The sequence below is a fragment of the Cetorhinus maximus genome, chromosome 13, assembly GCF_964194155.1.
Source record: "Cetorhinus maximus chromosome 13, sCetMax3.hap1.1, whole genome shotgun sequence".
In the NCBI taxonomy this organism is placed as follows: Eukaryota; Metazoa; Chordata; class Chondrichthyes; order Lamniformes; family Cetorhinidae; genus Cetorhinus; species Cetorhinus maximus.
Window position 1 is genome coordinate 74,710,583 of NC_135891.1, and position 144,179 is coordinate 74,854,761.

Genomic DNA, 144,179 nt, shown 5'->3' on the forward strand with positions numbered 1-144,179 from the left:
GCTATAAAACAGGACTACTTGCGTGCCAAACAGCATAAGCAGCAAATGATAGACAGAGCTAAGTGATCCCACAACCAACAGATAAGATCTAAGCTCTGCAGTTGTGAATGGTGGTGGACAATTAAACAACTCACTGGAGGAGGTAGCTTCACAAATATCCCCATCCTCAATGATGGAGGAGCCCAGCACATCAGTGCAAAAGATAAGGCTGAAGCATTTGCTACAATCTTCAGCCAGAAGTGCCGAGTGGATGATCCACCTCGGCCTCCTCTGGCGGTCCCCAGCATCACAGATTCCGGTCTTCAGCCAATTCGATTCACTCCACGTGACATCAAGAAACGGTTGAAGGCACTGGATACTGCAAAGGCTATGGGCCTTGGCAACCGTCCGGCAATAATACTGAAGACATTGTGCTCCAGAACTTGCCATGCCCCTAGCCAAGCTGTTCCAGTACAGCTACAACACTGTCATCTACCTGGCTCTGTGAAAAATTGCCCAGGTATGTCCTGTACACAAAATCCAACCTGGCCAATTACCGCCCCATCAGTCTACTCTCCATTATCAGTAAAGTAATGGAAGGGGTCATCAACAGTGCTATCAACCAGCACTTGCTTAGCAATAGCCTGCTCACTGATGCCCAGTTTGAGTTCCGCCAGGGCCACTCAGCTCCTGACCTCGTTATAGCCTTCGTTCAAACATGGACAAAAGAACTGAACTCGCGAGGTGAGGCGAGAGTGACTGCCCTTGACATCAAGGCAGCATTTGACCGAGTGTGGCATCAAGGAGCCCTGGCAAAACTAGAGTCAATGGGAATCAGGGGGAAAACTCTCCACTGGCTGGAGTCATACCTAGCACAAAGGAAGATGGTTGTGGTTGTTGAAGGTCAGTCACCTCAGCTCCAGGACATCACTGCAGGAGTTCCTCAGGGTAGTGTCCTAGGCCCAACCATCTTCAGCTGCTTCATCAATGACCTTCCTTCCATCATAAGGTCAGAAATGGGGATGTTTGCTGATGATTGCACAATGTTCAGCACCATTCGCCATTCCTCAGATACTGAAGCAGTCCATGTCCAAATGCAGCAAGACCTGAACAATATCCAGGCTTGGGCTGACAAATGGCAAGTAACATTCGAGCCACACAAGTGTCAGGCAATGACCATCTCCAACAAGAGAGAATCCAACCATTTCCCCTTGATGTTCAATGGCATTGCCATCTCTGAATCCCCCACTATCAACATCCTGGGGGTTACCATTGACCAGAAACTGAATTGGACTAGCCATATAAATACTGTGGCTACAAAAGCGGGTCAGAGGCTAGGGATTGTGCGATGAGTAACTAGCCTCCTGACTCCCCAAAGCCTGTCCACTATCTGCAAGGCACAAGGCAGGAGTGTGATGGAATACTCTCCACTTGCCTGGATGAGTGCAGCTCCTACAACACTGAAGAAGTTGGACACCGCCTAGGCTAAAGCAGTCCACTTGATTGGCACCACATCCACAAACATTCATTCCCTCCACCACTGACGCACCGTAGCAGCAGTGAGTACTATCTACAAGATGTACTGCAGGAATTCACCAAGGTTCCTTAGACAGCACCTTCCAAACCCACAACCACTACCACCTAGAAGGACAAAGGCAGCAGATAGATGGGAATACCACCACCTGGAAGTTCCCCTCCAAGTCACTCACCATCCTGACTTGGAAATATATCTCCGTTCCTTCACTGTCGCTGTGTCAAAATCCTGGAACTCCCTCCCTAACCTACACCTACCTACACCACATGGATTGCAGCAATTCAAAAAGGCAGTTCACCATCACCTTCTCAAGGACAACTAGGAATAGGCAATAAATGCTGGCCCAGCCAGTGAAGCCCACATCCCGTGAATGAATAATAAAAAAAATCGCATAGCTCTTCCCTTAGCTTTTCCCGCTCTCCTGTTCAATTAATTTTTCAGTTCTATCATATGCTTCTCCCCGAATATATAATTTCCATTTCATCACTCATGAAGTTGCCTTCTCTTGTCCATTGTATTTCACATAATCCTAGGATGCTTAATTTCTCCTTTTCCATTTCTTGCTTTAGGTTTTCTAGTTTTGCTTTTCTGTCCATTTTCGTACATTCCACATTCCTATTCTTTGAATATTACCCAGCTTGTGTGTATATATATATATATATATATATAAGGATTTTGCTGGATGGTGACCTGGGAGGGCTCACTTCCTCCCGTGCCAAGTGCAACCTCACCTGTCCTTTGACAGAGGTTCCCATCCAGGAGCCAATATGACCTCAGATTATGATCACGTGAAAATTAAAACAATATTCCAGCTGAAGAATGTCCAAGGTGGAATCCATAGAAAACAGTGGAACCTCAAGAGGCTGAAAGAAGTAAACGAAGAATTTTCAAATGAAGTAAGTGAGGCACTAGCCAGAAAATACAAGGATACCATCAACACAAATGAGCAATGGAAACAAATGAAAGAATCTGTCATGAAAGGAGAGAAAACAGCATAGGGTTTATCAGAAGATAAAGGATCAACAAACCGTAGGTTATGACTGTAATGTTGCAAAAGATGGAAGAAAGGAGAAAATGGAAGAATATCAATACTGAAGAAGTCAGGCTGAAATACAGACACTAGAATAATGAGTTAAGAAGAGAAACAGGAAAGGCACAAGAACAATGGTTAAAAGGACAGTGTGATATACTCAAATAATTGGATCGACTAGGATGGGTGGACCTCGTATGCAAAAGCAAAGGAAATCAGTGGCACTCAGTTTAAAGGACTGAAAACAACAGCAGTAGAGAATAAGGCAAGTTTTTTTATTAACAAACTCTGACAAAATAAGAAAAAGATGGAAGGAGCATATTGAAGAACTATATGTAAAAAGTGAAATGATTCAGTTAAAAGAGAGTAATGTTGACATCGATTTAATTGGACCAGAAACATTAGAGTGGGGTTTGAGCAGTAATGATCGCTTCTCGGCCTTTTGGCTAAGATCAAGTGTTGCAGGGGCGACACCATGGTCCTACCAAGGCAAGGTCGGGATGGAAGGGCTATAACCAATCGCAATCGAAATCCATACCGTGGGTTACCTATCACCGTCCGAGTCACGGTGAACCACAGCGAGGGAGGATCACCTATGGATCGGGGCTTCTTCACCAGGAGGATCCTGTTGAAGGGCGTGCGGCTTCGAAGCTACGGAGATCTTCACCCTGCATGACTCCCGCAAAGGTGGTTATTTTGACGTGACGTTCAAGCGGGTGGCAGACTGCGTCCAGCTCCTGAGGGTGTTCGAGGAGAAGAGAGACCTGCCGGAGATGAAGATCCTGACGCGGAGCCGCACTTTTCTCTGCCGTTGCAACGGGAACGTGTGGTGATGGTGCATGTGTACAACCCCTTCGTCCCTGTCGCCGACGTGGTCACCTTCCTCACCAGGTACTTCGATAAGGTGGGGAGCGGCACCGAGATTCGAGACGACCTGGGGATCTGGACAGGCAAACGCCTGTTTAAGGTCACGCTAAAGACCGATGGTAAGGGAGCCATTTTCCACCCTCCTTCCAGTTTCACTATTGGGGGAAACCGTGGCTACCTGGTCTACGCTGGGCAACCCAAGCATTGTCGCTCATGCGGCAAGGCTGGTCATGTGGCGGCCAACTGCAGCGCCTCCCTCTGCAAGATCTGCAAACAGGAAGGGCACCAGACAAAAGACTGCAAACAGGCCAAGTGCTGCAACCTGTGTGGCGAGGCAAGTCACCTCTACAGGACCTGCCCCAAACGCTGCCGTACTTACGCACAGGCAGCCAAAGCCGACCAGGGGGAAGCAGAAGAAATGTTTCGTGTCACTCCAACCACCAAGGCCCCCAGGGAGCTCAACGGGACAAAGGAGGACACAGAGAGAGACAAGGTGGAGAAAGAGATTGAGGCAACAGAGAGCCAATCAGCAGCACTACCCCCTGTACCTCCCAGTCCTCAGGACAGCGAATCAATGGAGGAGGAGGCAGCAGTGGAAAAGCAGCAGGGGGAGTGGCGGACGGTGAAGAACAAGAAAAGTAAGAGGGAGCGAAGAAGAAGCAAAGGCGTTTCCCAGAGAAGCGGCAAGAGGCGTCTCCCATCTGACACGGATGACAAGGGCAGCAGCTCTTCGGATGATGAAGTGCCAGGGCGGCACCGACAGAAGAGGCGGCAAAGCTCCAGGGCGTTGGAGGACGAGACACCCGAGCTCCAGAAAATTGGAGACAACAAGGAGACCAGCGCACCCCAACTTTGCCTGCAACCTGAGGAGGCCAGTGCACCACAGCCCCTGGAATCTGGGAGCAGTGAGGCAATCATCGCACCCCAGCTCCAGGAAGCCGGGAACAGCAACACCCCAGAGGGGGTGAGTTTTGGAGAAGCTTCTCCAGCAAAGGTCATCTCAAAACCCACTCTCTACGTGAACCTCCAGATGCCACCGGAGCAGAACACGGCCAAGGAGATCTACCTCAGCCCATCCAAAGTGAAGGAATTTGAGCTCACTACGGGTATGAAGGAGCAGACTAAAGGTCTGGGACTCTCAGAGACAGTGGGTTTGGTAGGAGAATAAATGCTTTAAAATGGGTTTAAAGATTGTATCCATAAATGTGCGTAGCATTAAATCTACTACGCGATGTGTTGCGACCTTGGACTACCTAGCCAAGGTCAAAGCTGACCTGTTGTTTCTGCAGGAGTGTGCGATACCGCACCTCAGCTCCTACAGGCAATGGTCACGATGGTGGTCCCACGGGCCATCGATCTGGTCGGGCGGAAACGACTCTCGTTCCTCCGGCCTGGGTATTCTGCTGCGGGGAGGCAACTTCACCGTCTCCGAGGTCAAGGAGGTGGTGGGCGGGCGACTCCTCGTAGCAGACGTAATGTACAAGAACGCTCCACTCCGGTTAATTAACGTGTATGGCCCGGCACAAGGGGCTGAGCGGCTGGAGGTTTTTCAGCAGCTCCCACTGCTGCTGGCGACCTCCAGGCCGGTCATTCTGGGCGGGGACTTCAACTGCATCATCGATGCGGCTGGACGATCCGGCAGGGCCGGCAGCAGATTGGACGCTACGTCCAGATCCCTGATGGAAACAGTTAAGGATGCCAAGCTGCACGACGTCTTCAGCAACCCTGCAGACGGAGCGCAGCGTAGATACACCTGGTCGCGTCCAGACGGGTCCATTCGTTCCAGGATAGACTTCCTGTTTGTGTCCCGTGCATTCACAGTCAGATCCACCGAGGTCAAGCCGGTGTTCTTCTCTGACCACTGCCTCCTACGGGCGGACTGCCACTTGGAGAAGGACCTGAGGGTGGGCAGGGGGGCATGGAAGCTAAATGTGCAACTGCTGACCCCAGAGAACATTGAGGAGCTCAAGAGGGATTACAAAGGTTGGAGAACCGTGAAACCCCTCTTTGAGTCCCTGACACACTGGTGGGAAGCGATCAAGGGAAGCATCAAGAGGTTTTTCATCCTCAAAGGCACCCAGAAAGCTAGAAAGGAACAGAGGGAAATGTCCCGACTCCAGAAAAAGATGCAGAATCTGCTCCGGCTGCAGTCGATGGGGGTCGATGTCAAGGAGGAGCTCCAAGAGGTGAAGGGCCAGCAAGCCTCGCACTTTGCCTCGGAGGCCTCCAAGATCATCTTCCGTTCCAGAGTCCGCTCCGTGGAGCAGGATGAGACGTGCTCACGTTTCTTCTTCCAAAAGGTACACAGAGAGCGCTCTGTGATCAGCAGCCTGAAGGAAGAAGACGGCTCAGTAAAGTCATCACGGTCCGACATTCTGAGGATCAGCAAATCCTTTTATGCCGGATTGTATGACGTGAAGCCCACGGACAGCACGGCCTCCCAGTCCTTCCTGTCCTCTATCACGGAGGTCTTAGACCACAGTACGCGGGAGAGCCTGGACAAACCGCTAACTCCTGATAAACTGACTAAGGCCCTCGAGTCCTTCGAGAAGAGTAAAACCCCCGGAAGCGACGGCTTGCCGGCGGAGTTGTATTCGGCTCTGTGGGACTTGATCGGCCCAGACCTGCTAGGAGTGTACGAGAGTATGCTCCTGGCCGGTAGTATGTCAGAATCCATGAGGAAAGGCATCATCACCCTCATCTACAAGCACAAGGGGGAAAGGGAGGAAATTAGAAATTGGCGACCCATTTCACTGTTGAATGTGGACTATAAGATTCTGTCCAAGGTCATCGCCAACCGGGTCAAATCCGCTCTGGAATTGGTGATTCACCCTGACCAGACCTGCTCTGTGCCAGGCAGGAAGATCTCTGACAGCCTGGCGCTGCTCAGGGATACGATTGCCTATGTACAGGACAGGGGTGTGGATACCTGCCTCATCAGCTTGGATCAGGAGAAGGCCTTTGACAGAATATCGCACACCTACATGGGGGATGTGCTCTCCAAAATGGGGTTTGGGGAGGGAATTCGAAATTGGATCCAACTGCTCTACACTAACATCAGTAGCGCAGTCTCAATCAATGGGTGGGAAACAGATAGCTTTCCGATGAAATCTGGAGTCAGGCAGGGCTGTCCTCTCTCGCCTGTCCTTTTCGTGTGTTGCATAGAACCCTTTGCCGAGTCCATCAGGAAGGATCCGGGCATAAGAGGAGTGACGATCCCAGGCAGTGGAGGCACTCAGGTAAAAGCCTCCCTGTACATGGACGACGTTGCCGTCTTCTGCTCGGATCCGCTGTCGGTGCGCAGACTGATGCACATCTGCGACCAGTTCGAACTGGCCTCGGGAGCCAAGGTAAATCGTGGGAAGAGCGAGGCCATGTTCTTTGGGAACTGGGCTGACCGATCCTTTGTCCCCTTCACTGTCAGGGCTGACGGCCTGAAGGTGCTGGGGATATGGTTCGGAGGGACCGGGGCATGCGTTAGAAACTGGAAGGAGCGAGTGGCTATGGTGAAAAGGAAACTGGGCATGTGGGAGCGACGCTCCCTCTCCATTGCGGGTAAGAACCTGGTCATCAGGTGTGAGGTACTCTCGCTGTTGCTGTACGTGGCGCAGGTCTGGCCCATTCCAGACTCCTGCGCGACGGCGATCACTCGAGCCATCTTCCGCTTTATCTGGAGGTCGAAAATGGATCGTGTCCGCAGGGACGCGATGTACAAGCCTCTAGATAAAGGGGGAAAAAACGTGCCCAACATCGCCCTCATACTGATGGCCACCTTTGTGTGCGGCTGCATCAAGCGGTGCGTAGACCCTCAGTACGCAAACACCAAGTGTCACTACGTGCTGAGGTTCTACCTGTCCCCGGTGTTGCGAAGGATGGGTCTGGCCACGCTGCCGCGGAACGCTCCAAGTAGTTGGACCGTGCCGTACCACCTGTCCCTGGTGGAAAAATTTATGCAGAAAAACACCTTTGACCACAAGTCCATCAGGCAGTGGTCAGCACGTAACGTCCTAGAGGCCCTGAGGGAAAAGGAGAGGGTGGACCCTGTGGGATGGTTCCCCGAGCAGACTGTCAAAGTCATTTGGCAGAATGCCTCATCGCCAGAACTTTCCAACAAGCACCAAGACGTAGCTTGGCTGGTGGTGAGAAAGGCCCTCCCCGTCAGATCCTTCCTACACGCCAGGAGGCTCACCCCCTCTGCACGTTGCCCTCGAGGTGGCTGTGGTGGGGAAGAGACCGTTGTTCACCTCCTTGTGGATTGTGCCTTTGCAAAGAAAGTCTGGAGAGAGATGCAGTGGTTGCTGTCGAGGTTCATCCCGAGCAGTTCTGTGACACAGGACTCTGTGCTCTACGGGCTGTTCCCAGGGACACACACCGAGACAAACATCAACTGCAGCTGGAGGATCATCAACTCGGTGAAAGACGCGCTTTGGTCTGCCCGAAACTTGTTGGTCTTCCAGCGCAAAGAGTTGTCCCCGACCGATTGTTGCGGACTGGCACAATCCAAAGTCCAGGACTACGTGCTGAGGGACGCACTAAAGCTTGGGGCAGCTGCCGCAAAGGCGCAATGGGGAAGGGTCGCTGTCTAAGACCTTTCTACCACAGCGCACCGAGAGACTGGGAACTGTTTAGAGCCCCTCGGGCTGTACAGATCAAAATGAAAGGCTGTAAATGATTGTAATATTGTTTGTACTGATGCACCTGGTGATACATTTTGTAAAAGTTTAACCTGGATTGTACCCTTGTAATGTTGTTTTTGAAATGGTTTGGAATGTGATTGAAGATATTTTATGAATAAAGTATATTTTTACAAAAAAAAAATAAATAAATGAGATAAAAACTGGAAAAGCGGCTGGAATAGATTAAGTACCTATGGAGTTGATTAAAAACATTTAAGCTGTTTACTTATCAGGAGAATGGCCAGAGGACTTCATGCAGACAATAAAGGTTACTCTAAGAGAGAAGCCAAAGGCATGCTGTTGTTTTGACTTTTGTTCAATTAGTCTGATTGCTCATGAATTGAAGGTTGTGCTGAGAATTGTAACAAAGAGAGTGGGTGGGAAGGCGCAGGACTATGTTGGAGATAACCAGTTTGAATTCCAGCTAGGAAGAGTGATGAGAGAAGCATTTGGCATTTCAAGATTAGTGATTGAACACAGTTTAGAGTTTGGAGAGGAACTATCCTTAACATGGAACACCAGTAAAAATTGGGAAATAAGAGTACTGGTCCGAACTGCCTTTTCCTCCTGGATATGTTGTTTTGAAGATTTTGAAAAGCATTTGATCAGATTGACTGGATTAAGCTCTTGACAGTGCTGTATGGCATTGGAGCTAACTGGGGAAATAGGTGACTCATAAGAAATCTGTACACGGGATAAACAGCAACAGTAAGAGTAGTCAATAGAAAATCAGAACCATGTATAATTGGAAGAGGAGTTCAACAAGTGTGTTGTTTATCACCAGTCTTCTTCAATGTCTATGCAGAAGGAATGATTAAAGAAGCGTTGAAAGACACGGAACCTGGTGTTAAGATTGGGGAGCAAATGATAACATCAATTAGATTTGCAGATGACAAAGCATTTATAGCAAGCACTCGTTGATAGACTAATAACAACAGGCATGAACTTTGGAATGAAAGTGAATATTGGCAAAACCAAAGTGGTGCAAATCTCAAAATCATCAAAAAATGTTCATATATTCATAGAAGGAAAAGAACTAGGGCAGGTGCAAGAATTCCAATATTTAGTAAGGATAATATCTGCAGATGGAAGATGTAACAAAGAAACAAGAACAAGAATAGCAATGGGAAAGACTATATTTAGTAAGTAGAGATGGTTACTAACTGGAAAGATAAATAACAAGTTCAAAAAGGGACATATAAAGAGTTTGATTTGGACTGTTGTTTTGCATGAAAATGAAATGTGGACTTTACAGAAAGAGGAGACCAAATTGTTAAGTAGCTTTGAAATGTGGGGTTGGAGGAAAATGGAAAGGGTCAGCTGGGCAGAAAAAGTAACAAATGATGAAGTGCTGGGGAGAGAGAACGAACAAAGAGATTTGCTGAACGTAATTACGAAAAGGCAGAGGGGACTGGTCAGGGCAGATTTTGAGAGGACTTATAAGATTCAAAGCAGAAGTGGAAAAAAAAACATCAATGTTGGATGGCTTGAAAACTGAAGAAAATTATTGGCAAATGGAAAGAATGGATTAGGATATAGAGACATGGAAAGTCTGCTATGAGCCAAGGAGCTGTCTTTAGGCAGAGCACATTGGTGAGAGGGGATTGTCCAAATATCTGCAGAGGCCGAGAGAGTCGGGAGATTGACGCCTGCGCAGTGGCGACGCTTCACAGGGCGGAGCGCATGCGCAATATCGACCGTGGAAGGGAGTCCGGGCGCCATTTTGAAGCTGCTGTTTGTGAGCGGAGAGGCTGCAATGGCGGACGAGAGCGGGGACGGAGTTTCCGTCACCGAGGGTGACCTACGCAGGATCACCGAGCTCAGGGTGGTGGATTTGAAAGCAGAGTTGAAAAAGAGAAATCTAGATACCAACGGAAACAAAAGCGTTCTGACGGAGCGTCTCCGGCAGGTGAGATGGGGGGGTACAGGAGGGGGGAAGGGGAGGTGAGAAGGGGGCGGGAGGGTGCAGGGGGAGGGACCAGAGGGGGTGGGGAGGGGCTGGAGGAGGTGGAGAGGGGTGGATAGAGTAGGGGGGCGGAGAGGTTAGGAGGGCAGAGGGGATGGGGGGGGCGGAGAGGTTAGGAGGGCAGAGGGGATGGGAGGGGCGGGGGTAGGAGGGCAGAGGGGATGGGAGGGGCGGGGGTAGGAGGGCAGAGGGGATGGGAGGGGCGGGGGTAGGAGGGCAGAGGGGATGGGAGGGGCGGGGGTAGGAGGGCAGAGGGGATGGGAGGGGCGGGGGTAGGAGGGCAGAGGGGATGGGAGGGGCGGGGGTAGGAGGGCAGAGGGAAGGGGGCAGAGAAGGCAGAGGGAAGGGGGCGGGGGGGCGGAGAGGGGTGGGGAAGGGGTGTGGGGAGGGGGGGCGGAGAGGGGTGGGCAAGGGGGGGGCGGAGAGGGGTGGGCAAGGGGGGGGCGGAGAGGGGTGGGCAAGGGGGGGGCGGAGAGGGGTGGGCAAGGGGGGGCGGAGAGGGGTGGGCAAGGGGGGGGCGGAGAGGGGGGGGGCGGAGAGGGGGGGGCGGAGAGGGGTGGGGAAGGGGGGGCGGAGAGGGGTGGGGAGGGGTGGGGAGGGGGGGGCGGAGAGGGGTGGGCAAGGGGGGCGCGGAGAGGGGTGGGCAAGGGGGGGCGGAGAGGGGTGGGCAAGGGGGGGCGGAGAGGGGTGGGCAAGGGGTGTGGGGCGGAGAGGGGCGGGGAGGGGTGGGGAAGGGGGGGGCGGAGAGGGGTGGGCAAGGGGGGGGCGGAGAGGGGCGGGGAAGGGGGGGTGGCGGAGAGGGGTGGGGAAGGTGGGGGTGGAGCGAGGGGGGGCGGAGCGGGGGGGGGTGGAGCGGGGTGGGGAAGGGGGGCGCGGAGAGGTGTGGGGAAGGGGGGGGCGGAGCAGTGAGAATGGATGGGGGAGGGTTTGTGGGGGGTGGGTGGGCTTGTTTCCCCTGGTTGTGGAATCTAAAACAAGATGGCACAGTTTCAGGATTAAGGGATGATTATTTAGGACTGAGATGAGAAATTTCTTCACTCTAAGGGAAAATGATGACTGCACACAGTTCAGCACCATTCATGCCTCCTCAGATACTGAAGCAGTCCATGTCCAAACACAGCAAGACCTGGACAATATCCAGGCTTGGGCTGACAAGTGGCAAGTAACATTCGCGCCACACAAGTGCCAGGCAATGACCATCTCCAACAAGAGAGAATCTAACTATCACCCCTTGACATTTAATGGCATTACCATCACTGAATCCCCCACTACCAATATCCTCTGTGCTGTAACACTCCATGACAAGAGACACATGGGAACACCACTGCCTGCAAGTTCTCCTCCAAGCTGCTCTCTATCCTAACTTGAAAATATACCGCCGTTCTTCTGATGTCACTGGGTCAAAATCCTGGAATTCCGTCTCGAACAGCACTTTGGGTGTACCGACACTGTATGGACTGCAGGGGTTCAAGAAGGCTTTCTCAAGGGCAGGTAGGAATGGGCAATAAATGCTGGCCAAGCCAGCGAGGCCCACATCTCATGAATGAATAAAATAATGGTTGCAATCCTTCAGTCCTCTTGCAGCACAGCATTAGAGAAGGAGGATGGAAAGATCGTGAACAGAGCCTCTGCCATTTCCACTCTTACAACCCTTGGTAATCTAGGATGGATTCCATCTGGCCTTATGGTGACCTTTCTACTTTGAGGAATGCCAACCTTTGAAGTACCTCCTTTTTACCAATTTTTATCCTATTTAGGGTATGTTCTAAATCTACTACCTGCTTTACTGCTACATTAGCAGCATTCTCTTCTTTCATGAAGACTCATTTAGTACTTTAGCCATGCTGTTTGCCCCAAAGATGTCCTTTTGGTTCCTCATCAGCCCGACCCTTCCTTTGACTGCCCTTTTATTTTTATGTTTATAAAAGACTTTTGGGTTCTTTTTATGTTACCTGCTGATATTTTCTCATCAACTTTCTTTCCCCCTTATTTCCTTCATTGGATCTCCTGTTGTACTGATATTTGTACCTATGGCACTGCTGAAATCTATCACCTGGAATCATTATTAGGTGCACCTGACCTCTAAGTTTCTGGAATATGATGGCACTGTATAAATTTTTTTGTTTTTGCCTCTTACTAATGATTTGATTGCTGTCTTCAGGTAATACAAGAGGAAGGAGGAAATCCTGATGAAATTTCAGTCGGCTCAGAGACCCCCAGCAGTAGAACATCAAAGAAAATGGGCAAAGGTAGGAGAAAAATACACTTGCCAGATACAGATAATTTTTACTAAGGTATATTTTTATGTTAGCTTGTTGAACTGAAGCGTGGGAAGTTTTTAAGGATCCTGTTAGTTTCAATTGACAGTTCCTCTTCCTACATTGGCCATCCTTGGCACCCTTGCAATTGGGAGAAGAGGATACTTTGAATCAGTATGGGTTACATTTATGCCCAACTGGCAGCAGTCAGCAGTTCACAGAATCTTTACAGTGCCGTTCAGCCCATCAAGCCTGAACTGGCTCTCTGAAAGAGCATTCTACCTAGTCCCACTCCCTTGCCTTATCACTGTAACCTTGCACATTCTCTTCAGATAGCAATCTAATTCCCTTTTGAATATCTTGATTGAAGCTGCCTCCACCACCCTTTCAGGGAATTCGCTTCAGACTCCAGCCACACTCTGGGTGAAAAAATGTTACCTCACATCACTTTTTCTCCTTTTGCCAATTAATTTGAATTTGTGCCCTCTCGTTCTTGATGCTCCCTTAAGGGGGAGCAGTTTCTCACTATTTAGCCTGTCCATGCCCCTCAGGATCTTGAATACCTCTATTAAGTCACCTCTCAGCCTTCTTTTCTCCAAGAAAAATAGTCCCAACCTCTTCAACTTGTCTTAGCTACAGTTCTTCATCCTGGGAATTATTCTTGTGAATCTCCTCTGTACTCGCGCCAATGCCTTCACAGCCTTAAGTCTGGTGCCCAGAACTGGATGCAGTGCTCCTGATGAGGCCTAACTAGTGTCTTATACAAGTTCAACATGATATCCTTACTCTTGTACTCAATGCCTTATTAATAAAGCAGCAGATACTTAATTAACTGCTCTCAACATGCCCTGCCATCAACAATGACTTGTGTGCATGTACACCGAGATCCCTCTGATCTTGCACTTCCTTTAGAGTTCCTCTTTATTTTACACTGTCTCTCCATATTCTTCCTGCCAAAATGAATCGCGTTGCACCTCTCTGTATTGAACTTCATCTGCCACTTGTCTGCCAATCCACCAACATGTCTACACCCTTTTGAAGTTCAAGACTATCCTCATCACAGTTGACAATGTTTCCAATCTTTGTATCGCCTGCAAATTTTGAAATCATGCCCTGAGCACCACAGCCCAGGTCTTTAATGTATATTAGGAAGAGCAAGGGTCCCAATCTGACCCCTGGGGAACTCCACTACAGACCTTCCTCCGATCTGAAAAATATCTATTAACCATTACTGTTTCCTGTCACTCGCCCAATTTCTTATCCAAGTGCCTATTCTCCCTTTTCTTTCATGAGGTAGAAATTTGCTCACAAATCTGTTTTGTGGCACTGTATCAAATGCCTTTTGAAAATCCATATACACCACATCAAAAGTGTCTCCTCCAACAACCTTCTCTATTACCTTCTCAAGAAACTCCAGCAAATTAGTTAAGCATGATTATCCCTTAATGGCTTTCCTTAATTACCTGCATTTGTCTAAGTGACTATTGATTTTGTCCCGAACTAGTTAGTAGCTTTAGTGCACTCCATCGTCCAGTCCACAATAAGACATGATTACTCCTGGAAAATAAAAATGCAATTACCGTGTTTTTTACGTGTTTGTTCTTCAGGATGCAGAGCTGAGGGTTGTGAGACCGAAGACTATGCAGAAGATGATTTTGGTGGAAAGCAGGCAAGTGAAACATAAGATCCTGAGGGGCTTGACAGAGTAATGCAGAGAGGATGATTTCGCTTCTGAGCGTATCTAGAACTAGGGGTACAGTTTCAAAATAAGGGGTCTCCCATTTAAGACAGAGATGAGGAGGAACTTTTTCTCAGAGGGTATTAGTCTTCGAAATTCTCTACCACAGAGAGCAGTGGAGGCTGGGATACCCAAGGCTGAGTTAGACAGATTTTTGATCTACAAGGGAGTTGAAGGTTATGGCGGGCAGACTGGAAAATGGAGCTAAGGCTACAATCAGATCAATCATGATCTTATTGAATGGTGGGGCAGGCTCGAGGGACCAAATGGCCTCCTGCTCCTGTTTCTTATGCTCTTATTTCACAGCACTGGTATTTCAAATAACTGTTTCATAGCAATATTTATTCACAGCTAACTGACTACTTGCACTCCACGTTTCGTTTCCACAGCTATATTTTTGAAGACGTTCCTTCAAATGTTTTAGTTAAAATTTCTCCTGCCTTTGCCATGATGCACTCCATTGTCTCTTCCTCTACTTGAGCATAAAAGGTCAACTTTGAAGGTTGGTCACAAGAGTTGTGTACAGCTTTATGAATAGAATGTTCCAAATTATCTATCTCAGTGGCTTTTAAAAAAGTCTATCTTATTCTGGATCTGTGTGCAGTTTCACAACTGAAGATTAGCGGCAGTATGTGACACCTTCTTGTGGTACATTTCCAAAACAAGCATTCAAACTTTGGTGATGTTTTATTATGCTTGTTTTATTTCTTAAAGGCTTGATGGGTGAGTGTACCTACACCTCATGAATGCATATTTTTAAAAAATGTTCTGCTACAATGACATGGCAGATCCATCAAAGGTGGCGGCATAGTGGTACATAGTTGGGAGGGAGTGGCTGTGTGAGACTTCAAAATTGACTGCGGATTTCATGATGTTTCAAGGCATCAGGCAAACATTGGCAAGAAAACATCCTGCTGATTATGACCTCCTCCTTCCCTCAGCTGGTGAATCACTGCTCCTCCATATTGAATACTCTCAGGATAAAAAAGGAACAGAATGTACTCTGGTGGGGGACTTCAGTTCCTGTCAGCCAGAGTGGCTCGAGAGCTCCACCAGTGCTCAAACTGGCTGAGCCCTGAAGGGCGTATCTGCCGGACAGGGTCAGCAGCAGGTGTCAGTTGAATCAAGAAGAAGGAGAAACCTACTGGACCTTGCCTTCACCAATCTACCAACTGCTGATGCATCTGTCCATGGCAGTATTGATGGGCATGCCCACCTCACAGTCCTTGTGGAGATGAAGGCTCGCCTTCACATTGAGGACATCCTCCATCATGCTGTGTGGTGTTACCACCATACTGATGGGATATATTTAGAACAGACCTAGCAGCTCAACTAGGCATCCATGAGGCGCTGTGGGTCATCAGTGGCAGCCAAATTATATTCAACCACAATCTGTAACCTCATGGCCCGGCATGTCCCATGCTCTACCATTACCAGTAAGTGAGGTACCTGATCCAGGTTTAGGACTGTGAGTGGGAAATCTTAGTGGTAATCCTGAAAGACACCCCAGTTCAATGAGAAATGCAAGAAAGCATGCCAGGAGCAGCACCAGTCACACCTAAAAATGAGATACCAACCTGGTAAAGCTACAACACATCCATGCTCAACAACAGAAGTGATATGCTATAGACAGAGCTAAGTGATTCCACAGCTAGTGGATCAGATCAAAGCTCTGCAGTCCTGCCGTATCCAGTTGTGAATGTTGATGACAGTTAAACAACCAACAGGAGGAGCAGACTCCACAAATATCTCCATCCTCGATGGAAGAGCCCAGCTGAAGTACTTGCAACTCTCTTCAACCGGAAGTGCCAAGTGGATGATCCCTCTCTGTCTCCTCCTGTTCCCATGTGCCTGCTGCCCTTGTCCTTCTAGATGGTAATCAGCAGGAGGTTGCCCATGTTTGACCAGATGAGACTTCATGGGGTCCTGAGTCTATGTTGAGGACTCCCAGATCGACTCCCTCCTGACTGTATGCCACTGTGCTGCCACCTCTGCTAGGTCTGTCCTGCTGGTAGGACAGGACATACCCAGGGAATGGTGATGGCAGTGTCTGGGACATTATCTGCAAGATATGATTACGTGAGGATGACTGTCAGGCATTTGCTTGACTAGTCTGTGAGACAGCTCTCCCAATTTTGGTACTAGCCCCCAGATGTTAGTAAGGAGGACTTTGCAAGGCCGACAGGGCTGAGATTGCCGATGTCATTTCTGGTGCCTACGTCGATGCCGGGTGGTCTGTCCGGTTTCATTCCGTTTTTTGTGACTATGTAGCAGTTTGATACAACTAAGTGGCTCACGGCATTTAAGAGTCAACCACATTGCTGTGGGTCTGGAGTCACGTGTAGGCCAGACCAGGTAAGAACAGATTTCCTTCCCTAAAGGACATTAGTGAACCAGATGGATTTTTACAGCAATCAACAGTGGTTTCATGGTCCTCATTAGATTTTTATTGAATTCAAAGTCCACCATATATCGTGGTGGGATTCAAATCCAGGTGCATTACCCTGGGTACCTGGATTACTAGTCCAGTGACAATACCACTGTGCCGTCGCCACCCCCTGAAGTTCAACCACCATCTTTATGTAGATGGTGAGTTCATCCTGACCTGGCCAAATTGGGCAAGATCACAAGTGAGTGATTATTAAACACACCGTGCAGACTTCTGATCCTCCTTTTGACCCTGATGGGGGTCCTGAAGACCACAGGAAAATCCTGTCCCTATTTCAATCAGAGGTTTCTAGTCTCTGACTGTAGCAGTTCTGAGTACAACTGAGGAAAAACTCCCAAGCTGCTTAATATTAAAAGGCATTATGTAAGTTGAACTACTTGCCACAATGGGCTGCAACTTTTGAGCTGTAGGGCAGCGACCCTGGAGGATATCCCCTGCCCCACCGAGGTTCCCAGGCAATTGCCTAGGAAGTTTAAACTTAGTTTGGGCATATGCCTTGAACTGGAAACCATCCAGTAATTCAATTTGAATTGCAACCTTTGGATGTTTCCAACTGCCATAGAGCAATAGTTACCCAGAAAAAGTTAGAATTAAAACCACTTCTAGCTTCTGGATAACTGTTCTACTGACCCAACCCCACTCCCCAAATCCCACCCACTTACCATCTCCCTGGTTTGTCAAAGACCTTTAATCTTGGCTTGACCTTTAAACTTACCTGGTTTCGGCAGCTGGGCGTGGCTTCTTTACCTTCACCCCACCCCACCCCCACTCGGGCTATCTGTACCTTGCTCGCCCTGCTTTCTACCCTTAACTAGCACATTCCTTTAGATAATATCACCACCTTCAACACCTCTTTGTCCTTTTGTCTGTGACATCTTTTGGTTATCTCCACCTATCACTGGCCCTCTATCCAGCTCTTCTTGTCCCAAACCCCCACCTCCCAAACCAGCTTATATTTCACCCCTTTTCTATTTTTCCTTAATTCTGTTGAAGAGTCATGCGGACTCTAAACGTTAACTGTGCTCCTCTCCACAGATGCTGCCAGACCTGCTGAGTTTTTCCAGGTATTTATGTTTTTGTTTTGGATTTCCAGCATCCGCAGTTTTTTGCTTTTACCTCTGATGGGTAAAGTTAGCCTAGATAAAGTTCAAGGTTTATGTTGTTAAATAAAACAAATTCAGCTACCTCAGGCGCAAAATAAAGCTGTAGTTCTCTCTAGCAAATGTTTTCCAGAGATGAATAATATTTTCATTTATGCAGAACTGTTTAAACTTTTATAGGTGGTTTATATTATACATGCTATGTTTACTGGTCAATTTTCATGGGTTGGCATTCAACAGGGTGTTCAATTATTGGAAGAATTGGGATTTTTTCTCTCTGGTGTACTCAGATCTGGTAGTGTCACAGACCAGAAACCACCTTCAATGAGTGGCAGAAATTTTAAAATATGCCTCTGGTTGAAGTTAGGGACAGGATTTTCCTGTGGGCTTCAGGATCTTGCCGTCAGGCTCAAAGGGAGATTAGAAGCCTGCACGTTGTTTAACAATTACTCACTTGTGATTTTTCCCAATTTGGCCAGGTCAGGGTGACCTCACCGTCTATATAAGGATGGTGTGGCCCCCCAGCTTGGAGCAGCTGCAGGATGCTCTTGTAGGTAGTTGAGGAAGAGTATGCCCCAAAATGCAGGTATCCTCTCTCTAACTTTTCCACTTTTAAAATAAAAAATGGCTTTTGCTGCTTGGCCTCCATTGCTGCCCCCCACCCCAGCCCATCTCATAAAATGGCCCGGGGGTGCGATTGAGGTTGGGGAACTGATACAGGGCCAGTGGTGTGAAATTCTGCACCCACCTGCTTCTGTTTCTGCCCCGTAGTGGGAGTTAAAATCTGATCCTAATATACAGTCTGCTGCATGTAATTCAGTCATTTTTTAATACTAAATTATTGAATTATGCAGTAATTTTAATGAAGTAACATAAGAATTTAATGCTAAAATAATTTGGATTCCTAGATAACTTGGGTTGTGATTTTTGAATTGAGAAACAAAGCTTCTCTCTTGGACTCTCTTCCTCCCTCCCTTTGTGCTTGCTTTTGATTTTATCTGCTGTATATGTTTACAGATTCTCACTGTATGCCTCCTAGTTATGATTGAAACTCTATCCCACTTGCGCACTTTTGCTTTTGACTTCTACAATCGGGTGCTGTCCATTCGACTCCTGTGTACTGTTGTCCTGTATGTGCACCCTGTCTCACCTTTTGCGAATGTGAACTCTGTATTGCAGTCATTGCTATCTTGCTTCCTCATTATTTTGTTTCCGTTTTCCCTCTGCTCTATCTCTCCCCTTCCATCTACACTTAAGGTAGTGAATGTAGAAACAAAAAGTAAGATCATTGGGATCAGTAAACCAATAAATCCTACAAGAAATGTCAAAGATGTAGATCCTTTACTGTGTGCTTTACTATCAGTTTAACAGATTTAAAGCGTGGTCACTGATGTTTGTATGCAAATGTGTTAGCCACTTTGTGCACAGTTAAGCAGCACAGCTAACTCTTTGCTGAGCAGCAGAGTGGTGAATCATTGGTTAGTCTGTTTTTTGGTGGGGTTGCTTGAGGACTTAAATGTTGGGCAAGACAACCTGTTCTTCAAAGAATGCCATAGGAACTTTTATAACCACCTCATGGGCCATATGTTTAATATCTCAAAGTACGAGATGTATCCAACCTCTTCACTTTAACTCCTTGGCAAAGATCAATCTAGGAATTCAGCATATCTTATTTAGAGGAACGCTACAGATGCCTGAATTTGGCTCATTGAACTGGCTGACATCATCTGGCCCTGGTGGTATTAACATTTACACTACCAGCCACCTATCGGATAATTATAGGCTTTTGAGTGAATTACCTCAACATTGTTAGAAAAAGTGACACCATGAAATTGTGAACTAACATTTCTTTATTAACTCACTTAGGAAATTACAATTGGTAACATCCTAATGTTAAATAATACACAAGGTACTGAGATATTAACCAACAGAATTAATATAAGGTTACAAAAGCAGCTCAAACTTTTTACTGTAATTCAGCATCAACAGCTGTACCTGTTAAGAGTTGATATTTTGCCGTGTCCATGATTAATATGAAGCCAACAAGGTTCGTTTCGATAACATTATAACAACCTTGAACAATGAGTCAGTTGGGTGTATCAAGAGCCTAGATTGTTACTTTTGTGATAAGTTTACAACATTTAGCAAAGATTTCAGGAGCTTGTATAACCTGGTTCTTTGAGTTAGCAGTGTCTCTGTCTACCAAGTTTGTGTTTATTAATATGTTGGCATGATAAATCTGTCATTATGATCTTATTCCTCTTTTCTTGATAGCCCTTGTTATCAAGAGCTTGTCTCTTAAGCGCATGTAGTTTATTGGCTTAACTGTTGTCTCTGACTAATGGAGCTCTTAATACTTCTCTCATCCCCTGTGGTTAACTGATCTCTGTCACTATTTTACTCCTTTACTTGACCGTGGTTCCAATTTTGATTTTTCCTGGCTGACTTTGTACATTTGATTCACAAAACAAATTTCTTCGATTTCAGTTTCACCAGACTCTGTTTTTAGACTTTCCTAATTATTCCTCAAGGGGACATACCTAAGACTAGAATGTTTTAAGTACTGACAGGCAAATTTGTGATTATTTGGGAAATAGTAAGACTTCCCATTAAGTGCAACACGATCTTGCCAGGCTATAAATACCTGCAGAGAGGGAGTTTAAATAGGAATTAGGTCCCACAGGTCTGTTTATGCAGAGTTCCTTCATTTTTTGTTTAAATCGCATCCCCAGACTACACAAATTAAGGTGGCCCAGTCATTTAACCTTGACAAGCCTGAGTGTGTCTTAATTTTGACCACTTGGTTGGAAATGACTGATAAATGTGAAAGAGCTTCTACTCTCATAGTTGTGCTGCTATCTTGAAGCATCCAGGGCGCTTGCCATTAACTGCTTCTGCTATCTTTGACTTTAGTTGGATTGCTGAAAGGTCCATTTTAAGGCCACCCTTGGACATATTTAAGACATTTCTACTCAGTACCCTCTTATTTCTGGTGCTAGAGCCTGATGGACATATACCAGATCTCCGATGAGCTGTTCTTTTAGCTAGGCTTATTTTCGGAGAAGTTACAGTGCCACCTCAAGAATGTGTCACAATAATAGGCCTTGTGATACTGGGTTTCCACAGTTTCCACACCATCTTATGGTGGAAGTATAATAACAAACTTGTTAGCCCTTTCTCAACTGAAGGATGAACAGCAGTAACTCATATTTATACAACAGTTTTAATGTAATACAGCATCCAAGGTACTTCAAAGGAGAATAATGAAGCAAAATTTAATATTGAGCCACACAAGGAGATATTAGGGAAATGGACAACAAGCTTTGTCAAAGTAACAATGAAGTGTCTTAAAGGAGTTAGAGAGAGACAGATTGAGAGAGGGAATTCCAGAACTTAGCGCCTTTACCATTGGTGGCTATGCCTTAAACTGTGTAGGGATGAAAATCATAGATGCTCAAGAGGCCAGAATTCAAGCATATAGATATCTCGGTGGGTGGTGGGGTTGGATGAGAATTTTGAAATCGAGTGGTTGCTTAAACAGAGCCCATGTAGGTCAGCGAGCAGAGGGGCGATGAGTGAACAGGACTTAATGCAAGTAAGGACGTTGGCAGCAGAGTTTTGAATGACCTGAAGTTTACGGAAGGTAGAATGTGGGAGACTGGCAAGGAGTACGTTGGAATAGTCAAGTCTGGAGGTAACAAAGTCATGGATGGAAGGTTTAGAACATAAGAAATAGCACAGGAGTAGGCCATTTATGGCTGATCTACCTCAACGCTATTTCCTGCACTATCCCTTTATCTTTAATATGTAGACATCTATCAATACTCTGTCTTGAATATACTCAATGTCCAACCCTCCACAGTCCCCTGAGGGAGAGAATTCAAGAGATACATACCATTTGCCTTCCTAATTGCTTGCTGTACCTGCAGGTTAGCTTTCAGTGATTTATGAACAAGGACATCCAGGTCCCGTTGGACACCAACACTTCCCAACCTCTCACCATTTAAGAAATACTCTGCATTTCTGTTTTTCCTAACAAAGTGGCTAACTTCACATTTTTCCACATTATATTCCGTCTGCCATGTTCTTGCCCACTCACTTAGTCTGTCTAAATCCCCTTGAAGCCTCTTTGCATCCTCCTCACAACTTTCATTCCCACCTAGTTTTGTATCATCAGTGAATCTGGAAATATCATATTTGGTCTCCACATCCAAATCATTGATATAGATCGTGATTAACTGAGCCCCAAGTACTGACCCTTGTGGTACCCCACTAGTTGCAGCCTGCCAACCTGAGAATGGCCCATTTGTTCCTACTCTCTGTTTTCTGTCTGTTAACCACTAATCCATGCCAGCATATTATCCCCAATCCCATGCACTCTATATTTGCTTACTATCCTCCTGTGTGGGACTTTATCGAAAGCCTTCTGAAAATCAAATACACCACATCCCTGGTTCCCCCTTGTCTATTCTGCTAGTTACATCCACAAAAAACTTCCAACAGGTTTGTCGAACTTGATTGCCCTTTCACAAATCAATGTTTACTCTGCCCAATCCAACCATTATTTTCTAAGTGCCCAGTTATGACATCCTTTGGAATAGATGCTCGCATTTTTCCCTCATATTGATGTCAGGCTAACGGGTCTGTAGTTCCCTGTTTTCTCTCTCTCTCCTTTCTTAGATTTGCTACCTTCCAATGTGCAGAAACTGTTCCAGAATGTGTAGAATTTTGGAAGATGACCACCAATGAATCCACTGCCTATACACTCACCTCTTTCACTACTCTGGGATGTAGCTCATCAGGTCCAGGGGAATTTATCAATTTTTAGCCCCATTAATTTCTCCCAACACTTTTTTTACTAAAACTAATTTCTTTCAGTTCTCGCTAGTCTATTGGTTCTCCAGGATTCATGGGAGGTTTTTGTATTTTCCTTCATGAAGACAGATACAAAGTCTTTCTTTGGTGTCTCTGCCATTTCCTTATTCTCCATTATAAACTCTCCTGTCCCTGCCTGTAGTAAGCCCATATTTGTCTTTGCTAATCTTTTTCTTTGTACACACCGATAGAAGCTTTTACAGTCTGTTTTTATGTTTCTCTTTCATATTCTATTTTCTCTTTCTTCATTAGTTTCTTGGTCCTCCTTTTCTGAGTTCTAAAATGCTCCCAATCCTCAGGCTTGCTACCCTTGTTCACAACTTAAATGCCTCTTCCTTTGATCTAATGCACTCTTTAACTTCTCTTGATAGCCATGGTTGGGTCACCTTTCCTGCTGGGTTTTTGCACCTCAAAGTAATGTAAGTTTGTTGTAAACCAAGTACTAAATCTTTAAATGCCAGCCATTGCCTGTCATGCAATGTAGTTTCCCAGTCTACTAGAGTCAATTTGCCCCTCACACCTTCGTAGTTTTCTTTGTTTAGATTTAAGACCCTAGTTTCGGATTGAGCTACATCACTTTCAAACTTAAATGTAAAATTCTATCATATTATGGTCACTGTTCGGTAGAGGCTCCTTTACAGTGAGATTCTTAATTAGCACTTTCTCATTACACAATACTAGATCTAAAATAGCCCATTCTGTAGTTGGTTCCTCAACATACTATTTTAGAAAACCATCTTGTATACATTTCAGGAATTCGCCCTCCACAGCATTAGTGCTGATTGGTTTACTCAGTCTGAATGTAGATTGAAGTCCCTTATGATAACTGTATTACCCTTGTTAAGTGCACCTCTAATTCCCTGATTTATACTATGCTATAGGGCTTGTTGCCCCTTGCTGTTTCTTAGCTCCACCCAAACTGATTCTACTTCTTGATCTCTCAGTCTAAGGACCCCTCTCACTACTATACTGATCTCATCCATTCTACGAAAGGGAGTGGCCAAAATGAGCCTGGGGCCCTTGGAGGATGTGACTGGAGAATTGATAATGGGGAACAGGGAATTGGCAGATAATTTAAACCAATATTTTGCATCGGTCTTCATGGCGGAGGATACTATAAACATCCCAAAGATATCAGATAAGCAAGGAGCTAATGGGAGGAAAGATCTTGGAACAGTCTCTATCACGAGGGACAAAGTATTTGACAAACTAATGGGACTAAAGGCAGGCAAGTCGCCAGGACTTGATGGCCTACATCCAAGGGTTTTAATGGCCTGCATCCAAGGGTTTTAATGGAAGTGGCTGCAGAGATAGTAGAGGCATTGGTGGAAATATTCCAGAACTCGCTGGATTGCAGGAGGGTCCCAGCGGATTGGAAAACCGCTAATGTGACGCCTCTGTTCAAGAAGGGAGGGAGACAAAAAGCAGAAACAATAGACCAGTCAGCCTAACATCTGCCTGTGGGAAAATGCTAGAGTCCATTATGAAGCAAGAAATAGGACATTTAGAAAGGCTTAACACAATCAAACAGAGTCAACGTGGTTTTGTGAGAGATCATGTTTGACAAATTTTCTCGAGTTCTTTTTGGATATCACAAGCAGAGTTGATAAAGGGGAACTGGTAGATGTAGTGTACTTGGATTTCCAGAAGGTATTCGATAAGGTACCACACAAAAGGTTATTGTACAAGATAAGAGATCACTGTATTGGGGGTAATGTATTAGCATGGATTGAGGATTGGTTAACACACAAAAGACAGAGTCAGAATTAATTAGTCTTTTTCAGGCTAGAAAGACATAACTAGTGGAGTGCCACAAGGATCAGTCCTAGGGCCTCAATTATTTACTATCTATATTAATGACTTGGAGGAGGAGCAGAGTGCAATGTATCCAAATTTGCTGATGATACAAAAATAGGTGGGAGGGCATGTTGTGATGAGGACATAAGGAATCTGCAAGGGGATATAGACAGGTTGAGTGAGTGGGCAAAAACTTGGCAGATGGAGTTTAATGTAGGAAAGTGTGAGGTCATGCACTTTGGTAGGAAAAATCAAAAGGCAGACTATTATTTAAATGGAGAGACACTCCAAAAAAAGTGCAGCACAGAGGGATCTGGATGTTCTTGTGCATGAAACACAAAAAGTTAGCATGCAGGCACAGCAAGTAGTTAAGGCAAATGGAATTTTGGCCTGTATTGCTAGGGGGTTGGAGTTTAAAAATAGGGAAGTCTTGTTACAACTGTACAGGGTGTTGGTGAGGCCGCACCTGGAGTACAGTGTACAGCTTTGGTCCCCGTGTTTAAGAAAGCATATGGTGGCATTGGAGGCAGTTCAAAAGATATTCACTAGGCTGATTCCTGGGATGAAGGGGTTGACTTATCAAGAACCGTTAAACAGGTTAGGCCTTTATTCATTAGAGTTTAGAAGAATGAGGGGTGATCTTGTTGAAGCGTACAAGATTCTGAGGAGGTTTGACAGGCTAGATGTTGAGAAGATATTTCCACTAGTGGGGGGATCTTGAACTAGGGGACATAGTTACAGAATTAAAGAAAGGACACTCATTTAAAACTGAGATGCGAAAGAATTTCTTCTCTGAGGGTAGTGAATGCCTGTAATTCTCTATCCCAGAGAGTTGTGGAAGCTAGATCACTAAGTATTTAAAGAGGAAGTGGATAGATTTTTGAAATATCGGGGAATTGAGGGCTATGAGGAGCTGGCACGAAAGAGGAGTTGAGGCCTGGGGCAGATCATTCATGGCCTTATTGAATGGCGGGGCAGGCTTGAGGAGCCAAATGGGTGGCAACTCGTATTTCTTATGTTCTTATTATTAACAAGGCTACCGTGCCTCCTTTTCCCCTTTGCCTAGCCTTCCTAAATAATAGCCTTGAATATTCAGTTCCCAGCTCTGGTCACCCTGCAGCCATGTCTCCATAATTGCGATTAGATCATATTTGTTTACTTCCATTTGTGCCGTCAATTCATCTACCTTATTTTGAATGCTGTGTGCAAATAGAGTGCCTTTAATTTGTCCTTTTATTGTTCTCGCAACCTCTAGCTTTGTCTGTTGACACGCTCTTCAAGTTTTTACGCTCTGTCCCTTCTGACCACACTCATTATCAATTCCCATATTTCTACCTTGCTCTCTTGCCTTATCCTCTCCTTTTAACTTAAGACACTTTCCCTAACTTGATCCCTCACGCCCCACTATTTAGTTTAAAGCTCTCCCTACTGCTCTAGTTATGCAACTCGCCAGAACATTGGTCCCAGCATGGTTCAGCAGGTGAGCTGCGTGCAGAAGTGTGCAGGTGAGATGCTATTATGGAGGAGGAAATGGGCAGACTTATTGATGGTCTGGACATGTGGTTGGAAGCTCATCATGGGGCTCAAATATGACTCCAAGGTTTTGAACAGTCTTGTTCAGCCTCAGGCAGTTAGGTGATCAGATTAGTGGCAATGGAATTAAGAGAATAAGAGGTCAATCGTAAGGACTGAATAAGATGTTTAGGATGTTAACACATCTGTGTACAGTTACAAGTCGATGATCCATGGTATGATGCGGTGTGGCTAGAGACAATGTCCTGTACAGTTATAGTTATGAGAGTCCAGTCATGTTAATGAAAGTCTTTCTTTGGGCAGGATTTTCAGCTCGGCGTGAGGGTGCGCGCCTGACACGCACGAGTGTGAAATAGCACGTGATGATGTTGGGCAAGCATCCCGATGTCATCGTGCACTCGCGTGATATTTTGGTTGGCGGCCATGCGTGTGCGAGAGTCAGCAGTGCGCCCGCTGACAATTAAGAGGCCTATTTAGCCAGTTAATCAATTAATTAAATTGAATTTTTCGCTGCCCGTCCAACCTTAAGGTTGGCAGGCAGGCGAATAGGCCAGGTGGCCTTTGCATTTTTTGCGAAACCTCACCCATGGACAGTATGAGGTTTCCAATAGTGACTTATAAAAAAAAATTTTAACTCATTTTCACATGCCCCTTTTCCTTATTTTTAAAATCTTTACTTTTCATGTTAAAAATCCTCAGCTCCCTGAGGCAGCTCTGTGACTTCAGGGAGCTTTCACTGAGCGCACTCCAGCGCATGCGCAAGCTTCTGCACTCGCGCTCCTCCCGCCCACACCCGGCAGCGCTGAGGTTATCAGCGTGTGTTTCACGCTTTAATTGATGAGCCAGTGTGAAACCGCGGCCGGGGTCCGATCGTGGGCGGCGGATCATTTCGCGGAAGCTCCCAGGCCTGCCTGCCATGCCTGCCCGACGAGGGGAAAATCCTGCCCTATTATGTACTGGTGTCTGAGGAAGAGAGGCTCAAAATGTATTTTCAGGAACCAGCTGTGCTGCTCTAAACTTAATATTGAGGTGTCTTGAGAGCAGGATGGAGCAGCCTTTCCATTTGTTTCTCCACTCCCCAGCAGTATTTGCACATAGCCAAGTGACCAAAGCAGTAACAAAGTGTAGGCAATTTGTAGGAATCTACATCCCACAACTAATTGCTGCTGGATTTTGGGATTGCAGCATGGCCAGCAGTGCATGGTTCTTGGCTCAATTATTTTCCCTTCACTGTAGGAGGATATTGAAGCATATGCTGACCAGGTACAGGATACAGAAGAAACGGGCATTTCAGAAACAGGACATGCTGATGGTGCAGATGGTGATGTGGACAAGGGCCACAAGCAAATTCCAGACTTGACTTCAGTTAAAAAAGTAAGCTGGTTATGAATTTCTCGTGAAACCAGTAGCCTTGTATTACCGCCGAAGTGTGAGAAGGGAAGGATTTGCTGATGGAAAATCCAATTGGACAAGACTTGGCAATATTTTATGCAGTTTTTCCACTCAACAGCCAGCTAGCTTAACAGGTTGGCAGGCTTTTGGGCTGGAAGGCAGTGGGAGGGGTAGTGGATTGGAGGCAAGCCCAGCATCGTGATTGAGAGGGGTCAGACATCAGTTGGAGGGGTGGTTGAACATCTGGGAACGGGGAGGGTTTGAACAGGGCGGTGGGGGTGACGGGGAGGTGTGATAAACAAGGCAGCTTGAAGGCTGGGGGAAAGCACTCCTGTTCTCCGCCCTCAATTAAGTTGATAAGGCACTTATTTAATGAAAATGCCCTGTTCCCCTCCCTTCAGGTCAGGGTGGGGGTTTCCTGAGGCCCAGGAAACCCAGCTTACGGTTATTAAAAATAAATATTCTCTTAAAATGGAGGCATGCAGCTTCCTTAAGATATTTTGGTGAGTGACCTACCACCTGCAAACGGCTTGGTCACACTCCTCCATTAAAACTGGTGGCAGGTAGGTTGTGGGCTGCTTGTCCTTCATGTATTTTTAACCCCCCCATCCACTCTGGGATATTAGAATTCTCCCCTAATATTTTTGGGTCAAGACCAGGCATTAATTCTACCTTTGGATGAGGAAAGGAAGAGGGAAAGCGGAGACTTAAATTGTAAAGTATGTGAATTGAACCACAGTTGATCTTGCAGTCTATGTAGCATTGTTGTTTGGGCTAATGTTGTGAATATTTTCTGGTTGAGGAACTGAAAAGGACACCAGAAGATTCAGCGGAGGGGGAGCCAATGCAGCTTGCTGAAGTAAGATGGAACTTCATTAGATCATTCTTATGTAACATTCTTTGAGGAATGATTAGGTGAAAGATGTTTTAGATTGAATGGATTGTTTTCTTTATTGTTAGGTATATCATAATTATTTGATGGAATGACACCTTTATCTTAAATCTAGTTACAAGGAACATTCAGGCCTTTTGTCTGCTCAGCTATTCATTTTTATAATGGCTGCTTATGTACCACAGTTCAGTTTAACTGTCTTTCCTCCCTATCCTCTGATACCCTTACCTAACTATCTGTCTCAGTCTTGAAAACACATAATTGTCACCCAGCTAAGCACTGGCAACCAAAAAGCAGGACAAATCTAATCCAGCCAATTACTTTCGATCAGTCATCATCAGCAAAGTGGTGATGACTGATTTAAGAGATTTATGTGAAGTAATCAAGGAGCCTTAGCAAAATTGCAAGTCCGTTGGAATCCGTGGAAAGCCCTCCAATGGTTGAAGTCATACCTAGCTTAAAGGAAGATTGGTGTGGTTGTTGGAAGTCAAACATCTCAATCCCAGGACATTGCTGCAGGAGTCCTAGCCCCAAACATATTTGGCTGTTTCATCAGTGACCTCCTCTCAAAATAAGGTCTGAAGTGGGAATGTTTGTTGATGATTGTACAGTGTTTAGTAGTAACATTTGCAACTCCTCGTACTAAAGCAGTGCCTGCATTCATGCAGCAAGACTTTGATAACATTCAAGCTCGGGCTGATGAGAGGCAAGTAATGTTCATGGTCATTGCAGTATAGCAAGTGAAATTCAGGACTCTCAAGTTCCAGGCAATGACCAACAAGAGAGAATCTAACCATCACCCCATGACATTTAATGGCATTACCATTGCAGAATCCCCCACTATCAACACCCTGGGGATCACCATTTACCAGAAACTGACCTGGACTAGCCATATGAAAACTGTGGCTACAAGAACAGGTCAAAGGCTAGGAATCCTGCCATGAGTAATTCACCTCCTGACTCCCCAAAGCCTGTCCACCATCTATAAGGCACAAGTCAGGAGTGTGATGGAATACTCCCCACTTCCCTGGATGAGTGCAGCTCCCACAACACTCAAGAAGCTTGACACCATCCAGGACAAAGCAGTCTGCTTCGTTGACACCCCATCCACCAACCGAAACATTCACTTCCTCCAACACCAATACACAGTGGGTGCATTGTGTACCATCTACATGATGCACTGCAGCAACTCACCAAGCCTCCTTCAACAGCACCTTTAAAATGTGTGACCTCTACCACCTAGAAGGACAAGGACATGGGGACACCACCACCTGCAAGTTCCCTTCCAAGCCACATACCACCCTGACTTGGAGCTATATCACTGTTCCTTCACTCACTGGATCAAAATCATGCAGCTCCCTTACAGCAATGTGGGTGTAACTACACCACATGGACTGCAGTAGTTCAAGAAGGCAGCCACTAACATTTTCTCAAGGGTAATTTTGGATAGGCAATAAATGCTAGCCTTCATGACAACCACATCTTTTGAATAATTTTTAAAAAAGTATATGCACTCATTGGGTTGGGGGGTGGTGGGGAGGTGTTGTGCAGAGAGTTCTAGATGTCTATTGCCCTCCCTGTGAAAACATTGTTTCTTGATTTCACTCCGAAATGGACAAGGGCTCATGTTTTAAAACTCTGCCCACTGGTTCTAGACTTTTCCCTCCAACAACTATCTACCATATAGAATCCATTTTGATTATCTTGATCAGATTGCCACTCGCATTTCCTTGACTACAGAAGATAATGTCAAACCAATGCGACCTGAATTAGATCACTTTTTGATTGATGAAGGAGTTAAGGGTTATGGGGAGCAGACAGGAAAGTAGAGTTAAGGTCACAATCATGATATTGAATGCTGGAGCAGGCTCAATGGACTGAATGGCTTACTTTTCTTATTACTTATGATCTTAAGAACCTGTCCTCTTAGTTTAATTGTCAGTGTCATTCTAGCAAATCTGCACCACACCGTCTCCAAGGCCAATATATTCTTCCTTGGGTGCGATGCCCAAAACTGAATGAAGTATTCCAGAAGGGTTCTGACCAAAGCTTAGGCAATTGAAGCATAACTTCCTCAATTTTGAATTGTTGTACAAGTTCTGATATAGGAATTTATTTTTACTCTCCTTGAGATGACATAAGAATTCTCATGTAATTAAAATAACATTCCAAGCGAAGTCCCTACAATGGCCTTCCGGAATGTCAGTTTGAATATACGTCTGCATTTTATTTCACTGGGCAGTCATTGCCATCATGTTTTGGATGCTTGACATTGCATTGTTGAGCAAAGCCTAATCCCTCATTACTTTCAATGAGGACTGGATTTTGGAAGCTGAAGTTTATCTATGCTATGTCATTCATTCCAAAGCTTGGAACTGTGAAAAGATCTTGCCCCTGAGAGGGAAACCTGCTCCTTTTAAATCTAGTAAACATCATTTTAGTTCAACGTTTTATTAAAAAAAGGAAAGAAGTAAGGCCACACCTGCAAGCATGGTTTTTTTTAAGATTTGGAAATATCCCCCCTACATTAGTTAATTGATGAAACAGGCTGCATGGTTGCATCCAGGATGGCTTATTTTAAACTGGGAAATTGCTTTTGGTGCCTTTGGAGCTCTCTTCCCCAGAGAGCAGTGGAGGCAGTGTCAGTGAATATTTTTGAGGCAGAGGTAGACAAGGAAGTCAAAGGTTATTGGAGGGTAAGCGGAATGTGGAGTTGAGGCCACAATTGGACCTGCCATGATCTTATTGAATGGTGGAGCTGATTTGAGGGGCCAAATGGCCTCCTATTCGTATGTCCGTATGTGTTATTAAATAAATAGTACTGCATATAGTGCTACTATTTCTAATGCGTTTACATTTCTCTCCTTTTTAGGAAACTAAAGTGGTACTAGAAGAATCAGGTATTGTTGAAGATCATCTTGTAACTTTCTTACTAAATACTTCTCTCCCATTTACCCCCTTTTTTCTCTCAAAACATAGTCAGTAGTGAGTGTAACAGCATTTTGTAGCACTGGTCACTTGAGGAATAACAGCTACGGGAAGAATGGAAAACTGAGGCGATCTGTCCATTTGGATAATTATGCTGCAAGGCTTTTACTGCATAGTTGCTTTCAGGCAGCTTAGCACAAATGTTCTTCAGTTTTCAACAACAGACAGTTGGCAAAGTTGATGTATTGCTTTTATCAATGCAAAAGTGGGATTTTGAGTTGTTAGTGGGTCTGAAACTGCAGTAAAGTACTTAAAGCAGGAAATAGCAGGAGTAGACCATTTGATTTCTCGAGCCAGTTATGCCATTCAATAAGATATATCTGATATTATAACTCGGTTACAGAATCCTGCATTATCCCCATATCACTTAATACCCTTGGTATTTATTTGTGAGCAAGTAGCACAGCCTAAGTTTTGCAAGAAGGAAGTGAACAGTTATACATTTTTTTAAATATCTGGGTTAAATAATTCCTCTTAGCAATGATTGGCCCCTGGGTATGTAGATCAGCATGTAATAAGCCATACCCATGACTTCCTAGCCAACCTGTCATATAAAGGGGATGAGAGAATATACCCTTGAATTTGATTCTCATAGCAAAATTGCTTTTCACTCCTCTCGCCCAGAAGGAAAATGTTTGGTTCATTGTTGTACATTCCTTGTAAATTCAGCCAGACTTGGGTTTTATCTAGCTGCCCCATTCTTTAGAGTCCAAGTTGCTTTCTGGCTGCCTTGACCCAATTGTTTTGATGATTGTTCATGCTGCCAGTTGGCAGATCATATGATACTGAACCTTCATGTGTAGGGGAGGTTAGAGAGAACCTTGGATTAACCTTGGCTTTCCTCTACTCCAATCAGCTGATCAGTGTCAAGGATGAAGCATAAAATTTTGTAGAATGGCCAGGAGAGGAGGGGAAATTGAAGGGGAGCTATTAAGTACATCTTATAGTGACTACTGGCAATGCTGAGTTGATGTTTTGAGCCTTCAAAAGGTGACCTATTGCTGTTTACTATGGCTTCCCATTTGAGTTAAGCAGGTTGTTTTAATCACTAACATTTTATTCTTAGAAAAATTGTCACTTTTAGATATTCAATGCAGGCGGTGCTGTATAACAATGTGTTTGTTAAAAGATGAGTGGAGATTAATGTTGTCCATTATTAGTATGAGTCAGTTTTTTAGGGCTGAAAGGGAGATTGTATTTACATGACAATTTTTACAAACTCAGCATGTCCCAAAGCACCTGATAGCCAGTGATGTACTTTTGAAGGCATTCGCTATTGTAATGTAGAAAATGCAGCAGCCAATTTCTGCACAAATAACAATGAGATAAATTACCAGATAATCTATTTCAATGATGTTTGAAGGATAGTGACATGCGATACTTTGTCCATCTGAGACAGCAGATGGACCATGGTTTAATATCACCTCTGACAGTGCAGCACTCCCTCAGTACAACACTGGAATTTCAGTCTGGATTATGTGCTCAAGTCTCTGGAGTGGGGCTTGAATTCATAACCTTCTGACCTGAAGAAAAGAGTGCTACCACACAGCCAAATTTTGGCTACTTCCAGCACCAGAGTTTCCAGTGTCTATGCTATCCTATGGAAGTGATCAAAACTGGGAGCTGGCAGTGGGGGACGCGGGAACAAAAAAACTAAACATAGAAATATCTGGTTAAGAAATCTTGTGGCCAATTGGGATGAGTGGAAACAAAATTAGTACTTGACTCTGTGGGGCAAGAGAAGTTTATACCAAAGAGTTCAAGGAAATGGTGGAGAGGCAATATGTTTAGCATTTGTGGGGGACAGCAAGGATAGGAAACCACTACTGGTGATCAAACTTCAGACATGGCTTATCCAGATTGTATACTTGAGTTCCAAAGCTATTTCAACACTTCACCAATTGTGCTTTTGATTACAGATTTGATAGTATGTGTAAGTATACTAAACTACAGAAACCTCATAGAATGGGTAACACTATCTCTTAAATCTTACAAAATCATAAACAAATTTGTTAGCTAACTTATTGGAGGAGTTTGTATAAGAGGGTAAGGAAATGAAGCAGTTTGAAATCATTTGGAATGTTTTTGAATTTTGTGTGTGTGTATTGACTAGCATGAACTTACATTGAAGAGCTGAAGATTTGGGACTGGTAAACCACATTTGTGTAGTGCTGTCCTGTATGTCATGTCAGTTGTACAATAGAGAATCATTTGTTTCATAATGAAAATGTCAACCTAGAAATAGGGTATCTGAGGAATTAAAATGTTGAATCTCTGGATCCTCAATCCAGGCATTCCATTTCAGCTTACAGGAATTGAGTAAATGTTTTTAGTTCTGACCATTTGAAATGCTCCTGTTAACATCTGGAGCAATTATCCTATCGTTTGTGACATTACAGTTGAATAAGTGAGAAAGTGACACTATTACACTGTCAGTATCTTTCATGTTCCCTCAATTTTCCAATCTCTCAATGGATTCAAGGGTAGGGGAACATACTAGCTCCACGTGTATACTTGCTATAAATGTTGTCATTAAACCTTGTGCTATTCTATTCCATTAATCCCATAGAAAAGGAGAATGTAGCTGAGAATTCGGGGGAAACTTGTAGTTCAGTTCCTACAGAGGAGAAGCCCCCTGAAGATCCACAGCTATTGATGCAATATATGATTGATATGGATGCCTACCAGAAAGAAGAGGAAAATAGCACTCTAACCAAGGTTCAAGTGGAGGACAATACGTTGGACGTGGATAGTGCAGTACATGTGGATGGACCCAAGATGGAGATGGACTGTCCGCAGCCTACCAAGGAAAAGGTGGACACTGAGAAGATGGGTACAACTGACAGTGAGAACAAGATGGAAAGTTGCCAGCATGAAGTAGAAAAGACTGAGGCTGAGAGCATTGAGAAAGAACCACAGTCTGGACCTGAGGAATGTACAGACAATGCAATGAAACCAGAAGATGAAGGTTCTGACAAAGCAGCTAAGAAAGAACCTTCGATTGTAGAGGGCAGTGATCAGAAGAGGTTTGTTGTTTCTTAGTTTTAGACAAGATTTTCATTCATGCTAAGATGATTCCAGTAAACCTGTCTGATGAAGTGTCCTGCGCAGTGGTGGTAATTTTAATCCTGATTTTATTTTTGTTTAAAAGCTCTTATAATCTTTCCCCTATATCGTTAGAGGCTGCTTTTGTTTATTCTTTGCACTCTCCTCCAACCTGCAAGACTGCTTACAAATGGGGATTTTGCCCTGTGTGTACACTCTTCACCACTGATGTCAAAATATAATTGAGGCAATTCTTATACAGATCAGATTAAAGCTGGGTCTAAAGCATCATTGATGTTCACCTCTGCAAACAACATGTTTGTAAGTGTTTCATTCACATTGATGTACAGCTGATGGTAGCTGTAATAATGGGTAGGTATTGGAGAATTTATCTTGTAGACTGGATGGAAATGTTGGTGCTAGATGTCTCTTGAAATTATTTATTAGTTTCTAAATGTCTAATGAAATCCACATTTGTGTTTTTAGCTCAGAGGATGCAAAAGATTCCAAGAATGCAGTAAATCAGGAGAAAGGTAACTCATAGACTACAAATATAATCCAAGTCAGCTTGCCCTACCCCTCTTTTTCTCACGCCACCCCAATTTATGCTTCATATTTTGCATAGTATTCAGCAGCCATATATATTCAGTAAATTAAAACAAATATGGTCAGAATACTGAAGAAATACTAAAAATTACAACTCGGTATCCTTGCAATCAGTTAGTTGCTAATCCTAACCGTCTATAATATCAGTTTAACTACAATGAAAATGTTATAGGCAGGAGGCAATATAAATTTAGCTGAGTTTAAAAGATTATTGCTCGAACCTGACCAGGTTTTTTAAAAATGAATTTTGTGTGATTTGGAGTGTCATTGATGTGATTAACAATTTGTTATTTAAAGCAACATTTTCATAGGGCTAGAGTTTCTTTTACCTGGCAAGAGAAGAGTTTGTAGTGATGTTGACTCCTGCTCCAGTGCTTCAAGAGGCTTGGGCCAGAGGGTGTATGTGTGACATGCATTTTTCTGTTTCAAAAGATTGGATGACTTCAAACAAAAATAATCACTTTCTTTGTCAAATGCAGCCGGGTGTAACCTGTGGGTTACTTTGACAAATAGTATTGTCCTTGGTGGCAAGAGGGGCTAGGGCCTGATGGTCCTGCAAATTTTAGGATTTAAACTCGTGTCTTATCAGATCTACTGATCTGCTTTTTTGTTATGTTTGAGGTAAATAGAATGGTGGAACAGATATCCCAAATTGTACTTCCTGTTCACTTCCATTAATTTGCATTAACACTTCCTTGAAGCAGCCAGCATTGAGGTGTAATGTCCTTCTGAGTGAACATGTTGGTGAGAAGGCAGCAGATGCAGAAGCAGAAAATATCAGAACACAGAAACAGCCCTTTTGGTTTATCAAATCTATCTGTTTTTCTCTCCACATGACTCACCTAGATTATTTCCACTCCCTCATTCAGCCTTTAAATGGTCCTTTTTTTGATCAGCCAATTTCGACTCAAGAAATTGTGGGCTGCTTCCATCTGTCTTAGTGTCATATGACCAGTGATCACTGGGTGAAAGGAACATCTTGTTCCCATCTGTTGCTGGTTTACCATAACAAAATATGGAGGCGGGGGCGGTAATTTTTGTACTTCAGAAAATTTAATATTTTTCTGTTCTTTCCTATTAACTGTGTGCTGTTTGTAAGGATTGCTTAATATCTAGACTAAGACTGACGATTTAGGCTTAGGATTCAGTACAGCTTGTTGACTTGATTGGAAATTTGGCATCTGATGTTGATGGGACAGTGGAGTTGAGAGCTTTTGCAATATGTTTCCAGTGAAGCCACTCAGGAAATTTCTAGGATACCTTTCTATTTATCAGACTGAACAATGGTAGAATGTGATCATAAGGAGCAGGAGTAGACCATATGACCTGTCAAGCCTCCTCCACTATTCTGTATGATTATGGCTGATCTTGGGCTTCAACTCCACTTTTGCGCCCACTCCCCATATCCCTTAATTCTCTGCTAAAATCTGTCTTAACTGAGCCTTAAACGTATTCAACAATGGAGCATGCACAACCCTTTGGGGTAGAGAATTCCAAAGATTCACAACCCTTTGAGTGAAATAATTTCTTCTCACCTCAGTCCGAAATGAATGGCTCCTTATCCTGAGACTGTGCCTCAGTATTTTAGATTCCCCAACCAGTGGAAACAATCTCTCAGCGTCTACCCTATCAAACGCCTTCGGAATTCATTAGGTTTTACTGAGATTGCCTCTCATTCTACTCAACTCCAGAGAAGATAGGCCCAATTTACTTAGCTTTTCACCAAAGGACAGCCCACTCATCCCAGGGACCAATCTAGTGAACCTTCACTGTACCGCCTCCAATGCAAATATGTCCTTCCTTAAATATGGAGACCAGAACTATGCACAGTATTCCAGATGTGGAATCTTGAGGCTTTATTCTCTAAGTAAGTAGCTGCGATTTTAAATTTTGTCTACTTTACAACAAAAGCTACTGGTCCGTAACTGGATTGTAACAACATTTTGGGGGTAGCAAGACTTCTTTATTCCTGTACTCCAATCCCCTTGCAATAAAGGCCAACATGCCATTTGCTTTCCTAATTGCTAGCTGCACCTGCATGCTAACTTTGTGTTCCTTGTATAAGTACACCTAAGTCTCTTTGAATATCAACACTTACAAGTTTCACACCTTTTTAAACAAAATGGGTTTTCTATTCTTACAACAAAAGTGAATAACTTCATACTTCCCTACTTTATACTCCTTCTGCCATCTTGTTACCCACTCACTTAACCTGTCTATATCTCTTTGTAGCCTGTGTCCTCCCCACAATTTACCTTCCCACCTAGCCTGGTATCATCAGCAAGCTTAGTTACATTACTCTGTCTTTTCATCTAAGCCATTGATATAAACTGTGAATAGCTGAGGCCCTGGCACTGATCCTTGCGGCACTCCACTACTCACTGCCTGCCAACTTGAAAAAACCCCACTTATGCCCACTCCCTGCTTTCTATCTGTTAATCAATCCTCTACCCATGCTAAAATATTATCCTCAACTCTGAGCTCTGATGAAGAGTCATACGGACTCGAAACGTTAACTCTGTCTTCCTCCCCACAAATGCTGTCAGACCTGCTGAGCTTTTCCAGCTATTTTTGTTTTTATTTCAGTTTTTCCAGCATCCGCAGTATTTTGCTTTTATCTATGAGCTCTTGCCTATTAACTTTTTGTGTGGCACCTTGTCGAATGTCTTTTGGAAATCCAGGTATCCTGTATCTACTGGTTCCCCTTTATCTACCCTACTAGTTACATCCTCAAAAACTCTAATTAATTTGTTTAACAGGATTTCCCCTTAGTAAAACCATACATATTGACTTGTTCTAATCATCCTATGCTTTTGTAAGTGCATTGTTAGGACTTCCTTAATAATAGATGCCAGCATTGTACTTACAACTGATGTTAGGCTAACTGCCCTGTTGTTCACTGTTTTCTGCCTCCCTCCTTTCTTGAAAAGTGGTGTAACATTTGCCAACTTCCAATATAATGGGATTGTTCCCAAATCTAAATGTGAAGTGGGTGCCTTTTCATCTCTAATAAGCACTTGGACTGTTGCATTTATGCATTTCGCAGTTTTAATAAGATTGATTGGTACTAAAACAATTATCATGAATGTTTCAGGAACCTAACTGTGAGAGTTCGGTTACAGACAAATCGTAGGAACAGGAATAGGTCATTGAGCCCCTCGAACCTGTTCTGTGGCACTTAGTGAGATGGTGGATGATCTGTGATCTAACCCCATACACCTACCTTTGGCCCATATCCCTTAATATTTTTGGTTAATCAAAAACTACAGATATAAATTGGCTGAATGACAGGAGACAAATGTTGAAAGGCTCTTTTCCAGTCTGGAAGAAATCCCCAAGGATTAGGACCCATGCTTTTCCTTGTGTTAATGACTTGGACTTGAGTGTACTAAGCACAATTTAAAATTTTCAGGTGACACAAAACTTGGAAGTATAGTGAACTGTGAGGAGGATAGCGATAGACTTGAAGAGGATAAAGGCAGGCTGGTGGAATGGGTGGACACGTGACAGATGAAATTAAATGCAGAGGAGTGTGACGTATTAATTATTGGTAGGAAGACTGAGTAGAAGCAATATAAACTGTTCTAAAAGGAATGTAGGAACAGAGAAATGGGGGTGTGGTGATGTTGGGGAGAGCATAACTGCACCAATTGTTGAAGTTGATAAGGCAGCTTGTGAATGTGGTTAAAAAGGCATGTGGGAAACAGCTTTGTAACTACAGGCATTACGTACAAAAGCAAGGAAGTTATGATGGATCTTTATAAAACGCTGGTTCGGTTTCAACTGGAGCATAGTGCCCAATTCTGGGCACCACACTTTAGGGTGGATATGAAAGCTTTGAGAGTGCGGAAAAGATTTGTGAGAATGGTTCCAGGGATGCTAGATTGGAGAAGCTGGTATTGTTCCCCTTAGAGAAAAGAAGCTTGAAAAATTTAATAGAGGTGTTCAAAATCCTGAGGGGTCTTGCTGGAGTGGATAGCAAAAAATTGTTCCCACTGGCAGAAGAGCTGAAACACCAGAGAATACAGATTTCAAGTGATTGGCAAAAGAACCAAGGGTGAAGTGAGGAAAAAGTTGTTTTATGTAGCAAGTGATTAGGATCTGAAATGCACTTCCGTAGAGTGTGGTGCAGGCAGATTCAAACATAGCTCCCAAAAGGGAATTGGGTAAACACATGAAGATAGAAAGTTTCATAGCTACAGGGAAAGTGCGGAAGTGGGACTAGCTAAATTGCTACAGGGAAAGTGCGGAAGTGGGACTAGCTAAATTGCTCTTGTAGAGAACTGTCGCATGCCTAATCGGTTGAGTGGCTCCTGTACCATAACTATTCTGATTCAAAATTTAACAATTGACCCAACATTAACTGTTCACTGGTGTGGGTTTTGAATGTCTACCACCATTTGCCTGTAGAAGTATTACTTAATTTCACTCCTGAGAGGCCTGACTCAATCCCCCAACCCAGTCCTGTATTTCCCAGCCAGAGAAAACAGTATCTCTCTCTCTACCCTATCAATTTCCCATAATGTTTTGAAAACTGAGATCATATCACCCCTTAATCTTCTAAATTTCATGGATTGCAACCTTGCTTTGTATAACATTCCTCATAGTCCTTGGAGACCAGTTATCGTTCGTGTTAATCTATATTGCACTCCATCCAAGGCCAGTATATCCTTCCTAAGGTGTACCCAAACTGAGCACAGTTCTCCAAGTGTGATCTAACCATGGCTTTAGTTTCACCTCTTTAGTCATCCCTGGCTATATTTTTTTTGGCAGGTGAAGCCCCTGCCCCATATCACATTAAATTATCTTTTGAACACCTCTCACTGATCTTTTGTTTCTTTCATTAACAGATTTGTTCAGTTCACTGTGGATAGTTTCTGTTTCAACCCATTGAAATCAGCTTCAGTTAAATTTTGAATTTTACTACCTGCATCGTGTTTCTCCCATATTTATCTAATAGCATTCAATGTGACTGAGTTCAATGTTCACACGCTGTTAAACTGTTAACTAAATCTGGCTCATTGCTCATTATTAAAGCTACTATGACCTGACCCTTAGTTGGTTCCAGGACAAAAGCTAACCTGAATGTTCTCCAAGTTTTCTACCTTCCAGACATGAGCTCATCTGCTTATCCCAATCTTTATGAAAATTGAAATCCCTCATTAAAAGTGCTCTGCTTTTTCTACATGCTTGTCTCATCTCTGCATTAATCATTCTGCTGCTTCACAGCTGATATGAGGGGGCCTGTGCACAACTCTCACTGCAGCCTTAAATCTTTTTCTATCTTAATTCTACCCGTAAAAGTTGTCTCTGCCTGCTTACTGCTCATTATCTCTCCCTCCACCTTAACTTAGAAATGATTCCATCCTCCACCACGAAGGCCACTTCTCCCCTTCTACGTTTTCCCTATCTTGGATCTTGTAACCTGGTATATTCAGTTCCCAGTCTTGGTACCATGCTCCAGTAATGGCTACCAAGTTGTATCCTGAGAGTTGAATTTGTGCCTGTATTTCAATTTGTACCTTATAATCCATGTGTTGGTATAAAGAATGCTTATTTGGGCCATGCACTCTAACTTGTTCTTTTTCTGTGATGTTTTTTCATGCACACTTCTTATATCGCTCTCCTGATTCAGTTACTTTAGTTTTCCCATTACTTGTAGGGTCCAACACAATTTCTGACTGTTACTCTACTCTCATCCTTCTCATTTATTTTAGAATTATTTATACCACCTTTTCCACTTGAGGCCTCTCCCCATTTACTAGTTTAAAGCCCTTGTGACTGTCCCATTTATCCTTTAATGCTAGCACTCAGATCCCTGTATTACTGCAGCGTTTTTGTTTTAGAGAATTTCATGGATAAATGATTTTTTAGGCCTGGGCCCTGTGCTTCCAATCTCCCCATACCCCTGAGCTTCACAGCATTTGATGGGTTTGAGGCACTGGACAGTGGCCAGTTGCCCTTTGCTGGGAGCAAGTAAAGCACAGAGTGCAATCCCCAGATTTCCATATATTTGAGTGGATGTTTTGAATTGCAGCAGATTCTTTCCCTATATTGCCAATCTTAGATGTGTGTGGGACAGAGATTGTTACAGTTGGAGGGAGCAGGCTACTCTTGATCTCAGTATTGAAGTGTTAAAGTTGTGTAGTTTTTCTCCATGTATCTATTGCATCAGTTTTTCCCTTGTTAAGTAATTATGAATGAGAATTTTCCTTTGATTTAGGGAGAGCTTTGGACACTCCAGGCAAGAACCTTTGGGTGAGTGGCCTGTCCTCAGCTACCAGAGCAACTGACTTGAAGAATCTCTTCAGTAAATATGGCAAGGTGAGAATGAGTTTTCATGTTGCTACTGTTAAGGAAGGTGGGTAGAGGAGCTTGTAATTACATATTGTTTTGCCACATTCTCAAGATGGCTCACAACCAATGGATACCCTTTTTCAAGTACGATTATTGTTGTTACTTAAGCATATGCAGCAACCAATTAGCGAGATCTGACAAACGAGAAAACAGATACACGATATGTTATTCTGGTGGCGGTGCTATGAGTTGAGGGAGGAATGTTGACCAGGACCCAGAACTCCTCACTCTTTGAATGATGCTTGGGATATTCAATGCCCGCCTGAGCAGATAGCAGGTGTGCTTCCAGCAATGCAGTACTCTCTTGGTACAGCACCTAAGTGTCAGCCTAGCATGTACTTGAGTCCTTTTAGTAGGGATTAAACTCTTAACCCTCTGAACCATGAGCACTATTAATTCTGTCAAGCAGATACTTAATGATATCTAACTGTTGACAGCTCACTGGAGCTGAAATATCCAAATGAGATGCAAAAGGAGAAGGATGGTGTCACTGTAGCTGTACAAAATGTGTATTCAGAGATAGCTTATGCTTAAAATCTGTTATTTTATAATATGACTAGAGTAAAATCAGCAGGGCTGTTGAATTATTGTTGGATCTCGCTTGTTTTCCTTCATGTTCTCTGTAATAACACAGTGCTCCAGTCCATTCTAAGACCTAGATCCTGTGTAGGACTGGCCACCGATAACAGCAACACATCAGCTTGAAGGGAATAAAGCAGAGCAGTGATTGTGCCATGTCCAGTGTTGTATGAACCATGGAGGAATTTAAAAAGATGACAGCTTATTTATGAATATTATAGATCTCTGATATTTTTTGAAGCTTAGTGAGACCAAAATGTCAAATATAATCCCTTGAGGTTTACTCATTAAGAGATATTATTAAAGGGCCATTATGTGGGACACCATTTTACCAGAGTGAAATCAAAAACGAATTAGGTAGGTGAGATCAGGTTCTAGCTTTATGAGGCAGTATAGCTTTATAATTGAAAGAAGCCAACTGAAGGGCAAACTTTTCATAATTTGGAGGTTTTAGGAGAGAATGAGAGAGAGTAGGAGATGGTGCAATTAGTCCTGGCTATTTATTACATTGAAAATGTGTAGAAGTGAAACTATAGCTCGGGAAGAACAGGAGAGTGAATGTAGTAACATTGATAAAACAGACAAGGTTGTGATGTAGAGACAGACTACAGATGAAAGGAGGTTTTTATGTCTGAAATCCAGGAGTGTGAGAAATGCTGGAGGATTGCATTCAAGTTTAGAATCAGACTTCAAGTGTTCGATGGATTTGGGCTTTAGTTGAGAAAAGATTAAGAAAGAAGCAAATTTAAGAGCTCGATTTGAAATTAATGGGTCCAAGACCAGGAATGGGAATCATGATTTCATTACTGCATTGGAAGGGTAGAAGAGATCAAATTTAGTGACTGTATGGTTGTACAAAAAGAGGAATGAAGATAGCAAGCAACCTGAAGAAAGCTGAATGTAAACTGATATTATTGGCAAAAGATTGGTCAGGCTGCATGATATGTGACTACTCTGAATTGTTTCTTAGAAATATAATAAAGTGCTTATATAAATGCAAGTCATGCTAAAATTGTGAATGGAAGGGAATGTTGCTGTTGAGGGCGACAGGGTTGGAAAGGATATAGTTGCTGGGCAGCAATGTACTGTCATAGAAATTGCAGCATGGAAACTGGCCATTTAGCCAATTAAAAATGAAAGCTTGCTTTGACATGGTTGCAATAATTTAGATTTACGTCAAACTAGTCTCCGTTCTTTAAGGTGAGATTCCACCTGTACCTGTTTACGTTAGATGAGCCCAACTGTTTGAGAACTTCAGTATTTGCTTTTCATGAAATATTGGCTTGCACGTAAACATTTAAACAGCCAAAAATGACTTCGTGTAACAATATTTCTTTGGAAAAACCACTAGTGTCTCCTGCTCTTGATAATTTTTATGCAGGTTATTTGTGCCAAAGTGGTAACTGATGCTCGTAATCCTGGTGCACGCTGCTACGGATTCATAACCATGTTGACACCCGAGGAGGCAATGGAAAGCATCAACTCTCTGAATCAGTCTGAACTAAATGGACAAACCATCACTGTAGAAATGGTGAGCACAAATAAAGTACTAATGGGAACTGTTAGCCAGCATGTTGAGATTTTTACTTTGCTGCACTTTGTGTGCCTCTGTAAATGAAGTTGTTGTTTGTGAGTGAGTGAGATATTTCTGGAAAGGCAGCCTCTGGTTTTTTGTCATCATTTGGTGTCTCATTTATTCTGGCATCCTTCACAGACCAGTTCAAATTGACTCTTGAGGAATTCAGGTGTTAGATATCCATAAAAATTTGCTTATTGATATTAAGCTGGGTGATGGCAACATGACTCCCTGCTCCCAGGCCAGCCAGGTTACATCAGTTAATTCCCATCCCATGGATTTCTCTGCTTCCGCTCCTACAATTTCTGACCTATGGAGTCAGGCCCTGCATAAATTTCATGATATTTACTTCGAAGCCTATTCTATGTACCCTTTCAGTTTTGAGCACCTCACCTATTTGCACTTGCTAAAAACTGGAGAGCCAGGCACTGTAATTTTCCTTTTTACAGGCTCAATAGGAGCCAGTTTTATTCAGAAAACTTATAAAACTAAAGATGGAAATGCTCAGCTTTCTTGCAGTTAACAAGTTTAAACCAAACAGAATATTATTTAAATGGAAAGAGACTGCAGAATGGGGAACCTGGAACTAGGGGGCAAAGTTGAAAAATAAGAGGCCTCCCATTTAAGACAGATAAGGAATTTCTTCTCCAAGGGTCTGTTAGTCTTTGGAATTTTCTTCGTCAGAGAGCAGTGAAGACTGGGTCATTGAATATATTCAAGGCTGAGTTAGATTTTTGGTCAAGTGGAGTTAAAGCAATGATCAAATCAGCTATGATCTTAATGAATAGCGGAGCAGGTTTGAGGGGCTGAATGGCCTCCTATTTCTTATGATATGATGAAACTGAAGTAAATTCCTGTATTCCAGATAGCTGAGTGGAGCTTCTCTGTCTAAATAAAGCAGCACTCAATTATTCTGTTAATTGACATGAAACAACCAAGAAGTACAGCTCTAAGTTCTAGTAGTGTGTGAAGAGTGTCCATTGTTTGAAGAGTCAAGATGGTACAAGATGAATAATGTTTCTTTTCAATTCTGAAGTAATGCACAATGGCTATAATTTTTCTTTCACTCAAGTTTTTAATTAGATTCGTGTGATTTTTTTTTTTAAAAGGCAGTGTTTTTTCTGCAAACCTAATATTCAGCAATAGGAATAAACACACTATAAGAGCATCAATAGCTTAAACGTATTGAAATACACAAGAACATCGAAATTATTTCATAGAACCTCTAAGTAGTGAAAGCAAAGATGACCTTTTCATCTCAGTTTAAAAAGGACATGTATTCTTGCACAAAATACCTGGCACTTTCCTGAAGGAATGTAGTGAATGTCACAAGCACCCTGGAACAGCCAAATGCTGAGCAGCATGGGCAGAAGAAGGTAGATGGGAGGGAGGTGGCATGTACAATAGGAGCCAAGTAATATGTTGGATTTGTGATTTTATTTGGAGAAATGTTGGTTCCACTTGGAGATGGAAATAATGAATGTGGTGCATGATTGAGCAATCCACTGCAATAGCAGTTCTATGAAAATACAGTTACAGTGTGCTGTTTGTGTCTTCAGGCCAAAAGTGAACCTGGGTGTAAGAAGCGCACAGAGCAGAAAGCAGGGAATGTGAAGAAGGTCTCCAAACAGAGTTCCAGCCGAAGAAGTGCGAATGATGGTGATCAATCTAGAGACAAGTAAGTGCCTTTACTGACGGCTACTGTTTGGTTTTACCAAGTAGCTTTGAGCTACAGAAGTTATTCCTCATTTTTATTCTTTATACATTCACTGGGACCAGTCAATTGTCAAATAGAGGCAAATTTCCTTCAAAATCTTTGCTTAATATGACCCTAAGAAAAGATCCTGTAGTCTTCTATTGATCCCATGCTGTGCAGGAGTTGCATATCCTGACCAGTGCTTATTTTTTACACCCATTGTGAGACTCTGATGTTGCTATGACTGATGGTTGGAAAATATTCTTAGAAATTTCCATTCCAGTTTGTTGATTCCTGTTATATTTCCAATCCCTAATTGTCCTCATCTTGGGCTTGTCAATTTCCTTCAAAAGTCAAGATATCAGTGGAATCTCTCAAATCCTGGAGTGATTTAATTTTTTTTCATCTGAAGGTGTTTTTGGTTTCTAAATGTTATGATCCCAGACCAGACCAGACCCCCCCGGACCCCCAAAATTTTGTTACAATCCAGTTAGGGTGCAGCAGCTCTTGTTGTAAAGTAGACAAAATTTCAAATCCCAGCTACTAGAGAATAAAGCCACAAGATTCCATTGTTTTAAACAAAGATGAGAGTTTACGATACAAAAGTCAGCAAAACAAGCAGTCGACACTGTCTGTACATCCAAGAATTAACATGAGGTGAACATAATTAACAAGTAAGCTGTGGTGAACGCAGCACACATTAAGTGGCAGGCACAACCAAGACACATCGTATGAATTTCTCAACAGCCCACCCAGACATTAACGATCACTGAGTCACAAAACCCTTTAAACTTTGTCTTCCTGAAGAGGGATTTCAGCTCTCTTTCGAGGGTATAGCTTCTGATTTCCCTCAACAGCCACTGCAACTTGGGCTGCCCAACAGCTACTTGCCTCCCAGTTGCTCAGTCTCTTCTAGACTGTGTTCCATTGGATCCCCGAGGCTGCATCCCAGCATCTAATTACTGGCACAATTCCAGCTTACCAGCTACTCTGAGCAGAACACCACTGTCCCCAGGCTTTCCTTTGCACCAACAGTCAGCTTCACTGAGCTGGCACTAGCCCTAGGTTTCTCTGAGCTCCAGTTTCCCCAGCTACACCAAGCAAATGTGGTACTTGGGGCCTTTGAGCCCCAGCGCTCTCAGCAGCATGGAGCTCACGGCAGCACTTCAGCTGCGTGGAGCTGACCTTCATCTTAGTCTGCTCCTGTCATGTGGGCTTACTTACACGCGGTAACCTAATCCGTGGTCGTTTTTTTCACGCAATCCTTCGTGCATGCACACTGCTGTCAGGATGGCCAAGCCCTGCAGCTTCTGTTCTGAAGTAGGGCCTGGGGGCCGATGGCCTCTGACCACCAGCGGAACCGAATGCGATGTGAACCAGGCTCTTAGCTTGGACTCCCCAGCAAAAAAAAACATAATTTCAAGCCATTCCCGAGCAGCTGTCAAAAGAAAAACTGGAACAGAGCATATGCGGCCTGGCCCCCGCCACTCTCCACACTTGCACTGGAACCAGGAATTGTAGTCCAAAAAACCCATGAACCCAACAATACAGATTCCCTCAAAAGTGACAGCTAACTTATCCAGTGACTAACTCAGCTTACAGACTGGGAAGATACTAGGTTTGATGCCCAGTTTGCATTGAGTTAGCCAATCCTAGCCAGCATGGAGTAACGCCAATGGCCGTTTTACCCCTGGTTAGGGAGGAAAGGAATCAACTAATGCTCCTGCGCTTAGTTTCTATCCAGGGCTTTTCAGAACAAGTATGTGGCTGTCAGATAGTAAAGCTTTACTGTGACATCCTGTTCATTCATCACTTCTGTCCTGACCTATGTTGGCTCCCTTCCGGCCTCTTAAAATTTTCATTTTAATTTTCAAACTGCTCCATGGCCATGCATCTCCCTACCGATAGCCTTATACTAACCTTTGATAGTGTGCTCACCTCCATTTCTGGCCTCTTGTGAATCCCTGATTTTAATCACTCCTCCGTTGGCAATTGTGCTTTCAGCTGCCTAGGTAGCAAGATGGAGTTTTGTCCCAATCTCCCTCCTCCTACCTCTCTTTCCACCTTTGGGGTGCTCCTTAAAACCCAACTTTGTTCTCATCAGTCCTAATATCTCCTTAGATAGTTTGGTGTCAGATTTTGTTTGATAAAGTTCCTGTGAAATACCTTGCACATTTTACTCTGTTAAGGGTATATAAATGTAAATCTGCATCTGTGTGTGTGCGCAGTTGTCGCATGTGATGTTGTATGTGCATTTAGTTATGTGTACGTATGTGAGTGGTGCACCTGCATGCACTTGCTTTTTGAAAAAAGAAGCAATATTCTCTTAACAAAATCATTTTGTTCATTTTGTTCAGTTCCTAATGGACAACAGTCCATAGCCAGGCCTGGCTAAACACACAACAAAACGGGACCATTACGGATGGTTTCCAGCTCGGATACCTGCACATTGACATTCCTTGACTGTGGGGGCTGCTGATCCACATCATTTCCTGTGGACATGTCAGTTTGCAGGACAACTAGTCTGCTTACTTGAAAAGCTTCCTCCTGAATCTGAGGACTTCAAGTGGTTGGCCATAACAAAAGGGAAAAAATTGCCATCAGTCCAAAACATCTCCTGCAAAGGACTGGAGCTTTATGGCTTCTTTTTATTTACATTTGAAAATATGGCCTGCTGCTTGAACTCTTAATGTGCCTTCATGTAGGTGGGAAGTTGGACTCACTAGTATGGCTAATGACCCTAAGGATGGGTTTCATATTTTTAAAATGTGTTGGACTTCTCTGATTCTTATGTTGGAAGGTTTATTCCTGTCCAAATTAGACCACCTACATGTAATAGAGTTGCTTGCAAAAAAATAATTTTGTTTTAAACATCTCAGATTTTGTCTTTTAAGGTGACTAGGAATCTTCTGCCAGTGTACTGTAAAATCTGCAGTGGTGGGCACAGTCAGTGCCTGAAGTTGCTTGTTGTAGAAATGAGATGAAGCCCTGTCTATTTGTCTGAGCTTCATTGCAAGAAATGTCTTGATTGATGAGGTAGGACTGTCCAGAAATGTACCAAGCACAGCAGATCAGTCCAGAATTTTTGGTGCGTGAGTGTCACCGGTGCCAATGCCCCCCTCTGCATGGTCTGTCCAGTACAGAAGGCGGTTGCAGGCCCATAACCAGTTTCAAGGGATGCCCACTGCTTCCTGAATGAACCGTTTTTAATTGGTACACTGCCACCATCCTTCATTCAGTCTTGATAGCTTAATGGAGGTCAGGAATTTTCAATCAATGCTATTCTGCCACTGAATTGTAAATAAGCTCTGTATTGCATATGAAATACTTTACCCTGCTCTGCCTTTACATAACGTATTGACTAAGAATGTATCTGAAATATCTGTCAATGAGACTTGGTCAAACAGACCGATTCCATTTCAGGTCATCTGTCAATGGAAAAAAGGATGACAGGAAAGACAACCGAGGAGGCTCCAAAAAACTGGAGGAGGATGGGAGGAAAGACAGAAGGAGAGAAATGGATGATGACGGATACAGATCACACTCAAGTAAGGGAGGCTGAGGAAAATGTGCCTGAGGAGAGTTAGATGGGCAGTGCATTGGGTTAGCATGTTACTCTTTTACTCTGAGGTTGAAACTTATTATTGATTAAAGTCTCTTTACTGCCTGGAAAGGTCATTAATGAAATGTAAGAAACAGAGTAGGCCATTCTGTCCCTCTCGCCATTCAATTACTGATAGCTGAACTGTACATCAACTCCATTTCCCTGCCTTGGTACCATAAACTCTGATACTCTTAGCAAACAAAACTCTGAGTGATCTCCAACTTAAATTTGCATTGACTATCCCCAGCTTTTTTGTTAGGGGGGGTGGTTAAAAATGTGTAAGAGTTTCAGATATTCGCTATTCTTTGTGTGAAAAGTGCTTTCTGATATCACACCTAGGTGGGCTAGCTCTAATTTTAGCATTATGTTTTCATGTTCTGGATTTGCCCATAGGAGGAATTAGTTCTTCTTTCTCTCTCATTGAATCCTTCAGTATTAAATATCTTGATTAGATCACCCCTCAACAGTCTAAACTCAAGCGAATATAAGTGGATACTGTGCTTGTACTTTAATCTTTTGACTAAAGGTTCTTGGAGCATCAGGCCAGTATGTCTTTGCTGAGGGTTGGTGCCCCAATTAAATAATTTTTACCCTTCATGAATAAATGCATAAAAGTGCAGAGCACAAAGTTTACCAGTAAATTTACAACTTCACAAAACATTGAAGAGAAGATCAGCACAGGGGATGGAAGTACCTCGGGTACAATTGGGTAATCTGAGTCTTTTCCCTGGTCTTCTAGTGAATTCTAGACACTTGGCCTTTTTCATTTTCGGGATGTGACCATTGCTGGCAAGGAAACATGTATTGTCCGTCTTTAGATGCCCTTGAGAAGGTGGTGGTGAACCTTCATGAATCATGTGGTGAAGATGCTCTTAAAATGCTGTCATCTAAAGAGTGTTATATTCCAGAAAGCTAGGTGGTGAAGGATAGAACTGGAACCAATCTTTGCACACCTTTACAAGCATTTTTTTTACTGAGATGCACATTGCGAACATTTCTTCACCCAACCACCACAGTTTTAATCTGTTCCTTTTTATAGGGGCAGCAGTTAATGCTTACCACCTGCACCTGGAGTTTAGAAGAGTAAGAGGCAACTTGATTGAAACATGTAAGATCCTGTGGGGTCTTGACAGGGTGGATGTGGAAAGGATGTTTCCTCTTGTGGGAGATTCTAGAACTAATGGTCATTTGAAAAATAAGGGGTTGCCTATTTAAGACAGAGATGAGAAATTTTTTCTGAAGGTCATGAGCCTTTGGAACTCTGCCTTAAAAGGTGGTGGAAGTGCAGTCTTTGAATATTTTTAAAACAGAGCTAGATAGATTCTTGATAAGCAAGGGAGTGAAAGATTATCAGGGGTAGATGGGAATATGGACTTGAGGTTATGAATGGCAGAGCAGGCTTGAAGGGCTGAGTGGCCTCCTCCTAATTTGTATGTTCGTATACATACAATTAAATCCAATTAACATGCAATTAACAGGGAGTCCCAAACTTTTGACCCAGCTGTGAAGAAGGAACACCGACACATGTCCACATCACAATGGTGTGTGAATTGGAGTTGGTGATCTTAAGCAGTTGCTGATTGTTTTATTTGCTGGGGTTTGTCAGTTTGGGAGGTGGTATGGCAGGAGTTATGGCGAGTTGCCACAGTGCACCTTGTCGTCAGAGCACGCTGCAGCAACAGTATGCCAGTGATGGCATATTGCTAGAGGAGAAAGTATCATTCAAGGTGGACTGTTTTGAATGATATTTAGCTTCTGCATAGAACCGTAGAAAAGTTATGGCACAGAAAGAGGCTATTCAGTCATCGTGTCTGGGCCAGCATAAGAAAAAAAAAGAAAAACTAGCCACCCATTCTAATCCCACCTTCCAGCACCTGGTCCGTAGGCTTGTAGGTAACACCACTTCAGGTTCAGATCCAGGTACCTTTTAAATGTCCTGCAGCAGCTCCATGACATCCTTGACCCTGGCACCAGGGAGGCAACATACTATCCTGGATCCATGTCTACGGCCACAGAAATGCCTGTCTCTTCCCCTAACGACTCCCCTATCACTACTGCCCTTCCTTTCTTCTTCCTCCCCTCCTGTACAGCTGAGCCGCCTGGGTGTCACAAAATTGGCTCTGACTCCACTCCCCTGAGGAACCAAGTTCCTCAACAGTATCCAAAATGGAAAATCAATTAGTGAGCGGGTCCCACGCTCCTAAGCTGCAGTGTGACTACCTCTCTGAACGTGCTATCCACGTAGCTCTCAGCCTCACGGATGTGCCACAGTGACTTTTGCTGCTGCTCGATCTCCGAAACCCGGAGCTCAAGTTTCTGCAACTGGTGACACTTGCTGCACATGTGGTTGCCTAAGTCACCGGTAGCATCTATGACTTCCCACATGCTACAGGAAGCACAGTCCACACAACTGAGCTGCCCTTTTCATGCCTAAACTTAACTTATGTTAACTTATTTTACTTTGGTTTACTTATATTACTTTATTTTACTTGGCCTTGGCTTAACTTTACTTCCCTCTTGCTTGTGTTTAAATCTAAGTAGCTACTTATTTAAAAATCATGTTTCTCTAATTTTCAGCTATTTAAAGACACTCCCTAACAGCAGTTTCTCACCAGCCAATAAACTTACGGTTTTCCTGTGATGTCAGTGATTTTTTGTTTGAAACTCAGCAAGCTCCCCAGTAGGTCAGGTCCAGTTCTCTCTGCTCCCTGAAGGTAAGCGAAGGCCCTGAGCCTCGCCTTCTCATTTATCTGCTTCTGAGTCGAGGTGTCTCCCGCAGGTCAGGTTCTCTCTGCTCCCCGAAGGTGAGTCAAAAATGAGTTTAAAAGATAAATAAGCAAAATATCCACCAACCAGCCACTTATTTGCTTTCCTGTGATGTCACACTTTGATTTCTATTAGAAGTCGGCTGCTCTGGGGGGGACAGACTGGATAGCTGCTCTAACTGATGGTGACTGCCTCTGGGTCTTCCTTTCTGCTGCTCAACTGCATGTTGTTACAGTCTCGTTCAGCCAAACAAGTGGAGAAAATTCCATCAGTTTCCTGACTTGTACCTTCTGGATGAAGGGGAGGTCACTGTTGATTCCTGCTCTTCGATCAGTTGAGCTGAGAGCAGTAATTTGGATAAAGTGAACTAATTAAGAAGCTGAAATTAGGTGGGTTAGATAGTTGAGTTGCCTGCCTAGTATATAAACTATACCAGAGGTGACATGCATGTGGGTGTACATTTTCCAATAATGGGGAATAGAAGTTCCATGTCAACTGACATTATTTAAACCTAGAACAGTAGGTAGCCATCCAATGAATTACAAGAAGAAAATGGGGAGAAAATCAGCACAGGACAAATTCTGTGTAGTCTCTGCAGCCAGAGTAATGGGTACCCTAAGTATAATCATCAAATTTCTACCGGAAGGTTTTTATTTTTATTTAAAAATGGGGCTTTCTCCAATGCTGGTGCAGTGAGATGAAATCTGGTATTGTAGCTGAATTCATTATTATGATACAATTGAAGTAACAGATTTGATTGATACTAGGGCTAAAAGGGTTGAATTATAAGAAGGGTTGTATTTTCTTGAAAACAGAAAATGGAGGGGTGTTCTAGTTGAGGCTTTCAGATGAAAGGATTTGATAGGATAAGATAGAGAGAAACTAATTTCCCTGGCAGAAGAGTCCAGATCAGGGAGGCATAATCTTAAAATTCTAGCTGGGGTTGTTTAGGGTTGATGTTAGAAAGCACTTCTTCACACAAACGCTGTGACTAGGTCAATTGGAAATTTCAAAACTGAGATTGATAGATTTTTGTCAAGGGTATTAAGGGTTATAGATCCAAGGCAGGTAGATTAAGTTAAAATACAGCTCAAACCTGATCTAAATGAATGGCAGAACAGGCTCAAGGGGATGAGTGGTCACCTCCTATTCCTATGATCCAGGCCGTGTGTCCATTGGTGTGTGTCGCCACTTGATAAGATACTGCCAGAAGAGGTTTTCCTGTGCATCTGTTGTCATTGTGCTTCTAAGCGTTAGAGGTTGCAGGTTTGGGCGATGTTTTTGAAGGAGCATAACTTATTTGCTTTTGTACAATATTGTCAGTATAAGAAAGCCAAGAATCCCATATTTTTTAAGAGTCTCAACTTACCCTGTCACCGTCAAATATTAGTATAGTACACCCCCAGATTTGTTTTCCTGCATCCCCTTTTAAAATATAACCATTTAGTTAATATAGTCTCTCCTCATTCTTCCTGAAAAAATATATAATTTTGCGCTTCTCTGTATTAAATTTCAACTTGTATATCTGTCCATTTCACCAGTTTTCCTGTGTCCTGAAGTCTGTCAAAGTTCTCATTGTTTACTATATTTCTGCGTTTTGTATCATCTATAAACTTCGAAGTTATGCTCTGTATATTTAAGCCCAGATCATTACTGTATATATATATTTTAAAAAAGCAGTGACCTGAATATCGAGCTCTGGGGGATACCACTGTATATCTCCCTCCAGACTGAATAACTTAGCACTACTAGCAAAAATCTGTTTATTTTGAGGCTGTTAATTCACAACCCATCACCCATTAAGATTGAGAAACTGCATTGTGTGCCCAATAAATACCATAAGTCAAGCTTGGTGTGGAATAAAAAGCACGGCAGTGATTGCATTTTCAGTGAGTGCTTTCCATTCTGATTTTTCTCTAGGAAGTCGAGGCTCGGTGAGAAGAAGAAGTCGAGAAAGAAGAAGGGTGGGTCCTTGAGCTATACAAAAGCACTCTGGTTTTACAGTTACAGGAGCTGAATGCAAAGGGCCATTGTTGATTGCCTGCTTTGCAGTATGCTGCAGCTGAAAGGAGTGAGAGGCATACTTGCCACCCTGTCACTATAGTTCCTGTGATCTGAAGCGTAGAGGAGCATCATGTTGAGCTAATCTGAGTAGTTGCAACACCTTGCGTATCGTTCTTTGTTTAGGGCTGCCGAATTTAATTTTGTCATTTTTGGGCACCAGGGTTTTCCAGATCAAACACAATGTGGCATAGGCTGAAATTGTTTGATTCCTTTCCCTTTGTAAGCATGTTTTCTTTAAGTATAGGTGCGTTTTGTTTCTGATTGACTTTTTTTAAAAAAAGCTGTTATGTTGTGAAGACCCAAAACTAATATCCCTTATAAATAGTATGTTCAACAAACAACATACAAGATTAAATGCAAGAGAAAAGTCTTCAGAGTTATGGCGTGTTGTCATTAACTTCCAGGGTTAATGGTTAGGGCAGCATCTATGTCAACGATCAGGATTAGATTGCATAAGTGGATATAAGAAGGAATGAACTTACATTCATATAGGAACATAAGAAATAGGAGCAGGAGTGGGCCATTCAGCCATTCGAACTTGCTTCGCCATTCAACCAGATCATAACTGATCCACCTCAATGCCATTTTCCCATGCTATCCCCATATCCCTTGATATTTTGAATATCTAGAAATCTATCAACTTTGCCTTGAACGTACTCAATGACTGCACCCCTCCAGCCCTCTCGGGTAGAGAATTACAAAGATACCCCACCCTCTTAGCGTAGAAATTCCTCCTCATTTCAGTCCTAAATGGCCTATTCTGAGACTCTGTCCCCTTGCTCTTGATCCCCCAGCCAAAAGTAACATCCTTCCTATGTCTACTCTGTCGAGCCCTGTAAGAATATTGTATGTCTCAATGAGATCACCTCTCTTCTAAACTCTAGAGAATACAGGCCCAGTCTCCTCAAACTCTTCTCATAGGACAATCCCGCCCCATCCTAGGAACCAGTCTGGTGAATCTTTGTTGCACTCCCTCTATGGCAAGCATATCCTTCCTTAGGTAAGGAAGCTAAAACTGCACACACTATTCTAGGTGCGGTCTCACCCAGGCTCTATACAGCTGCAGCAAGACATCTTTACTCCTGCACTCAAATCCTCTTGCAGTCAACGCAAACATACTATTTGCCTTTCTAATTGCTTTTTGCATCTGCATGTGGGAGGCATGATTGGGAAATTTGCAGATGACACAAAAAATGGCCACATAGTTGATAGTGAAGGGGTTAGCTGTCGACTCCAGAATGACATCAGTGGTTTGGTTGAGCGGGTGGAGAAGTGGCAGATGGAATTCAATCCATAAAAGTGTGAGGTAATTCATTTGGGGAGGGAAAACAAAGCAAGGGAATACTCACTAAACGGGAAGCTATTGAGAGGGGCTGAGGAAGTGAGACACCTTGGAGTACATGTCCACAGGTCCTTGAAGGTGGCAGGACAGGTGGTCAAGAAAGCATATGGAATGCTTTCTTCTATTTGGGGAGCTATTGAACACAAAAGCAGGGATGTAATGATAGAACTGTATAAAGCTGTTTCGGCTACAGCTGGAATGGTGTACACAGTTTTGGTCACCACATTATAGGAAGGACAAAATTCCTCTGGAGAGAGTGCAGAGGAGATTTACAAGAATGTTGCCAAGGCTTGAAAGTTGCAGCTATGAGAAAGATTGGATAGGCTAGGGTTGTTTTCCTTACAACAGAGGAGACTGTGTGGTGACCTAATTGAGGTGCCTAAATAGGGTAGACAGGAAAAACTTGTTTTCCCTAGCTGAGGGGTCAATTACCAGGGGACATCGATTTAAGGTGATTGGTAGAAGGATTATAAGGGACATGAGCAAAAGCTTTTCACCCAGAGGGTCATGGGTGTCTGGAATTCATTCCCTAAGTTGGTAGTCGAGATTGAAACGCCCAACTCATTTTAAACTCATCTGAAATGCTGTAACCTGCAAGGCTATGGACCAGTTGCTGGAAAGTGGGATTAAAATGAGCGGCTAGTTCCTTTTTTCTCTTTTTTTTGGCTGGTGCAGACATGATGGGATGAATGTACCTCTTCCTGTAACTTTTCTTTGGTTCTGTGGTTAGCTTTCAGGTGGCTTGTGAACAAGGGCACTCAGATCCTTTTGGACATCAGCACTTCCCAATCTCTCACCATTTAAGAAATACTCTGCATTTCTGTTTTTCCTACCAAAGTGGATAACTTCACATTTTTCCACATTATATTCCATCTGCCTTGTTCTTGCCCATTCACTTTGTCAGCTGATGTTACTACTGGACAAGCCTGATCCCGGGGTGGAACCCGGCTTGATGGATCCTAACTTTTATTTTTTTTGTTTAGTTACGTGGAGAGTAGCTACTGAACAGAAGCCAGCTGATGAACTTTTAACAAAAGAATAAAACATTTATTTAACAAGAAAAGATGAACTATGTTACAGTACACCTTCGCTCACAACTATACCTTTACAGATGTATACAGATTTGTAAGAATAAGACAAGTTACGAAAGCTATCTTCTACTTTCTTATAGCTTTCTTCCATGCACTCTCACCGACTCAGCATTCAACAGTACAGCACTGCTTTACACGTGCCCATGGTAAAGAGTTACAGACTGTCTCTTTCGATCTTCTGACTTATCACAAACCATTTTTGCTTTAAATGTCCTTCCTGCAGCCTCTCTTCCTTAAAGCTTGGAGCCTTCCTCTGCTCCTCACTCTTAACTTCACTTGACAGGACCTTTTCCATGTTCCTGCCCTTTCTTTGACTTGCGGGTCTTCTTGGGACCTTCCCTGTTCCACTCCCTTGGATTTGGGCACTTTCTTCTTTAGTTTGAGACTTGTTCTGTCCTTTTTCATGCTCTGCCTGCTCTGGCACCTTCTTCCAACTGAACACAAACTGCTGCTTTCTCCCTCTCCCTCTCTCTGTGGGTGTGGATGTGGGTCTCCCTCTCTGGACCCCTGTTGCTTTAATTTCTCTTCCACAGTCATAAAACTCATTAGAAATGCAGGTATACAAACAGAGCTTTAGACCTGCTGTCTCCACTATAAAATGAAACTAGATCCCAGGTTTCACCTTTTAACCCACAAATAAAAAAAATATAAGTTAAACTTAAGAATAAGGTATACCTTTCAGTTTAACACACAAACGCTTATATCTTAGTTAACCTATCTCTATTTCCTAACAAGATGAAAGACCTTAGCTTCAGATTGAACTACTTCACTTTAAAACTTCATGTAAAATTCATATGGTCACTATTCCCTAAAGTTGTTACTTTAACCCTTAAGTTTGCATGCTCTGTCCCTTCCTGCCACACTCTGATTGTCATTTCCCTTGCTTTCTTGCCCTCTCTGAATTTATCACATCTTTTCTCACATGATCCCTTGCCCCCACTGTTCAGTTTAAAGCCCTTCTACCGTCCTAGTTATATGACTCACTAGAGCACTGGTGCAAGTACGGTTCAGGTGAAGACTATCCCAACAGTACAGCTCCTACTTTGCTGAGTACTGGTGTCAGTCCCCCATAAATTGAAACCCACTTCTCCCACACCAGCCTTTGAGCACGCATTAATCTCTCTAATCATATTTACTTTACGCCAGTTTGCTCATGGCCCTGGTAATAATGCAGAGATTATTATCTTTGAGTTTCTCTTTAATTTAGCCCAAGCTGCTCATACTCTGTAAGAACCATCTCTTTCCTGGACCTACCTATGTCGTTGGTACCTACGTGGACCACAACAGCTGGATCCTCCCTCTCCCACTGTAAGCTCCTCTCCAGCCCAGCGCACATGTCCCTGGCACCAGACGGGCAACACAGCCTTCTGAACTCTCATTCTTGGCTGCAGAGAACTGTCCCCCTGACTGTTCTGTTCCTGACTACCTATTCCTATTAACATTCCCATTACATTCCTATTAACTCTCCCTTGGCTTCCTGCACCATGGTGCCATGGTCAATTTGCTCATTCACCCTGCAGCCCCCACTTTCTTTCATACAGGCTGCAAGAACCTCAGACCTGTTGAACAATTGCAAAGGCAGAGGCTCCTCCACTTCTTCTTTCTCAGTCCCCTTACCTGCCTTGCTCGCAGACACACCCTCCTGTCCCTGACCATGGGCCAAATCAGGCCATCCTATCCTAAGGGATATGATTGCCTACTGGAACAGTGTCCAAGTAACTTTCCCCCTCCACGATGTATTGCAGTGTTTGCAGCTCAGCCTCCAGCTCAATGACTGAGTCAAAGTAGCTCCAGCAGCAGACAATTACTGCAGGCATGTTTGCCTCGAGTCATACTGGTGTCCATGAGCTCCCACATTCTGCAGCTGTCACACATCATCTGCCCTGCCATTTTCATAAAGTTTAATCATTTTACTGATAAATTTAAATTAATTTCTCTACTTCTGTCTGTGCTTATATTATCATTTCGATAAATGTTCTACTTGCCCCAATTGAGATGTGCTAGCAAAGATAAATGGGAAATAAACTCACCAGCCAGTCTAGTAAGCTTTACTACTATTAGTAAAGCTTCCCCTACTAATAAAACCCTCCAATTACTAAAATTACCCAAGTTTTTTGAAAGATAAACAAGAGGAATATTCACCACCCAATCAACTACCTGTTTTCCTGTGACATCAAACTTGGTTTTTCTCGGAACATGGGCAGTTTGCTCTGGAGCCACAGACTGGAATGGACTGACTGCCTGCCTCGGGGCCCTCCACTTGCCCGCTCCCCTAGGTGCTGCTGGCTGCCTGTCTCGCGGCCCTCCTCTCGCCGGCTCCCCTATATATAGCCTTTCATGACCACAGGACATCCCTTAACACTTTACAATCAATTAAGTACTTTTTTGACGTGTAGCCACTGTTGTAATGTAGGAAATGTAGCAACCATTTTGCACATAGCAAAGTCACAAAAATAGCTGTGAGGTACGTGACCTCATTTGTTTTATTGATATTGGTTGGGGGCTAAATATTGGACCAGAGACCAGGGAGAGCTCTCCTCCTGTTCTTTGAATAATGCCATGGGATCTTTTATATCCATCAAGGAGGGCAGGTGGACGGGGCTTTGATTTAATTTCTCATCTGAAAGATGGTAGGGATTATCTTCATCAGATGTTTATGATTATTGTTGGTTTTGATGCAATCTTGGCTTTAAGTCACTCAGTGGCTGGCTTGAAGTACAAAATACCTAGTATTCCATTGGACAGCAAAGCTGACAGGAGTCATGGGTTGTTATCCACTTACTTCAGGTGGTGTGCTTTTCAGAGGATTGCTTTTTGCAAATGATGTATCAACCAAAGTCAGATTATGCGTTGCTGATTTGACATTGGTTATATTGGACTTAAATTGCAGAAGACTTTGATCATTGTTCAAAATAACATGCACAACTGTAGGGTTTAGAGTGCCAATGAATTCAATCTTAGGCTGGAGTTAACCTTCAATTACTTTATTTCTATTGGAAAACAGACAAGGTCCAGAAGTCGACATAGAAGATCTCACAGCAGAGATAGAGGAAGAGACTTCGTATCCTTTGACAAACTGATCGCACTGAGAGAGCGAGAACGCCATTGGGACTGTAAGAGAGACTTCTGGGAAATTGAGCGACACAGGTCAGTTCAACTTGCTGAATTTAAGATCTCTACTCCCTTGCTCTGAGTGAGAAAAATGATGCAATTCTGCATATTAATTTAGGGACAGCTGCACATTGACAACAGCAATGTAATGTCGGAGGGGTAAGCAATTCAAAATAGATAGCAGGAGTACTGAGAACTTCTTCAAAGCGCATCCCTCACCCTCCCACCCCCTTCATTTCACACACACGCACACACACACACACACACACCCCCGCTCCCCCCCGCCCCTGCCTCTCCTCTACTCATAGATTGTACTTGGGCGAAAGATCTGCCTTGCCCTATGTTTGTAACACAAAAGCTGAAAGTGCACACAGCCAAGGTAGCAATGTTAAAAGGCGCCAATGAAGCTCATCAGTGTTTGCTAGAGTGGGGTTAAAACGTCTGAGGGATTCTCCTAGTCAGCTGCTGTAACTTTGGATGACATGCAGAAACTTCATAGAATGGTGTTTACGCATTTCCTGCAGACCTTTCATTGAAACTACAATCTCATCCCCCACAAATATCCAGCCACTAAAAGGGGCAGTTGCTTACATCAACCAAAAAGCGAAAGCAATTAACCATTTGCATGAAAATCAATTTGAGTTGTTAGTGTTTTAGCAGAAAGCTCAACTTATTTTGTAAATTAACAGCTGTGTTCACTCACCACATTAAATTAACAGCTGTGTTCACACCTCATTAACATCTACTGAATGCAAGAATAAATATATAGAAGCAACACCTCCTTAATGTCAAGTTGTTTATTTAAATCGTTCTAATCCGCTATAAATGGTGTGGGATTACGGTTTGCATAGTCGTTGGTTTCTTCAGTAGTGAAATACAGTGTACAGTAGAGCAGGGATTATCAACTTCTTTGCTTCCCAGGATCTCTCCCATATCACAAACAAAATCTGGAGGCCCACTGTGACACTAGTAATATTTTCAGTATGAAAATTAGTTATACAGATAGTATTTTTTAAATATATTTTAATGTCTTATTGCTATCAAAACTTTTCGTCTTGCACTTGTCAGGACAGACGCAAGAATGTTGAATTTCAAAGGGAGCAGCGATTTATACTGCATGGTAAAAGAATGCTGATTGGTTAACAAGTGGACTTTGGTCAAGGTGTTGCCATGGAGAATGCACCAGGTAACAGTTATCCCCCAAGTTATTTTTAAAATCGAAAAAGGCAAGTCGGCTCTCGTCAAAGCATTGCCATGAGGAATGCGACAAGGATCAGTTGTCCCTCATGCTTTTGCTCAATTGAAAATGGTGCAATGCCTGGGCATATTCTTTGTTTGCAGAGGGCAGGACCCTGCGTGTAAATATATGTAGCTTCTAGCAAGCAAAAGTGAGCCACATTGCGAGCTCAGCTGATGATCTTAAACTGGTTGTTGGTATAATTCTTAGCACACTTCAAATTGTTCAGTAAGTGCTATCCAATCACAGACTCACATCTAATGTTGGATGCTATATTCTGAGTTTTGCAAGCACGGGCTGGTTGAGTATAGTCAGTAACTCTGCCTGTTTTAAATAGCTGAAGGGACATGCTGTTTGATGGGATCCACCAATTATTGGAATGTCTGGCCTGCCTATCCTGTCCCCTGCAAGTAGAACAAATATTTTCAACCTTTTTTGAATGAAAAAGGTTCAAAAGTACAGGGGACAGCTGTTCCCTGATCCATTCCCCATGGCAACGCCTCCACGAATCAAAGTCAACATGTCTTTTTTGTATTTAAACAAAAGCTAACTGTTCCCTGGCGCCTTCTCCAGGGCAATGCCTTGACCAATCAGAGTCCACCTGCCAACCAATCAGCACCTTTTTCTCATGCAGTATAAATTGTTGTTCCCTTTAACATTTGGTATTCTTGCACCTGTCCTGATGAGTGCAAGGCAAAAAGCCACAATGTCTTTTTTGCAGCAATATGCAAGTTCTCTACTACCAAGTAACTATCTTACTTTTTGTTTTACTTCATGCTAAACTTACTGGCTTAGTACTTTGTTTTAGTTGGTGTCATTACTGAAGGTCCAGTTTTGCAAAGCAGATTGTACTAAATGGGACCAATAATTTCAGTGTTGTGGAAGAAGCAACACCAACACTGCTGGGAATTGATTACAAGAGTAGGGAGGTTACGCTTCAGGGCATTGGTGAGATCACATCCGGAGTATTGTATACAGTACTGGTCTCCTTTTTTAAAGAAAGATGTAACTGCGTTAGAAGCAGTTCAAAGAAGGTTTACTAGACTAATACTAGGAATGGGCAGGTTGTCTTATGAGGAAAGGCTGGACAGGTTAGGCTTGTATCCAATGGAATTTAGAACAGCAAGAGGCAACTTAATTGAAACCTTCAAGGTCCTGAGGGGTCTTTGACAGGGTGGATATGGAGAGGATGTTTCCTCATGAGAGAATTTAGAATTAAGCGTCACTGTTTAAAAATATAGGGTCGCTCATTAAAGACAGACGAGAATTTTTTCTGAGGGTTGAGAGCCTTTGGAACCCTCTTCCTGAAAAGGCGATGGAAGTAGAGTCTTTGGATATTTTTAAGGCAGAGTTAGATAGATTCTTGAATAACAAGGGGGCGAAAGGTTATCGGGGATAGGCAGGCATGTGGTGTTGAGGTTACAATTGGATCAGCGGTGATCTTATTAAATGGCAGAGCAGGCTCGAGGGCAGAGTGGCCTACTCATTCGTATGTAAATGAGCAGTTTCAACAAAATATCTCCAGCAGCATTTGGTTCAGAGGGAGCAGCCTGAAATGTTAGTGGGCTCTTCTAAAGAGGGAGGCAGTTTAGCTTCAGTATTCTCACGCAAGGGACTTGAAACTTTTAAAATTAATTTACAAGATGGGGCATCACTGGCTAGGCCAGCATTTATTGGAATGGGTTGCGGTGGCGGGGTGCTGATGCCTTCATGGGGTCTGGAGTCGGATGTTGACAGCACACACACGGAAGGTGTTGGTGGAATCTGGGACATCATCTTTAAGGTACGATTCTGTGAGAGTGACTATGCCAGGCTGTTGTTGACTAGTCTGTCAGACAATTCTCCCAGTTTTGGTACAAGCCCCTAGATGTTAGTTAGGATTAGTAAGGCGGACCTTGCAGGGTCAACAGGGCTGAGTTTGCCGTTGTCGTTTCCGGTGCCTAGGTCAATGCTGGGTGGTCCGTCCAGTTTCATTCCTTATCTCTTTATAGCGGTTTGATGCAACTGAGTGGCTTGCTTGGCCATTTCAGAGGGCAGTTAAAAGTCAACCATGTTGCTGTGGGCCTGGAGTCAGATGTAGGCCAGACCAGGTAAGGATTTCCTTCCCTAAAGGACATGAATGAACCAGATGGGTTTTTATAACAATCGGCAATAGTTTCATGGTCATAATTAGACTTTTAATTCCAGATTTTTATTGATTCAAACCTGTGACTCAAACCTGGTTCCCCAGAGCATTACCCTGGGTCTCTGGATTATTAATGACAATACCACTATGCCACTGCCTCCCTCATGTAGTTTATTACCTCAACAAAGAACATTTTTTCCTTGAATGCAGGGATTCAAACATATCTGTAGTCTATTCATAGGCAGGAACTTTCCAGACTTAAGGTTCCCTCTTGAATGCATCAACTCTTTAACCCTGGGCAAAACATTGAGTTCTTACATCTTGCAGTTTTATTCAGCTTGTCCTTGCTCTTCTGCTCTCTAAACATTTCCTTTATAATTTCACATGGCAATATCAACTCCTCAGCAATTGTTTTTTTTTTGCTTTAGCAATTTTCTATGCCACTAAGGATGAGATTACAAGCTTGTTATCCGCAGTAGTTATTGTGGATTTCATTGCTTCTTTACTAGTTTAACTAGTTTGTTCAATAAAGAAACATTATTTGTCCTCATACATTACTTGCTGTCTTAAATATTTCTAATTTGGAGGGTTTCAGAGATTCATTGGGGAATGATTATAATAATTACAATTAGACATTGTGAGAAAAATGGAGAAATAAACAGGACCCTAAGTGACTCTACCCTCTCAACCTCATTGCCATAAGTCTTTCAGTGACAACCACAGCAACCCCCCCACTACCCCCACATTTTCTTCTCTCCACCACTTCATAACTAGCCAGTGGCATCATCAAAGGATATGATGTCTGTTGCAGCAGCACATTCCCATGAATATGAAGCTCCGGATTTGAGGCATGAGGACAACTGTAATCGTGTCTTTATTACCTCAGGCTGAAGAAGTTGAATGAGAAAATCACATCGGACCCTGATTTATTACAGTTTTGTCACAGGCGCAGAGACTAGCTTAGCTTTCAGGGAGATTGATTCCCCTCTATTTTATTTAATAGTTAAAAGTGACTTATTTCTGTGAACATAGAGGCAATTAAGAAAAAAAAAGTTACTCAGATAAATCAGCAGCTAGTGATGTGCAGAGGAACTCATCCAATCACATTGCAATTAATAATACTCGAAATAAAAGTTGAACTTTCATCACATGCTGCTCCCTTCAGGCTCCAGTGATGTGAGGAACCTGTGTCTGTCCAGGAGGCTAGGCTGTGTTCAGCTGTAACTGGCTCAGAGTGCCTCCCCGCCCGCTGTACATTCCCCACTCAGCACCACCTGTCTGTCAGCCCACTCACTGCGTCGTACAGAGAGAGCTTGTCTTTGTACCTGAGACTGTTCCAGTCATCGGAATACACAGGGTAGACTACTAATGAGAGAAAGCAACACATGGGGGACTATATTGAGACAAACCAACTTAAAAACCTCCTGGTTGGAAATCTCTATAGAGCACTGCCATTGTGTTGCCCTGTTTCCGTACAGTGGGTAAATCGCACTCCCACAGTTGTGCCCATTATAAATGGTGGGGCTGTATAACAGTACAGGCTACTAGCATAGCCAAGTGAATAAAGTTAGTTGCTGCACTCTCTCACAAGAAAAGGCAGAAGTTTGTGTATGACTGAGTCGCAGTACTTATTCTAGATGACAATAAAGGTTTTCTGTGGTAGCAAAATAAGTTGAGAAACTAAGCATGCTTTGTAGCAAGAGTGAAAACTTAGCAGTGCCTTCATGCTGAGAGTGATCTTGGAGAAAATATGCAAATTGACCGCATTTTATCTCTTAATTGTCAACTACATAAAGATCTTCCAACTCAAATATAGAATAATGTAGGAGGCAGCGAGACATATGTACAGGAGTGTAGACTCTAGCCTGTTAAGCCTGTTCTGCCATTCAGTGAGATCATGTTGATTGGCCTAAATCCCTCCACCTGCCTTTGATTCCATATCCCTTGATACCCTTAGCGAGCAAAAATCTGTCAATCTCAGACTTGAAAGCCCCATGTGAACCCCAGCACCCACAGCCTGTTAGAGTTATCGAGTCAGAAGGAGTCTATGCCGACACTCTGTAGAGCAGTCCAGTCAGTCCCATTCCCGTGCTTTCTCCATGCAGCTTTGCAAGTTTATTTCCCTCAAGTGCCCATTCAATTTCCTTCTGAAATCATTGATTACCTCCACTTCCATTATCCTCATGGGCAGCAAGTTCCAGGCCTTTACCATTTGCTGTGTAGAAATGTTCTTCCTCACATCACCATTGCATCTCTTGCCAAGACCTCAAATCTGTGTGCCCTTGTCCTTGTACAATTAGTTAATGGGAACAATGTTTCTTTTTCTACCTTACCTAAACCTGTTACAAACACCTCTATCAAACCTCCCCATAATCTTCCTTGCTCCAAGGGAAACCATCTCCGCTTCGCCTAACCTTAATAAATGAGTAGAACTGAAAAACCAAAAAGGAACAATCACATTGCTGGGACTGTACTATAGGCCCCCAAACAGTCAGAGAGAAATAGAAGAGCAGATATATAGGCAAATTTCAGAGAAGTGTAAAAATAGTAGGGTAGTAATAGTGGGGGATTTCAACTTGCGCAACATTAACTGGGTTAGTCATAGTGTGATAGGTTTAGAGGGAGCAGAATTCTTAATCCAGGGGAGCTTTTTAAGCCAGTACGTAGAAGGTCCTACAAGAGACATATGTACAGGAGTGTAGACTCTTGAATAAGCCAATGTGGTACTGTTATTCAAGAAGGTCCTGGACTTAATTTTAGGAAATGAAGCTGGGCAAGTGGTAGAGGTATCAGTGGAGGAGTATTTTGCAGATAGTGCAAAATAGCGCAGATTGCACAACTCCGTTAGATTCAATGTTGTTATGGAAAAGGACAAGGATGGGCCAGAAATCAGACTTCTAAATTGGGGGAAGGCTGATTTTAATAAGATCAGATATGATTTGGCCAGAGTGGACCGGGAGCAGCTACATTTGGGTAAATCTGCGTCAGAGCACTGGGACTCATTCAAGAAGGAAATAGGGAGAGTACATATTCCAGTAAAGATAAAGGGTGGAACCAACAAATCCAGGGAACCCTGGATGTCGAGGGATATACAGGATTGGCTAAAGAGGAAGATGGAAAGCTTATGGCAGATACCAAGGGCTCAAAACAGCGGAAACAGTAGAGGAGTATAGAATGTGCAGGGGGGAACTTAAAAAGTAAATTAGGAGAGCAAAAAGGGGGCATGAAAAAATATTGGCAGGTAAAATAAAGGAAAATCCAAAGCTATCTTACAAGTACATTAAGAGTAAGAGGATAACTAGGGAAAGAGTAGGGCCCATTAAGGACCATAATGGTAAGTTGTTTGTGGAGCCGGAAGGACGTAGGTAAGGTTCTAAATGAATACTTTGTGTCAGTGAGAGGGAAGACGTGGGTATGGAAATCAGGCAGAAGGACTGTGATATAATTAAAGAAATTAGCATAGGAAGGGAGAAGGTTCTAAGTGGTCTGGCAGGCTTAAAAGTAGATAAATCTCCAGGCCCGGATGAAATGTATCCCAGGCTGTTGAGTGGGGCAAAGGAGGAGATAGCAGGGGCACTGGCAATAATTTTCAACACCTCTCTGGCCACATGAGAGGTGCCAGAGGACTGGAAGACAGCCAATGTGGTCCTGTTATTCAAGAAGGGAAGAAGGGATAAACCAGGGGCAGTTAGTCTAACCTCAGAGGTGGGGAAACTATTGGAAGCAATTCTGAGGGACAGAATTCATCTACACTTGGAGAGATGGGTATTAATCAAGGACAGTCAGCGTGGTTTTGTTAAGGGGAGGTCATGTCTGACCAATTTGATTGAATTTTTCATAGAGGTGACCAGGTGTGTAGATGAGGGGAATGCATTTGACGGAGTCTACTTGGACTTCAGCAAGGCTTTTGACAAGAGGGATCTGGGAGACTGGCATGGGAGACTGAAAACGATGGTAAGAGCCCATGGGACCCAAGGCAATTTGGCAAATTGGATCCAGAATTGGCTGAGTGGCAGGAAGCAGAGGGTGATGGTTGAGGGGTGTTTTTGTGACTGGGTGCCTGTGTCCAGTGGGGTTCCAGAGGGATCGGTGTTGGGTCCCTTGCTGTTTGTGGGATATATAAATGGTTTAAACTTGAATGTAGGAGGGTTGATCAGTAAGTTGGCGGATGACAAGAAAATTGGTGGGGTGGTAAATAGTGAGGAGGATAGCCTTAGATTACAGGAAGATGTAGACACTCTGGTCAGATGGGCTGATCAGAGGCAAATGGAATTTAATCTGGATAAGTGTGAGTGATGCACTTGGGCAGGACAAACAAGGCACGGGAATACACGATGAATAGTAGGACCCTGGGAAGTACCAAGGATCAGAGGGACCTTGGTGTGCATGTCCACCGGTCCCTTAAGATAGCGGGTCAGGTAGATAAGGTGGTTAAGAACGCATATGGGATACTTGCCTCTATTAGATGAGGCATAGAATATAAGAGCAGGGAGGTTATGCTGGAACTGTATAAAATGCTGGTTAGGCCACAGCTGGAGTATTGTGTGCAGTTCTGGAATCCACATTATAGGAAGGATGTGTATGCACTTGATTGCAGAGGAGATTTACCAGAATGTTGCCTGGGCTGGAGAGTTTTAATTATGAGGAGAGATTGGATAGACGGGTTATTTTCCTTGGAGCAGAGGAGATTGAGGGGGTCATGATTGAGGTGTATAAAATTATGAAGGACATAGGGTAGACAGGAAGGAACTTTTCCCCTTGGTGGAAGGATCAATAACCAGGGGGCATAGATTTAAGGTAAGGGGCAGGAGGTTTAGAGGGGATGTGAGGAAGAATTTTTTCACCCAGAGGGTGGTGGGAATCTGGTACTCACTGCCTGAAAGGGTGGTAGAGGCAGAAACCCTCATAACATTTAAGAAGTATTTGGATGTGCACTTGCGATGCCATGGCATACAAGGCTATGGGCCTGGTGCTGGAAAATGGGATTAGAATAGTTAGGTACTTGTTTGACCGGCGCAGACTCAATGGGCTGAAGGGCCTTTTTTTGTGCTGTAGACCTCTATGACTCTGAGTCTGTGACTCTAAATTCCCTTATCCCTCAAACCATTCTGATAAATCTCTACACCCTCACAAGGATTTCCACATCCTAAAGTTTTGTGACCTGAACTGGATTCAATACTGTAGTTATGGCCTAACCAGGGCTTTATAACTTCCCTGCTTTTGTGCTCAATGCCTCTATTTCGAAGCCCAAGATCCTTTATGCTTTATCAGCTACTCTGTCAATGTCCTTCCATCTGTGCACATGAATCCCAAGGCCTCCCTGTCCCTGCATATTCTTTAGAACTGTGCCATTAAATCTATATTGTGCCTCCCTATCCCTTCTGCCAAAGTGCATCACCTCACATTTCTCCAATAACTAGTCAGTAACTAGAAGACACAGATTTAAAGTAATTGGCAAATCCAAAAAAAAAAATTATGCAGCCAGTGATCAGGAACGCACAGCTTAAAAAGGTGGCAGGAGCAAATTCAGTAATAACTTTCAAATGGATTTGGATAATACGTGAAAAGGAGAATTTTGCAGGGTTATGGGCAAAGAATGGAGCACTGGGACTAATTGGATAATTTTTCAAAGAACTGGCACAGACCTGATGGGTCGAAAGATCTCCTCTGCCCTTAAAATTCAATGAATCCTGGTGAGTTTATTTTCTTTTCGCAGCAGAGGACGTGAGATGTGGGAGCGAGAAAGCCGACGGGAACGGGAAGGGAGAGAGATGCTGGCAAGGGAACGAGACCGACTGCAGATTGAGAGGATGCGTCTTGAAAGAGAGAGACTGGAGCGAGAGGCACTGGAAAGAGAAAGATTGCTTATAGAAGGGGTAAGGAAAGGAAACTAAAGGGCAGATTATGAGAAAACATACAGTTGTCTAAATGGAAAGGTGCATGATTAGGAAAAACAGCATCTATCTGACAATGCAGAAAATTGCCCAACCTGTCCACAAAAAGTAGGACAGGTCCAATCCAGCCAATTATCGCCGTATCAGTCTATTTTCAATTGTCAGTAGTGTGATGGAAATTGTTGTCAATGCTATCAAGCAGCATTTACCCAGCAACAACCTGCTTACTGCTCAGTTTGGGTTCCGCCAGAGCCACTGAGCTCCAGACTTCTTCATAGCCTTGGTCAGAACATGGACAAAAGAGCTGAATTCCAGAGGCGAAGTGAGATTGACTGCCTTTGACATCAAGACAGCATTTACTCTCCACCACCTGTGCACAGTGGCAGCAGTGAGTACCATCTACAAGGTGCACTGCAGCAACTCGCCAAGGCTCCTTTGCATGAGAACACCACCGCCTGCAAGTTCCCCTCCAAGCCAAATACCATCCTGATTTGGAACCCTTATCACCCTTCCTTCACTATTGCTGGGCCAAATTCCTGGAACTCCCTAACAGCACTATGGGTATATGTACACCCAACAGACTGCAGTGGTTCAAGAAGGCAGCTCTCCACCACCACCTCAAGCGCAATTGGAGATGGGCTCCCATGCTGGCTCTCATCCTAAGATTAAATGTTTTAAAAAACCCTATCCTTGTTTGCAAACATCATGCAATATACATTAAACTGAGGAATTTGAGGTGCTAATGTGATATAATAAGAACAGAAACTTGGCCTCATCCAGAGGGAAGTGGGAACTAAACATTCCTTGCTATGAAATATTCAAAAATGATAGGGAATGAAAAAGGAAAGAGCAGCATCCCTCAGTTTCAAAAATATCTATTAAATCTGCTCCTAACTTTTCTTTTTTTCCATCTTTTCTCAGAGGGTAGTTTGTGGAATTCTGTTCCCCAGAAAGCAGTGGAGGCTGAGTCATCGAATTTATTCAAAGCAGAGTTAGACGGACTTTTGATAAGTAAGGGAGTCGAGAGTTATGGGGGGCAGACTGGAAAGTGGAGTTGAGACCACAACCTGATCAGCCATGATCTCATGCTCCAGGCTCAAAGGGCCAAATGGCCTACTCCTAAGTCTTTTTTTAACCTCCTCATTCCACTGGGAAGAGTCCCAGTATCATGAGCTTTGTAGCTATAGTTTTCCATCCCTGGCATCATCCTGGTGAATCTGTACTGTATGTGATCTGTGGATTTGCTATCCTTTCTATGATAGAATGCCCAAAGCACCATACCAATGATCATCTTCTCTCACCCTCACCCCCCACCCCCCCCACCCCAGACTAGCGTATGCAATTTTAATTAACATTCTATTTGTCATGAGAATGAGGTCCTTGTCTATAATGTGATATTTTACCGTGGCAGTTGGGCTATTCTGAAGGGAATTTCAGAATTATGCTAATGCAAGAGAATAGAAGTATGGCTTCATAACTAGAGAGAGGGACGAGACCATTTCTGCACCATTCACAGTCTGGCTGCAGGCTTATATTGGCATTGAAAGGTAAGAAATGGAGAAAGAATAATTGAAAGCCAGGTAGATAGAGAGAAAAAGGAAGCGGAAGATGGTGAAAAACGGGTTTTCTGAAAGAATTAGAGTGGAAAATTATGAGCGGTGTAGTGGAATTTGACTAGTAATAAAATACAGAAGGAATAGAGTAGTTGGGCTCATTTATGTTTGTTAGAAGCGACATACATTTGTACATAGGGACCCGTTCTCTGCAAACATCAGTTCAAGCCTTGCGCCTTTTTTGAATTACCCAGGAGCTTGAGGAGCCAATAGTTCCATATTGCTTTTTCCATGGCAAGGCTTGGCCAGCCATAGTCAACTTGCCAACAAATCAGCATCCGTTTTCTCTTGTGGTATAAATTGTTGTGATTGTTTGAATTTAGCATTCTTGTGTTTGTCCTGATGAGTGCAAAATGAAAAGCTTCGGCATATGTCTCTCTTTTCAGCAGTATTAATAGATGATAAGCAATAGTGTTCATAAAGATTGATTTACTTGGATAAGGATCTGAACGGCACCATCTGAAAATGAATGGGGACGAAAGGAAGGCTGGGAGAATATTGAAAATTAGCATGTGGTGATTTACTGGAACTTTTAAAAGTTTGAAGCTCCTTCTGAACTGGTTTGGACAGGTACAAATATTGAGCCAGGAACAGTAGAATCCCTATTAATCTTACTAAAAATGACATGATTCACATGCAGGTTAGCTTTAAGGAGGTACTGTCATGAAGCATGTGTTCATTTATACCACTGTTGTGTCCCTTCCCCACAGGAGAGGAGGCGAGAACAGGAGCGAATACGCCGAGAGAAGGAAGAGCTTTTTCGTGAGATGCGCTATGAGCAAACTCTGAAAAGGCGTTATGATGATAGGTAAATATGGTTTCAATTTGCTTTTCAGATCACTGGAAGATGGGGAAGCACCCATCTCTGATAGCTGCCCTGACAAAAAAAATGTGTTGCATCATACAGACTGACCAAGTCCAGCATTTGATTCTTAGTCACTGCTTAGCCAGCTGATCTTAGCCAGGCATCAGTGGAGGTGCTGAAATTACTTCAAAACCTGGGTCAGAGTATTGGTTTTGGTTTCCTCTATCGATATCTGCTTGTTGAGGATGTCACTGAGCTTGGTTGGAATGAATTAGACTACCAGCATGAGCTGTTTTAACTCTCAGCATCTGTCAAACTGTTACCCCTGGCACTGACTCCTTCAGGAGCTGAGAAATAAGGGAAGTAATTCATGAAATTTAGAAGGGAAAGAATTTATAATCGTACATGTTTTGTAAAGGGCAAACCTGCAATATTCACCCTGGTTACAGCCAGAAATTGTGCTGAAATTTGAACTATCTCAGTCCAAAAGCAAATTTATTCTGCTTGGCAGATGGAATTTAATGCAGGAAAGTGTGAAGTGATACATTTTAGTGAGACAATTCATGCTGAATGTTGCAGTTTTTAATGGAGGTGAGCAAAGAGGATGTTTGTGCAAAAATCTTACAGGTGGCAGAGCAATTTAAAGCAACAGATAACACATATTGGATCTCAGGCCATATAAATTGAGGTAAAGAACAAAAACTGGGACAGTGTGCTGAGCCTTAATGAAATACTAGTTAGGCCACAGTGCTGGGCATCACACTTTAGGAAGGCTGTGAAGGCTTTGATGTGGGGAAGAGGTGTACTAGAATAGAGTATAATACTTGGGTAGACTGGAGAAGTTGGGGCTGGTCTCCATGCAGCAGGGAAGGCCAAGTGGAGATTTGACCGGTGTTTAAAATGCTAAAGGGTTCAGTAAATAAAGAGAAACTGTTTCCAGTGACTGAAGGGTTAATAACCAGAGGGGAGAGGTTTAAAGTGATGAACAAGAGAACCAGTTGTAACATGTGGAAAAACATTTATACACAAGTTTAGGATTTGGAATGCATTGCCTGATAGGTCGGTGTACACCGATTCAATAATAACCTTCAAAAGGGAATTGGATAAATACTTGAAGGGAAAAATATTGCAGGGATATTTGGGGAAAGAGCAAGGCAATGCAACTAGCTCGATTGCTTTTCGAAAGAGCCAGTGCAGACTTTGGACCAAATGACAACCTCCTGCAGTACTGTATCAGAATGTACAGTTGGTTTGTTGGTACTTGTGTGCAATAAGTAATGTAAAGTTACAAATGAAAATGGACGATGACCTTGCATCTTGTTTGTGTATTTTAATGGTGAGTTTGGTTGGACGTTGAAGTATTCCTGGTCACTGATTTTTGTTAGGAATCAGATTTGAGTAAAATTCTTGTGATGCTAACTCAAGTAGAAGATTTGGTGACAGATTTTACTGTAGTTTTAATCACTGAATTACATCTCTGCAATAAAATTAACACAGTATGCTGCTAAGATTTAAGTCTAACATTATGATGCTCCTGTGATACACTTTGGAAGGAGTAATTTGACAAGGAAGTATTCAATGAGCGGCATGACACTAGGAAGTTCTGAGGAACAAAGGGACCTTGGCGTGTGTGTCCATAGATCTCTGAAGGCGGAGGGGCATGTTCGTGGGGTGGTGAAAAAGGCATATGGGACACTTGCCTTTATCAATCAAGGCATAGATTACAAAAGTAGGGAGATCATGTTGGAGTTGTATAGAACCTTGGTGAGGCTACAGCACTGTGTGCAGTTCTGGTCGCCACATTATATTGCACTGGAGGGGGTGCAGAGGAGATTCACCAGGATGTTGGCTGGGATGAAACATTTAAGTTATGAAGAGAGGTTGTTTTTGTTGGAGCAGAGAAGACTGAGGGGTGACCTGATCAAGGTGTACAAGATGATGAGGGGCATGGACAGGGTGGATAAGGAACAACTGTTCCCCTTATTTGAAGGGTCAGTCACGAGGGGACATAAGGTCAAGGCGAGGGGCAGGAGGTTTATGGGGGATGTGAGGAAAAACTTTTTTTACCCAGAGGGTGGTGACAGTCTGGAATGTGCTACCTGGAGGGTGGTGGAGGCGGGTTGCCTCACATCCTTTAAAAAGTACCTGGATGAGCACTTGGCACGTCATAACATTCATAACTATGGGCCAAGTGCTGGTAAATGGGATTAGGTAGGTAGATCAGGTGTTTCTCACATGTCGGTGCAGACTTGATGAGCCAAAGGGCCTCTTCTGCACTGTGTGATTCTGTTACTGATCCATCATATTGCTATGTGAAAGTGGTTTATTTTATTTGGAATGGAAAACTGCAGTGAGTCAAGGGTCTTGGGATCTCTTTTCACTGACTTTGATACCGTTTTTAAACAAGGATACCACGCTTTAGTATATACCAAGTATTGTGTGGGACATAGTACTGGAACATAGGAATGACCAGGATCAGAAAAGATCATTTTGGTTCATATGGCTAGCCGGTGAGTTCAAAGTTACAACGCACATTTCAGCAGCATCCCTCAGTTGATGTTTTCTTTTCGCGGATGCACATATAAGCCTAGATTGTTGCATTGGGCAGTCAATTTTCAAACATTGACCAGCCCATGCATGTATCTGATTAGCCCATTCACTTTCCCTTTTCTGTCTTTCATCCCATGTTCCCTCACTCTCAGGGCCATAATGAACAGATTCTCAGAATTCAACTCATCAGAGCACTTTAGTGCTCTTGAATACCCCTAGAACTACCAGAACTACTTATTTTACTGTATTTGGAGATAATATAATATAAATATATATATATCAAATCTTTTGATTTTTGTTATGTTCTGTGTGACATGAAGCCCACAATTCTAAATACTACTGTTGTACTGCTAGGAATCTGTCCACTAATTCCTCCAAATCCTTTTCACATGTTAGAATCATAGAATGATACTGGGCTACTTGGCCCATCGTGCCTGCTCTGGCTTTTTGAAAAAGCTATCCAGTTTTCCCCATACCTCTATTCTTTCCTACCCCTGGTCCCCACCATTGCTTAGTAAATTTTACTTTTGAAAGTTATTATTGAATCTGCTTCCACCATTATTTCAGGCAGTTTGTTCTTCCTCAGCATAACTCACTGCATAACAATATTTTCCCTCATGCTGCCTCAGGTTCTTTTGCCAATTATCTCAAATTTGTCGTCTCTGCTTACTGGCCCTTCTGGCACTGTAACCAATTTCCCCTTATTTACTGTATCTTTCAAGATTTTGAATACCTATTCAACCTTCATTAACCTTCTCTGCTGTAAGTGAGAAGTAGCCCAGTTCCTCTAGTCGCTGCTCATAGCTGAAGTCCTGTATCCTGGTACCATTTTTTGTAAATCTCAGCACCTGATAAGGCCTTGGAATTCTTCCTAAAGTGAAGTGCCAAGAATGGCCTCAATACACCAACTGAGACCTAACCAGTGATGTATAAAGATTTAGTAAAATTTACTTGCTTTTGTACCATGTCCCACACAATACTTGGTATATACTAAAACCAAGGTTTCCATTTGCCATATTCCCACTTGTTCTGGCTCCTTCAAAGACCACACCCATCCTGTGCCCCCCCCCCACCCCCCCCTGCCCGGAGTCTTGGCTTTTTAAACTGTACTATTTAGTGCCCGTCTGCCCTTATCACCAGCCTGTGCTCCTGGCCCCAACACCAATATCTGGGAGATAACCACTGCACACTCACCCTAAGTCCCCCGTCTGAAAAGCAATCACTTTCCCTTCAAGCCTATGGGTGTCAGCTTTGCTAAGAAGCTGATTATGTGGTACTTTATCAAATGTCATATACTCAACATTAGTCACCTCACACTCACCCACCTTCTCTCTCATTTCATGAAAGAACACAATCAAGTTAGTCCATAGAACCATAGAACACTACAGCACAGAAAACAGGCCATTCGACCCTTCTGTGCCGAAATATTATTCCGCTAGTCCCATTGACCAGCACCTAGTCCATAACCCTCCAGACCTCTCCCATCCATGTATCTATCTAATTTATTCTAAAAACTTCCGCATTTACCACGTCAGATGGTAGCTCGTTCCACACTCTCACCACTCTCTGAGTGAAGAAGTTCTCCCTAATGTTCCCCCTAAACCTTTCCCCTTTCACCCATAAGCCATGTCCTCTCGTGTTTATTTCTCCTAATCTAAGTGGAAAGAGCCTATTTGCATCTACTCTGTCTATACCCCTCACAATTTTGTAAACTTCTATCAAATCTCCCCTCATTCTTCTATGCTCCAAGGAATAAAGTCCTAACCTGTTTAATCTTTCCCTGTAACTCAACTCCTTAAGACCCGGCAACATCCTAGTAAATCTTCTCTGCACTCTCTCAATCTTACTGATATCCTTCCTGTAGTTAGGCGACCAGAACTGCACACAATACTCCAAAGTTGGCCTCACCAATGTTTTATACAACCTCACCATAACATCCCAACTCCTATACTCGATACTTTGATTTATGAAGGCCAGTATGCCAAAAGCTTTCTTTACAACCTTGTCTACCTGTGACGCCACTTTCAGGGAATTATGTATCTGAACTCCCAGATCCCTTTGTTCCTCCGCACTCCTCAGTGCCCTACCATTTACTGTGTATGCCCTACCTTGGTTTGACCTTCCAAAATGTAACACCTCACACTTTTCCGCATTAAATTCCATCTGCCATTTTCTGGCCCATTTTTCCAGTTGGTCCAGATCTCTCTGCAAGCTCTGAAAGCCTTCCTCGCTGTCCACAACGCCTCCAATCTTAGTGTCATCAGCAAACTTGCTGATCCAATTCACCACATTATCATCCAAATCATTGATATAGACAACAAACAACAATGGTCCCAACACAGATCCCTGAGGCACACCACTAGTCACAGACCTCCAGTCTGAGAAGCCATCATCCACTACCACTCTCTGTCTTCTCCCACACAGCCAATTTCGAATCCAGTTTACAACCTCTCCATGGATACCAAATGTCTGAACCTTCTGAACTAACCTCCCATGTGGGACCTTGTCAAAGGCCTTACTAAAGTCCATGTAGACAACATCCACAGCCTTTCCTTCATCTACTTTCTTGGTAACCTCCTCGAAAAACTCTACAAGGTTCGTTAAACACGACCTACCACGCATAAAGCCATGCTGACTATCCTTAATCAGCCCTTGGCTGTCCAAATAATTATATATCTGATCTCTCAGAACACCTTCCAATAATTTACCTACTACTGACGTCAGGCTCACTGGCCTGTAATTACCTGGTTTACTTTTGGAGCCTTTTTTAAACAACGGAACAACATGAGCTACCCTCCAATCCTCCAGCACCTCACCCGTGGCTAAGGACATTTTAAATATTTCTGCCAGGGCCCCTGCAATTTCTACACTAGTCTCCCTCAAGGTCCGAGGGAATATCATGTCAGGCCCGGGGGATTTATCTACCTTTATTCGCTGTAAGGCAGCAAGCACCTCCTCTTTAATCTCTATATGTTCCATGAAACTACTGCTTGTTTCCCTTCCTTCCTTATACACTATGCCAGTTTCCTGAGTAAATACTGATGCAAAAAAACTGTTTAAGATCTCCCCCATCTTGTGAGGCTCCACACATAGACGACCACTCTGATCTTCAAGGGGACCAATTGTGTCCCTTACTATTCTTTTACTCTTAATATACTTGTAGAAACCCTTTGGGTTTACCTTCACATTATCTGCCAAAGCAACCTCATGTCTTCTTTTTGCCTTCCTGATTTCCTTTTTTTAGTATTTTCTTAAATTTTCTATACTCTACAAGTACCTCATTTGCTTCTTGTTGCCTATACATGATTTGCCTTCAATAAATCACTACTGGCTTTCATTTCTTTCCTACATCATTTCCATTTAATTTAGTAGTTTCAATATTTATTTTCCTTCCCTAGCCACATCACATTGACACTGAATTTCATTTGTCATTTCTCAGTCCAACGCCCCAATTTGTCTCACTCCTGTACATCTGCTCAGTCTGCTAGTGTTTGCTTCTTCTTGGTGTCATCTGCATCATTTGACAGTTTTTTGTCTCCACTTCAAACAATGACCCTTTGAGAACCTGTTAATTATTTCTGCCACTCCACATATGGCTACTCTGACTCTCTTGGCACAAACAGTTGCCAGTCCCCTTCATATGTAACAGCCTATATATTTTGTGTTCTTCTATCTTGAGGACCAACCCTGAGTGCAGTCCTACATTAAAATTCTTGCAGTTTGAATAAACAGTGTCTGTAAAATTTCCTTTATTCACAAGTTGTGATACCTTCTCAAAGAATCCTAACAAGTATTATCTCATCACCCACCATCCACTCCCCACCAACCCCATAAGACCTACTGCCTTGCACTGATGATTTCCTACTTCTTTAGATGTTTCACAATACCTTTTTGGATACCCTTAACATTTTGCCAATTATAGTCATCAGACTTACAGACCTGAGATTTCCAGGATTATCCTTTCTCCCTTTTCTAAAGATAGGTGGTTTGTTCCGTTCTCTCCAGTCTGTGCAGCTCTTAATTTTAATATTTCACTAAAGACCCCCACCAAAATTAAGCCAGTTTTGTTGACCATTTCCCTAAGTAAGGGATACTTAGTTCAGGGTTCAGGTCATCTGGCCCTGTGGTCTTAGCGCCTCTTGGCATCATCAACCTTCCTGTCACTTCCTTATAAATTTTTTTTTTGCTGGAAAAGGCTGTTATTTCCTGGAAAATCAGCCTTCTGTTCTGGGAGAGAGTAAGCAAGTTGTTCCATGAGAAATGGTACTATGTACCTGAAATCATTGCCCCAACTTTTCAAAGGTGGTGTTCTCCCTAGATGCACCCTTTCATCAACAACAACTCGAATTTACATAGTGCCTTTAACATAGTAGAAGCTTTCTAGGACCTCACGGAACACTATAATTTGACTCAGCCATATCAAGAGAGAGATTAGACCAAGACCTTGGTTGAAAAGGTAGGTTTTAAGGAGTGGTTAAAAAGGAGAGACAGGTAGAGAGGTGAAGAAACTTAGTGAAGGAATTTTCGAGCTTAAGGCTTAGGCAGCTAAAGACACAGCTACCATTGGTGGAGCAATTAAAATCGGAGATACTCGAGGCCAGAATTGGTGGTGCTCAGATTTCAGAGGGTTGAAAGAGGTTACAGAAATAGAGAGGCGAGGCCATGGAGCATTTTGAATACAAAGGTAAGAATTTTTAAATTGAGGTGTTGCAGGAATGAATGTCAGTGTAAGTCAAAGAGCAGAGGAATGGGACTTGATGCGAATTAGGATATGGGCTTCAAGAGTTTTGGATGTAAAATCATCGAATGGTATAACAGAATGGTTACAGCGCAGAAGGGGGCTATTCAGCCCTTCGTGTTCATGATAACCCACTGCAAGAGCAATTTAGTTAGTCCCACTCTGCAGCTTTTTCCTTGTAGTCCTACATTTTTTTCTCCTTCAATTACCCAATTCCCCTTTGAAAGCCAAGATTGAAACTGCTTCCACTGCACACTCAGGCAGTGCATTCCAGATATTTTTTCCTCTGTCGCCTTGGTTTCTTACCCAATCATTTTAAATCCTTGACTCCTGGTTCTCAACCCTCCTGCCAATGGGAGCAGTTTCTTTCTATTTATTCTGTTCAGACCCCTCATGACTTTAACACCTCTATCAAATCTCTCAACCATTTTTAGGTAGAACAGCCCCAGCCCCAGCTTCTCCAATCTACCCACATAACTGATGTGTTCAAGTTTACAGAGTGTGGCATGTGGGAGGTCGGCCAAGGGAGCTTTGAAATAATTGAGCTGAGGCAGGGTAAGAGTCGAGTGATGTTAGAGATGGGAATAGGCTTTCTTGAGGATGGGAAACTTAGCTAAATGCCCAAGTACACTGAGATTATGAATACTCCGGTTTAACCTCAGTCAAAAGGCAACCGTGGCTAGGCAACGGTTTTTGCAGCATGGACCAAAGGTAATGACATTGGTCTTTCCAATATCTAATTTGAAAAAATTCCTGCTGATCCAGTACTAGAAGTTGGACAAGCAGCATGACAAATCCAAGACAGCAGAGGGGTCAGAGAGGCGGTGTCAGTGTACTTGTGGAATTTGACTTTGTTTTTGTATGATACTGTCAGATGCATTTACCTTTTACATTGTTTTTATTGTGCTCCCTCAGTCCTAATCTCATCATCTGTTATTGCCTGGCCTAGCAGGTTTTTTTTGTCTACCAGCTTCTCACTTTTGCCTGTACTGAAGATCTGTATTTCAGGAATGGCCTCATTTTTGCCCTTATTCCTTGCACCATTTACTTTGCTGCCCATGCAGGTTCTCTTATTGGCTTTGTAATTTGTGTTTACCAGTTTCCCCACAGCCTTTAGTTCCTCTAGCAATCCATTCCAGTCCAGCTGTATTAATTGCTCCCTCACTGCCCCAAATATCCTCCTTCCTAAAGTTAGCAGACTTTGTTATACTCTTCTTATCCATGGTGAGTTTAGTGCTAAACTTGATTCTGTTATGGTCACTCTTTCCTAACATTAAATTGCTCCACCATCTCTAGTTTATCCCTCCTACCAGTTATTTCTCAGTAGATTAAAATTCCCTAGGACAATCAGAATTGTTATTAAATTTACTTCCCTAATCTGTTTGCACAGCACAACCACTTGAATTTATAGAGCACCTTAACATGTTCGTGTCCCGAGATGGTTCACAGGATTATAATTAAACAAAAAAATATTCACCAAATCAGAGAAGGAAATATTTAAACAAATGTTCGGTCAAAGAGGTAGGTTTTAAGGAGCATCTTAAAGGAGAAGTGAGGGGTGGAGAGGCTTAAGGAAGAAATGTCAGAGTTTGAGGCCTAGACACCTGAAGGTGGTGCTGTCAACTGTGGGGCAAATGAAATTGGAATTGCACCAGATCATCTGTAACCTCACATGGTGACCTGTAACTGATTGCTGCAACCAGCTGCTTCTCTTTCCCGCCCATTATCCTCAGTCATAACACCTTGTTACAAATATCCCATCTGCTGTAGATATTTTATGGGCACACATTACTCCTGTGTCCCTGCATTTCAGTGTTCAGGAGAGTGCCAGGTAACCTAATTTATTTGTGTATTACCTTTAAGTACATTGTTTAAGCCACTGACCTTCATTCCTTGACAATTCTTTCTGGAGCTTATGTATGTATGAATTAGCAGAAGTAGGCCAATCAGCTCTTCGGGCCTACTCCATTCAATAAAACCATGGCTGATCTGATTGTAACCTCAACTCCACATTTTTCCTACCCCCGATAACCTTAGATTCTTGACTAACGAGGGAGTCAATCTACCTCTGCCTTAAAAATATTCTATGACCCTGCCTCCACCGCTCTATGGGGAAGAGAATTCCAAAGATACTCAACCCTCTGAGAGAAAAAATTTCTTCTCATTCCTGTCTTATATGGGGGACCCCTTATTTTTAAACTGTGTCCCCTAGTTCTAGTTTCTCCCATAAGGGGAAACATCCTCTCAGCATTTACCCTGCCAAGTACCCTCAGGATCTTGTATGTTTCAATAAGATCACCTCTTGTTCTCCTAAACTCCAATGGACTTCGGCCCAGCCTGTCCAACCTTCCTTCATAAGATAACCCCCCATTTCCAGGAATCAGTCGAGTGAAGCTTCTTCTAATGCATTTATATCCTTAGATAAAGAGACCAAAGTTTTATGATTCATGTACCAGGGCACCCAGATTCTTCTGTACCTCAGAGTTCTGCAGTCTCTCTCCATTTAAATTATTTAAGCTCCATTTAAGCTTCTATTCATCCTGTTTGCTCCTCCTCAATCTAATGCCATTCTTAACCTACTGAGTATTCCCTACTTTCAGCGCGCTTCCTATAATTGTGCTGTCTGTTGCTTTTACCCTGACAAACTGGTTTAAATCCTTCCTTCTGTTTTATTTACCTTCTCCGTCAGTATTTTGGTGCCAGTGCAGTTTAGCCTCTCCGTCCCTGAACTCACCCTCATGTCCTAAACAGCTAAATCCTTCCCTCTTTGCCTCAAGCCATACATTCACGTGTCTATACTGTCTAGCACGTGGTGCGGTGGTAATCCACAGATTGTATTTCAGAGGGCCTCTTATTTAGATTTTCAGGAACTGCATATTAAATTAATTGTAGGAGACTTCTACTCATTCAATGTCATTGGTCTCTACATGCAACATAATTGGCTTCTAACCCTCACTATGCAGAAGCTTGTCCAACTACAACATGACATCTTTTTTAAATTATTCAGGTGATGTGGGCATCACTGGTAAGGCCAGCATTTATTGTCTATCCCTTATTGCCCTTGAGAAGTTGGTGAATTCAACTGAATGGTTTGTTTGCCATTTCGGAGGGCATTTAAGAGTTAACCAGATTCCTGTGGGTCTTGAGTCACATATAGGTCAGACCATGTAAGGATGGAAGATTTCCTTCCCTAAAGAGCATCAGTGAACTAGATGGCTTTATGCAATAATCTGGTAGTCATCATTACCAATGCTAGTTTTTTATTCCAGACTTTTTTAATTTTACCTAATTAAATTTAAATTCCCCAACTGTCATGGTGGGATTTGTACCCATGTCTCTGGATCATTGGTCTAGGCTCCTGGATTACTAGTCTAACATAAGCAGTATGCTGCTGTACGCTTCACCTTGGCACAGAGTGGCAGAGGGTGGCAACAGGCTCACAGGCACAGCCGTAGATGATGAAGCCAGCTGTGTACCATGTACATTCCCTTGGATTTGAGGGAATGGGCTAGGGGCCTTCTCAGAAGAGGCTGTGAAGGTTTTGCTGGGGACAGGAGCATCAGTGGTGGAATTGAGTCAATGTGTTCTTGAGGTGGGGACCGAGCACATTGGTAGGGCACCAATAGAGGTAGCTCCTTATTTGGGTGTGCTTGTTGCTGAACCGATGGAAAAATGTTTCCATTTCCTCAAAATGATCTTTTTCACCTTGATGTCCACAAAAAGGCCACCAATAAACAAGAAATCTCTGGCAAATGGAGAATGTTCCTGGTTAATCTGCAGTGGCAGAACGAGCAAACTATTTCAGCAGACCTTATAAGAGCTTCTATTTATGAAGCATGTTAGAGACATGTACTGATTAAATAGAGGCACTATTTCTGATCAATAATTGTCTCACTTTGTGTCTTGCTGTTATTCAGTATTGAGTAGTGCGAGGCTCTGACCTAAACATGCACCCTCTAGCTTTTGGTTAATATTTATTGAGAGGTTTATTCTTTTCCTTTTCTTAGCCCTTTGAACCGAGATTGGAATACTGATCGCAGCCGGAAGATGGATGGATTTCATGATCGTTCCTGGCAAGGAAGTATGGATAGTGGAATGATGTCAAGGGATCATTGGCAAGGTAAAAATGTGACTAATTGTGTTTCTGAATAATGTGAAGAAAGAAAGTGTTTTTACTACTTGCATCTTGCAAAGGCAGCATCTATAGCTTGGTAACTCAAAAGAGACCCAGGCTAAATTCTGGGAACGTGGGTTCAAATCCCACCAGATTGGAATTTGAATTCAGTTAATAAATCTGGAATATAAAGTAGTGGCGACCATGAAACTATCATCAATTGTCGTAAAAACCCATCTGGTTCACTCATGTCCTTTAGGGAAGGAAATCTGCTGTCCTTACCTGGTCTGGCCCTATGTGTGACTCTAGACCCTCAGCAATGTGGTTGACTCTTAATTGCCCTCTGAAATGACCTAGCAAGGAAGTTAGGGATGTGCAACAAATGCTGGCCTTGCCAGCAACACCCACATCCCATGAAAGAATTAAAAAAACTCAAAAGAAGCCATTGTTAATACTTTAATAGTTAAAAGGGAAAGTGATCTGAATGCACTCAAAAATTGAGGGATTTGAGTTAAATACGAATGAGCTAATCCCAATGGTCAGTGAGCTGGTTACCAGAGCGCATAAATTTAAGGCCATCATCAGAATAATGAAGGGAGATGTTTGGAAGCTTTTCAGACCCTGAGACTTGTGAGATGGAATGTCACACCAGCTACAGGGGTGGATAATAACTTTGAAAAGGAAAATAGGCAAATGTTTGATAAATAAAATGGAATAGGGAATGGAATTGAGTGGATAGTTAAGGAAGCTGTGGTAGGTAAATAGTGAGACAGTTCAGCTTTATGGAGACTTCTCTGTTTGAAGAAGGCTGACTATCAAAATTAATTATATTGAATATCAAAATAGTGTTGCTGATTTTCCCCCGTGACAATAACACAGATTCAGACTCATATTTTGCTGAGGTTAAACTGACCCATTAGCAACTGTACTGCCATAGGTGGTTGGAATATATTTTAAGAAGGTACAGGAGTGCAAATGTTCTGTTGTCAGCATGTTTGCTGACCTGTCAAAGTGCAGCCTTTACTTGTCTTTTAAACAGCGAAGGTAATTTGGAGTCCACTGTCGGGAAAATTGGCCTCAAAATATTGTCAGAAAATGTCATGGCCATGTCCTGATTCTGATGTGCATTACTGGTAGGTCATGTTCCCCGACCTCAGCTGTGGATATCATGCCATGTAGTTAATGAGGCTGAGGTTTGTTGTAAAGGACCTGGATGATAGGCGAGGGAGCATAGAATAGAATCTTTACAGAAGGAGGCCATTTGGCCAATTGTGCCCATGCTGGCTTTCCTAAGGAGCAATGCACATAATGCCACTGCCCTGGCTTCTCCCCAGATTCCTGCACATTTCTCATTTTCAAATATTTAGAAAATGTCAAAAAATTTACAGCACAGAAGGAGGCCCATCTGCCGATTGTGTCTGCACTGGCCAAAAAACTAGCCACCCAACCTAATCCCATTTTCCAGCACTTGGTCTGTAGCCCTGTCAGGTGTATACTCAGACACCTTTTAAATGAGTTGAGAGTTTCTGCCTCCACTACCGCACTACTGCAGTATAGCACACCTTCATTGAGAAAATTTGGAAAGAGGTCTTCCCAGAGACAACGAGGTACATTCTTTTGAGTTCTGAGTAAATAGTGTTTTCCCTATACACACCACAGGTAGATTAAGGCTGGAGTGCAGCATAAATGCTGCATGGACTGGTTGAGCTGAATAGCCTGTTTCTGTGCAGTATATTCTATGTAATTGATAAGTTGCATTTCTATATACCCATACATAATAGACCTTGTGTATTTAATATGGGAGAAACAGCTCACCTTAACCGTTACCTTTACTCGCCATCTGTTTAGGATCTGGCAAATGGCAGCAAACATATCAAACAGAAAAACCGGAGTGAATTTGTGCATTTTCTTCACCATATATATCTCGTGCAATACCTAGTATCACAACAAGTTTTACTTAAATAGGCATGTTTAAATCAGGATTTTTTCAGAACATCCCACCAAACTAATGCAAGAACTGCTATTCATGTTGTAAATAAAATGAATGCAGCTGGTTTAAAAATTCAGAATGCCTTACAGAAAAAAAATACTTGTTTGGAGTTGTTCCCATTCACTGCTTTTTTGCTTCAGCTGAACATATGTTCAGGTCTGTTGGTGTATTTGCCAAGAGCAGTTGTAGGACATCAGCTAGTATGTAGTAGTTTGGAGGATGTATATATTCCCCTTTTTAGCTTTTTGCTGAAAATAAGGCAGAATGGCTGATTTAAGAACTGTGGGTAGGATAAAATGTAAGTAAATGAAGATGGCCTTTTAGAATTTATTAACTCAGGATAAAAACACCCTAAAGTTAATAAACAGGAGGCAGAAGTTATTTTCTTTAATAGCTGCCAGGAAGGTATTCTGGCATTGACATATGTAATGAAACTACTATCTATAACTTCATAATATTGATGAGATCAGAACATCTATAATCATTTATCTTCAGCCACCTGTTTGATAACCTAAGGGTCATAAACAGAGTTGCACTCTCTCTATAAGCTCCTTCAGTTTTACAAGTCTCAACATCTCACACTCCTTCAATTCAGCCACCAACTCATCACTGATTTTCATCTCTCCACCATTGGCAGCTGTGCCTTCAGCTACACAGGACCTAATTCAAGAGCCCCTGTAAACCACTGTGTCTGTCTACCTCGCTTTCCTTTAAGGCACTCCTTTAATACTTGGCCTTTTGCATTAGCTCAGGCTCACCAGTTCTAATATTACCTTATCTGGCTCAGTGTCAGATTTTATCTGATTTAAGTACCATGGGAAGTTTTTTTTACTACGCTAAAGCTTCCACCTAAATACATGTTTTTGATGGTCACACGCTAAAACCCCTTGACCTCACTTGTAGAGATCACATACATGACCATAATTGGGCAATGAATGGGTATTTTAGAAAAAGGATAAGCTCCTGAAATTTGTCATGGAGAGCAGCATTTATCACTTGATAAATTTGTGGTTTCTATCTTATTTCAATACTTCATACAAAGAAACAGCAAAGTTATGTCTAAAATAATTTACCTTGATGGGATGCTAACCTTGCTAATTTTCCATTGGAATGGCCCTGACTTCCAAACAGCAAGCCCTAGAATGCTCTGTAGTTGGCCACTCAAGTTCCAGGCAGTTGCTAAAACAGATGGGGATATTTTCTGTCACACTGATCGCCCAAATGCTGGCTGCTCATTGCAGCAAAAAGCCACGTGATCCCTTGCTTTGCTTGAGCTTCCTTACGGATTGCCATGCTGTGTTTTTGTCCCCTTGAAAAATTACAGCAGCATCTTTTGCAGCTACCCTGCAGTGGGAAATGTGTTTTTGGCAGATTAGTAGAACAGCTGCTATAATTTAAAGGGCATAACATTGATGCTTTGAGAGAATGGCATATATGCAACCAGGCTCCTTGTAAGAGCTCTCTTGCTCAACTGACAGACTAAAGGTCAAACTTGAGCCAGCAGCAACCCTCCTGTGCATACCCAGGTAGAGTTCAGTCCTTTACGAAAAAAATCCGTGTCCATTAATTTCACAGCACTTGCTGTCAACAGGATCCATTTCCTTTATGCTCAGGAGGTTGATTATGTATTGTCTCCCTTGTGGAGATGGTGTGTTCCAGATACGATGATCAACCCTGACTATAGTAACTTGCATACTGGACTTCACAGGTAATTCCCAGCATAGTTTCAGTCTGTTCCAATGTGAAAACTGCATACACCAGATATGATTCCTATAGACTAAACTCAGTGTTTACATTTAGATACAGGGCAGTACTAAAGGTACATGCGTCACTGAGTTGACTATTCAAATGTACTTCTCACTGGCCTCCCACATTCTGTCCTCCGTAAATTTGATGTCATCCAAAATCCTGCTGCTCATCTTAACTCACTCCAACTTCCATACGCCCTCAGCCTTGTGCTTGCTGACCTACGCTGACTCCCAGTTAAGCAAGTTGCTGCTTAAGTGGTGGTGGCGGTGGAAGCAGAGATGATGAATTATTAAAAAAGAATTGGATGGACACTTGATGAAGATAAACTTACATGGTTACAGGGATGGAGCAGTAGAATGGGACTGTAGAACTGGCATGGACCTTTGCGTCTGCTGGAGCTTTCCATTTAAAATAAATTGGTTTTAAAAAAAATGCCAGTAGTTTTTACAACTTCAGGTTATCCCAAAGCGTTTTTTGGCCAACAAAGTACTTTTGAAGTGAAATCACTGTGGCAATGTAGGAAATGTGGCAGTTGCTTTCCACACAATGAAGAACCACAAACAACAACATGAGAATGACTAGATCTGTGTCAGTGGTGCTGGTTGAGGGATAAATTTTGACCAGGACACCAAGGATAAACTACCTTACTCTTTGAATAGTGCAACATTTACATCCTAGCGAGAGAGTAAATGGGTTCTCACTTTAACATCTCATCTGAAAGACAGCATATCTGACAGTGCAGCTAATAGGGTAGTTTATGAGTGTGGTTAAAAAGACATGTGAGAACCTGGGCTTTATAACTAGAGGCATTGTGTACAAAAGCAAGGAAGTTATGATGAATTCGGTCTCAACTAGAGTATTTATTGTGTCCAGTTCTGGGCTGTGCACTTTAGGGTGGATATGAAGGCTTTGGAAGGATTGTAGAAAAGATTTGTGAGAATGGTTCCAGCGATGCTAGATTGGAGAAGCTGGTATTGTTCCCCTTTGAGAAAAGAAGCTTGAAACATTTAATAGAGGTGTTCAAAATCCTGAGGGGCCTCACCAGAGTGGATAGAGAGAATTTTTTCCTACTGGCAGAAGAGCTGAAACATCAGAGGATACAGATTTCAAGTGATTGGCAAAAGAACCAAGGGTGAAGTGAGGAAAAAGTTGTTTTACACAGCAAGTGATTAGGATCTGGAATGCACTTTTTGAGAGTGTGGTGCAGGCAGAATCAAGCATAGCTACCAAAAGGGACATTGTCTGTAAGATATGATTCCGAGAGTATGACTATGGACTACTTCTGGCTGAGACAGCTCTCCCAGCTTTGGCACCAGCCCCCAGATGTTAGTAAGGAGGACTTTGCAGAGTCGACAGGGCTGGGTTTGCCGTGGTCGTTTCCGATGCCTAGGTCGATGCCGGGTGCTCTGTTCGATTTCATTCCTAGCCAGCAACGCCCTCATCCTGTGAATGAATAAAAAATATTTTAAAGGTTCAAGCACTTCCATTACTGCAGTACGTTTTGAAGTGCAGGGATTTTGGTTTTCCCCATATCCTGACTCATTGATAACCCATGTGTGATGCCAACCAGCACAACTATGTCAACAGATATCCTGTACTGTAGAAGCCTAGAGTTCTCTAAGTTGAGAAATTCCGGTTGCTACCCTGGCAGGATCCGATATTGTGAGAGGCATTTTGGGCAGCTCAGTGGTTTTTCGGCTTTTGTTTACATATATGTCAAATAAAACAAAATATCAATCCGCTGAGGGAGATTAGCCTAATGAAGGAGGCAGTGACTGCAGAGTATGTTAAGCATAAAGTTACATAGTCTAACTGTAGAAACGGGCCTTTTGGCCCAAGTGGTCTCTGCCAGCATTAATACTGCACATGAGTTCCCTACCACCCTCTTCGCCTCATCCTGCCATCTTTCTAATCCTTTCTGCCTTGTGCTTATTTTGTTTCCCCTAAAATACATCATTGTGTGTTCCATTTATTCATGAATGTTTAATGGATTTTTTTGATTATTGAAGTCAGCAGTGAAATGAGATAAGCTGTCTGTGACCTTTGGACCCAGCTCAAAGAATAGAGATGGTAAATCCTGTGCGGCTAAAGAAACTTGGACATGTGGTAGAGGGTGGTTTATGTATATTCCAGTGGCTTGTCATCAGTGACCATGGCTTCTTGGAGCTAGCTTGTTTAATAGGGCAGAAAATAATTTGCAAGAGATTTTGCTGAAATTGAGATGACTTTCACCTCTTGCCTTTGTTTCCCCTCCCCTCCCCACTATGAGCATCACCAGGGATTGGGAAAGTGGTGCCTGAGGTTGAATCATGTTGCATTCATCCTGATGGTGGTTTGTGTGCCATACTCATCCACAGTTGACAGTGGCAATATGTGAACTGCTAACTGTCTGGGAAATCCATCTGAAAGGGAACTGGGTTCAGAGCAAGTGGATGATGTGATACTCAATTTAAAGTCCTTTCTGCAATGCCCATATTCTGCATATATGTGCGTGTACCTACACCACAAGGACTGCAACGGTTCAAGAAGGCAGCTCATCCACTGTTCAGATCCAACCAGTAAATAAATGATGGCATCTGTGTCTGATCAGCCCTGAATTTTGGCGCTTGCTTTTAATTTACTGACCTACTTTTAGAAAATGGAGTGAAGAAAGATAGTTAAATCACTTACCTCCACACCCCACATTCATAGCCACCCAACTGACTCCACAGAGGGGAAACACACTCAAGATCAAAAGTAACTGGTATCATTGTGCAGGTTATATATAACTTGGCAAGTAGCAACCATGTGCAAGTCTCCCTTCTGCCATGTCATGTTGGCATTGTCATGCTAATTTAAATTACGCTGCTGTGGTGTACAGCGGGTGCATATTATGCACAGAATGAAGACTACGTGGAATCTCTTTTGCCACAGTGACCCAGAGATTTTATTTTAATTATATACTCCTTGAGTGAATTTCATTGCAGGGCTGGAATCAAATATATCTGGTCAAATAATTTGTTAGTTGCAATGGTAATACTTGGGATAAAAGGTTATTGATGGCTAACTAGCAATGTGTTGTAATGTTGTATAATACAACGAAGTAAAGGTTGAAATATTCTGGTGGAAATCTGGAATCTTGTAGCTATTTGTTGGGCCTTGTTTAATTTAGGTGTAATTTGTGGTTTACTATCCTTGTATGTTCCTGAAGTGCTTGCATGTTTTTTGAATGACTAATTGAGTGTTAGAAGGTTAGTCACTAACATACTGTTGTTGCAGGTGGTGATCGGGGCATGTCTGGCCCATCTGGGACAGGTTATAATATGCAGAGAGGAGGTGGAGGAGGACTGCAGAAGTAAGTAGCACAAAAATCACTTCTTGGCTCCACTTAAGAACGTTGGTCATCTAAGGCCTTATTAAAACGCTGACTCTCGTATCCTTGGAGTCTGACTTGATAAAGTTTCTGTCCATGTGTTTTATTCAATATTTGGCAATATGGATAAGCACAACTGGAATTTAACCCTTCCTGTGTTGAGTATTTTTTTCCTTTTAATGTTTCTACCTGCCTGTCTAGCACTGTTCCACTTTATATGCAGGTATTTCACACATGACAGCTTTGGTACTCTGACTCGAAATCGAGTTTGCAATTTCTCTGGTGCATCCTGGTACTCTTTCCATAATTTTGCTGTCAATTTATGCCAAATTACCACCAGCCAGCCACACTTTCATCCAAGTTGCAGTTTAATTTTATGTTGGACCATTTCCTCTATCAGACAGAAATAATTGTAATGCTCTTATAAGCTTTTACCTATAAGCTAGATATGCTCCTCAATTGGAAAGTGAAAAGAGTGTGTGCTGTTTTCCAGTGCTCTCTTGACTGCCAATGATGGAAGACTTTGGTGTAGTCCGGACCACATTTATCTGAAGAGCTGAAAGAACGCAGTTTGCTATGCACGGTGTCACAGTATTTCTAATTGCCACATTAAGAGAATCATGTGACAGCACGGACCAGTCGAATCATTGGAAAATGATATTAATTCCAATTCCAAGGCCTTTTCATTCATTCTGCCTCTCTTTTGTTCTCTGCCTGACCTATTTGTGACTTTTGTTCTGTCCTGTCCAAGCTTTGCTCTGTAAGGTTTTCAGTTCTGTACAGGTACAGTGGATCTCTACGTTATAACAGTTTTAAGAGAGGCCCATTTTTCACTGCTTTCTGCATGTCTGGATCCTGTTCCCTCCTGATGCTGTCCTGCCTCTTTTAAACTCCAAACGCACTCCCTGGGTCAGGAGCACAGAAAGATGCTGAGATAAACCATGAACATGAAGCTGGCAGCTAAGGTCATCAACTTCAGGACTGGGCAATTGGCTGATTTGTGTAATACTCCTTCAAATAACAGATCATTAGCAGAATCAGCATTTGTGAAATGCATTACTCAGCCAATCTGACACTGACTGAAGCTTGTGCTGTTAGCCTGCAGCAGCATCTTGATGTTCCCCTGACTTGGATGCTCCCGGTTTGTTCCTAAACATAATTGACAGCATCACAGATGTGTACTTTCTGTACCACTGAATCACCCTCTCACCTTTAACCCTTGGTGCTTGCTTTGCTCCCATATATTTCAACTTGTGAGTCCAGAATCAGCCTTACCTCACAGCCCAGGCCCAAACTTTGATTTCTGTTATACCCATGTGTGCTGAAGCATCTCCTGAATGGTTTCACCGCACCTCCCAGATTCCCACTTCTGACCAAGCAGAATTTGGCTAAGTTCCCTAAAGGTAGAAATTAAAATTCAGTACAGCGATATGTGAAAGATGCACATAGTGGCTAGGATACTGGACAAGCAACTCCTAGTAGTTCTGCCATTGCAAGTTGTGAAATTGAATTCATTGACTTCTGTAATTTGTAAGCTGGCATTAGAAAATGACTGAAAAGCTGTTGGATTGTCGTATAAACCTAATTGAGTCAGTCATGTTCTTAAGGGAAGAGAAACTGCCACCCCTACCTGGTATGGGTCTACTGTCCCTCACTATATGGTTGATTCTTAATGCCATCTGCATTTATGGATTGACAGAGAATGCCATTGCCTACATCCCAAGAATAAAGTGGAGATACGATGGACTTGTGAAAGAAAATTAAGCAGCTAGGGGCACAGCTATGAAAAGAGAAAGTATGGGTACCGAAGATTGAGATCAAAGGAAGGCAAAGCAAATTAGGAAGCAGTAACTGTTATTTTTGTGTGAATAGGAATCATTTCCTTGTTCACCCCACTCTTCCTTGCCTCATGGAGCATAATTAATTAAGCTTAAGAAACCATTAGATGACCACAGGCATGTAAAATACAGAAAAATACCATAAATAATGTCTCAAAATAAGACTTTTGGATGTGGCGCTGTGCCCTTACAACTTTCTCAATGTAATTTACATGAAATCCAAAAATTGGTTGAAAGCTATAACATTCTGCCTGGAGGCACTCAGTTTCTGTGCTGTTGAAATGCTTCATACCTGTCATTAGAGGCTTCTAAGAAGCTGGGTAGGGGCATTGGTGGGAATGCTGGATAGTGCATAACATTTAGAAATTCATTCCAACTGGAGAATGGAAAATGTAACACTTCTGTTCAAAAAGGGAAAGCTAAACCAGGCCAACTGAAATACTTAACACAGAACTGCAAAGAATAAATCACCCTTAAGTAACCGAGAGCTTAACATTACCAAATGTAAACAAAGTAGTGTATGGATTAAGAATGAACTTTCAAAAGCATTGATTAGAGTGCCACATAAGCTAGTAGTAAAGATCAAATCCCATATAATTGAAGGTGAAGCACTGGCATAAGTAAAGGAATGGTTTAAGGACACAGCAGAGTAGAATTAGATAGCTTTTTATAGAACAGAAACATATATGCTGGTGTTTTATCTTCACGCATTATTTATCAGCATATCATTATACTCCTTTCTCCCACTTGTATTTATCTAGTTCCTTTTTGCTAGTGGCCTCTGCTACTTCGCTATTTTCACATTCTAACCACTCTGGGTAATAAAAGTTTCTCTCACTTACCAAATCTATCAAATTCCCAATATATTAAAGACTTTTTAAAAAATGCTAGGCCAGCATTTATTGCCTATCCCATGCAGAGGGCATTTAAGTCAACCACATTGCTGTGTCACATGTAGGTAAGGACAGCAGATTTCCTTCCCTAAAGGGCATTAGTACCCCAAGATGGATTTTTACAACAATCGGCAATGGTTTCATGGACTGGACTTCATCAGACTTTTTAATTCCAAATTTTTAATTGAATTTGAATTTCACTATCTGCCATGGTGAGATTCGAACCCAGGTCCCCAGAGCATTACCCTAGGTCTCTGGATTACTAGTCAGTGACAATACCACTATTCCACCACCTGTTGTTGCCCCTCAGCCATCCCTTTTCTTGGGGTAACCCCCATAAGAAAGAGTCGTTCCAGGATTGATGAGAAATAGCCAATGGCTGCAAGGATCTGTTCTACGGTATCTCCGTCCATTTATCCTCCACGCCGAATGATAACAGTGCAGAAGTAGGCTATTCAGCCCATTGTGCCTGTTATAAATATTGCTATGGTCTCAGCATTACATTTCAGAAAGCTTTCAAAAGGCCTGGGTTATGCAGTCTCAAGTGTCAACAGCTGCCTACAGCAAGTAGCAAGCTTGTAAGTAAGCAGTGCTGTGATTAAAAAATGCTATTCTCGCAATCTGTTAGCATGCAGCTCCTATTCAATCCACTGGATGGCAGTGCACAACAAGGACATAAAAAGTTGCTGTCAGTAGCTTTAGTATTCTTTACACCGATCTCCTGTTAGGATTCCAGTACCTCCCTAGAACTTGCAGTCATTATTAATACCAAGTCTGGCTCTTGCTGTCTAGTGCAGCCCTGGGCACCGCCAACACTTGTCATAAGCAAAGATTAGGGTGGCATGTTACAACACTTCTCTGCTGTTAGGATAAGCAAACACCATGACGGTGTGGAGTCTTTCCCAGTGAAAGGTTCTTCCATCCTACTCAGTAACATATTCCTCGCAATGCTGCACTCCCCAAACCACCTACTGATGTTTGTTACAACCCCACATGCCCTCTCCCCACCCCAGACGAGGACTCTGTGGGTTGTGGTGAGCTGACTGAAGGTAACTTTATCAGCTTTTATTAATGAAGCCTACCTGAAGGAATTTTCAGATTCTCAGATATGGGAGTGAGGTGTTATAATGAGGAACTTGGGAAAAATCAGGAATGTGTTCATTAGTGCCAAGAAAATTGAGAGGATCTAACACCTATTCATTGTTTTGAAGCAATTTGAGTGAGGAAATAGAGAAAAAAAAGTAATTCCATTGCTCATTGAATCTGAAACAAAGAGGCATCAGACGAGAACTCATACTAAAAGAACAAATGGGTTGAGGAATTCACACACATGATTATTAGGACCAGAATGCATAATCACAAGGTGTGTTTGAAGCTGAGTTAATCACAGCATTTAATATGAAATTAATTAAACATGCAAAATAATTACCTTAGAAGAATGCATGGAATTGGTTTGAGAATAGATAGATCCAACATGGTGCTAACAGCACAAGCATGATGGGTTGATTGACTTGTGCTGCATTCATGTAGTTGTGTGTTCAGTAAAGTTGTTGCTAGTTTTCTGTTTCCAGTTCTCTAAAGGCATGTCCTTGGACTCTGGGCATATGCTATCTTTGCACTCTTGTTGCTTGCTTGTCTCTCTCATCCTTAGATTAGAGCAGAAAATATGTTTTGTCTTTTTAACTTCATAACCTGTTGTAATCCTTGGTTTTCACAGTCAAGGGAACTACATGCAAGGGGGTTACCAACAAGGCTCCATGACATTCGATAACCGCTCGAACCAAATGATGTCAGGACTAAATATGTCAGGAGGAAGTGCTTCAGGAGGTTACCAGCGCCCTTACTAAAATGTTTCAATATCTTCACATGAAGAAAATGTTTTTAGTATTTGTTTCAAGAATCTGTAGTCGATTTTTGTTTATTGTCTTGAAGTATTTAAACTGTATGTTTCAAAGTGACTAGTTCTTACTTTGTAATTAATAATTTGTTTTGTTAAATGTGTGCATCTTGACAAAGAATCGATAAATTCATTTTTGCCTTTTTCTATCACGTGTTTGAAGTCATGTAGTGCATTGATTACTGATATTACTTGAATTCTATGGCTGTCTGACATACAAGACAACTATAAATCTTTCAAAATCTATTGTCACCTGGGAATCCTATGTGCAGTGTTTAATTGTCCACTAAACATGTGCCAGCAGGTGATGTGGCAATCACATTGGTATTTTGATTGGTGAAGAGAAGAATCAAATCTTAAATGTAGGTAAGTAAAGAATATAAAAGTTGTTACATTTTCTTGTTGCAATATACATTCAGCATTTTGGAATGAACATTGACTAGCTTGAATTGCTGTTATTTTCGCTGAAAACCCAAACCCTTTCCATGCCGTGTCCTTTTCAATCTGTCTGAATTCGGGTGAAGGACAGAGAATAAATCTAGGTTCACCTCCTTATTTTCTTAACTGTCCTTGAAGAAAAGTTGCCAATCTTATTTTACCCTCACTGCTCATCTGTGTTCTAAAAGACCATCCATAAATTAAATTTGAAGTCCAAGTTATTTTTTTCCAGAAAGGAGAGAAGCCAGGGTTTATGTAAGCTTTTTTGGGTGCACATGGTGCAGAGATTAAATTGGTACCCATGAAGTGGTGCACATAACCTGACTAGTAACCTCTTATTTTATGTTTAGCAGATGAAAAGGCCAACTATTTCCTTGTCATTTTTAATATAAATGCATGCTTGATAATGTTACATTTTCCTGTAACCTTTTTTAAATACTGAAGTTATATATTAATATAATGGTAAAAATTGCAAACAGGAAAACTTGACACAATATAAATGCTTTCCTGGTGTGCATTACCATTTTCCTCCGTTAATACCCCCTGGGATTCCTTTTGCATTTGGGACAGCTAGGAGGAGTGACTGGCAAGGTCATCCATAAGCAAACAATTTGTTTTCAACAGTTAGTTACATTTACAATGACCTGGAAACTTTGTTTTTCATCAGCATTAATTAAAACAGATTCACCCAGTCTTCACTTAGTGCATTACAAGAGTTCTCTTCACCCAATCATAGAATCTTACAGCAAAGGAGGAGGACATTTGGCCCATCATGTCTGTCCTGAGTGCCTGAAGAGTTTTCCCACTCCTGTTTCTCTATGGCCCTGCATTTTTTTTCTTTTTAAAGCATATATCCAATTCTCCTTTGAAAATTAATATTCAATTTTCTACCAGTACACTTTCAGGCAGCACATTCTAGATCATCGTAACTGGCTGTGTAAAAAATTTCCTCATCTCCCCTCTACTGTTTTGCTAATTATCTTAAATCAGTGACCTCTGATTACTGATCCTTATTTACACTATCAAATCCCTTTATAATTTTGAACACCTGTTGCATTTTCTGTTAGTCTTCTCTGCTTTAAGGAGAACATCCCTAGCTTCTCCCAGTCTCCCCACATAACTGAAGTTCCTCATCCCTGGCATTGTTCTAGTAAATCTCTGTATCCTTTCCAACGGCCTGACATCCTTCCTAAAGTGTAATTCCCAGAATTTGAATACAATGCTCCAGCTGAGGCCTAACTAGTGCTTTATAAAGGTTTAGCATTATTTCCTTTTTTACTCTATGCCTACTCTTTTATTTTGGATCCTGTATGCCTTTTTAATAGCCTTGTCAACTTGTCCTGCCAACCACGAAACTGTGTGTATGTGAACCCCACCTTCCAGGTCTTTCTGACCACCACTTTAAAGTCATACCATTTAGTTTATATTGCTTTCCTCATTCTTCCTAGCAAAATGCATTGTTTCATTTGCATGTGTCTGCTCATTTCTCTAGTCTGTGTCCTGAAGTCTGTTACTACATTTACAAGTTTTCTGTCTTATTTGAACTTATGCTCTTTACAGCCAAGACCAGGACATAAACATATATAATCAAAAAAAATAGTGGTCTGAATGCTGACCCTTGAGGGGATCACACTATATGTTTCCCTCCAGTCTGAAAACCAACTACTCCCTGCTTTTGGTGCCTTAGCTAATTTTGTATTCACATTGCCGCTGTCTGTTTAAATTCATGAGCTTAAGTTTTGTTAACAAATCAATATGGCACTTTGTCAAATTCATCTCTATCATAGACCCTTATTTTCACCTGGAACAACCATCTACTTGTTTCTCTACCTCAGCTCATCAGCCATTGGAAGGTGATATAAATAACTTTAGTACCTTCAGACTTGATTATTCCCTGCCATCCTCCCATCCTTCATCATGTGCACTCCAGCTCCTGTTATTCGTATCCTATCCTACGTCAAATCCCACTTGCCCATTTTCCCCACCCCCACACTGATCTACATTGGCTCCAGATCACCCAACACCTCAAATTTAAAATTCTCATGCTTGTGTTTAAATCTACCCTTGACCCTACCCCACCCCACTCTCTCCAAAACTGATAGCCCTACAATACTCTGATCCTTCAGCTCTGATTTGTAAAATCCTGTTTCCTTTAGAAAGAACAAAGAAAGAAAAGCACAGCACAGGAACAGGCCCTTCGGCCCTCCAAGCCTGTGCCGATCAAATTGCCTGTCAAACTAAAACATTTTGCACTTCCGGGGTCTGTATCCCTCTATTCCCATCCTATTCATGTATTTGTCAAGCTGCGTCTTAAACACCACTATCGTACCTGCTTCCAGCACTTACTCTGGCAGCGAATTCTAGACACTCTCTATCCTCTGCGTAAAAAAACTTGCCCCGCACATCTCTAAAGTTTTCTCCTCTCTCCTTAAATCTATGTCCCCTAGTAATTGACTCTTCCGCCCTGGGAAAAAGCTTTTGACTATCTACTCTGTCCATGCCACTCATAATTTTGTAAACTTCTATCAAGTTGCCCCTCAATCTCCGTCGCTGTAGTGAGAACAATCCGAGTTTCTCCAACCTCTCCTCATAGCTAATAACTTCCAGACCAGGCAGCATCCTGGTAAACCTCCTCTGCACCCTCTCCAACGCCTCCATATCCTTCTGGTAATGTGGCGACCAGAATTGCACGCAATATTCCAAGTGTGGCCTAACCAAGGTTCTATACAGCTGCAGCATGACTTCCCAGCTTTTATACTCAATACCCCTGCCAATGAAGGCAAACATGCCATATGCCTTCCTGACTACCTTATCCACCTGCATTGCCACTTTCAGTGACCTGTACACCCAGATCCCTCTGCCCGTCGATGCACTTAAGGGTTCTGCGATTTACTGTATAATTCCTTTTTTAGACCTTCCAAAATGCATATTCTCGCATTTGTCCGGATTAAACTCCATGTGCTATTTCTCTGCCCAAGTCTCCAACCGATCTATATCCCGTTGTATCATTTGACAATCCTCTTCACTATCTGCAACTCCTCCAACCTTAGTGTCGTCTGCAAACTTACTAATTAGCCCAGTTACATTTTCCTCCAAATCATTTATATATACTACAAACAGCAAAGGTCCCAGCACTGATCCCTGCAGAACACCACTAGTCACAGCTCTCCATTCAGAAAAGCACCCTTCCACTGCTACCCTCTGTCTTCTATGACCAAGCCAATTCTGTATCCATCTTGCCAGCTCACCTCTGATCCCGTGCGACTTTACCTTCTGTACCAGTCTGCCATGAGGGACCTTGTCAAAGGCCTTACTGAAATCCATGTAGATAACCTCCACTGCCCTTCCATCGTCGATCGTCTTTGTCACTTCCTCGAAAAACTCAATCAAGTTAGTGAGGCACGACCTCCCCTTCACAAAACCGTGCTGCCTCTCACTGATGCGCCCATTTGCTTCCAAATGGTAGTAAACCCTGTCATGAAGAAAGTCCCCCTCCTTTAGTAGCAATGCCTTTACCCACTGTCTTGAATATTCTTCCTAAACTCCTAGCTCTTCAGCTCCCTCTATTTCAAGATCTTGAGAGCACATTACTCCCTAGCAACTGCCAGTTGGAGGCTGACACCTGAATGGCCATATTCTTGAATGGTGAGAACACGTTGCAGCACCTTGTGGAGGAAAACAAATGGGGGACGGAGGAGGAAGATCTTGAAAGTTCACTTATAAATGACAATTGCATCCAAGTCAAGGGAGAAGATAGTTAAAATATGAAACCAGTTTCAAAAGCAGCTGCTGAGAATTATGCTCAATTAATGTTTTTTCTGCTTGGGGCATAGAGGGAGATCTGTCTGGCTCTGTAGTAGATAATGGAGCTGGTGCAAACACAAAAACATTCTCTATTCCATGAAGAGTACCCAAGCATGGAACAAGCAATGAAAATCCCTGGCTTCTCAGAGTGGCACCAGTACATGGATCTAGGATGGTGGATCACCAATTCGTTCCCCTGACCCTTTACACTTCTGCAACAAGCAGTGGTCTAGTGCCTCCCCAGGGTCACACGCTGACATATCCAGGCAGCTGAGAGTGTGCCTTTGCCAGAGACCTGGCATCAGATCAGTTGGTGCGTGATGTGGATAGATGAAATAAAAGTTTATCAAGCTCTGATGTAGAATGTTCTGACCTGAAATTCAGAGTTAGCTACCTAATTGAGGTATTGACTTTCTGGTATTTGATTTCAAATCCAGCCAACCTGATGGAATAAAAGCTTCATCAGCTTGTAGTATTGTCATTGCCCTAGAGAGAGCATGCCCAAAGTGATTTCTGTGCTTTGGATAGGCATGAGGTGCACTTGGTACAGGGTCTCAGGCTTCACTATTATCGAGTCCGTGACCTGTGGTCACCTAATAGAACCACAGGCACTGGCCAATGAAGGGCAACTGAGAGATCGCACCACTGAAACAACAGCAACTTTCCTGGTAAGTTATTAAAGGGATGGTGGCAGTGGTTGGGAGGAAGCAGTGGTGTTTGGGATGGGGGGGTGGGGTGATGTAGGTAGTGGTTGGCACCGATTGTTGGGGAATCAGAGGAGGTAGGGCTTTCAGTGACAGTGGCCTCTATTTGAAGGATTGGGTAAGCACTCCCATCTCCTCCCTTCTCCACATTTGGGAAAAATTTTTAAGCACCTTGTTTGCCACTGTTATGCTGCATGCAGGCCTGGTTTTCTTGATTGCCTCAGGATTGCAGAGGGATCTTTAAACAGGAATAAAAACAAAAAACTACTGCGGATGCTGGAAATCCAAAACTTTGAACAGGAGTTTGGCTCTTTATTTGAATATACAAAGAGTGTAATATCTCTTTCAGTTACAAGCCCTGCACCAGTATAGTGGACAGTGCACTTCCACCTCGTAGAGAGTACATTTCCTACCTACCACAATGGATGCTTCGAAGGTATTGCAATCAAATTAATAGGCCATTATCTACTCATCTGAAGGAGCTGAATATCCACCAATAATACTTTGAATAAAAAGAAACTCTCATTCCTTACAATAAATGTGTTGAATCCAACACTATCATGAGAGATTGCTATAATAGGGCCAATGTAATGACCAGGAATTATCAACTCTTCAGAACTTAGAACTGTAACCTTCAACCCTTTCCTGAACCAGATATACAAACTCTTTTTAGAAGGGATTAAAACATTTACAGAATTTACACAGGTTTATAACTGAGTAGGGTGAAGGCAAACAACCCTCTAGTCGCTAGTCATTCTTTAGGGCTGTAAATAAAATGACTTCAATCCAAACCCTGTTTTAAGTGGATGTGGTTCAACAGTACAGAGCTGTGTAATTCATCACTTAATCAGTTCCACTCGGAAGGGCTACAGGGTGGATCTACTAGTGAACGGTAGGGGGTGTTTTCTAACGTTGGAACTAAGGCATGTTGATGGACTTTCAGGAGCCTTCTGCCTGACCTGGGAGTGATTGATGGGACAGTGCAAAGGGAATTTTTGTTTACATTCCTTGTTATCTCTGACATTGAGTAATGATGTTGACTATGAAAAAATACAAAACTTATTTCTCAGAACTAATGAGGGTAAATTCCAATTATCTGTCCGAAGTTACTGTAAACACATCCTTGGATAATAAACTTACTTAGGGCTTCCTCATGCTATCAGTTTGTGGTGAACAAAGCATTATGTACCAATGGGCCCCGCCATGGATTAGCCCAACTGATTATTCTCGATGCAATAATGCAGTAGGATTGTGGGTTTTGTAGGTTCACTGTTCAGTGTCCTGTATCAGATTGTCAACTGAAGCCATCATGTGCCACAAGCAACCATACCTGATTACAATTTACACATGACCTGTTTGAATTCCAGGCATCCGATCAGTAGGTCAGCGATGTTAGATATTAAGGGGCATTAACTGAATATTCCTTGTGGCTTTTGCAGTTCATAAATATTTACTTTGTCCTTTGTTCTCAAGTGGGAGAGATTGCTGTAGATCTGTATCACTTCAAAGGGAACAACTAACGCATCAAGAAATTAAAATGCCTACCAGCTTTGTAGCCTGGTGAATAATGTGAAGGTGTTGGCACATTGCCCTTCCCCAGCCCTCCCAAGATCTTGCATTTGACAGAATAAAGTATTCTCTGACAAGAAATCTGGTAGCAGAGTTATAATAGTTGTTAATCACATCTTGGCATAACTTCTTACTGAATCTAGCATTTCAATGCTGGAGGTTAAAGTTGGAAGTGAGACCAGTTGGCAGATATGAAAGCTTTATTTTTCTGATAGGAATTTATCAGTAAGGTGAGATTGCAAGCTGCAGCTTAGCTTCAGGACCTGGTGCAGCCTAGATGGGTAAAAAAAGATGTCCCTTCCCCTGATGCCTTCTAAGCCCCATATGGTTGTACCAATTTCATTCTGCTGCTAGTAAAAATTAATCTGCACTTCACTCAAAATTGCATCGTAATCTCCGTTCACTGAAGAACCATAGCTTACAGCACACAATGTCAATCCATCATGTTTGTGCAAAGCTCTTTGCTAGAGCACCTCAAAATGAATCTCCCTACCCCTTGCACTCTGTTAAAAGAGGATGAAATGATCACTGCCTTGGAGACTACCTGTGGCAAAGCATTCCATATTTCAACCACTCTCTGCTGAAAGAAAGGTTAGGGAGAGTTTGAAATGGGAGGGAGTGTGGCAGCCGTTTTGATATTTTCAATTTAATAGACAAAAATTAATGGAAGAAAATGAAATGATTGTAAATTTAAACAAAAAATGCTACAAATCAGAAGTAAAAACCAAAGGTGTTTGTTTAGTAATTTAGTACACTAGAGTGATCCGTGAGATAAGGGGGTTGGCCTGATGGGCGGCTGAGTAAATTGGGCCTATATTCCCTGGGTTTTAGAAGAATGAGAGATGATCTCATTGAAACACACAAGATTCTGAAGGGATTTGACAGGATAGACACTGAGAGGTTGTTTCTGCTGATCGGGGAATCTAAAATGTGACATAGACAGTCTAAGGATAAGGGGCTGATCATTTAAAAGAGATGAGAATAAATTACTTAAAGGATTGTGAATCTTTGGAATTCTCTATCCCAGAGGATTGTGGATGCTCCATCATTGAATATATCTAAGGCTGAGATAGACCTCTGGTCCCTCAGGGAATCCAGGGATATGGGAAATAGGTGGGAAAATGGAATTGAAACCCACGATCAACCATGATCGTATTGAATGGTGGGACAGGCTTGACATATGATCTACTCCTATTTCTTGTGTACTTGATTCAGGATGCCCCCAATACTTAATAGCCAACTAAATGTAAGAAAATGGATCATCTAGTGCACAGCAAGGTCCCACAAATGGCATTCTGGTGAATCTGCAGATATCTGTTTAGGTTTTATGATGTTTGAGGGTTAAATTGCATTAACAGGAAGAGCTCCCATGTCCTTCTTCCAATGTCTCTTGGTCTAATGTCAAATCCAAAAAAAACACCTCCATCAATGCAGCACTCTCATCAGCATTGCACTGGAGTGTCAGCCTGGATTATGCACTCAAGTCTCTGGAGTGGGATTGAGAGTGTCTTACTCCAAGGTAGGAGTGTTGCCATTGAGTGAAGGCTGACATTAAGGGCAGGAAATTTGGGTCAATTTCTGGGAATTTGAGGCCATGTTGGCAGTGTGCACACCTACCAGAAGCTCCAAAATTCAGCCTTCAATGATTTTGGAAAACTGTTAATTTGCCCATTTCATCATCTAACAGCCTAATTTTTAAAAAAATTCTTTTTACAGGATGTGTGTGACGCTGGCTGGGCCAGCATTTATTGCCCATCCCTAGAGAAGGCGGAGGTGAGCTGCCTCCTTAAACCGCTGCAGTCCATCTGGCGTAGGTACACCCACAGGGCTGTTGGGAAGGGAGTTCCAGGATTTTGACCCAGCGACAGTGAAGGAATGGTGATATATTTCCAAGTCAGCATGATAAGTGGCTTGGAGGGGAACTTCCAGGCGGTGTTGTTCCCATGTGTCTGGTGCCTTTGTCATTCTCGATGGTAGTGGTCATGGGTTTGGAAGGTGCTGCTGAAGGAGCCTTGGTGAATTTCTGCAGTGCATCTTGTAGATGGTACACACTGCTGCCACTGCGTCAGTGGTGGAGGGAGTGAATGTTTGTGGATGGGGTGCCAATCAAGCGGGCTGCTTTGTCCTGGATGGTGTCAAGCTTCTTGCGTGTTGGATCTACACTCATCCAGGCAAGCGGAGAGTATTCCATCACACTCCTGACTTGTGCCTTGTAGATGGTGAACAGGCTTTGGGAAGTCAGGAGGTGAGTTATTCGCCACAGGATTCCTAGCTTGGAAGATGTCAGTGTCAGAGTCCATAACCTTTGCAGGATCCAGTGCCTTCAACTGTTTCTTGATATCATGTGGAGTAAATTGAATTGGCTGAAGAATGGCATCTGTGATGCTGGGGACCTCAGGACGACGCTGAGATGGACCAGCCACAGCTGCCCTGATCCTCCTTTTACCACATATTATTTATAGGCCTATGGAAGACTTCGGGATTCCCTTTTATATTGGCTGCCACTCTCTTTTCATGCTCCTTCTTTGCTTCTCTTATTTGCTTTTTCACTTCCCCTCTGAACATTCTACATTCAACCTGGTTTTCAATTGTATTTTCTACCTAACACCTGTTTTAAACACACTTCTTCTTTACCTTAATTTATATCCCCTTTGTCAGGGAGCTCTGGCTTTGTTTACCCTCCCCCTGCCTTTCAAGCAAATATACCTTGTCTGTGCCCAAATTCTCTCTTCTTTGAAGATAGCCCATTGTTCAGCTACAGTTTTTCCTGCCAACCTTTGACTCCAATGTATTCAGCCCAGATCCATTCTAATCCCATCTGTTGAAGGGTCATGTGGACTCGAAGCGTCGACTCTTCTTCTCCACCGATGCTGCCGGACCTGCTGGGTTTTTCCAGGTAATTCTGTTTTTGTTTCTAATCCCATTGAAGTTGACTTTCCCTCAGTTAATTATTCTCACTTTGAACTGTTCTTTGTCCTTTTCCATTGTCAGCCTAACCCTTGTGATACAGTGATCACTGTCCCTAGATGTTCTCCTGACACTTGATCCACTTGGCCCACCTCATTCCCAAGAACCAGGTCTAGCCGTGCCTCCTTTTGCATTGGACTGGGCACATACTGCTGTAGAAAATTTTCCTGAGCACACTTTCGGAACCCTTGCTGCTCAGAGCCCTTTACACTACTATTATCCCAGTCTATATTTGGATAATTAAAGTCCCCCTTTATAACTATTCTCTGTAATTTCCTTGTAAATCTGTCTCTCTACATCTTCCCACTAGTTGGTGCCCTTTGGACTACACCGATCAATGTAATTGTACCTTTTTTGTTCCTTACCTCAAGCCAAATAGATTCTGTCTTTGACCCTTCCAGGACACCCTCTTTCTCCAGCACTGCAATGCACTCATTAATCAATGTTGTCACCCCTCCCTCTTTTCTTCCGTTCCTATCTCCCCTGAACACCTTGTATCCAGGAATATTTAACACTCAGTCCTGCCCTTCTTTGAACCACATCTCTGTTATCGCCACAACATTGTATTTCCACATCGCAATCTGCACGTGTAACTCACCAACCTTATTTGGCACACACTTTGCATTCACATATATGCACAGTAACCCTGATTTAGACTCTATTGGTTTCTCCTTTACTCTGACCCCACCTATTAAGCTACTATTCTCTATTCTAATGCTATCTCTCTCTTCCAGTATTCTGTGCACCTTGGTATTCCTCTCTGATATTATTTCCTTGCTTTCACATCCCTGCTGAATTAGTTCAAACCCTCCCCAACAGCATGAGCAAAATGGCTCTGTTCAAGTGCAACCTGTCTAAACTGTACAGTTCCCATCTCCACCAGAGCCATCGCAATGTCCCAAGGATCTAAAGCCCTTCCTTCTGCACCATCTTTCCAATGATGCATTCATCTGTCTTACCTTCCTATTTCTGTACTCACTTGCATGTGGCACTGGGAGTAACCTGGAGATTACTACTTTTGAGGTCCTGTTTGCTAATTTCCTACCTAGGTCCCTAAATCCTGACTGCAGGACCACATCCCTCTTTCTGTACCAATGTGGACCACGGCTGCAGGGAAGCAATGCACCATCTTGGATTCAAGTCTACGGCCACAAAAATGCCTGTCTATTCCCCCATCAAATCACTTATCACTATTGCTCTTCCAGACTTCCCCATACCCCCTATATAGCTGAGCGGCCTGTGCCACCCAACCAACTTGGCTCTGGCTGCAGTCCCTAGATGAACCCACTTGCTAACCAGTTTTCAGTTCTGACTTTCCTGTGATGTCAGTTCACTTCTTATAAAATCAGGGCGCTCCAGGGCCCCCCTCCCGGAAGGTAAGTGCCTTGCTCCTTGGGCTATAGTTATCCGCTCCCTGGCTGTATATCTCCTGCAGGTCCACCTTTCTCTGCCGGAAGGTAAGTGCTCTTACCACAGGAGAAATTATTGTGAGAATAAAGAAATGGCAGGAACATTAACAAACATTTTGTGTCTGACTGCACAGTAGAAGACACAAGTTACATACTAGCAACAGAGGGTAACCAAGGGGATTATAAGAATACGGAATGTAAGGTAATTAATATCGGCAGAGAAATTGATAACCTTAAAGAAATAAAGTCTGACAAATTGCCAGGACCTGATCGCCTACACCCTAAAAAAGGTAACTGCCGAGATAGTGGATGCTCTGATTATGATTTTCCAAAATTTCCTTGATTCTAGAATGGCCCTAGAAAGGAGGGAGAGAGAAAACAGGGAACCCAGGCCAGTTAACCTGACATCAGTCCTCAGGAAAATACTGGAATCTATTATGAAGGAAGTCTTAACAATGTACTTTGAAAATCATAGTATGATTAGACAAAGTCAACATGGTTTTATGAAAGGGGAATCATGTTTGGCTATTTTTTTTAGGATTTTTGAGGATCTAACTAGTAGGGTAGATAAAAGGGAACCAGTGGATGTAGTATACCTAGATTTCTAAAAGGCACTTGATAAGGTGCCACACAAAAGGTTAATATGCAAAATAAAGGCTCCCGGAGTTGGGGGTAATTTATTAGCATGGATACAGGATTGTTTAAAAGGAAGCAAAGAGTAGGGATAAACAGCATTTTCAAGTTGGCAGGCTGTAACTAGTGGAGTGGCATGAGGATCAGTGCTGGGGCCTCAGCTGTTTACAATCTATGCTAATAACTTAGATGAGAATAGTATATCTAGTTTGCTGGTGAAGTTTGCGACAAAGCTCAGTGGGAATGCAAGCTGTGAGGAGGTCACAGAGGCTGCAAAGAGATATAGACCGGTGAGGTAAGTGGGCAACAAAGTAGCAGGTGGATGATAATGTGGGGAAGTGTGAGGATATTTACTTTGGTCATAAGAATAAAGAAGCTGAATATTTTTAACAAGGCATGTAACTTGTAAGTGTTGATGTTCAGAGAGATTTGATTCTACTCATACAAGGAACACAAAGTTAGCATGCAGGTACAACAAGCAATTAGGTATCCAAATTGTATGTTGATCTTTATTACAAGGGGATTGAAGTACAGGAATAAAGAAGTCTTGCTGCAATTGTACAGGGCTTTGGTGAGACCACACCTGGAATACCTTGAGCAGTTTGGCCTCCATATTTGGGGAAGGATATATTTACATTGGAAGCAGTACAGAGAAGGTTCACTAGATTGGCCCCTGGAATGAAAGGATTGCCCTATGAGAGGCTGAGTAAACTGGGCCCCTATTCTCCAGACTAAAGAAAATGATGGAAATACTCAGGTCAGGCAGCATCTGTGGAGAGCGTCATCATTGATCTGAAATGTTAACTCTGTTTCTCTCTCCTCAAATGCTGTCTGATCTGCTAAGTGCGTCTGGTATTTTCTGATTTTATTTCGGATTTCTAGCATCTGTGGTATTCTGCTTTTGTATTAGTCTTTCCTATATTTTCTGGAGTTTAAAAGAATGAGAAGTGGTCTCATTGAAATATTCAACATTCTGAAGGGGTTTGATAGGGTAGGCACTGAGAGATTGTTTCCTCTGGGAGGGGAATCTAGAATACAGGGACACAGTCTCAGGATAAGGGGTTGATTATTTAGAACTGAGATGAGGAGAAATTTCTTCACTCAAAGGATTGTTAATTCTTGGAATTCTTTGCCCCAGAGGGTTGTGGATGCTCCATCACTGAATAATTTAAGGCTGGGATGGACAGACTTTTGGTCTCTCAGGGAATGAAGGGATATGGGGAGTGGGTGGGAAAGTGGAGTTGAGGCAGAAGATGAACCATGATCATACAGAATGACAGAGCAGGCTCAATGGTCTGTATGGTCTGTATGGCCTGCCCCTGCTCCTATTTCTTATGTTTATAGGAGGGGGCAAAGATAGATTCTTGGGGAACATAAGAAGAGAGTTCAAGTGATACACTGGCTACGATTAGATAGATAAGCATGAAAGTAGGTGTGAGCAGTCCCACCCAATTCAATGACAGTGGAGCAGCGTTGAATGTGTCAAAGGCTGTAGACAAGTCAAGAATGGTAAGGAGAGAAATTTTACCGTTGTCACAGTCATATTAGATGTAATTTGTGACTTTCCTTCAATAATACTTGCAATTGGCCTCCAAGGACCCTGTAGTCACTTATTCAGTGGCTCTTATATTGTACACATTAGGCTGGATTTTCGGAGTTGTGGAGACTCCAAGGAACTTTCAAAATGGCAGGCAGAACCTGGATGCAGAAATCCCACCCCCATTTCCAACAGACAGTTTTCATCGGTAGGAAAAAGGGGATGGGGTGTGATTCACGCGTGAGGGAGACACAAACTCAGCAGGGCCAGGGTCATTTGAGCTCAGTGCTGAGTTCAAACACACCCCATTTTGGTTGTTGCTAGAGCCTTAACCCGTAGTGTGAGTGTCATGAATTTATGGAATAGATATAAAGGCTCTTGAAAGGTAGACTGTATAACTATCATGATCTGAAGTCATTTAAATACCCAGATAAATTTTTTTTTAAAAAGCTGCTGTAAGTGAGAGGTTTAAAAAAGACCCTGTTCTAACAGGTACAATGGCTGTTGTTAACATTTCCCTAGGGGCTTTTCATGAATGCTTCACTGCTTTCCGCAAGCTATAATGATCTCATTTGTGGGGGTGGGGGTGGGAGTGGGAGGAGCGGGTGATGGTGGTGGTTCTGGGTTCACAGTTTGGTTGGTAGCTCAAAGAGGTTATTAAATGATAGCCCCACATCAAAGACAGTTTATGAATAGAAGCTTTTTTATCTAAGAGATTAACCACTTGAGGAGATTTTAAACGTTTGAATGGGATTATTTTTAACATATTGAAGGCTGTATTACAATTTTTATTTTATTTCATCCTAACATGGTTCCTGCAGTCTGCCCATGATGGATACTCAGTAGGGTGGATGAGGGTTGGCATTAATTTGGCCTGGGGCCCATAAGGGGCCATGGGGGTGGGTAGGGTGCATGAGTTGACATGGAGGGCATAGGGGTTGATGGGCTGTGAGGTCTAAAGGGCCTAAAGCACAGAGAACCGAGTTGGGGCCTTTTAATCATCCTGCCTTGGCACTCAGCTGCCCTATGGACACCTCCATCCCTCCCCACAGCCCAGAGTAAAAATTGGTTCTGAAGGGACACTTTCTACAGAGATGGGTTCAGACTAGTCAGGAAATCCAGCAAAAATACGGCCCATTGTTTCTAGTAAACACGAAACTTCCAAATCTTCATGTGTTGATGACAGGAAACACAATATGGATTCGCATTGGTATCAAAGCTACAACAAGAATAACTCATATTAAGTGCAGTCATCAAGTAAAGAAGTTTAGACACATTTCCACTCAAGAGTAGAGGCCGTTTTACTCTGCACTTAATCCCTGCTTTGTGTCCTCAATCAATATCGCTCATCAGATAAAAGAGGCTAAAAGAGATCAGTTTTAAATGTACTTTTCATTGGATTTTTGTTCACTTGTTCTCCTGGCCTGACTGACGAGTAATTGTCTACATTCACATGTAGTGTCAGCCATGACTAAGGGATAGCACTCCCACCCCTGAGTTCGACAGTCATGGTGTTCACTCCAGGGGCTTGGCAAAACCCAGGCTGACACTCCCAGTTCAGTAGTCATGTCAAAGGCATTATCTGCAGCTATACCTAAACAGCACACAGCCATCTATCTAACAAAAATCAGGCAACATTACTGAGGGTTTAGGCCTCCTTCACTTACCAGGTCCAGGCATGCAAGCAGCCATTATCTATCTATGAAGCACCATTGAGCTAACATCTTCAACATAGCACAGGAAGATTCAATCAATCTGGACTAAGATTATCCCTTTCTTCCTTTTTCTCTTGGATTGTCTTCCAAAGTTAATTATGACAAATTAGGAGGAATAAAAGCTCTTTCAGAAATTGAGGATTACTAACATTGGCAAGCTTGGCATTGGTGCCCACTGGGAACTTCCACTATTGGCCTTAGTGGGCTTTCAGGAATAAGGAGAAGGTTTTGATGAATGTCCCTACCACCATGTTTTGGATGCTTGGGGAGAGGTCCGGTGTAACCCATTGTGTTCCTTTCAACCACCCTCAGGATTCCCCAGAGATAATGGGGTAGATGTTGGTGTGCATTGTATCTACTTTTGGGCAGAAAGCACATGAAGCAGACTAGTTTAGCACTGGGATAGCAGACGCCTAATCTGTGCTTGTGTTAGTCCAACTGCCAAGTTGTGGGATCCATGTATTTAGGTGTCCAAGCCCTGTGAACATGTAAATTAAGGGCTTGACTACTGTTGAAGAACTCCTTTGATAAATTGGTTAGCTCATGAGTGGGGCAGCTTGGGAGAGGATATGCTCCCCATGTCGGGCAAAAAGAAAGTCTACTTGTGGGGATCTTGCTGTAGATTGTTTGGGAGGTTCAGAGTTGAGATGCTGAGTTTTCACACACACTAGATACCCAAATGTCAAAATCATCACACAATACTAAAAACATCTTTAATCATTTTGATTTAATCTCCATTATATTCATAACATCAGTAAACAGTCTTTAAACTCTAGAGGACAGTTCACTGGGAGAGTGTTAATGCATGACTCAGCACTGAGAGGGTTAATGTATAGTTCTCTCTCAGCACTGAAAGAGTTAATGTGTAGTTCTCTCTCAGCACTGAGAGGGTTAATGGGTGGTTCTCTCTCTCTCAGTGCTGAGAGGGTTAATGTGTAGTTCAGCACTGAGAGGGTTAATGAGAAGTTCTCAATCAGAGATTAATGTGAGGGTGGTAATGTAGAACTTCGAAAGGAAATATCAAGGCTGGTGGCATGGGCAGACAAGTGCCAGAGAAACGTGAAGTGATTTAATTTGATAGGAAGAATGTGGAGATGCAATATTAACTAAAGGGTACAATTCTAAAGGGGGAGATTGAGCGATGGTAATGCCATTGAATGTCATGGGGCCATGGTTAGATTTTCTCTTGTTGGAGATGGTCATTGCCTGGCACTTGTGTGGTGCGAATGTTGCTTGACAGTCCAAGCTTGAATATTGTCTAGGTCTTGCTGCATTTGGACATGAACTGCTTCAGTATTTGAGGAGTCTAGAATGGTGCTGAACATTGTGCAATCATCAATGAACATCACCATATCTTTTTGATGGAAGGAAAGTTATTGATGAAGCAGCTGGAGATAGTTGGGCCTAGGACACTACCCTGAGGAGCTCCTGCAGCGATGCTTTGGGACTGAGGTGATTGGTCTCCAACAACCACAACCATCTTCCTTTGCGCTAGGTATGAATCCAACCAGTGGAGAGTGTTATCTAAATTCCTTCCCTAAGCCTCTCTGCTTCTCTTCCTGTCTCCACCTTTAAGGTCCTCCTTACCACCTGCAAGGAGGCAGTCAAGGAGGACTGAACTATTGGTCACCTGTCCTTATGTAGCTTAGTGTTGATTTTTATCTGATTCCAATTCTGTGGAATGTTTATCCACATTAAAGGTGCTTTACAAATGCAGGCCATTGTTCCTATTATAAAGTCAGCAGACTTTTCTCCAGTCTTGAAACTTGCAAAGGTGAAATATTTCAAAGTAGCGTTCAGTCCATCCTCACTGTCCTATTAGACATTTCAGCAGTCTGGGTCTCTGAAGTTCATGGTACTGGATTGGCTTTGACAAAGAGGTTTATGAAGGGAGGGTCTAGACAAGAGTTGGAGTGTTGGATGTGAGATGCCAAGGACTGTTCCAGCCCAAACCCATGCAATGGCTTCCAGTACTCTTCAGAATTCACAGTCAGCTTTCGAGTGTCTCTGCTGGCTGTCAGGCATTCTCTTCCTGTATCAGATTGCTCTAGGGAATGTTTGAGGTATAACTCACTCACTGTTTTCCTCACTTCCTTGCCTTTCACCACTCAGGCTTCTGTCAGCTCTTGATAGATTCCAGTTTGAGAACGCTATGACAATAAACGCAATAAATTGGTTTAATAGTAAATTAGTCAGCTTCTACAGTGTAGTTTGTCAACACAAGTACTATATTGGAATTACCTGTAAAGTATTAAAATCTTAAGACTCTTGGAAATTATCACGACAGTTTCACTTGGCATCTTGAAATTAATGAATATCAGAATGCCTGGATATACTAACTTTTTACAGAGGTGATGAAATAACCTCCTTGAGCCTGTTGCAACAAACATAACTGTGATAAAAAAATTTTTTAACCAACTTTGTCACTTGTGTTTTCCATTGTCCCAATTTAGTGACATTTTGTGACCTTGGTAACGTCTAAAGATAAGACCTAAAGTGTAATGGCAACACTGCAGCTTCTGGTGTGGATATGGGTGATATTGCAATGCCTGCTATTTATTCCTCCCACCACCAATGGTGCTGTGATGAGTCATCCAGGTGTACCTACCATTGTGTGCACTATAACAAACACAACTAAAAGACAAACAATTCCTTCAACTAAGTACAAACATTACCAAGAGGGAGATTTGCTAGCATACTTTCCTCACACTGGGAATTCTATTTCATCTGGTTGGTTTGGCAGCCTTCTCTGCCCAGCAGTCTGAGAAACAACATTCTGACATCTCTTGCTGAGTAATTGTCTGGGTCTGATCATGCATCTGATATCCCATGAAGATATCGTGGCACAAGGAGTAATTTTAAAAAATTAATGTTTGGTCTAAGGCAAGATGCCAAAGGTTTTAATAAAGGGGCTGATTGACAAAGCGTGACTCAGTGACTCAATTAAAACCTTCTCCATCAAATCCTTAACCATCACTGTTTGATAAAAGGATTTGATGGGGTTTTATATTTCCGCTTTCTGTCTTTATCTCAGTTCATTCATGGGTGATCTCCATGAACATTCCTACCCTTCTTAGTCAGTGAACCTCAACATCAATGCTTCATTCCAGAAGAATTCATTCTATGAGTTTAAGGAAGATAATGCATTATGATGTGAACTTAGGATAATGTTGCTCAGGTCCCAGAAAATGTAAAACATGATTTCCCTTTCATATAACTGTGTTAACTATATCTAATCATACTGTGATTTTCCAAATGTTACCGTGGCCTTAGACACACTAATTACAGAATTAGTGACATTGAATAACCTTGCCCACTCCATCTTTTACTGTCTTTGGTTCACTGATCCTTGTTTTCCTTGCTGACTGAGCTCCTCTCTCTCCTCAGCTCTTCCGATCCTCTATTTGTTTTAAATGCCGTGGCAACTGTGAAATATAACTGTGAAAGCTAACTCTAGATGGACCCTTACTGGCAAAGGCATGTTCCATTGCCATGATAGTGAAAGGATCTCCTTGACTCCATGGACATTGGCAAGGTTCACTTTGAGGTGTGAATAGTTTGGCTACCAGGATATATGCCTTCTCCTTCCTTCTGGAGTTTGATCCCAAGGTACATGTTCTGTCACTTGTCACTTTAAGAGTTAGGGATGCAGGATACAGTGAGATGCTCAGTTGAGGCTGGTCATTGGGTTCCCCTAATTGCAAACCGGAGAAACAGATAAAGAAACATTGATAGCATGTGGGCAGGAATTCACCTCTTGATACAGCTTTATATTATGACATCTATTGCCTGAGTGTGAATGAGTGAATGAGTCAGTAGCAAGAGAATGAGGAGAAGCAGATAGTACTATCTATAAGCTTCGAGAAGGCTCCAACCTCCCCCTTCATTACTTACACAACCACAAATACTAGGATACTTTCCTCATAAAGAGGTGAGTGGGAGCTGAGGTGAGACTGGAGGTGCTGATAATTGTGTTGCCTTTCCTTGCAAGCCGGTAGGAAAGAGGAGCTTGATAAAGTAAAGACTCTGAGAGAAAGGGTGAGTCTGTGTAGTTACAAGCTTGGCATTTTTACAAGCCTGGACTTTGCACTAAAAATACCGATGAGGTGAGCAGCATTGGAAATTAGACTATTGTGAATGCACACATCCACTTTCAAATAAATGTCAGAATTTGCTGTCTGTGATGCTGTATTCTTTTTAAAGCTGCTACCTCACTGTTTGACTCACCAGTCAAATATATTGAACAGTGTGAAGCTCCTACGAACTTCTCTCATAGATAACCTTGTCAGAAAAAGTTACAGTTCATTCATTCTAGTGTAATTACTGTTTTACACTGCTACACTTCAAAAGCTACCATTGGTTGTCGAGTGCTTTGGGATGTGCTGAGGTGGTGAAAGGTGCGATAGAAATGCAAGACTTTTACCCTTCTATTGCTTAGCACATTTAATGGGACACAGAATAGACATGAATGGCAGTGGCAGTGGTGGAGAATGCATAGTTATTATCTGGGAGCCTCTGTGGCTTATTGATATAGGTGAAGTGTTGTACAGTGTTGTATTGTCACCCAGTGATGCTGTTGCTAGCTTTACAGTAAAAACGTTGTTAAGATGTAAGGCAGCATTGCAAAATTCATCCAGTCGTGCCCAATGAGACTATGCAGAGACTAAGCAGACTCTCCCTCATCTGCATCCAGGTTTGATGGCCAGGTGAGACTGAAGGGATAGTTCCAGGCATTGATCTAGGCTGATCCAGACTCACTTGGGCCTTTGGCTACAAAACGTACTCCCTCCATCTTAGGGTCTCTTACCGTCACCCCTCAGAAGGAGCTTCATCAAATGTTGCTGATCTGTCATTGGTGATTTGTTTGATCATTAGCCCTTTAAAAGCTGCTGTGCTTGATTGAGATTGACTGTCCTTACATCAAGGCTATATTTGACTGAGTGTGGCACCAAGGTGTATTAATCAACCTGGAGTCAGTGGGAATCGGTGGGAAAACGCTCCACTGGTTGAATTCATACCTAGCACAAAGGAAGATGGTTGTGGTTGTTGGAGACAAGTCATCTCAGCTCCAGGACATCACTGCAGGAGTTCCTCAGGGTAGTGTCCAACCATCTTCAGCTGCTTCATCAATGACCTTCCTTCCATCATATGGTCAGAAGTGGGGATGTTCGTTGATGATTGCACAATGTTCAGCACCATTCAGGACTCAGGTACTGTCTGTGTCTGCCTGTTGAACATTCAGGCTTGGGCTGACAAGTGGCAAGTAACATTCGTGCCACACAAGTGCCAAGCAATGACCATCTCCAACAAGAGAGAATCCAACCATTGTCCCTTGATGTTCAATGGCATTACCATCACTGAATCCTCCACTGTCAACATCCTGGGAAGTTACCATTGATCAGAATCTGAACTGGAATAGCCATATAAGTACTGTGGCTACAAGAGCAGGTCAAAGGCTAGGAATCTTGTGGTGATTGGCTCACTTCCTGATGTGCCAAAATCTTTCTGCCACCTACAAGACACAAGTCGGGATTGTAATGGAATAGTCTTCAGTTCCCTGGATGGGTGCAGCAACACTCAATGTAGCCTGGTTGATCAATGGTCCATCCACCACCTTAAACATGCCTTCCCCCACCGACTGCACTCTGTATCCCCTGCACGCGTCAGTCCCGGCTTTTACTCTATTTACTCATATACTGCGTCCAGAATGTTATTTTGTGAAATAAATCTACCTGATTTGCATTTGAATGGATCAATGCTAACTGCTCTCACCATCTTCTTCGGGAATCTGTCCCACTGATTGTCCACTTGTCTATCCGTTCAGATGATGAATAAATTCAAATAGACCCAAACTCCCAGTGCGGTACTGAAGGAATGCCGCACTACTGAAGATTTCACTTTTAGGATAAGACATTACAATGAGGCCCCCGACTGCCTCCTTAGCTGAACATGAGAGATCCCATGACAGTATTTTGAAGTTATGCTCCTCGTCAATATTTATTCCTCCACTGATACCACTGCAATAAATTATTGATCGTTATCATATCGCTGTTTGTAGGAGCTTGGTGTGTGCACATTGGCTGCTACAATTCCCACATTACATCAGTAACTACATTTTAAAAGTACTTCATTGGCAGTGAACACCTTGGAATGTGCTGAGGCTGTGAAAGGTGCTATACAAATACAAGTCTCTCATTCTCGTTCTATAATAGTCTAATTTTGGGCACATGCACAACATTGTGTACATGTACACACTGAGGATGCCTTGCCTAAAAGCGTGTTTGTGCTTGCAATTGCGCACTTGGCTCTATGTACAGAAAGTAAGGGTAAACTGATCTTTTCTTCCTGTCCCAAAAGAGGCTCTTCAGTCTTTGCAGCACCAGCTCTCGGGGGGGACGAACTGCATCGAACCCACTACAATTCACAACAGAGACTTCAAATCCAATACCACTGAGTTTATCAAATTCCATCAGACTCATTCTCGAGTTACGAGTCTGAAAGACCAGCTGAGAGAGTTATCAGCTTGGTGACAGGACAATAATTAAAGAACATGAGGATATTCATGTCTTTCATCCCTCTGATTGTCCATGCTATTGATTATTCCATTGTAGCACCTCCAGGTAAGGAAAGTTTCATGGTGTTTTGTTCTAATCCAAAAGATGCTGTAAAACATGTTGAAAATCCTCACTCAGCAAAGCTTCAAGCTCTTCCGAGAGAGAGAGAGAGGGAGAGAGAGAGGGACCTGTCTGAGCATGCACTTGATGACAGGAATGGAAGGAATTTCAGCAGGATTAAAACAGAGAAGCTTAAGTCTAATTTGCAATAAGTTGATAAATGTTGTCGTAATGTTTCAGGATGTTTCATTGTTGGGGTATGGGGCATTTCTTCTAAGGAGGGCCCCCCATGTCAATTCCAAGTCCCTCAGCAATAGATTTGATTCAGAATGAAGCTCCCACTCTGGGTTATGGCAGATATCCTGTAGACCATTCTCTACATGGGTCGGAGTGCAATTTAGTGTAGAAAATTTTGCAGTGATACATTTTGGAAGATTAAGGAAACGCACACCAAGTGGTGAGATTCTAAGCAGAGAAGAGGAGTAGAGAGAACTTGGTCATTAAAGATGACAGAGCTTGGAGATAAGATCATCAAAAGGGTAAATGGAATCCATGACTCTCAAAATCGATGTTGTTGTACCTGTTGCTCAGGTGCCCAAGCATCCAATATGGCAGGTAGGGCACATGTGCTTATTACATTCCAGAAGTGTCCCAACCACTATCTTGTTAAAAGCAACAAAAGAGAGGCAAATGCCTGAAACAGATGTCAGGCAGTTAGGGGCCTACTGTCTATTTGAGGCCCACTTTATAAACCTACGCTGCCCCGAACGCAATCGGCCCTGGGAAAATTGCATTCAGGAAAGTGTGGTTCTCATGTGGCCTGCACAGCATTCCTTAAAGGGCATTGTGCCAGTCACGCCAGAAGGGTAGGTTTTTTTAAAGGGACATAGCAAGTGTCGATTGGGAATGCTGTGGGTCTTGTGCCCTTTCAAACCATGAGCCCTCAGCACAAAATAGTCCCAAATTCAAAGTAAACTGTGAGTCTAAGCTCATTGGTAATACCCTTGTTTCTGAGTTAGAAGGTTGTGGGTTCATAGAAACATAGAAACATAGAAACTAGGAGCAGGAGTAGGCCGTTCGGCCCTTCGAGCCTGCTCCGCCATTCATTATGATCATGGCTGATCATCCAACTCAGTAGCCTGCTCCTGCTTTTTCCCCATACCCTTTGATCCCTTTCGCCCCAAGAGCTATATCTAACTCCTTCTTGAAAGCATACAATGTTTTGATCTCAACTACTTTCTGTGGTAACGAATTCCACAGGCTCACCACTCTCTGGGTGAAGAAATTTCTCCTCATCTCAGTCCTAAATGGTCTACCCCATATCCTCAGACTGTGACCCCTGGTCCTGGACTCCCCCACCATTGGGAACATCCTTCCTGCATCTACCCTGCCTAGTCCTGTTAGAATTTCATAGGTTTCTATGAGATCCTCCCTCATTCTTCTGAACTCCAGCGAATATAATCCTAATCGACTCAATCTCTCCTCATATGTCAGTCCCGCCATCCCAGGAATCAGTCGGGTAAACCTTCGCTGCACTCCCTCTATAGCAAGTACATCCTTCCTCAGATAAGGAGACCGAAACAGCACACAATATTCAGGTGTGGTCTCACCAAGGCCCTGTACAGTTGCAGCAAGACATTCCTGTTTCTGTACTCGAATCCTCTGGCTATGAAGGCCAACATACCATTTACCTTCTTTACCGCCTGCTGCACCTGCATGCTTACCTTCAGCAACTGGTGTACAAGGACACCCAGGTCTCGTAGCACATTCCCCTCTCTCAATTTATAGTCATTCAGATAATAATCTGCCTTCCAGTTTTTGCTACCAAAATGGATAACCTCACATTTATCCACATTATACTGCATCTGCCATGCATTTGCCCACTCACTCAGTTTGTCCAAATCACACTGAAGCATCTCTGCATCCTCCTCACAACTCACCCTCCCACCCAGCTTTGTGTCATCTGCAAATTTGGAGATATTACATTTAATTCCCTCATCCGAATCATTAATATATATTGTGAATAACTGGGGTCCCAGCACCGATCCCTGCAGTATCCCACTAGTACCCATCTCAATACACTACCCCCAATCCCATGCGCTTTAATTTTACACACCAATCTCTTATGTGGGACTTTGTCGAAAGCCTTCTGAAAGTCCAAATAAACCACATCCACTGGCTCCCCCTCATCAACTCTACTAGTTACATCCTCGAAAAATTCCAGTAGATTTATCAAGCATGATTTCCCTTTCATAAACCCATGCTGACTCTGTCCGATTCTGCCACTGTTTTCCAAGTGCTCAGCTATTAAATCTTTTATAATGGACTCTAAAATTTTCCCCACTACCGATATCAGGCTGACTGGTCTATAATTCCCCAGAGTTTTCTCTCTGCCTCCCTTTTTAAATAGTGGGGTTACATTAGCTACCCTCCAATCTGTAGGAACTGTTCCAGAGTCTATAGAATCTCAGAAGATGACCACCAATGTATCCACTATTTCTAGGGCCACTTCCTTAAGCACTCTGGAATGTAGATTATCAGGCCATGGGGACTTATTGGCCTTCAATCCCATCAATTTCCCCAACACCATTTCCCTACTAATACTGATTTCTTTCAGTTCCTCCCTGTCACTAAATTCTGTGTTCCCCAACATTTCTGGTATGTTATTAGTGTCCTCCTTTGTGAAGACAGAACCAAAGTATGTATTTAGTCTTAGTCAAGTCTTGCATACAAGCTTAAAGTGTATTGTTAAAAGTGCTGTGTTTCAGATGAGACATTAAAGGCCCTGTCTGTCCGCTCAGGTGGATGTAAAAGAGCCCCAATTCAAAGTGGAACAACCCCTCCAATGTTCTGACCAATATTTATTGCTCAACCATCACAAATAAAAACAGATTATCTTGTTATTATCACATTGTGTTTATGGGATCTTGCTGTGCAGAAATTGACCACTGCATTTCCAATATTTAAACAGTAATTACACTCCAAGGATTTCTTTTCTTTCCAGTCCTTTATCTTCTTTTTAAGGTTCCCTGAGTCTTTTACTCGCTGCCACCATGTTTTGTTGTGTGATCAGGGTTTAGATGGGGGGTTAGGGGATTGTCTATTCTCCCAAAGTATGCTGCTTGAATCTGTAGTTTCTCAAAACCATGATTCTTTATTTATAGCAAGTATTTACAAATTTTGACCTCTACGCGAGGTTGGAGCTTCTCCTCCTTCCAAATCTCGCTTACTTCTCAATCATGTGATCTGACATCATTATTAAACTGGCATTATGTATGCTTCTGATGTTAACTCCTCACTCTACACCCAAAGCCTGCCCAAGTCAGGAATGTGATGGAATACTTTCCATTTGCCTGGATGAGTTCAGAGCCAACAACACTCGAGAAGCTTGACACCATCCAAGACAAAGCAGCCCGCTTGATTGGTACCACATCCACAAACATTCACTCCCTCTACCACCGACGCACAGTAGCAGCAGTGCGTACCATCTACAAGATGCACTGCAGGAATTCACCAAGGCTCCTTAGACAACACCTTCCAAACCCACAACCACTACCACTTAGAAGGACAAGAGCAGCAGATAGATGAGAACACCACCACCTGGAAGTTCCCCTCCAAGCCATTCACCATCCTAACTTGGAAATATATCACCATTCCTTCACTGTTGCTGTGTCAAAATCCTGGAACTCCCTTCCTAACAGCACTGTGGGTGTACTTACACCACATGGACTGCAGAGGTTCAAGAAGGCAGCTCACCACCACCTTCTCAAGGGCAATTATGAATGGGCTATAAATGCTGGCCCAGCCAGCAATGCCCACATTCCGTAAATGAATAAAAAAACTGCAGATGCAGGTCCAGTCACGATGGATACAGGTAGGTGAACAGATGCACATTTAGATGTACAGTTATAATGAGCATCGGTAGATGTACAGATGTACATAACATTTCTCTCATTTAAGTTATATGGGAATAAAAGACTGAAAGTTAAGATAGCCTAAAATTAGAGCGAAAACTAAAATTAAAATACAAAAGCAAAGCTTACCAATGAGATAATGAGCAGAAAGCTGTGGAACTGGAAGCATCAACTGATGGTTGAAGTTTGCAGCTGCAGGTGTGACTGGCTCCTTAAACAATGGGGAATCCTGTTGAGATGCCACCAAGATTCCTGACAGAAATAGTGACTCTAAGGAGTGTATAATCAAATTTAATATGCTTTTATCAATCTCAAGTTCCTTAAGTCTGCTAATCAATATCTGAGTATCTGCATGATTTGGAACTCTCTGTCTCCTCTAGGGCAGTCTGGAGCAAGGCTGAATCCATTTATCAAACGATATGAGGGTCTATTGTATGACAGGGGCTCTGTATGCTATCAGCATCATTGTGCAAAGCGCTCTGCCCATGAAAAGGAGCCATTCATCCACCTGGAATTCTCTGCTCACCAAAGGTATTGCTTCATTTCTTTGCCACAAATCTTTCAAAAAATGTGACCCACACTGAATAATATTTTTTTAAAACTGATAGCATGATTGCTCACAGGTGCCGGTTTGAAGTGGTAGCAGTAAGCTGTGTTGATCCTGTTAGTTTTAGAAATTGTCAGCTCCCACTTTCTCAGGGCAATGAGTGATGGGCAGTGACAAAAACAGAAAATGCTGGAAAAACTCGGCAGGTCTGACAGCATCTGTGGAGAGAGAGAGAGATGTTTTTCCAGTGTTTTCTGTTTTTGTTTCAGATTTCCAGCATCCGCAGTATTTGGCTTTTATCTGAGTGATGGGCAGTACCTGTTGACCTTGCCAGTGGTGCCCAGATTTCCACAATTAACAACTCACACACTCAGCCAAGTCACTACGTTCCAATCACAATAACAAATTCTGAAATGTATAGACTCAAAGAGATTTTATTTTCTAAAGCCAATTCTTAACTTCTAAATGCCTCAGTTTCCTACTCTTCACTTTACCCCTACTTTACTCATCCCCCATGGTCACAAGATCCTTCCCAGGCCCTTTGCACTACACAAATGCCAGGTAATGACCATTTCCAACAAGAGAGAATCTAACCATCGTCCCTTGATGTTCAATGGCATTACCATCGCTGAATCCCCCACTATCAACATCCTGGGGGTTACCATTGACCAGAAGCTGAATTGCACGAGCTACATAAATACTGTGGCGACAAGAGCTGGTCAGAGGCTAGGAATCCTGTGGCGAGTAACTTACCTCCTGATCCCCAAAGCCTGTCCACCACCTACAAGGCACAAGTCAGGAGTGTGATGGAATACTCCCCACTTGCCTGGATGAGTGCAGCTCCAAAAATACTCAAGAAGCTCAACACCATCCAAGACAAAGCAACCCACTTGACTGGCACCCCATCCACAACTGTTCACTCCCTTCACCACCAAGGCACAGTAGCAGCAGTGTGTACCATCTACAAGATGCACTGCAGCAACTCACCAAGGCTCCTTAGACAGCACCTTCCAAACCCACGACTGCTATCATCAAAACGACAAGGGCGGCAGACGCATGGTAACACCACCACCTGGAAGTTCCCCTCCAAACCACTCACCATCCTGACTTGGAAATATATCAGCCGTTCATTCACTGTCGCTGGGTCAAAATCCTGGAACTCCCTTCCGAACAGCACTGTGGGTGTACCTACACCACATGGACTGCAGCGGTTCAAGAAGGCAGCTCACCAACACCACCTCAAGGGAAATTGGAAATGGGCAATAAATGCTGCCCCAGCCAGCGAAGCCCACATCCTGAGAATGAATAAAGAAAAGCAAACTTCTCCCTAAGAGAGGTGAGGCTAGGAAGTGGCTGCCTGGATTCTGGAGCCTTTGAAAACTGATATGTTTTGTTGAAGCTGCTGCATTGGAGAGAGCTGCAGATGTGTGCATTCTTTCAGCACTTTCAAGTCGAGCCAGGACCATGGCTGAAGTATATTGCAGTGTGCAGTATGATCAGATCTGGGTATATTGCAGTGTGCAGTGTGATCAGGGTCTGAGTATATTACAGTGTGCAGTGTGATCAGGGTCTGAGTGTGTTATAGTGTGCAGTGAGTTCAGGGGCTGAGTATATTGCCGTGTGCAAGGTGATCTGGGTCTGAGTATATTCCAGTGTGCAGTGTGATCAGGGTCTGAATATATTACAGTGTGCAGTGAGTTCTGGGCCTGAGTCTATTGCAGTGTGTAATGTGATCAGGGTCTGAGTATATTGCAGTGTGCAGTGTGATCTGGGTCCGAGTATATTTCAGTGCGCAGAGTGATCAGATATGAGTATATTGCAGTGTGTAGTGTGATCTGGGTTTGAGTATGTTGCAGTGTGCAGTGTGATCAGTGTCTGAGTATATTCCAGTGTGTAGTGTGATCTGGGTTTGAGTATGTTGCAGTATGCAGTTAATCAGACCTGAGTATATTGCAGTATGCAGTGTGATCAGACCTGAGTATATTCCAGTGTATAGTGTGATGTGGGTCCGAGTATATTGCAGTGTGCAGTGTAATCATACCTGAGTATATTGCAGTTTGCAGTGTGATCAGGGTCTGAGAATATTGCAGTGTGCAGGATGATCAGGGTCTGAGTTTTTTGCAGTGTACAGTGTATCAGACCTGAGTATATTGCTGTGAGCAGTGTGATCAATGTCTGAGTATATTCTAGTGTGCAGTGAGTTCAGGGGCTGCGTGTATTACAGTGTGCAATGTGGTCAGGGTCTGAGTATATTGCAGTGTGCAGTGTTATCAGGGTTTCAGTATATTGCAGTGAGCAGTGTGACCATGGCCTGAATATATTGCAGTGTGAAGTGTGATCAGATGTGAGTATATTGCAGTGTGCCATGTAATCAGATGTGAGTATATTGCAGTGTGATCAGGGTCTGAGTATATTGCAGTGTGCAGTGTGAACAGATCTGAGTCTATTGCTTTGCGTAGTGTGATCTGGGTCTGAGTACATTGCAGTGTGCAGGGTGATGAGGTGTGAGCATATTGCAGAGTGCAGTATGATCTGGTTCTGAATATATTCCAGTGCGTAGTGTGATCAGACTTAAGAATATGCAGCGTGCAGTGTGATCAGATCTGAATATATTGCAGTGTGCAGTGTGATCAGACCTGAGTATATTGTAGTGTGTAGTGTGATCAGATCTGAGTATATTGTAGTGTGATCAAATCTGAGTATATTGCAGTGTGTAGTGTGATCAGATCTGAATTTATTGCAGTTTGCAGTGTGATCAGACCTGAGTATATTGTAGTGTGTAGTGTGATCAGATCTGAGTATATTGCAGTGTGCAGTGTGATCAGGGTCTGAGTATATTGCAGTGTGCAATGTGATCAGGGTCTGAGTATATTGCAGTGTGCAGTGATATCAGGGTCTGAGTACATTGCAGTGTGCAGTGTGATGAGATCTGAGCATATTGCAGAGTGCAGTATGATCTGGTTCTGAGTATATTCCAGTGCGTAGTGTGATCAGACTTAAGAATATGCAGTGTGCAGTGTGATCAGATCTGAATATATTGCAGTGTGCAGTGTGATCAGGGTCTGAGTATATTGCAGTGTGCAGTGTGATCAGGGTCTGAGTATATTGCAATGTGCAATGTGATCAGGGTCTGAGTATATTGCAGTGTGCAGTGATATCAGGGTCTGAGTACATTGCAGTGTGCAGTGTGATGAGATCTGAGCATATTGCAGAGTGCAGTATGATCTGGTTCTGAGTATATTCCAGTGCGTAGTGTGATCAGACTTAAGAATATGCAGTGTGCAGTGTGATCAGATCTGAATATATTGCCTTTTGCAGTGTGATCAGATCTGAGTATATTGCAGTGTGCAGTGTGATCAGTGTCTTATTGCAGTGTGCAGTGTGATCAGTGTCTCAGTATATTGCAGTGTGCAATGATATCAGGGTATGAGTATATTGCGGTGCGCAGAGTGATCAGCGTCTGAGTACACTGCAGTGTGCAGTGTGATCAGGGTCTGAATATTTGCGGTGTGCAGTGTGATCAGGGTTTGAATGTATTGCAGTGTGCAGTGTGATCTGTGCCTGAGTGTATTGCAGTGTGCACTGAGATCAGGGACCGAGTATATTGCAGTGTGCAGTGTGATCACACCTGAGTGTATTGCAATGTGCAGTGCGATCAGGATCTGAATATATTACAGTGCGCAATGAGTTCAGGGGCTGAGTATATTGCAGTGTGCAGTGTAATCAAGGTCTGAGTATATTGAAGTGTGCAGTGTGATCAGATCTGGGTATATTGCAGTGTGCATTGTGATCAGGGTCTGAGTTTATTGCAGTGTGCAGTGTGATCACACCTGAGTGTATTGCAGTGTGCAGTGTGATCAGGGTCTGGGTATATTGCAGTGTACAGTGTGATCAGAACTGAGTATATTGCAGTGTGCAGAGTGATCAGGGTCTGAGTATATTACAGTGCGCAGTGAGTTCAGGGGCTGATTATATTGCTGTGTGCAATCAGATCTGTGCCTGAGTATATTGCAGTGTGCAGTGTGATGAGATCTGGGTATATTGCAATGTGCAGTGTGATCAGGGTCTGGGTATATTGCAGTGTACAGTGTGATCAGATCTGAGTGTAGTGCAGTGTGCAGTGTGACAAGGGTCTGAGTATATTGCAGTGTACAGTGTGATCAGAACTGAGTATATTGCAGTGTGCAGTTTGATCAGATCTGAATATGTTGCAATGTGGAGTGTGATCAGATCTGAGTGTATTGCAGTGTGCAGTGTGACGAGGGTCTGAGTATATTGAAGTGTGCAGTGTGATCAGATCTGGGTATATTGCAGTGTGCAGTGTGATCACACCTGAGTGTATTGCAGTGTGCAGTGTGATCACATCTGGGAATATTGCAGTGTACAGCATGATCACATCTGAGCATATTGCAGTGTGCAGTGTGACCCCATCTGAGAATATTACAGTGTGCAGTGAGATCAGGGTCTGAGTATGTTGCAGTGTGTAGTGTGATCAGATCTGGGTATATTGCAGTGTGTAGTGTGATCAGATCTGGGTATATTGCAGTGTGCATTGTGATCAGATCTGAGTATATTGCAGTGTGCATTGTGATCAGATCTGAGTATTTGCAGTGTGCAGAGTGAACAGGGTCTGAGAACACTGCAGTGTGCAGTGTGATCAATGTGTGAGCATATTGCAGTGTGTAGTGTGATCAGATCTGGGTATATTGCAGTGTGCAGTGCGATCAGGGTCTCAGCAAATTGCAGTGTGTAGTGTGATCAGATCTGGGTATATTGCAGTGTGCAGTGAGATGGTATCTGGGTATATTGCAGTGTGCAGTGCGATCAGGGTCTGAGTATATTGCAGTGTGCAGTGTGATCAGGGTCTGAGTATATTGCAGTGTGCAGTGAGTTCTGGGCCTGAGTATATTGCAGTGTGCAGTGTGATCAGATATGAGTATATTGCAGTGTGTAGTGTGATCTGAGTCCGAGTATATTCCAGTGAGCAGTGTGATCAGTGTCTGAGCATATTCCAGTGTGTTGTGTGATCTGGGATTGAGTATGTTGCAGTGTGCAGTGTGATCAGTGTCTGAGTATATTCCAGTGTGTAGTGTGATCAGATCTGAGTATATTGTAGTGTGTAGTGTGATCAGATCTGAGTATATTGTAGTGTGTAGTATGATCAGATCTGAGTATATTGCAGTGTGCAGAGTGATCAGGGTCTGAGTATATTAAAGTGCGCAGTGAGTTCAGGGTCTGATTATATTGCTGTGTGCAATCTGATCTGTGCCTGAGTATATTGCAGTGTGCAGTGTGATCAGATCTGAGTATACTGCAATGTGCAGTGTGATCAGGGTCTGGGTATATTGCAGTGTGTAGTGTGATCAGATCTGAGTGTATTGCAGTGTGCAGTGTGACAAGGGTCTGAGTATATTGCAGTGTACAGTGTGATCAGAACTGAGTATATTGCAGTGTGCAGTGTGATCAGATCTGAGTATATTGCAATATGCAGTGTGATCAGGGTCTGAGTGTATTGCAGTGTGCAGTGTGACGAGGGTCTGAGAATATTGAAGTGTGCAGTGTGATCAGATCTGGGTATATTGTAGTGTGCAGTGTGATCACACCTGAGTGTATTGCAGTGTGCAGTGTGATTACATTTGGGTATATTGCAGTGTACAGCATGATCACATCTGAGCATATTGCAGTGTGCAGTGTGACCCCATCTGAGAATATTACAGTGTGCAGAGAGATCAGGGTCTGAGTATATTGCAGTGTGTAGTGTGATCAGATCTGGGTATATTGCAGTGTGCAGTGAGATCAGGTTCTGAGTATATTGCAGTGTGTGGTGTGATCAGATCTGGGTATATTGCAGTGTGTAGTGTGATCAGACCTGGTTATATTGCAATGTGCATTGTGATCAGATCTGAGTATATTGCAGTGTGCATTGTGATCAGATCTGAGTATATTGCAGTGTGCAGAGTGATCAGGGTCTGAGTATATTGCAGTGTGCAGTGTGATCAGATCTGAGTATATTGCAGTGTGCAGAGTGATCAGGGTCTGAGTACACTGCAGTGTGCAGTGTGATCAATGTGTGAGTATATTGCAGTGTGTAGTGTGATCAGGGTCTGAGTATATTACAGTGCGCAGTGAGTTCACGGGCTGATTATATTGCAGTGTGCAGTGCGATCAGGGTCTGAGTATATTGAAGTGTGCAGTGTGATCGTATCTGGGTATATTGCAGTGTGCAATGTGATCAGGGTCTCAGCATATTGCAGTGTGCAGTGTGATCTGGGTCCGAGTATATTTCAGTGTGCAGTGTGATCTGATATGAGTATATTGCAGTGTGTAGTGTGATCGTATCTGGGTATATTGCAGTGTGCAATGTGATCCGGTATCAGCATATTGGTGTGTAGCGTGATCTGGGTTTGAGTATGTTGCAGTGTGCAGTGTGGTCAGTGTCTGAGTATATTCCAGTGTGTAGTGTGATCTGGGTTTGAGTATGTTGCAGTGTGCAGTTAATCAGACCTGCGTATATTGCAGTTTGCAGTGTGATCGTATCTGGGTATATTGCAGTGTGCAATGTGATCAGGGTCTCAGCATATTGCAGTGTGTAGTGTGATCAGATCTGGGTATATTGCAGTGTGCAGTGTGTTCGTATCTGGGTATATTGCAGTGTGCAGTGCGATCAGGGTCTGAGTATATTGCAATGTGCAGTGTGATCAGGTTCTGAATATATTACAGTGTGCAGTGCGTTCTGGGCCTGAGTATATTGCAGTGTGCAGTGTGATCAGGTCTCAGCATATTGGTGTGTAGTGTGATCTGGGTTTGAGTATGTTGCAGTGTGCAGTGCGATCAGATATGAGTATATTGCAATGTGTGGTGTGATCGTATCTGGGTATATTGCAGTGTGCAATGTGATCAGGTCTCAGCATATTGGTGTGTAGTGTGATCTGGGTTTGAGTATGTTGCAGTGTGCAGTGTGATCAGTGTCTGAGTATATTCCAGTGTGTAGTGTGATCTGGGTTTGAGTATGTTGCAGTGTGCAGTTAATCAGACCTGAGTATATTGCAGTATGCACTGTGATCAGACCTGAGTATATTCCAGTATATAGTGTGATCTGAGTCCGAGTATATTGCAGTGTGCAGTGTATTCATACCTGAGTATATTGCAGTTTGCAGTGTGATCAGGGTCTGAGAATATTGCAGTGTGCTGGATGATCAGGGTCTGAGTTTTTTGCAGTGTACAGTGTATCAGACCTGAGTATATTGCTGTGAGCAGTGTGATCAATGTCTGAGTATATTCTAGTGTGCAGTGAGTTCAGGGGCTGAGTGTATTGCAGTGTGCAATGTGGTCAGGGTCTGAGTACATTGCAGTGTGCAGTGTTATCAGGGTTTCAGCATATTGCAGTGAGCAGTGTGACCATGGCCTGAATATATTGCAGTGTGCAGTGGGATCAGATGTGAGTATATTGCAGTGTGATCAGGGTCTGAGTATATTGCAGTGTGCAGTGTGAACAGATCTGAGTATATTGCATTGCGTAGTGTGATCTGGGTCTGAGTACATTGCAGTGTGCAGGGTGATGAGGTGTGAGCATATTGCAGAGTGCAGTATCATCTGGTTCTGAGTATATTCCAGTGCGTAGTGTGATCAGACATAAGAATATGCAGTTTGCAGTGTGATCAGACCTGAGTAAATTGTAGTGTGTAGTGTGATCAGATCTGAGTATATTGTAGTGTGTAGTGTGATCATATCTGAGTATGTTGCAGCGTGTACTGTGATCAGATCTGAGTATATTGTAGTGTGTAGTGTGATCAGATCTGAGTATATTGTAGTGTGTAGTGTGATCAGGGTCTGAATATATTGCAGTTTGCAGTGTGATCAAATCTGAGTATATTGTAGTGTGCAGTGTGATCAGATCTGAGTATATTGCAGAGGGTATTGTGATCAAATCTGAGTATATTGTAGTGTGCAGTGTGATCAGATCTGACTATATTGCAGTTTGCAGTCTGATCAGACATGAGTATATTGCAGTGTGTAGTGTGATCAGATCTGAGTATATTGCAGTGTGCAGAGTGATCAGGGTCTGAGTATATTACAGTGCGCAGTGAATTCAGGGGCTGATTATATTGCTGTGTGCAATCAGATCTGTGCCTGAGTATATTGTAGTGTGCAGTGTGATCAGACCTGGGTATATTGCAATGTGCAGTGTGATCAGGATCTGGGTATATTGCAGTGTACAGTGTGATCAGATCTGAGTGTATTGCAGTGTGCAGTGTGACAGGGGTCTGAGTATATTGCAGTGTACAGTGTGATCAGAACTGAGTATATTGCAGTGTGCAGTGTGATCAGATCTGAGTATATTGCAATGTGCAGTGTGATCAGGGTCTGAGTGTATTTCAGTGTGCAGTGTGACGAGGGTCTGAGTATATTGAAGTGTGCAGTGTGATCAGATCTGGCTATATTGCAGTGTGCAGTGTGACCCCATCTGAGAAAATTACTGTGTGCAGTGAGATCAGAGTCTGAGTATATTGCAGTGTGTAGTGTGATCAGATCTGGGTATAATGCAGTTTGCAGTGTGATCAGATCTGGGTATATTGCAGTGTGCAGTGAGATCAGAGTCTGAGTATATTACAGTGTGCAGTGTGACGAGGGTCTGAGTATACTGACATTTGCAGTGTGATCAGATCTGGGTATATTGCAGTGTGCAGTGAGATCACACCTGAGTGTATTGCAATGTGCAGTGTGATCACATTTGGGTATATTGCAGTGTACAGCACGATCACATCTGAGCATATTGCAGTGTGCGGTGTGACCCCATCTGAGAACATTACAGTGTGCGGTGAGATCAGGGCCTGAGTATATAGCAGTGTGCATTGTGATCAGATCTGAGTATATTGCAGTGTGCATTGTGATCAGATCTGAATATATTGCAGTGTGCAGAGAGGTCAGGGTCTGAGTATATTGCAGTGTGCAGTGTGATCAGATCTGAGTATATTGCAGTGTGCAGAGTGATCAGGGTCTGAGTGCACTGCAGTGTGCAGTGTGATCAATGTGTGACTATATTGCAGTGTGTAGTGTGATCAGTGTCTGAGTATATTACATTGCGCAGTGTTCAGGGGCTGATTATATTGCTGTGTGCAATCTGATCTGTGTCTGAGTATATTGCAGTACGCAGTGTGATCAGACCTGAGTATATTCCAGTGTATAGTGTGATCTGGGCCCGAGTATATTGCAGTGTGCTGTGTGATCAGGGTCTGAGAATAATGCAGTGTGCTGGATGATCAGGGTCGGAGTTTTTTTGCAGTGTACAGTGTATCAGACCTGAGTATATTGCTGTGAGCAGTGTGATCAATGTCTGAGTATATTCTAGTGTGCAGTGAGTTCAGGGGCTGAGTGTATTGCAGTGTGCAATGTGGTCAGGGTCTGAGTATATTGCAGCGTGCAGTGTAATCAAGGTCTGAGTATATTGCAGTGTGCATTGTGATCAGATCTGAATATATTGCAGTTTGCAGTGTGATCAGACCTGAGTATATTGTAGTGTGTAGTGTGATCAGATCTGAGTATATTGTAATGTGTAGTGTGATCAGATCTGAGTATATTGCAGTGTGCAGAGTGATCAGGGTCTGAGTATATTACAGTGCGCAGTGAGTTCAGGGGCTGATTATATTGCTGTGTGCAATGTGATCTGTGCCTGAGTATATTGCAGTGTGCAGTGTGATCAGATCTGGGTATATTGAAATGTGCAGTGTGATCAGGGTCTGGGTATATTGCAGTGTACAGTGTGATCAGATCTGAGTGTAGTGCAGTGTGCAGTGTGACAAGTGTCTGAGTATATTGCAGTGTACAGTGTGATCAGAACTGAGTATATTGCAGTGTGCAGATTGATCAGATATGAATATATTGCAATGTGCAGTGTGATCAGCGTCTGAGTGTATTGCAGTTTGCAGTGTGATCAGATCTGGGTATATTGCAGTGTGCAGTGTGATCACACCTGAGTGTATTGCAGTGTGCAGTGTGATCACATTTGGGTATATTGCAGTGTACAGCATGATCACATCTGAGCATATTGCAGTGTGCAGTGTGACCTCATCTGAGAATATTACAGTGTGCAGTGAGATCAGGGTCTGAGTATATTGCAGTGTGTAGTGTGATCAGATCTGGGTATATTGCAGTGTGTAGTGTGATCAGTTCTGTGTATATTGCAGTGTGCATTGTGATCAGATCTGAGTATATTGCAGTGTGCACTGTGATCAGATCTGAATATATTGCAGTGTGCAGAGAGGTCAGGGTCTGAGTATATTGCAGTGTGCAGTGTGATCAGATCTGAATATATTGCAATGTGCAGTGTGATCAGATCTGGGTATATTGCAGTGTGCAGTGAGATCACACCTGAGTGTATTGCAGTGTGCAGTGTGATCACATTTGGGTATATTGCAGTGTACAGCACGATCACATCTGAGCATATTGCAGTGTGACCCCATCTGAGAACATTACAGTGTGCAGTGAGATCAGGGTCTGAGTATATTGCAGTGTGCATTGTGATCAGATCTGAGTATATTGCAGTGTGCATTGTGATTAGATCTGAATATATTGCAGTGTTCAGAGAGGTCAGGGTCTGAGTATATTGCAGTGTGCAGTGTGATCAGATCTGAGTATATTGCAGTGTGCAGTGTGATCAGATCTGAGTATATTGCAATGTGCAGTGTGATCAGATCTGAGTATATTGCAGTGTGCAGAGTGATCAGGGTCTGAGTGCACTGCAGTGTGCAGTGTGATCAATGTGTGAGTATATTGCAGTGTGTAGTGTGATCAGGGTCTGAGTATATTACAGTGCGCAGTGAGTTCAGGGGGTAATTATATTGCTGTGTGCAATCTGATCTGTGACTGAGTATATTGCAGTACGCAGTGTGATTAGACCTGAGTATATTCCAGTGTATAGTGTGATCTGGGCCCGAGTATATTGCAGTGTGCTGTGTATTCATACCTGAGTATATTGCAGTATGCAGTGTGATCAGGGTCTGAGAATAATGCAGTGTGCTGGATGATCAGGGTCGGAGTTTTTTTGCAGTGTACAGTGTATCAGACCTGAGTATATTGCTGTGAGCAGTGTGATCAATGTCTGAGTATATTCTAGTGTGCAGTGAGTTCAGGGGCTGAGTGTATTGCAGTGTGCAATGTGGTCAGGGTCTGAGTATATTGCAGTGTGCAGTGTAATCAAGGTCTGAGTATATTGCAGTGTGCATTGTGATCAGATCTGAATATATTGCAGTTTGCAGTGTGATCAGACCTGAGTATATTGTAGTTTGTAGTGTGATCAGATCTGAGTATATTGTAATGTGTAGTGTGACAAGGGTCTGAGTATATTGCACTGTACACTGTGATCAGAACTGAGTATATTGCAGTGTGCAGATTGATCAGATCTGAATATATTGCAATGTGCAGTGTGATCAGTGTCTGAGTGTATTGCAGTTTGCAGTGTGATCAGATCTGGGTATATTGCAGTGTGCAGTGTGATCACACCTGAGTGTATTGCAGTGTGCAGTGTGATCACATTTGGGTATATTGCAGTGTACAGCATGATCACATCTGAGCATATTGCAGTGTGCAGTGTGACCTCATCTGAGAATATTACAGTGTGCAGTGAGATCAGGGTCTGAGTATATTGCAGTGTGTAGTGTGATCAGATCTGGGTATATTGCAGTGTGTAGTGTGATCAGATCTGGGTATATTGCAGTGTGCAGTGAGATCAGGGTCTGAGTATATTGCAGTGTGTAGTGTGATCAGATCTGGGTATATTGCAGTGTGTAGTGTGATCAGTTCTGTGTATATTGCAGTGTGCATTGTGATTAGATCTGAGTATATTGCAGTGTGCATTGTGATCAGATCTGAATATATTGCAGTGTGCAGAGAGGTCAGGGTCTGAGTATATTGCAGTGTGCAGTGTGATCAGATCTGAATATATTGCAATGTGCAGTGTGATCAGGTTCTGAGCACACTGCAGTGTGCAGTGTGATCAATGTGTGAGTATATTCCAGTGTGTAGTGTGATCTGGGATTGAGTATGTTGCAGTGTGCAGTGTCATCAGTGTCTGAGTATATTGCAGTGTGTAGTGTGATCTGGGTTTGAGTATGTTGCAGTGTGCGGTTAGTCAGACCTGAGTATATTGCAGTATGCAGTGTGATCAGACCTGAGTATATTCCAGTATATAGTGTGATCTGGGTCCGAGTATATTGCAGTGTGCAGTGTATTCATACCTGAGTATATTGCAGTTTGCAGTGTGATCAGGGTCTGAGAATATTGCAGTGTGCAGGATGATCAGGGTCTGCGCTTTTTGCAGTGTACAGTGTATCAGACCTGAGTATATTGCTGTGAGAAGTGTGATCAATGTCTGAGTATATTCTAGTGTGCAGTGAGTTCAGGGGCTGAGTGTATTGTAGTGTGCAATGTGGTCAGGGTCTGAGTATATTGCAGTGTGCAGTGTAATCAGACGTGAGTATATTGCAGTGTGCCATGTAATCAGATGTGAGTATATTGCAGTGGGTTCAGGGTCTGAGTATATTGCAGTGTGCAGTGTGAACAGATCTGAGTATATTGCTTTGCGTAGTGTGATCTGGGTCTGAGTACATTGCAGTGTGCAGGGTGATGAGGTGTGAGCATATTGCAGAGTGCAGTATGATCTGATTCTGAGTATATTCCAGTGCGTAGTGTGATCAGACTTAAGAATATGCAGCGTGCAGTGTGATCAGATCTGAATATATTGCAGTTTGCAGTGTGATCAGATCTGAGTATATTGCAGTGTGCAGTGTGATCAGATCTGAATATATTGCAGTTTGCAGTGTGATCACATTTGGGTATTTTGCAGTGTACAGCATGATCACATCTGAGCATATTGCAGTGTGCAGTGTGACCTCATCTGAGAATATTACAGTGTGCAGTGAGATCAGGGTCTGAGTATATTGCAGTGTGTAGTGTGATCAGATCTGGGTATATTGCAGTGTGTAGTGTGATCAGATCTGAATATATTGCAATATGCAGTGTGATCAGATCTGAGTATATTGCAGTGTGCAGAGTGATCAGGGTCGGACTACACTGCAGTGTGCAGTGTGATCAATGTGTGAGTATATTCCAGTGTGTAGTGTGATCTGGGATTGAGTATGTTGCCGTGTGCAGTGTCATCAGTGTCTGAGTATATTCCAGTGTGTAGTGTGATCTGGGTTTGAGTATGTTGCAGTGTGCAGTTAGTCAGACCTGAGTATATTGCAGTATGCAGTGTGATCAGACCTGAGTATATTCCAGTATATAGTGTGATCTGTGTCCGAGTATATTGCAGCGTGCAGTGTATTCATACCTGAGTATATTGCAGTTTGCAGTGTGATCAGGGTCTGAGAATATTGCAGTGTGCAGGATGATCAGGGTCTGCGCTTTTTGCAGTGTACAGTGTATCAGACCTGAGTATATTGCTGTGAGCAGTGTGATCAATGTCTGAGTATATTCTAGTGTGCAGTGAGATCAGGGGCTGAGTATATTGCAGTGTGCAGTGTTATCAGGGTTTCAGTATATTGCAGTGAGCAGTGTGACCATGGCCTGAATATATTGCAGTGTGAAGTGTGATCAGATGTGAGTATATTGCAGTGTGCAATGTAATCAGATGTGAGTATATTGTAGTGTGTAGTGTGATCAGATCTGAATATATTGCAGTTTGCATTGTGATCAGACCTGAGTATATAGTAGTGTGCAGTGTGATCAGATCTGAGTATATTGTAGTGTGTAGTGTGACCAGATCTGAGTATATTGTAGTGTGCAGTGTGATCAGATCTGAGTATATTGCAGTGTGCAGAGTGATCAGGGTCTGAGTATATTACAGTGTGCAGTGAGTTCAGGGGCTGATTATATTGCTGCGTGCAATCTGATCTGTGCCTGAGTATATTGCAGTGTGCAGTGTGATCAGATCTGGTTATATTGAAATGCGCAGTGTGATCAGGGTCTGGGTATATTGCAGTGTACAGTGTGATCAGATCTGGGTGAATTGCAGTGTGCAGTGTGACAAGTGTCTGAGTATATTGCAGTGTACAATGTGATCAGAACTGAGAATATTGCAGTGTGCAGTATGAACAGATCTGAGTATATTGCAATATGCAGTGTGATCAGGGTCTGAGTGTATTGCAGTGTGCAGTGTGATGAGGGTCTGAGTATATTGAAGTGTGCAGTGTGATCAGATCTGGGTATATTGTCGTGTGCAGTGTGATCACACCTGGGTTTATTGCAGTGTGCAGTGTGATCACATTTGGGTATATTGCAGTGTGCAGTGTGACCCCATCTGAGAATATTACAGTGTGCAGAGAGATCAGGGTCTGAGTATATTGCGGTGTGTAGTGTGATCAGATCTGGGTATATTGCAGTGTGCAGTGTGACCCCATCTGAGAGTATTACAGTGTGCAGTGAGATCAGGGTCTGAGTACATTGCGGTGTGTAGTGTGATCAGATCTGGGTATATTGCAGTGTCTAGTGTGATCAGATCTGGGTATATTGCAGTGTGCATTGTGCTCAGATCTGTGTATATTGCAGTGTGCATTGTGATCAGATCTGAGTATGTTGCAGCATGCAGAGTGATCAGGGTCTGAGTATATTGCAGTGTGCAGTGTGATCAGATCTGAGTATATTGCAGTGTGCAGTGTGATCAGATCTGAGTATATTGCAGTGTGCAGTGTGATCAGATCTGAGTATATTGCAGTGTGCAGTGTGATCAGGTCTCAGCATATTGGTGTGTAGTGTGATCTGAGTTTGAGTATGTTGCAGTGTGCAGTTAATCAGACCTGAGGATATTTCAGTATGCAGTGTGATCAGACCTGAGTATATTCCAGTATATAGTGTGATCTGGGTCCGAGTATATTGCAGTGTGCAGTGTATTCATACCTGAGTATATTGCAGTTTGCAGTGTGATCAGGGTCTGAGAATATTGCAGTGTGCAGGATGATCAGGGTCTGCGCTTTTTGCAGTGTACAGTGTATCAGACCTGAGTATATTGCTGTGAGAAGTGTGATCAATGTCTGAGTATTTTCTAGTGTGCAGTGAGTTCAGGGGCTGAGTGTATTGTAGTGTGCAATGTGGTCAGGGTCTGAGTATATTGCAGTGTGCAGTGTGATCAGACGTGAGTATATTGCAGTGTGCCATGTAATCAGATGTGAGTATATTGCAGTGGGATCAGGGTCTGAGTATATTGCAGTGTGCAGTGTGAACAGATCTGAGTATATTGCTTTGCGTAGTGTGATCTGGGTCTGAGTACATTGCAGTGTGCAGGGTGATGAGGTGTGAGCATATTGCAGAGTGCAGTATGATCTGGTTCTGAGTATATTCCAGTGCGTAGTGTTATCAGACTTAAGAATATGCAGCGTGCAGTGTGATCAGATCTGAATATATTGCAGTTTGCAGTGTGATCAGATCTGAGTATATTGCAGTTTGCAGTGTGATCAGACCTGAGTAGATTGTAGTGTGTAGTGTGATCAGATCTGCGTATATTGTAATGTGTAGTGTGATCAGATCTGAGTATATTGCAGTGTGCAGAGTGATCAGGGTCTGAGTATATTACAATGCGCAGTGAGTTCAGGGGCTGATTATATTGCTGTGTGCAATCTGATCTGTGCCTGTGTATATTGCAGTGTGCAGTGTGATCAGATTTGAGTGTACTGCAGTGTGCAGTGTGACAAGGGTCTGAGTATATTGCAGTGTGCAGTGTGATCAATGTGTGAGTATATTGCAGTGTGTAGTGTGATCAGGGTCTGAGTATATTACAGTGCGCAGTGAGTTCAGGGGGTGATTATATTGCTGTGTGCAATCTGATCTGTGACTGAGTATATTGCAGTACGCAGTGTGATCAGACCTAAGTATATTCCAGTGTATAGTGTGATCTGGGCCCGAGTATATTGCAGTGTGCTGTATATTCATAGCTGAGTATATTGCAGTATGCAGTGTGATTTGGGTCTGAGAATAATGCAGTGTGCTGGATGATGAGGGTCGGAGTTTTTTGCAGTGTACAGTGTATCAGACCTGAGTATATTGCTGTGAGCAGTGTGATCAATGTCTGAGTATATTCTAGTGCGCAGTGAGTTCAGGGGCTGAGTGTATTACAGTGTGCAATGTGGTCAGGGTCTGAGTACATTGCAGTGTGCAGTGTAATCAAGGTCTGAGTATATTGCAGTGTGCATTGTGATCAGATCTGAATATATTGCAGTTTGCAGTGTGATCAGACCTGAGTATATTGTAGTGTGTAGTGTGATCAGATCTGAGTATATTGTAATGTATAGTGTGATCAGAACTGAGTATATTGCAGTGTGCAGAGTGATCAGGGTGTGAGTATATTACAGTGCGCAGTGAGTTCAGGGGCTGATTATATTGCTGTGTGCAATCTGATCTGTGCCTGAGTATATTGCAGTGTGCAGTGTGATCAGATCTGGGTATATTGCAATGTGCAGTGTGATCAGGGTCTGGGAATATTGCAGTGTACAGTGTGATCAGATCTGAGTGTAGTGCAGTGTGCAATGTGACAAGGGTCTGAGTATATTGCAGTGTGCAGATTGATCAGATCTGAATATATTGCAATGTGCAGTGTGATCAGCGTCTGAGTGTATTGCAGTGTGCAGTGTGATGAGGGTCTGAGTATATTGAAGTGTGCAGTGTGATCAGATCTGGGTATATTGCAGTGTGCAGTGTGATCACACCTGAGTGTATTGCAGTGTGCAGTGTGATCACATTTGGGTATATTGCAGTGTACAGCATGATCACATCTGAGCATATTGCAGTGTGCAGTGTGACCTCATCTGAGAATATTACAGTGTGCAGTGAGATCAGGGTCTGAGTATATTGCAGTGTGTAGTGTGATCAGATCTGGGTATATTGCAGTGTGTAGTGTGATCAGATCTGGGTATATTGCAGTGTGCAGTGAGATCAGGGTCTGAGTATATTGCAGTGTGTAGTGTGATCAGATCTGGTTATATTGAAGTGTGTAGTGTGATCAGTTCTGTGTATATTGCAGTGTGCATTGTGATCAGATCTGAGTATATTGCAGTGTGCATTGTGATCAGATCTGAATATATTGCAGTGTGCAGAGAGGTCAGGGTCTGAGTATATTGCAGTGTGCAGTGTGATCAGATCTGAATATATTGCAATGTGCAGTGTGATCAGATCTAAGTATATTGCAGTGTGCAGAGCGATCAGGTTCTGAGTACACTGCAGTGTGCAGTGTGATCAACGTGTGACTATATTCCAGTGTGTAGTGTGATCTGGGATTGAGTATGTTGCAGTGTGCAGTGTCATCAGTGTCTGAGTATATTCCAGTGTGTAGTGTGATCTGGGTTTGAGTATGTTGCAGTGTGCAGTTAGTCAGACCTGAGTATATTGCAGTATGCACTGTGATCAGACCTGAGTATATTCCAGTGTATAGTGTGATCTTGGTCCGAGTATATTGCAGTGTGCAGTGTATTCATACCTGAGTATATTACAGTTTGCAGTCTGATCAGGGTCTGAGAATATTACAGTGTGCTGGATGATCAGGGTCTGAGTTTTTTGCAGTGTACAGTGTATCAGACCTGAGTATATTGCTGTGAGCAGTGTGATCAATGTCTGAGTATATTCTAGTGTGCAGTGAGTTCAGGGGCTGAGTGTATTGCAGTGTGCAATGTGGTCAGAGTCTGAGTATATTGCAGTGTGCAGTGTTATCAGGGTTTCAGTATATTGCAGTGAGCAGTGTGACCATGGCCTGAATATATTGCAGTGTGAAGTGTGATCAGATGTGAGTATATTGCAGTGTGCCATGTAATCAGATGTGAGTATATTGCAGTGTGATCAGGGTCTGAGTATATTGCAGTGTGCAGTATGAACAGATCTGAGTATATTGCATTGCGTAGTGTGATCTGGGTCTGAGTACATTGCAGTGTGCAGGGTGATGAGATGTGAGCATATTGCAGAGTGCAGTATGATCTGGTTCTGAGTATATTCAAGTGCGTAGTGTGATCAGACTTAAGAACATGCAGCGTGCAGTGTGATCAGATCTGAATATATTGCAGTTTGCAGTGTGATCAGCCCTGAGTATATTGTAACGTGCAGTGTGATCAGATCTGAGTATATTGTAGTGTGTAGTGTGATCAAATCTGAGTATATTGTGGTGTGCAGTGTGATCAGATCTGAATATATTGCAGTTTGCAGTGCGATCAGACCTGAGTATATTGTAGTGTGTAGTGTGATCAGATCTGAGTATATTGTAGTGTGTAATGTGATCAGATCTGAGTATATTGCAGTGTGCAGAGTGATCAGGATCTGAGTATATTACAGTGCGCAGTGAGTTCAGGGGCTGATTATATTGCTGTGTGCAATCTGATCTGTGCCTGAGTATATTGAAGTGTGCAGTGCGATGTGATCTGGGTATATTGCAATGCGCAGTGTGATCAGGGTCTGGGTATATTGCAGTGTACAGTGTGATCAGATCTGAGTGTATTGCAGTGTGCAGTGTGACAAGTGTCTGAGTATATTGCAGTGTACAGTGTGATCTGAACTGAGTATATTGCAGTGTGCAGTGTGATCAGATCTGAGTATATTGCAATATGCAGTGTAATCAGGGTTTGAGTGTATTGCAGTGTGCAGTGTGACGAGGGTCTGAGTATATTGAAGTGTGCAGTGTGATCAGATCTGGGTATATTGTAGTGTGCAGTGTGATCACACCTGAGTGTATTGCAGTGTGCAGTGTGATCACATTTGGGTATATTGCAGTGTACAGCATGATCACATCTGAGCATATTGCAGTGTGCAGTGTGACCCCATCTGAGAATATGACAGTGTGCAGTGAGATCAGGGTCTGAGTATATTGCAGTGTGTAGTGTGATCAGATCTGGGTATATTGCAGTGTGTAGTGTGATCAGATCTGAGTATATTGCAGTGTGCATTGTGATCAGATCTGAGTATATTGCAGTGTGCATTGTGATCAGATCTGAGTATACTGCAGCGTGCAGAGTGATCAGGGTCTGAGTATATTGCAGTGTGCAGTGTGATCAGATCTGAGTATATTGCAGTGTGCAGTGTAATCAGATCTGAATATATTGCAGTGTGCAGTGTGATCAGATCTGAGTATATTGCAGTGTGCAGAGTGATCAGGGTCTGAGTACACTGCAGTGTGCAGTGTGATCAATGTGTGAGTATATTGCAGTGTGTAGTGTGATCAGGGTCTGAGTATATTACAGTGCACAGTGTGTTCAGGGGCTGATTATATTGCAGTGTGCAATGTGATCAGGGTCTCAGCATATTGCAGTGTGTAGTGTGATCAGATCTGGGTATATTGCCGTGTGCAGTGTGAACGTATCTGGGTATATTGCAGTGTGCAGTGCGATCAGGGTCTGAGTATATTGCAATGTGCAGTGTGATCAGGGTCTGAATATTTACAGTGTGCAGTGTATTCATACCTGAGTATATTGCAGTTTGCAGTGTGATCAGGGTCTGAGAATATTGCAGTGTGCAGGATGATCAGGGTCTGAGTTTTTTGCAGTGTACAGTCTATCAGACCTGAGTATATTGCTGTGAGCAGTGTGATCAATGTCTGAGTATATTCTAGTGTGCAGTGAGTTCAGGGGCTGAGTGTATTGCAGTGTGCAATGTGGTCAGGGTCTGAGTATATTGCAGTGTGCAGTGTTATCAGGGTTTCAGTATATTGCAGTGAGCAGTGTGACCATGGCCTGAATATATTGCAGTGTGCAGTGTGATCAGATGTGAGTATATTGCAGTGTGCCATGTAATCAGATGTGAGTATATTGCAGTGTGATCAGGGTCTGAGTATATTGCAGTGTGCAGTGTGAACAGATCTGAGTATATTGCATTGCGTAGTGTGATCTGGGTCTGAGTACATTGCAGTGTGCAGGGTGATGAGGTGTGAGCATATTGCAGAGTGCAGTAAGATCTGGTTCTGAGTATATTCCGGTGCGTAGTGTGATCAGACTTAAGAATATGCAGCGTGCAGTGTGATCAGATCTGAATATATTGCATTTTGCAGTGTGATCAGACCTGAGTAAATTGTAGTGTGTAGTGTGATCAGATCTGAGTATATTGTAGTGTGTAGTGTGATCAGATCTGAGTATATTGCAGTGTGTAGTGTGATCTGGGTCTGAGTACATTGCAGTGTGCAGGGTGATGAGGTGTGAGCATATAGCAGAGTGCAGTATGATCTGGTTCTGAGTATAATTCCGGTGCGTAGTGTGATCAGACTTAAGAATATGCAGCGTGCAGTGTGATGAGATCTGAATATATTGCAGTTTGCAGTGTGATCAGACCTGAGTAAATTGTTGTGTGTAGTGTGATCAGATCTGAGTATATTGTAGTGTGTAGTGTGATCAGATCTGAGTATATTGCAGTGTGTAGTGTGATCAGATCTGAGTATATTGTAGTGTGCAGTGTGCTCAGATCTGAGTATATTGTAGTGTGCAGTGTGATCAGATCTGAATATACTGCATTTTGCTGTCTGATCAGACCTGAGTATATTGTAGTGTGTAGTGTGGTCAGATCTGAGTATATTGTAGTGTGTAGTGTGATCAGATCTGAGTATATTACAGTGCGCAGTGAGTTCAGGGGCTGATTATATTGCTTTGTTCAATCTGATCTGTGCCTGAGTATATTGCAGTGTGCAGTGTGATCAGAACTGAGTATATTGCAGTGTGCAGTGTGATCAGATCTGAGTATATTGCAATGTGCAGTGTGATCAGGGTCTGAGTGTATTGCAGTGTGCAGTGTGACGAGGGTCTGACTATATTGCAGTGTGCAGTGTGATCACACCTGAGTGTATTGCAGTGTGCAGTGTGATCACATTTGGTTATATTGCAGTGTACAGCATGATCACATCTGAGCATATTGCACTGTGCAGTGTGACACCATCTGAGAATATTACAGTGTGCAGTGAGATCAGGGTCTGAGTCTCTTGCAGTGTGTAGTGTGATCAGATCTGGGTATATTGCAGTGTGTAGTGTGATCAGATTTGAGTATATTGCAGTGTGCATTGTGATCAGATCTGAGTATATTGCAGTGTGCATTGTGATCAGATCTGAGTATATTACAGTGTGCAGAGTGATCAGGGTCTGAGTATATTGCAGCGTGCAGTGTGATCAGATCTGAGTATATTGCTGTGTGCAGTGTAATCAGATCTGAATATATTGCAGTGTGCAGTGTGATCAGATCTGAGTATATTGCAGTGTGCAGAGTGATCAGGGTCTGAGTACACTGCAGTGTGCAGTGTGATCAATGTGTGAGTATATTGCAGTGTGTAGTGTGATCAGGGTCTGAGTATATTACAGTGCACAGTGTGTTCAGGGGCTTATTATATTGCAATATGCAGTGCGATCAGGGTCTGAGTATATTGCAGTGTGCAGTGTGATCGTATCTGGGTCTATTGCAGTGTGCAATGTGATCAGGGTCTCAGCATATTGCAGTGTGTAGTGTGATCAGATCTGGGTATATTGCAGTGTGCAGTGTGATCGTATCTGGGTATATTGCAGTGTGCAGTGCGATCAGGGTCTGAGTATATTGCAATGTGCAGTGCGATCAGGGTCTGAGTATATTGCAGTGTGCAGTGTGATCAGGGTCTGAGTATATTGCAGTGTGCAGTGAGTTCTGGGCCTGAGTATATTGCAGTGTGCAGTGTGATCAGATATGAGTATATTGCAGTGTTTAGTGCGATCTGTGTCCGAGTATATTCCAGTGAGCAGTGTGATCAGTGTCTGAGCATATTCCAGTGTGTTGTGTGATCTGGGATTGAGTATGTTGCAGTGTGCAGTGTGATCAGTGTCTGAGTATATTCCAGTGTGTAGTGTGATCAGATCTGAGTATATTGTAGTGTGTAGTGTGATCAGATCTGAGTATATTGTAGTGTGTAGTATGATCAGATCTGAGTATATTGCAGTGTGCAGAGTGATCAGGGTCTGAGTATATTAAAGTGCGCAGTGAGTTCAGGGTCTGATTATATTGCTGTGTGCAATCAGATCTGTGCCTGAGTATATTGCAGTGTGCAGTGTGATCAGATCTGAGTATACTGCAATGTGCAGTGTGATCAGGGTCTGGGTATATTGCAGTGTGCAGTGTGATCAGATCTGAGTGTATTGCAGTGTGCAGTGTGACAAGGGTCTGAGTATATTGCAGTGTACAGTGTGATCAGAACTGAGTATATTGCAGTGTGCAGTGTGATCAGATCTGAGTATATTGCAATATGCAGTGTGATCAGGGTCTGAGTGTATTGCAGTGTGCAGTGTGACGAGGGTCTGAGAATATTGAAGTGTGCAGTGTGATCAGATCTGGGTATATTGTAGTGTGCAGTGTGATCACACCTGCGTGTACTGCAGTGTGCAGTGTGATTACATTTGGGTATATTGCAGTGTACAGCATGATCACATCTGAGCATATTGCAGTGTGCAGTGTGACCCCATCTGAGAATATTACAATGTGCAGAGAGATCAGGGTCTGAGTATATTGCAGTGTGTAGTGTGATCAAATCACGGTATATTGCAGTGTGTAGTGTGATCAGATCTGGGTATATTGCAGTGTGCAGTGAGATCAGGTTCTGAGTATATTGCAGTGTGTGGTGTGATCAGATCTGGGTATATTGCAGTGTGTAGTGTGATCAGATATGGGTATATTGCAGTGTGCATTGTGATCAGATCTGAGTATATTGCAGTGTGCATTGTAATCAGATCTGAGTATATTGCAGTGTGCAGAGTGATCAGGGTCTGAGTATATTGCAGTGTGCAGTGTGATCAGATCTGAGTATATTGCAGTGTGCAGTGTGATCAGATCTGAGTATATTGCAATGTGCAGTGTGATCAGATCTGAGTATATTGCAGTGTGCAGTGTGATCAGGGTCTGAGTACACTGCAGTGTGCAGTGTGATCAATGTGTGAGTATATTGCAGTGTGTAGTGTGATCAGGGTCTGAGTATATTACAGTGCACAGTGAGTTCACGGGCTGATTATATTGCAATGTGCAGTGCGATCAGGGTCTCAGTATATTGAACTGTGCAGTGTGATCGTATCTGGGTATATTGCAGTGTGCAATGTGATCAGGGTCTCAGCATATTGCAGTGTGCAGTGTGATCTGGGTCCGAGTATATTTCAGTGTGCAGTGTGATCAGATATGAGTATATTGCAGTGTGTAGTGTGATCGTATCTGGGTATATTGCAGTGTGCAATGTGATCAGGTCTCAGCATATTGGTGTGTAGCGTGATCTGGGTTTGAGTATGTTGCAGTGTGCAGTGTGGTCAGTGTCTGAGTATATTCCAGTGTGTGGTGTGATCTGGGTTTGAGTATGTTGCAGTGTGCAGTTAATCAGACCTGCGTATATTGCAGTATGCAGTGTGATCAGACTTGAGTATATTCCAGCAAATAGTGTGATCTGGGTCCGAGTATATTGCAGTGTGCAGTGTATTCATACCTGAGTATATCGCAGTTTGCGGTGTGATCAGGGTCTGAGAATATTGCAGTGTGCAGGATGATCAGGGCCTGAGATTTTTGCAGTGTTCAGTGTATCAGACCTGAGTATATTGCTGTGAGAAGTGTGATCAATGTCTGAGTATATTCTAGTGTGCAGTGAGTTCAGGGGCTGAGTGTATTGCAGTGTGCAATGTGGTCAGGGTCTGAGTATATTGCAGTGTGCAGTGTTATCAGGGTTTCAGTATATTGCAGTGAGCAGTGTGACAATGGCCTGAGTATATTGCAGTGTGCAGTATGATCAGATGTGAGTATATTGCAGTGTGCCATGTAATCAGATGTGAGTATATTGCAGTGTGATCAGGGTCAGAGTATATTGCAGTGTGCAGTGTGAACAGATCTGAGTCTATTGCTTTGCGTAGTGTGATCTGGGTCTGAGTACATTGCAGTGTGCAGGGTGATGAGGTGTGAGCATATTGCAGAGTGCAGTATGATCTGGTTCTGAGTATATTCCAGTGTGTAGTGTGACCAGACTTAAGAATATGCAGCGTGCAGTGTGATCAGATCTGAATATATTGCAGTTTGCATTGTGATCAGAACTGAATATATTGCAGTTTGCAGTGTGATCAGATCTGAGTATATTGCAGTGTGCAGTGTGATCAGATCTGAATATATTGCAGTTTGCAGTGTGATCAGACCTGAGTATATTGTAGTGTGATCAGATCTGAGTATATAATGTAATGTGTAGTGTGATCAGATCTGAGTATATTGCAGTGTGCAGAGTGATCAGGGTGTGAGTATATTACAGTGCGCAGTGAGTTCAGGGGCTGATTATATTGCTGTGTGCAATCTGATCTGTGCCTGAGTATATTGCAGTGTGCAGTGTGATCAGATCTGGGTATATTGCAATGTGCAGTGTGATCAGGGTCTGGGAATATTGCCGTGTACAATGTGATCAGACTCGGAGTGTATTGCAGTGTGCAGTGTGACAAGGGTCTGAGTATATTGCAGTGTACAGTGTGATCAGAACTGAGTATATTGCAGTGTGTAGTGTGATCAGATCTGGCTATATTGCAGTGTGTAGTGTGATCAGATCTGGGTATATTGCAGTGTGCATTGTGATCAGATCTGGGTATATTGCAGTGTGCATTGTGATCAGATCTGAGTATTTGCAGTGTGCAGAGTGAACAGGGTCTGAGAA

The 144,179-nt window shown here is 43.0% G+C and overlaps 1 protein-coding gene across 4 annotated transcripts; it reads left to right on the plus strand.

Moving 5' to 3' along the window:
- The first annotated feature begins 9,781 nt into the window (after nt 1–9,781).
- On the plus strand, nt 9,782–94,042 carry LOC144688707 (scaffold attachment factor B2-like). 4 transcript variants are annotated; one of them, XM_078555574.1, is made up of 19 exons: nt 9,782–9,995; nt 12,214–12,301; nt 13,918–13,979; nt 27,039–27,176; nt 27,997–28,053; nt 30,959–30,986; nt 33,644–34,100; nt 34,606–34,652; nt 40,949–41,049; nt 43,043–43,192; nt 44,797–44,915; nt 48,357–48,481; nt 53,224–53,267; nt 58,805–58,947; nt 67,990–68,149; nt 70,491–70,588; nt 81,881–81,993; nt 88,985–89,060; nt 93,527–94,042. In XM_078555574.1, exons 1-19 carry the CDS (start codon nt 9,843–9,845, stop codon nt 93,654–93,656), a joined length of 2,289 nt encoding a protein of 762 aa, XP_078411700.1. In that variant the 5' UTR covers nt 9,782–9,842; the 3' UTR covers nt 93,657–94,042. The 4 variants fall into 4 exon arrangements, with proteins under 4 accessions (XP_078411700.1, XP_078411699.1, XP_078411701.1 ...); XM_078555573.1 differs by having other exon boundaries at nt 9,791–9,995; nt 27,991–28,053; XM_078555575.1 differs by lacking the exon at nt 27,997–28,053 and having other exon boundaries at nt 9,791–9,995.
- The last annotated feature ends 50,137 nt before the right edge of the window (nt 94,043–144,179 follow it).

Coding starts and splice junctions, on each gene's coding strand:
- LOC144688707 (XM_078555573.1), top strand. CDS start 9,843: ATGGCGGACGAGAGCGGGGACGGAGTTTCCGTCACCGAGGGTGACCTA. Junction 9,996..12,213: donor TGACGGAGCGTCTCCGGCAG/GTGAGATGGGGG, acceptor TGCTGTCTTCAG/GTAATACAAGAGGAAGGAGG. Junction 89,061..93,526: donor GGTGGAGGAGGACTGCAGAA/GTAAGTAGCACA, acceptor TGGTTTTCACAG/TCAAGGGAACTACATGCAAG.